A 144179-nucleotide genomic window follows, 5' to 3' on the forward strand; every position below is an offset into this window, starting at 1 on the left:
ATTCTGTCCCACAAGGTGGTGTGCGAGGGTAAAATCACTACAATCGTTGGAAAGTAATTATGACATTCTCTTGAAATTTTTGGAAGATCTGGCAGAAGAAAAAAGTGAAGTCAGTGGGAAGGCTAGTGGATATTTTTCAAACCTACATCAATTCAGATTTCTTATTTTCCTGAAAATGTTAATTTTAGTTTTCGGCAGGATTGAACAACTTCATTCTTCTTTTCAGAAGAAATCATTGTCATACCGAGAAATCAAAACTTTGGTGGAAACTTTGTCTGCAAGTTTAGCTTCACAATGGGATATATTTTTTGAGTTGTGGAATGAAACCATGAGGAAAGCGGAGGAATTGAACATTGATGAACCAGTTTTGCGTAGAAAAAGGAAGATGCCAAAACGCTATGACGAAGGTAGTGATCCTCATACGTATCAAACGCTGGAGGAAATGTACAGACAAATATTTTTTGAAATAATTGATGTGGCTGTGGATTCGCTAAATCGTAGATTTCAAACAAAGGTTTTGTAACTTATTTCACAACTTGAAGCTTTTGCCATCGGTCAAATTGGTGCTGATCGAATTCTGCAGTTCTATGGGACAGACTTTGATAAAGAAAGACAAGCTAACATTGCACAGGGACATATTTCTAGATGTGTGCAGAATGAACAAAGAAAAAGTGGCCAACTTGTCAGACATTACAAATATTTTAAGTAGAGAAAACAGTGGTCCCATGCGTGAAATGCTCACAGAATTTGTGAAGTTTGTACGGGTGATTTTAACTATACCTGTTACATCTTGTACCTCTGAGCGGTCATTTTCAGCACTTAGACGATTGAAAACTTTTTGCAGTAAACAATGACCCAAAAAAGATTGAATGATTTGGCAATTTTGCATGTTCATAAAGAAATGACGTAAGAAGGAATGTGTTTTATATTGAAAGTTGAAAGTCATGATTATTATTATTATTTGGTACATAAAGTTAGTCATTTTGTAGTTTCTGTTCACAACAAAATCCTTGCATAGTTCTTTCTGCAATACAATTAAAATTATTTGCATTTATGAAGATTTTTTCATTTTAATTTGTATGAATGTGGCATTTTCTTTTAGTAACGTGTTGATAATATCATTGCCTCTTGCAATCATTGGGCAAAGTTGTTTAAAGTATACAATACTTGATAATTACAGATCTAACCGCCATTGATATGCACCCACAGAAATTTTGGAAAGTCGGTGCCCTTGGAATGGAATACTGTTGCCATATTCAGAAACTGCATGATCTAAGCTTTACAATGATATATAACATGATAGGGTTCCGTAAACATGAAAATTCAATGCAACTGTCCCAAAACCATGGAATGATTCTGTACGGTTTCATGTCGGCTGTCTGAATTATTCCGTGCATAATACGCACCACAGTTTTTGGGAGCTAAAATTTTGGAAAAAAGTGTGCATTATACATGAGTAAATACGGTATTTTAGGAAAAAAATAAAAGCAAGTAATTTTATTTGCAAATATATGCATATGAAACAAATTACTTTCTCTTTTTTGTACAAAAGTCACACACGTCACCATGGAATTGCCCAGTTGCATATTTTGGTTTCTTCAAAATTGGGTGATGGAGATTAGATGTTCTTTTGTTGTGCCTCCTTGCATATTTGGTCATAGGGCCGATTCTAAAGTGATTTTCCAGTTTTTTCATAAGATGGCAACACTGCTTTCCTTATAAATTTTTGTAATCCCCCAAAAAGTGTCTATCTATTTCCAACATTATTAACCAGTTAGGTAAGTGAAGCAGGAGTCTACTTACAGTTATCAGAAACACACCTCCTTAAACTGATACCTCTCATTCTTAACAGTTTTATTTAGCACATGGTGCTGGAAGCTATTTATGTGAAGGCTTGTTGCTTTGTTTTGCAATCTCCCTCACACTGTATTTTTTTCATAAATATATGAAATAAAACACTAATGACTGGCTAGAAATTAAAAAAAAACTTGCATGATTTAATAGCAAAGAAGGGCATACACACAACTTCAAAAAAATTGAAAATAGTGTAAAGATTACAAACTATATACAGTGCAACACATGAAATGTTTAATACAATTTTGTACAATAAAATGAGCAACTTCTGTCCATTATGGGCATTAATAATAATAACAATCACACATATAAATTAACATTTTATTTGTCATTACATTCATAAATGTATGGAGAGAAGTTAAATCACTTTTTTGATATAATTAAATAGACTGCACTTACGAAAAGTGTAACAATGAAAATAGCACAATATGAAGGATATGGAAATTAGGTACTGAGAATCACTTAAACCTACCTCATTTATCTTATTTTTTAATAAATTTTACTTGTTTTTCACCAATTCACATTTTTAACTGCATGTTCATTCTTTTCCCAAAAAAAGGGGAATAAAATCAAACAATACACTATGATCATGAACATGAAAACACTAGTCTCTTCCCAAAAATTTGTGCACAAACAATATATTATCATCACTGCTCAACATACTGACAAGCTAATCATGTTACATTAGTGCAAGGTTTGCAATGCACTAATTATCTGTCGGCAACCTAGTGAATGGACCAACAAAATGATATTTCTGTTGCTTATCATGCTTTAGAATATTTATATCAAAATTAAACTGAAAAATCAAGTATTGTCAACTATTTTTTCTAATCAGCATGGACTTACTGAAAATATACATTCTTTATTACATCACACACAATATGTCCTGTATTATTTGGTTCAAAATACTAAATGAAGCCTATGTTCACTCATTATGCATACAAAAACTTGATTATGCTACAACTATATACATACTTTTGATCTATACTATGGCATTACTTTGGATCACACAAGTATTTACAAGGAATGGAATGGAACGAAGCAATATCTTTTATGAAAAGGTAGCCTTCCATGTCTCTGTCACTCTCTCTCTCACACACACACACACACTGTAACTGTAAATTCACTCACATAATATTCACACATGGCTTCATACCAATCTCACAATGATCGAAAGATCACTTATCACGAAAGTTACAAGAAGTTGTACGAGGTAACTAATCTCACTTGCTGCCCATCCTGAGTTGTGAACTCAATCGTCTGCCCATTTTCAACCATTTGTGGGACTCCGCCTTCTGTTACAACCACTTCTTGGGGGTCTTGATCCTCATGCTGAAATAGTGCAAATGAAGATAAATTAGAGTTGGAAGGAATTAATCAGCAATATTATCAGTATCAGTCATAAAGACATATGTATATTCATAAAGTTTGCTGATAATTTTAGCAATCATTGGAAATCATGGAAAACCTGCACAATGGTCTGAGGTCATTCTTCATCTAAAAAAAAAAAGTCAAATTGTTCGAAGTGTTAGGAAATGAACAGGTACATTATCTTCCTCTTGTCATTAGTAGCTATAATTTCTTTTAAATTTAATTTTATGTTTTGAGTCAGTTCCTTTACTCTTCCGTGAACAATAATTTGTGCAATGAAGTTGGTACTACTGTTCTGTTCGTTTCAGAGCTTTTTGTAATGATCTTCCATTTATAGTTGGGAAGAATGCATAATTGAAGTGTTCTCTTTTGAGTGCTGTGTTGTGAAACACACACATATTTTTCGTTGTGTACAGGAAGCTGTAAGTTATAGCAATAATGCGACCAAGAATTTTGAAATGAGGAATAGGGCCACTAAGAGGTGCAGTGAGGGGGGGGGGGGTGATTATTATTATTATTTGATATGCCCTTTCTTTCCTAGGAAAACTGGGTCAATATAATTGACCCCAACCCTTTTGGGAATGCTAATATACATACTGCATGTTGTATCAAAATATTGCTTGCCACTGAAGCTAGGGATGGGACAGATTAATCGGTGACCTATTGGTATTTGCCAATATGCCATATTGGTGTATCGGTTTATCAGTAAAATTACCCATAATTTTACCGATCCTATATACTTGGGTCTGTTCAAAATGTATCGGGGCTGATTGTTTCTAGCCAAGGGGAAGGGGTGAAAAGTGGTCTCCATGGGCAGGGACGTTGGTGGAGGATGTCAGATGTACAACATAGAGGACGATCAACGTGCAGGATGTCCATTAACAAAGCCGAAATGAGGAAAATGTGGCAAAAGTGACAGAACTCTGATCAACGTATTAGTGTTAGAATAATAGCAGAAACATTGAATTTTATGTGGAAGTGCTTGAGCGTTTGAGGTTAAGGGTCCGTCGTGTCCGAAGGGAGATCGCCGATTACTGGATTCTCCACCACAACCATGCACCGAGTCACACATCGCTATGCGTAAGGGAGTTTCTGATGAAGCACAATGTGGTAATGCTGCCTCAGCCTCCCCACATTCCAGACCTGGCCCCACCCAACTTCTTTCTCTTCCCTGGGCTGAAACGAACCTGAAAGGACTTCATTATGGGATGGTGGAAAGAGTGCAAGCAGCTTCAACACAGTGCTCGAAGGAGATTCTGGTTGCAGACTTCCAGTGGGCGTACCAAGCATGGCAGGAGTGCTGGTAATAATGTATTGATGCAGAAGGATCTTATTTTCAAGAATTTTAACTCATTGTACATATATTTGCAATATTTTATTTTTTCTGAATGGAGTCCCGGTTCTTTTTGGACAGACCCTGTATCTACAAATATCTTACAATTTGGTGCAATACTGGGCAATTTTGTTATAATTTTCATGGTAAAAAAAAGAAGGGTAAAGTACTCCCCTGTGCATAGCACCATGCCATGAAGTCATATAGGGGGTGAGGGGGTAATGCCCTACACTTCCTTGATCTGGTCGTGAGTGGGGGTGATGTGATCAGCATCACACCCCTGACCACATTTACCCCCCAGGGTTTCCCCCAGGTACCCATGTTATTCGACGCTGGGTGGGCGCCAGGGTCGCTTCCAACGTTAGAAAAGTTCCCGGATTTGAACCTGCCGGGGATCGAACCTGGGACCTTTAGCATGGTAGTCAGACGCGTTACCGACTGAGCCACCGTGGCCACCCATGGAAAAAAATAATCAATTTTGTGCACTTTTTAAAAAGTTAATGCCTAAATATGCAGCTTCTTTTGCATTGCAGAACCTTGGTTCATCTGGCAACATACATTTATTAAAGAGATCAATGAACCATTTGGAATTTTATCGGTAAGTATCAGTACTTTATGAGTATTGGTCAACATTTCATATTGGCGAGAAGCTGAAGATAACTGAAGCAGAAGATACGTTAAAGCAGTGTTAAATCAACATGGGAGAAATGTTTTGCTACAGTTTGCTACTTCTGACTTATCTAGCTTATTTGTGAACTCTTACTCGACAGTGTTAATGCATGACCTTATAGTCTGAACAGGTACACATGTACCAAACAAACATATACGTGTGTGCACTGTGAAATGGGAGGATATATTCCTAAGACTTTTCCAGTCATCTGTTCCTTTAGTATCAACAATTTGACAGCTTTTGTTGCTTTTCCCCATCAAAACCAAGGTGGGCATTATATAAGGTTTTTCAATAAGAACAATATGATTTTACAATGAAATGAAATAAAAATTATTTCAGATACAACCAAACTTTATATATTATTTTGAAGCATAGTTTATTACACTATGTTTTGAATAACACATCATTTAAGTGTCCACCTCGACTTCGTGCACATGAGTGAATTTGATGAACCCAATTTTCGATGACTTAATGCATCAAGGTTTCGTGGTCTGTTTGCATAGACTATAGACTTCAAATAACCCCACAAAAAGCAATCTAAAGGAGTTAACTTGGAGGCCAACTAACAGTTAAATTTCTTGAAATTATCCTCTCACCAAACTGTTCCTGCAATACGTCGATAGTGGCAGTGTGACATGTGGAACAACCCAACCACATGTCCTCCAAATCAATTTCATCTAAATTTGGCCACAAAAAATCGGTTAACATCAATCGGTACCACTCACTGTAACTGCATCTCCTACCTCGTTTTGGAAAAAGAAAAAAATGGCCTGATGATGCCACCATGCCATAAAGCACACCATACAGTGACCTTTTGCGGATGCAAAGGCTTCTCATGAATCTCTTGTGAATTGTTTTCACACCAAAAACAACAATTTTGTTTGTTAACATATCCACTTAACCAGAAATGAGCTTCATCTGAGAAGATAATTTCTTGCCCAAAATTATGATCCGTTTCAAGTTCAATAGAATGTCTATTTTCATAAAAATTTTCAATAATAACCAAATGTTCTTGAAGCGTGTAATTAACCATGATGAATTGTCACAGTATACTAAACACAAATTACAACTAGTGACAGTTATACTGTTTGAAGCATAGTTGTTGCCGGTTCATTTCAAAATCATATCATTCTTATTGGAAAACCCTTTACATGCGTAAATACGGTAATTAATATCCTGGAATCTTACTTTTCCATGAAACTATCTCTATAGGGTTCGATTAATGTTGGTGACAATGAAATCATTGAGTCAGAAGCATGTGTAATTGCTTATTCTTACTTAATAACACTAAATGTTCCCGAGTGGATAACGGCAGTGGCCATATAAAAATACTGAGACTAAATACTAGAGAGTTATGTTTTCATTACTTGTATTACTTGTGTGACATAGGATGGAACCCCAATTTTACATTTTACAATCTTAATCAGGGTGGCCATTCTAGGACCATGATAAAATTCAAGTATAATTCCCGGTTTTCAGGGTGAACTTTCCCAAAATTCAAGGATACAAGCAGATGTTTTTCTATTTCAGCGTTACGTATTACCGCCTCTCACCAGCCACACACACACATACAAATATTAACAATATGAAGGGTCTGTGTGATTCCAATGTATCCAAAAATTGCAATTCAATTAAACAATATATGTATTTAAAATATTTAATTTAAGGTGCGGAGTTTACGTTTGCCATTTCACATACTCGGACTCGAAATAAATTTAAAAACACAAATCACAAATATTACAGTATACACTAATCTAGGAGAAGTTGGTAATTGTATAAAAAATTTCAAACTCAAATTTACCTAATCAACTTCAAGATATTTTCTCTTGCAATAATCTTCCGTCTGTCAGAGAGATTGTTCTGCAAACGGCACTAACAAAGTAAACGAATTGAGAGAATTGTTTTATTTTCCATGCAGCTTCATTTTTTCTTCCTTAATAAAAATAAAGCTAAACTAAAAATTTGACACAGGCCATTTATAAAATAGTATAAATTCAATGTGATTTGGATTAATAAAAGCTGCAATTTTTCATGTCTACAGAAAAAAATTCATGCAGAATACACACAGAATTCCCAGAGCCAAAAATTCACGAATAATTCCCGGAGAGTAACCACTCTGTTAATGGTCGCAATAGAGTTGAGTTGGTTTGGTTTGAGTTGATGTTTTAAGTCCACTTTGTGCACAGTAAGGCTAATCGGGACTGGACCTACAGTTTAAAGTGGAATCCGAACCACTATGTGCCTCCACCGGGTATTGAACCCGGAACCCCTTGATTACAAGGCGACGGCGCTACCACTGTGCCATCGAGGAGTCCCTGTGGTCGCAATAGAACAAAATGTTATCAATAATGTTGGCAAAAGGTTTAAGCTATGCTTTAATCATGCATCGTTTCACAGAATGCACTTACCATTGTAACATCGTCCACTTTTAGCTGCAATTGTTCTGCTAGTTTTGTAGAAATTGCTTGTCCTTCAGGAGTTGTCAGCTGGATGGGAAGACCATCGTCTGTCATCACATGAAGAGCATGCCCCTCTGGGGAAGTCAGCTGGAATATAATTACAATATCACTGCTCTATGTGCACTCGAAAGCAACCATTGTACATGCTTAAATGGATAGCTTCAAGATCAACACCTTGGTTGCCATCAGGGATATGTAAGTAGGCAAAGCATCATTCACCTTGGCTGCCATCAGGGATATGTAAGTAGGCAAAGTATCATTCAAACAATTGAACAACAAAACAACCCAGGCTTTGTTGAATATATAATACAAATTAGTGAATGGGCAGAGAGTAATTGACACACTAAGGGCATTGCCAGATACAGTACATCAGTAAATTCATGTATTGCTAAAATTGTCAATAATTTAACCAATATGATGTTTCTAAAAATAGCCTGTAATTTAGTGCAGTTCTGCCATTTTGAAATTTTTTTATGAATATAAAGTTCACGCACGTCGTCTGATAATGTTCGTATGAGCTCGTGAACACTCATGCATATGTTTTAAATTACATACATATTAAATGCACACACACACATATACAGTGTCCCACAAAGGGGTTTACACTATTTGAATGTTAATAACAGAGAAAGTATTACAGATAACCTGATGGAACTTTTTATATCTGGATCTGTCATGATTAGTGCTTGTTGCCATCCATTTGTTTTTCTTTAATTTCAGTTCAGTTGCCAGTAGTGACAAGTAATTGACAAGATGGCGGGAAACCTTTCCGTTGAGCAACGGAAGTGGATGTTATAGTGTTTTTGGAAATGTGAGAACATGAAAGAAGTGCAGAGACGATGGTGGGCAGAATTTGATGTATGGACTTCTTGGGGGATCTTGTGAAAGTTTGTACCTCTACTTCCATCCCTCTTTCGTTCAATACTGATTTCTTCCTCCCACACCGTCCCAGATCACACACAGTTCCTTCCCTCTCAAAACATGTCGCGTAATTTCGTAATTGTAACACGTGACGATGACACTCAGTATTTTTTCGAAAAAATACTTTGATGTTCGAGTTTATACACATAATTTACTTTGACACGACTTCTTTCGCATCTGATAACATTTCTAGATAGCTGGTAACACTGACTCCCACGGTGTTCATCAGAGAGCTTTGAACACAATTGTTGTGCATATTGCATAAAACTGACAGCTAAGGGGCTGTTGGCCACTATACCCCCAAAATGTTCACTTTGCTGAGCGAACACTGATGCAAGCAGCAATACTTCTTTCATTCAGCACCAGAGTGCAGCATGTACAAGGCATGTCTAGGGGGCTCGAAAAGGTCTGTGCTATGTAGTTGCAAACTTCAGCGAGAAGTCGGAAAATGTGGTGGATTTTAAATTTCAGTGGGCGCTAAAATACACGGAATAGTGACGAGCACATTTTCTTTAGAAACTAGTCTGCAGGAGTTACATAATATCTTTCGAGGTTTATATGATTTGCGCATGTGCGTCTAAGGACCATTCAGACTGTGCAACTTTTTTAGTAATCAAAATCTTTCATGCAAAGAAAATAACTCTCACCAACTTAAATTGCAAACGAAAGTGCCGAATTCAATTACATCAATTCAACGTGCATTTTCCTAGTAACTATACTCAGAACAGTATGGGGCCCTATGGCCTAAATAGCTGTTACCTAACAAGTAACTGAGCATTGTAAGTGTTATATACACCTATATTCTGACTTGGGTGCCACAGAAAAATCATGAAACACTAAGGGCATCGTGAAGTGAAGAATTTGGGAACCCCTGCTTTAAATGGTCAAAAATCAATCATGGCAAAATGATGTTAGGAGGAAAAATATGAAACATGAGGGAAGGAAGGAATATGGGCATTGTCACATTGACTGATACTTCAATCATAAGCATTGCAACCGAGTTATTGTGGGCAGGGGGCATTCTGTAAAATACCCAAATACCTTACATACACATAATACATTTTGATGCATGTGCTTTCAATGCTGAATGAATAATGTCATTGGTTAACATATGGTGCGTGTAATAAAAAGTAGATTGCCAAATATGGTAGTTCTTGCATTGTACATACCTGAGATTGCATGTTACACTAATTAGTTTAGACTAGTCATTACTAATTATAAATAACATAATTAAAGTGGTGTTATTGTATTAAAAAAATGTATTACTTCAAATATAGCATATATACCGTGCGTTCATTTCGATCTTCGGCCGAGAGATCGGGAGAAGCGTGGCGGGCGGCGCTGACGGAGATGCCGACATTTGCGGCCTGTAATGCTCGCTTATTTTTATGGACATATGCAGACATTTATATAAATATTGCAAAACGAGCACTAACCTTTATTATAAGAGTACGGTTTTAATTTTTGTACCTTAGTGGCTGTATGTGCTGATGATTTTGACATGCCCATCTCCTGTGAAACACGGCGTAGAGGTTTGTTTGGAGAACGTTCTAACGCTGCACCAATTTCATCGAGTTTTGCTTCGGTTAGAATCCGTCGTTTTTGCTTAGGTGTTTTAAAATTTAACGATCCAGTTTATCGTAATTTAAGGACAAGATGTCTAACCGTATCTCTATGTGGAGGTGAAACGCTTGGGAATTTATGTACAAATTGCCTACACACTTCCCGACACGAGTCTGTTTTCACGTAAGTGTCATACATAAAAATTCTTTGTTCTAAAGTGAAACTTGAGCTGGCATTCCAATCGTCTCACTGACACAACACACACACACACTGCAATAACACAAGTAACGACAAGTAACCAAGAATAACACTCTTGCGCACAGTACGAAATTAACACGCTCTTGGTATACATCTGCTCGCCACTATATTCACAGCTCTGTCTTAATCTAGTCGTGAAGGAACAAAAACTCGAGCTCGGAGATTTCGGATTGCAAGGAAGCTCACGAAAACCATTGACTTTTGACGGTTTCGTCTGCAGCGTAATCTTGATACAGTGTTGCACATTCGAAACCTCCAAACGATCCCCATCGATACAAAACTTTTTCAAGGATATAAACTTAAGCAGGACGTTACTGGTCAAAACTATGATTAAAATGTTTTATTATCTGTGGCTCTTAACATCGTTTCTAAAGCGTATTTATTTGTGTGATGAATTACAGAAGAACTTTTGCGTGTTATAACACAGGTTAGTGCTCGTTTTGCAATATTTATATAAATGTCTGCATTAGTCCATAAAAATAAGCGGGCATTACAGGCCGCAAATGTCGGCATCTCCGTGAGCACCGCCCGCCATGCTTCTCCCGATCTCTCGGCTGCAGATCGAAATGAACGCACGGTATATATATATGAGGGTTGGGGAGTAAGTCATGGCAACCCAGTAATATTTTAATTATATGCAAAGGTGGACAGAAAATGGAGACTGCGGGAGGAAGCCTGACATGAGTACTTTACCCGCTGGTCAATAGATGGCTCTGTGTGTTGTACTGGATGAGCACGGGGCACTGGAAAAACAGTTGTGAGTCAGTCGTGGAGTAAGATGGAAGTGATCATATTGGAACAGCGATCGTACATCAACGTGGCCCTTCTCCAGGGGAGAAATGTGAGTGATTGTCATCAAGAATTGGTGGAAGTGTTAGGGAATAACGTTCTGCCATATCGAACTGTCGCAAGATGGGTAGCAGCGTTTCAAAGAGGGCACCAATCAACCAGTGACATGGTTCATGATTCCTACCAACAAAATATCCATAATGGATACTCTTTCAGTTGTATGCAAATTTTTAATACATCCTTCGATTGTCGAATTATTACTGTGTTGCCATGACTTACTCGTATATATTTATATATATATATGGATAAAAGCAAAGAGGGCCAAAAGGGCTAAGTAAAAATCAAAGAAGGTAAAAGGAAACACTCACCGGACAGTAGAAAAATTCAAAATTTTCGCTAACTTCGTAGCATCATCGGTGTGAGGAGAAAGAGACGGAACTTTCTCCTCACATGGATGAAGCTACGAAGTTAGCAAAAATTTTGAATTTTTCTACTGTCCAGTGAGTGTTTCCTTTTACCTTCTTTGATTTGATTTTATATATATATATATTCTGTGCCTCTACTCAAAGTGTCGTCGATCTTTTATCTACCTTCTTGAAAATGCGACTCAAATCGCGAAATATTGAATTATTTCTATTCGTGTGGTAAGTGTTTACTGTCTCCTTCATTATTTGTATTTATCCGCCCTTCTGGCACCATTTCAACCCTATTCCTGTGAGTTTTTTTTGTTTTATATATATATATATTCCTTGTTTTGGATGGCGAAGTTAAGTTTTTCTTCCACTTAACCATCTCTATTTTATATTTTATAAATTGATTATAATAGCTAACCGTTTGTGAAATATATAAAAACTAAAATTATTAAGATACCAAAAAGAAAGAAAAACACAAGAAAAATAAAAAAAAACACAGAAAAATACATACACACTGTAAGAAAAGCAAAAAAAAATACACATAAAACATCAGACACACATAACAAACATACTCAAATTACAGAAAAAGTCAGTGGGTGTTGGTCCTCCAAGTTTACATGAAGGTTTCATTTTATTTTCCTGTTTTCATTTCAGTACTGGTAAGTTGACTCCAGATTTCTTAATTTTCATTTGAATTGGCTGTGGAGAAGAGTTTCTTATGTCATTAGGGTGGTCGTTCCATGTTTTGGTAGCAGTGATCGTGAAGGAATTTCCATAAAACATTGTCTTGTGGGAGGGGATGGTCAGTAGATAGTTGTCCCGTGAACGGATGGCAAAGCGGTGTGCTGCGCTTAGGGGTTGAAATCGAGAAAGTATGTAGGAGGGATCTCATGAGTTTACTAGGTCCTTGAATGCCAGGGTAAGATGGTCAAAATATTTGATATTATAAATATAGCGCACACATGCATTTTGTATTCGCTGTAGACGACTTGCTAGTTCACCATTGAGGTCAATATACATTAAGTCATAGTAGTCTATTTTACACAGAACTAACGACTCTACGAGTGTTTTCTTTACCTCTTGTTGTAAAATGTTTTTAAGGCAGTACAGCGAGTGTAATGCTGTGTAGGATTTTTTGGATATGGCCTTCACATGGTCACATAAGTGAGATTCTCGTCCACGACGACTCCTAGGTCTTTGACCAAAAGCGACAATGAAATGGGTTTTCCGTCGACAAGAATGTCAGGAATATATATATATATATATATATATATATATATATATATATATATATAGCATATTTGGGGTAAATTGTTGAAAATAAGTTGAACTGTTATTCTCATTTTTTCAACTAAAGATGAAGTTACGAGGGAGAGGGGTAAATCTGCATCCAGTATAAAGATTTTATTGTGAACACCTGTATGTGAACCTCACGTGACGACACTGATACAGTTATACATTTTGAGGAATGAATGATTATGGTGACCAGACACATACATTCAAAAAAGAGGACACCGCAAGAAATGGCAACACATTTGCCATTACTCATAATTTTATAAATACATATAAAAAAAATCTTACCAGCACTTTACTCACAGACACTTTTCAGATGGTCTCTTTCAATAACATCCTCGTACTTTTGAGCAAAGAAAACAATCTCCTACTCTATTATTTAAGGAATGACAAAGAATATCTACAATTTGAACATTCGCTTTAAATAATTTCCAAAAACCGAGTTAACATTTTAGGTAGTTTAGATTGGGTGGAGAAATATGATTTTACTGTCACGAACATTTCTAGCTCTCTTTCAACAGCAGGAGAAAGTGACAGTCACCTTACACTATAAACCTCATATTCGTTTCTTCCATCCCTTAAGAGCTGGATATATTCTTGCAAGATAATTGTTGAATTTACAACGTTATTTCATGGAAGTAAATATTACTTAATAATCAAAATTCTCACTTCGCATTTCTGTATCGCGTATGTATAACTCAAAAATGAACTGGCCGACCTCTGTGGCGGAGTGGTTAGCACACCGCACCACAATGCCAAAGGTCCCGGATTTGATTCCCGGCCTGGCCATGGGTGTTCTTTCTGAGTGTCCCTTCATCAAAATCATCATATCATCGCTCATCTTCGCAATTAGCCAAAAGTGACAGAAAAGCGAGGTAAAATAAATAAATCAATCGAAAAGGAACTGCACAGACTACATGCATCCCAGCCTTCTCAGAGGACGAAGCAACGAGTTAGAATAATACTAATAACTAGGGTGCGGAATTTTGCTATTTTTATTCCTTTGTAGTAAAACACAGGCTTTTATGTTTAAAGTTAGTTACATGATATTTATAGTCCGAAAATGCATGTTTATAGTGCCTATAAATGCCTGTCTTGAGGATTAGTGTCTATTTTGCTTAATTGTGCCAAAAATCGCTATTCTGCAATTGTTGCATACTTCAGCTTTCTTTACGTGTCTTTGGCTTTCCCTACGTTGAAGGATGTAAGACTTTGTTGATGCTGTACTGACTGAAATCTAGTATTTGCCAGAATACTAATTGTATTGTTGGAAAATATTATTGTTTAAAATATTTTTTTTTGTTACAATGGTGCAAATTGTTTTTCATCATTTGTTCAAATTCGCGCAGTCGTTAGCACAAGCTCGTTTTGGGAGAATGACTTTACCTGACAATTCCCCGCAAATGTGATTTCGATCAAAAGGGTATTAATAGTTTCTTAATCCTTAGCGCACTTTTATGTATAAACTGAAGTGCTAATATAGTATAACCAAAGATAAGGATATCCTTATCTGTGGTATAACTCTGCATTGTAAGAAGAAAATTGAAATAAGTTCATATTAAATGCCTATTTTAATGTCCTTTTGTAAATTTTAGAGTCCCTTTTAAGTAGGGTGAATATATGTCCCGCTTTTACTGGGACAGTCCCATTTCTGAGTAGTGTCCTGTCGTCCCTTTGATATTATTTAAAAAAAACCTATTTGTCCTGTTTTATAAAAAGTCTAGGAGTTACCTTGAAAACCAAGTATAAATTTGAGACATTTCATTCTAAAAAAAATTTAATATTGTTTCGTATGTGTTCCGTTATTTGTAGAACAGTGAATAAGCATGGCCAAGAAGCATACATGCAGTTTCAATATGGACTTGCAACAAGAATGTAAAATAATGCGTCTTGAAACAAACTCCAAAGACAAATTTCGCGTTGTATCATATATGGGGGGGAGGGGTAATTTTCGGGGAGTTTTATGAACGGCTGGTGAAGTACAACGCTGTTCTCATTCACTGCTCCACAAATAATCAAATAACAATTGACATTTCTCAACTTCAACATAGCGCAAACAACAAAGGCTGTTCAGAAGGGACCAGTTATACCGAGATTATAATAATTAATATATTTTGACAACGGAAGATAATGTTTAATTTTATTGTATGTATCATGCATGAGATACTGACTCTGACTACCATGCGAGACCCAGGTTCGATCCCCAGCGGGGAATAACCAGGATTTTTTCCACCCGTTCAAGCGCCTCCGGCGTCCACCCAGCGTCGTGTAAAGTTGTTACTTGCAGGAAACTCTGGGGGAGGGGGGGGAAAAGGCGGCCAGGGGCATGGTGCTGATCACATCACCCCACCTTCGGCTGTGATCAAGAAAGTGTGGGGTCCTAACTCCACGCCCCTGTACGCATTCATGGTGTGGTGCAAAGAACAGGGGAACACTTTACTTTCTTTATCAATTATGAGATCCATACTTTAATAAATAATAATAATAAAAATACGTTAATGATAACAATAATTTTATGATTAGGCGTAACCAAACTTTTTACTTTTTACTCACCTACTTGGATGTCCTGTTTATGGGTAAAAATATTATGGTCACCCTACTTTTAAGTGCCTACTTTCGTGCCTTTTCCAAGTTAATAGTGCCTTTTTAAGTGCCTATTTTCATCAAATTTCGTGCTATCTGACTACCTATTTGAGAGGTTTTTAGTGCCTATAAATCCTAACCCTACTATTGATTCAGTCGGGATCGGGAAAGTGATCGTGTTCAGCTCGCAGATGCTAGGCGAGCATTGCTCGAATACTTAACGCACCCCAAGTGACATGTCTTAAATGATGATCTGATCGTTATATGTGAAAAACTTCTCTATGCAGCACATTTGCTATTTTCGATTCTAAACTCTTTCCAAAAAAAGGAGGACATTTACTGATTTCTAAAAAATCCACCCGGATGCTGGACAGACACCTAAAAAGGAGGACATGTCCGGATAAAAGAGGACATCTGGTCACCCTATGAATGATGCAGTTGCAAATAAATAGATTAAAAGGAAGTTCTTACTCATCTGTGAAACTGTTAATTTTTGGTATTCTATTAATTTTGGTAGCCACTGCCACATGTCTTGTGTTTGTAGCTCAACAATTTCTTAAGCGGATGGTGGCAGTGACCACTGAAACTAATGGAACACCAGAAAAACACTTTCACAGAGAAGTTACCACTTCCAGTTTATTGTATTAACAAAGTTATAATTGAAATGTATTGCATGCAAAATAATCTAACACAGTTATTTTTAGTGCCAGCAAAAGGTACTAACCAAAACTCCAGCCAGCCGAGTGTAAACAATGCAGTGATGTGATATTGCTTCTATCCAAGATTACCAACTATATTAACACGTTAACTGCCATGTGAGTTGTATTTAACTCACACGTCTCTTTACCTTGGGAGCCTCATGGTGCACAGGCAACACACACTACCATGCTACAACATACATGTTACGTGAAGATTGGCCCCATGGACAAAATTTTGAAGATTGTTCATGAAAATCTTATTTAGTGATGCTGTTATTGTTACAATTAATACAAACAATTTAAAAAAGCATGGATGAAATGAATATATGTACATTAACTTCTTTTATATTTATTTTTGCCTTTAAATTTCACTTAAATCTGACAAGTAAACAAAAAACATTTTCACTCATGAACTGTTTTCAAGTATTTCTGCTTGTACGTTTGGCCTTGAATTATTGCTTGCCAGGTCCTCGAATGATATTGATACAATTATATATGGCAGTTAAAAGACTCAATGCTTAGAAAAAAACAATAACAATGCTTGAAAAAAAAACAATAAATATGCTGTGAGCCAAATATAACTCAAGTGGTGTTCAGTGAAATAATTGATTCTAGCGCAGCGTGAGTTGCATATGGCTCGCGCACATAAATTTTTTTTAAAAAAATTCATCTAATCATCAAGAAACATATTGCTTTCAACATTTTTATTATATTCTCATAATAAAACATCATGGCCCCAGGATTTTTTTTTACTATTGTGGCAGTAAACGTATTAATGAGGGTAGTGAACCTTCAAAATTAATCAGTTGCAAGAACAACAAGAATAATGTGGAAACATGGAACTTTTTCAAGTGTGATCATTTTTACAGGACTACAAAAAGAGGTTAAAACGAGATTACTCTAGCTATGTACCTCTATTTGGTTTCCATCTCTCACAGTAAATTGAATGGGATTGCCTTGCTCATCCACAATTTGGAGTGGATGGTTCGGATGTGCTGGGACTTGGCCTTCCCTCTCCACTACCTGGCTCACGATCTCTCCTGCTGGACTCGCTTCAACAGATTCAGCTGCTGCTTGAATGGTATCATCATCAGCCTGTTAAATAACATCAAAACATTAGAATCATATTTTTTTTGTAAGTTTGGAACGCGAACATTTCAGCATAGAACAGGAAGTAGATACAACAGAACTTGCTGTACATAATAGCTTACAGCTAGCATTCATGGCAAAGTGGTTGTGTTACGACACTACAGGTCCTGGGTTCCAATCTCAGCTAGGCATGGGTGTTCCTTGTAAGTGTCCCTTCATCAATTTCATCAAATCATCCATCACTCATCCTCATCTTTGTGATTAGCCAAAAGTGGCAGAAAAGTGAAGTAAAATAAACTAAATCAAATCAATCAAAATACCTTTTTGATTGATTGTGTAAGTTGGTGTTTTAAGTCTACTTTATGCACAGTAAGGCTAATCGGGACTGGACCTACAGTTTAAAGTAGAATCTGAACCACTATGTGTCTCCACCAATCAAAATAGCTTACAGAATACATTAAAACCAGCGACATGAAGATTTCATTTTAATTTCCAATGAATTTCGATGTTATTTTTTACTGTAATTCAGTGTTATATTTCGCGGTTTAGGGCAAAATTCAGTGTTATTAATTTAAAATCGGTTTTATTTTTATAACCATTTTTACTGTTCCTTATATGCTTAAGATTTACACATTGTTTTAGTTGTGGAAAATTCAGACAAATTTTAGTTTTAATGACAAAAAAAATAAATTTAACATTTGTGAGAAATGACCAAATTTCTTCCATTTGTAAAACTATTTCATATCATCAGCCAGTAAATATAAAATGTTTATTGAATGATGTCACCCAAATCTTTAAAAATAGTCATACATTTCACTTTCCCCAATAATGCCAAGAAAATCCCCTATGACCTCAAAATATCATTTTGTGTACATACCCACACACACACACAACCTCCCCCTCCCCCTGAAATATAACAGGTGCTTCTCCCTAAAAATTTCCCTTCTGGGAAGACCCCCCCCAAGCAAATTTTATTTCAGGAAGAGGTTAAACACTGTCAATCATGTCAGCACCAAACTGCAAAAAATTAAGCGTGATAATTTCTATTGAATCGAACTTTCACCTGTTAGACTAGAAACGACAGATGAAATAGTGCTTCGGGGAGTCATTAGTTTATATTGTATATTTCGTGGCGTTTTTCACGTTAAAGTGCAAAATTCAGTGTTATTCTGAAAAATGGCATCATTCACGTTATTTCGCGATTCCTAAACACCGAAAACTTGCCTCCTTAACTTACCCAAATACATTTTAGACACTATATTGTGCTTTCCTTAACTTTTCAGTGTTATCGTTAAAATGAAAACTTCATGTCCCTAATTATAACTTACATTCCATGCCAAATTCCCTCTACCACTGAGCTACCAATCAAACACCTGGCCTCTCCACAATTTTCCCAATTTGGTCAACGTAATTCTCTGTAAAAGGAGCCAAACCACTGTACAATGCACTTTCACCAGGAAATGAACCCGGGACCCTTTCATCATATGATAGTAGATTTTTGTGAAATAGAAGTAATTCTAAGTTATTTATATTGACAATGGTTTACTGAAAAAAACATATAAGCTTCAGATTTAATAATGACAGTTGTGGTCCTCCGTTCATATTGGGGGTTCGCTGTAGAGCTAACAACTCTACACTGTAAAAAAATCATGTCAAGTTCCCACATGAACTGATCCTCGAGATCTCCCAGAGTTTTCCAGAATCTTCACATTATTTTCAGAGTGCTCAGTACCCAGTACATTACTATTTTAAATATATTGTATAGTGACCTCCCCCATATTCCCTCACAGCCCTTCTTTATTACTATTAGTGATCTGATTATATATATATGCACACAAGGTACAGTCATTAAATAAGTGCAGTAGTACATACAACATGGCTGCTCTTCTGTCCACCTGCACCAAAGAAGAGCAACAAAATGTTATTTGTTTCCTGTGGTCAGAGGGAGTGAAACCTTCTGAACTCTACATCAGAATGAAGGTTCAGTATGGAGACAAGTGTTTAAGTAAGGGGAGAGTGTACGAATGGGTGGAAAGATTCAAAAACGGAAAACAAAATGTGAGTAATGAATAGTGGAGTGGGAGAACAGTTTGCGTGGGAACTGAGACAGTGAAACAGCAGATCGACCAGCGGATCCGTGCCAACAGGCGAGTCATTGTTGATGAAATTGCCGTGGAATTCAACACAAGTCATGGATCTGCATTCAATATCATCCATTATGACCTTGGCTATAGGAAAGTGTGTAACCAATGGGTACCAAAGAATCTGTCGAGTGTTCATAAGCGTGCGGGGCAGACAATCTCTCAGGAGCATTTGGACCGTTATGCTCGTGAAGGAGATGCTTTTCTTCATCGAATTGTGACAGGAGATGAGTCCTGGGTGCACCATTATGAACCAGAGAGTAAGAGACAATCGATGGAGTGGAAGCACCCAACGTCTCCGGTCAAGAAATAATTCAAGACAGAGGCATCCGCTGGGAAAGTGCTGATAACGATCTTTTGGGATGTCAATGGCCCTATATTGGTGCACTTCCAGGAGAAGGTCAAACTGTAAATAGTGCTCGATACAGTGACATGTTAGTAAGCAAATTGAAGCCTGCCATACGAACAAAATGTCGGGGACTTCTCTCAAAAGAAGTATTGCTGCTCCACGACAATGCCCGCCCCCATACGGCTGTGCATACTATGGATACAATGCGTGATCTGAAATTTGAGGTGTTGAAACATCCATCATACAGTCCCGACTTGGCACCATCGGATTTTCACTTGTTTGGACCTTTGAAAAAACATTTGTGGGGTCAGAAGTATGCAGATGACAACGAGGTGATTGAGGCGGTGCAAAGATGGTTACACGCCATGCCAAAAAGTTTTTTTGTGGAGGGCATCTACAAGCTTGTGGACAGGTGGACCAAGTGTGTCGAAAATTAAGGCAAAAACATTTCTGCATGTATCCTTGTAAAAAAGTTATAATACAATTCCTGTTATTTAATGACTGTACCTTGTATATAAGGAGATAGGAAACACTCACCAAACACAGGAATACATTTTATTTTTTTATTTAGCCCTTGTGGCCCTCCTTCCTTTTATCTACTATATATATTGCAATATTCTGCGATTCTTGTTATTATTTCACGAAAAACAATGTGTAATACATGTCATGGTTTTGTAAAGTAAATGTCTAAATAAGCAGTTTATTTTCACAGACAAAACCCATTGTAATCACCTAGTTACTTATATTTATTAAGGAGGTGAATGAACCATTCATAAAACATTCAAATTGCAATCTTATATTGGATCAGGAGAACTTTGATTATCAGTAGGTCAATTAGTAATTTTTGTACTTCAGTAATTCAGTATCAGCCAATAACAAAACTAATTCAAAAATAAAATGATATATTTGTGCACATAATTAAGGCCTAAGGTTTTTGTGGCAGTTTTCATGGTGTATTAATTACAGTGCACAAAATGAATTCCAAACACATAATATACCCAGTAGTAATTGTAGCTTTCCGGTAAGGTGATTCAAACAAGTGTTCTCAGGTTACTGGCAAGGTTAAATTGGCATTAGCATTCAGTGTTTCAAGTGCATGCATTGCTCTCAAGGAATGATTCCGTGATGATGAGAGAAATGTATATGCTCCAAATGTTGGATGCTAATACCAACTTAACCTGGCTGGTAATCTGAGAACATTTGTTCAAATCATATGCCCAGTCTTAACATCAAAACTGTCACAACTTTGGAAGGTGGCTCCTCACCTGGTGTTAAAAGTCAACAACTTACTCTGGCAAGAATAAACACGTGAGTCATTGCTAGTTGAGTTACCAAAGTGAGAGAACATTTGTGTTTAGCTTCCATGATGGAATGGGGCTAGTATGAAAACCATGTGGCTGTTATAGCACTCCATAAGATAGAGAAGTCAGCTGGCAAAATTTTCAGGACCCTCCAGAAGCTTTGAATCTTGAAGAGGTTCATATCATACCATCCAGCATTTCATTGACACTGGAACAAGGAATGACAGGTCCAGAGAGGAACAGTGATGCATCATAAGGACTGTGCAACTAGTGAAATCAGAAGTAGCCAGTATGTGTAGAAAATGTGGACAGAATCAATCAGGAATGGTCCGTGAACAGAACATTTCCAAAATGTCATATCTCATGTACAGTGCCTTTCACAGTCGAGTCGTCCGTGGAGCGGCAGCCAGCTCGCCGGGCAAGTGGGAGCGTGTCTGCCACCATTTAGATTCACAGCTGGATGCATCAGTGCTTCAGTATCCAGATAGCTGGTGTCCAGTTTACACATGTTTGTGAAGTGTTAAGGTGTTTACAAGTGTTTTTTGATTGTTATGTTCTACTTTATGTATTAGATATTGGTGCTTTTCTGAAGTCTAATAATACCACGCTATCAGTACAATTTAAAACAATGAATATTTATGTAATTTTTAAGTCATTATGAATTTTTGTAGGGAAGGAAGTTATAAGGTGTTTCCAGATGAATTCCCAGATGTTCCTGTTCCACACAGAGACAGTGTTTGAAAACTTGTGAATAAATTTCAGAACACAGGGTTTGTTCTTGATAAGAAGCGAAGGGTGAAACGATGTGTGCTTACTGAGGAGAAACTAGACATTAGAGCATGATTGGAACATAATCCTCAAAAATCCCCCGGGCACCTTGCACAAGAAACATACATTTTTAAGTCGTCTGCGTGGCGAGCTATGAAGCTTTAAAACCTGAAGCCATACATTAGAGGAATTGAAAGAAAATATCAGGAAAGAAATTGAAGCAATTTTGGAAGAGAAACTGATACATGTTAGTGAAATTTGCTAAAAAGATACCGTAAATGTGTAGATGCAGGAGGAGAACATTTCCAACGCGTCTTGTAACAACGTACGTGTTTATTCTAATTGTAACTGTCCACGTAATTGTACAATCTTATTTCATTACATAGCTAGCAAGCGTTTCCAGTTATGTAGATGTTGCATCAACTTTGCCGGCAGAGCTCTCGCTGTCAGGTGCGCTTGCCACCGCTCTGCGGATGATTTGATCGTGAAGGGCACTGTATTATGAACTGACCTAGGGCTGAAATCTTACAAATGACATGCATGTCACATTCTCACAGCTGAGTTAAAGCATCGGGGGCAATAAAAGCAAAGTGCCTACTGGAGCATTATGCAGAAAATGAGCACAAGAATTTTGTTTGCTGCTGAAGAAATGATTACTGGCGAGGAGGCTAAAACTTGCAAAATGACAAAATCACAAAAGCTACTGCAATGGCACGAAGGTTCCAAGAGTACAGAGGTGCCACCATTCTCTTTCAATCACAGCATCATGGAGGGGGTTATGACAATATCACTGAACTCCTATTCTGCAAAAATGGGGTCAAAACATCAGCCCAAGTGTATTAGGAGTCAGTCCTGGGGCAATAATGAAGGATATCAGCAGCACTATTTTTCATGGTTAGGAGTGGAGTTTGCAGCAGGATTCTGGACAAGCACATAAGACTTGAACAACCCAGCCAGTGGTTCAGGACAAATATGCCCAATTTCATTTCCCGTTCTGATTGGCCATCTGGCAGTCCCGACTTCAACTCTCTGGACCACAAATTGTGGTTTGTGGTTCAAGACATGACTCACAAGACACCCCAGTATTGTCAGTCTGAAGCACTCTCTTGGAAAGAAAGTGGCAGATTTCCCTCTCGATACAGTGTGCAATACAATTGATGAGTAACAACAGAGACTTATATATGTGAATGCCAAAGGTGCTCATTTTGAACAATGATGGGCAGACCACATCATTTGTTCTTGATGCCTGTTCTGAGAAACAATGGGTCACAGTACACTCCTGCATTGGTGGGTCTATCCTTTTGGGAGAACTTAAGTAGCAGCAATCATGTTTATCAAAGAAAAAAGGGAGCATCCCATATATGTACTATCTCATATGATTTCATTTTCAAGGTACCTTCTTTCTTGATCACTCCTTATATACTTCTGTGTTCTGAACTTGTACATCAGAACATGGTCCTGGGTGCAGATCCTACCACAAAGCTACTTGCTGTAGTGTTTTTTTTCCTTTCTAAATCTGAAATTTTCAAACTTCCAATGCACAAAACGTTCATGGAATGTTACTTGGAAATACTTTATTATACTTTTAAGTTTCATTTTGAAAGGGGTTGCAACACTTTCAATTTCTCTTTGCATATGCATTTGTGTGGACTGATGAATCAGCACAACTAAAGCCAACCAATGTATGACAACAATGATGTTCACTGAAAGCAACAATCGTTCCCAGACTAACTGTATCCATGGATAATGACAGAAAGCTGCCTTTGAGGTTTAATTTTAAAAAGTCTGTCATTTTAGAATTCTGAGAAAGAACATTAGAGGAAATACACGCAAAGATCACAATCAACCTTCATAAAAAGAAGCAAAGATGGCAGAGAAAGGTAAGACACACCTTTTTTGTCAAAAATTGAGGCTGAAATTTGCAGCGAGATCAATATTAGCGTAAAACTGGTGGAAACTTATACAAGTGTTGGGCAGTTTTGGGAATTATTTTCAAAATATTGGGACAGGGGGTACATGATGCATTTTTCCCTGCAAATTTCAAGGGATATCATTCCATAGGACCCATGCGACAACCAATTGTCAGGAACAATGCTTTTCTCATGCCTACTATTCACTTTTTCTAATTAACAAGTAATCTTTTATTTACTCCTGCCACCTTATTATGAAAGGGTAAGAGGATAATCTTTGATGGATTGTAGGTAAATGTTCATACTATGAGAACAAACAGCATTTTTTCCTTTGTGCCTATTAAGAGTCTGCCAGGATTACAAAATTTTCCCGAAATTGTTTTTCTTTCTTAAAAAACTGGCTTCTTAAAAAACATGTTGCAAAGGGGACCACGTGTGTCTAAGGTGGGTAATTTGTGTTGATTCCCTGTATATTCCAACCAATTAGCATCAGACTGATGCAACAACTGATTTTTAGGAAGAATGTTTCTCAATTTATATTTTTTCACTGAAAAAATTATAAAACTGCCTATAAATACCAGAACCAAGTGGACTGTTTTGATATTCAAATGTATCATACCTTCATATGTACACCAATAATTAGGGACGGGACAGATTAATGAATACTCTATCGGTATTGCGGATATCGGTGATTCTAATTATTATTTACCGAAATTACTGATCCAATGTATTTATAAATATCTTATAATTTAGTGCAAAATTCTATAATTTTGTTCAAATTTTTATGTATAATCTCCATGCACTACTTTTTAGTATATATATGCAACATTTCTTGCATTGCAGTCACCTTGAAACACACATTTATTAAGGAGGTCAATGAACTGTTAAGGTTCCTCAAGGATTATTTGGAATTTTATTTTAGAAGGTTCCAGCTTCCAACTGATAGGAGCAAGAACCTAGATCTTCTTTGTCTGCAACCAAATTGTTAGACAATTCAAGTCAATTTGCAAAAGACAACTCCAACTTACATTTGGAACGTTCAAATATTAATATAAAAAAAATCATAACTGCTGTGACAGAAATGAAGAAAAAGAGTCTGTACTCCTTGGGACTTGCTGATCATTTGGAAGATTTTTCCTGGGATTTGGCCAAGTCTCCATGAGTTAAATTTTCTGAAATTTCCAGGTGTGAGAACCTTGTTTTATTTTTATTTTTTTAAGTCACACTCTTTAATTTCTTGTTTAAGTACGATAATAAAAATGCATACGAACCAGAAAATATAATGAATGTGTAAATTAGGTTTTAGATTTGGGTGAGCAATTAAAGACTATTGTGTTTTGTTACCAAACAGAGCCACTGCATCCTGAGTCTCCTCTCGACGGCCACGTATCTCCAAAGAGGAGAGCAGAGAAGAAACTTGCAGAAGTGCATCGTCGGAGAAGACAGACCTTCTCGGACATCGTACAGAGTACACATTCACAGGTTACAAAGAGGGAGAAAAAGGGTTATTCTTCGGAGCCAGTTCCAACATGCCCTGGTGTATTTCACGAGGAGAACAAGAAAAGAAGCACGATAGGGAAGATGAAACATGCACCGATAACAGTTTCATATATTTTCAAACAGGGTGATTTCACGGACAGTGACAGCTTTGTAGCCGGTAGCCCACTTGGCATAGGGAAACAGACACAATACAAAGCTGTGAGCTGTCCAGAAGAGAGCGATGCATCAAGTTCACTCCAGTCCTCTTCACGCACGGATGGAGGCGACAGCGTGGTTGCTCAGATGGAGCAGCCAGACAACACATATTCAGAAATTTCTAGTGGAACATATTCAGAAGACAACCATTCACAAATGACTCGCGAAATATATTCAAGCACTAATAATTCTACAGAAGTCCATGTTCAGAGTTCGGAAAGGATCGAAACTGCACCTGGATCAGGTTCACAGCCAGAAGCACTGAAACGGGGAAGCTCTGGAAAGACTAAGCAAATCTCGGCACAAGAATGCAATGGTCAAGTAGATGTAACTAAGGCTGACAAATACAGGAGCACATCAGAAACTTTATGCCAAATGTGCAAGGCAGAAAACCAAAGTTACTTAAGTGAACACTCAACTGGGCTATTAACTGATGTAATGTCGTGGTCTGGGACGGAAGATTCCGATGCTATGTTTGCCACTCAGCATGGCAAGTATGATGATATAAAAAGCCAAATAAATGACAGTCAAAATGGTAGTTTGGATAATGTAAAGGTTAGGACAGTTAGAACCCCAACGTCCTCCATACAACATAATAATGATGAATCAGACAGTGCATTAAGGAACGAGGATGAATGGGATGGGACAACGGACGGAGTATTCATATCAGATACTAAATTGAAGAATATGTTGGATGCATGTGGTCGGATGCCACTCGATTTTACTTCATGTATACTATATAAACTCTTCACACTTGTTGAATCATTTGGGTGTACTGTGTTGCAAAATACTGAAAGACTTCAACACTTAGAGAAACTTCTTTCCTCTCATCTGAAGCCAGGGAAAAGAACAAAGAAAAAGTCTTCAAGAGTTTCTCATTTAACGAAGGGTCATCTTTCTCGCAAGTCAGCCAAGTTCACGACGCCAGCATGGATGCTGAAGGGGGCCAGCAGACATGCAGTGGTGCCACATGAGGAAAATGAGAAAGGGAACTTTAAGGAGAAACAGCAAGAAAGTGAAAAAAGAAATGAAGATGAGCAAAGTAGATCAACAGGTCAACAGGTGTTGGAAGGCAACCATAATCACCAAAACAAAAGAAGTTTGCAAAGAAGTGATGCAAGTAAATCCACATGTACCTATCCCGAGAGATCTGATTCTCATAACACCGACCAGGATAAAGTCTCAAAAGAGACAAAAACATCAATGAAGAAAGGACACTGTACGGAAGGTGAACTGTGTAAACATCACACGTTGAACAGGAAAGACATAGACTTTGAAGAAAATCGCACACTGCATACATGCATTTCAAGTAAAACAAATTATCATGAGAATAAGTACAAGTCATCAATGCATCCAGAATCAACTCAAAGTGGATTGCAATCAGAGCTGGAAGGTGAGAGCAAAAGTGGTTACACTTTTATGGACAAAGCTGCGAATAACAAGGTGACCGTTTCAAACCAGAAATACTATAAATATCACTTAGCGCAAATGTCACAGTCAACAGAGTGTGAGCAGGTACCAACTACGATGGTGAATAATCGACGAACAGTATTGGGGGCTATCTGCTCGTTGAAACATACCGGAGATGTTAACAACATACATAGTACCGACATGTGTGCCACTACTGTGTTGCAAAATGTACAACTCAAGTCTGCTCACACAAAGCATGCAGATTCATCCACGGAAGCAGCTAAATCCCAGAAAGAAATACTTGTACAAGCATCAGGAATAGTTGGAAAACAAAAGAAACCAGAGAAAATAAATAATCCACCTCAGCATCAAGTTGAACTAGAAGAACACATTCAACTTGGACAAACTTCGATTCGTAAGTCCACTTCGGATATCGCACTCTCTTCAACTGCAAGTACACGTGCACTGGAAAGGGTATGCAGCAATACTAAGAGAACAAGCAATGATGGAATAGACGGCAGAAGAATGGCTTTGGGGGAGGCCCATTCTTTGCCACCAGTTGAAAATGCTGATAGACCATCTTATTCAGCAGATTTGGAAACAGAAAGGACTGCCCAAAGACAACATACGATGCTTAGCAAAAAGCTGAGACAACGAATCATGTCAGAAACAAGACACATAGATGAGGCGATTGATAAATCTAGTAGATTTACTTCTAGTTCTGCAACCACTGAAGCTACCATAGGTGATACAGTGCGACGTAAACCTTCAAAGTCTTATTCTTATCGAGATGCAAAGGGTAACAGCATGGATATTTCTCCAAGTTCACTGTTGACCAATCGTGATGGTCCAGTTGACAACATTCTTACTGCAACGGACGCTGACAGAAACAAACTTTCTTCCGTCACTCTGGAGAGACAGATTAAGAATGACACAGGTGCTGCACAACCAGAAAGAACAAATGCTGAAGGGTTTTATACCCAAACAATGATAGAAACATTTGATGATGACACAGTTTTTAATGTCAACCAGGACAAGATAGGCAAAGACAATGCAAGTGCCGAGAGAAAGGGAAGTACAGAAAAGAGGAGAAACTTCAAGAAACCTTTCCCTGTGGAATGTGCACTTCCAGGATTGGTTCCTCTCAATATGAGCAGTGAGAATGGACCAATTAAAAGAACAAGTTATTCTCTAACCAAACTTGAGAAAAGAAACAACTATGATGATTCCTACTCACAAAGGATTTCCTTACATCCAGTGAGAAGAGATAAGAATAGCAGACAACTTCTGTGCATAAAGACAGACCCAGTGGTGAGAAGGGACACCTTCAGAATGGAGCTGTCGATGCATCGAGTAGAAGGAGCTTGGCAAAGATATGTACGAGAAAATAAAAGTGAAGCTGGTGAAAACGATGAAAAGGACTTCAAACAAATTCCACAAAAATCACATGGTGACAACTGTTTAGCGGAAAATGTAGAGAAACCAGCAGAGCTCACAACAGAAATCCGACACACAAAGTGCAACGTCGAAAGAAAGCGGTCCACACTCAGGAGGATCCTTTGTCCCTGCTGCACTGTAGCAGTCAGTCCAGAAATGATCCGGAAAATGGATATTTGAGTTTTTGACTATTTCTACATATAAATCACATGTGTTTCCAATGTACACGTAGAAATATTTGGAGATGTTCCTCATTAGCAGGAGAAATTAGTGATGGCATTGTAAGTGTATGGACATTACACTCTTTAGAATTCACATAAATTGTGTGACAAAATTATGTAGATAATGATAATAAAGGACTAATAACAAAGCAGAGGTTTTCTCTTACCACTTGCAAGCTTAAATTGAATATCATTATCAATTTACTTTGGCAGCAGTGACTTCATTCATAGTGCAAAGTAACAATTGTGTTTATTCAATGCTGAACCACCTCAGTTTACAAGTAATCTCCACCAAGGTTTTCTTGTTCCAGTTCAGTAAGATCATGGGCATTCATCCAATCATCATAATCATTGCCATTGACCAAAAATGGCAGAAAACAAGAAAAAAATGCCAAAAATAACATGATCATTACTAGAGAGGCCATGCATGTTCCCAAAGTAAAATATTCTGGAGGTAAAATAGTCACACTTTTGGATTTCCAGGCAAGGACTACTTTGGGAGGTCCCTGGACTAAGGATAGGACGTACAGTAGGAACAATGCCTGGGGCATTTCAGTCTGCAGTTAATGAGATACTTAAGTATAAATTAGACATAGTACCTGTCCAGGAAGTTGGGTGGCCAGGAGAAGGTAATTGTAAAACTAGAAATTGTACTTTTTTCTGTGGTGGTACTGAAAAAATAATTTTAGAACAGGCTTCTTCATAAATAATAGAATTATCTTGGCTCTTAACACAGTAGAATTTATTAATGATAGGTAGGGGCATGCATATTTCGTTTTGACAAAAAAACGAAATTTGAAACAAACACATTGTAGTGTTAATTTTTTATGTGTTTGAAAGGTGTGAGATGCATTTTGTGACCATGTTTTGTCACGAAATAAGGCGAAATGAACTGCAAAAAGCAAAATTAACTCAAACATGAAATTCAGGGTATATTCACCGACGCGACACCTTCTGAGGTCTGAATTATCCTGAGAGTTATGCAATTCCCGGAATAGTTATTAATTCTGCTGTTAATATTGGAGAAGCAAAAATGGACTCCTTTACACAGAAATAAACTTAATACTCTGATAACTACATAAATGTGCTATTATAAGTGAAATGTTACTTCTGTGAAATAAGTGTAGTTTTTAAATCAAATTTAGGATTATATTCACAATTTTAAAACCAAAATGTATTTTTATATACCACTTTTCATCCAATTTTTCACCGCTATAACACCGATATTTTATTTTATTTACCGCTTTTGAACCCGAAATTGACTCAGTTTTTGTACCGAAATTTTGCTTTTTTATTTACCAAAAATATGTGCCTCTAATGATAGGATATCATATGCAGTTTTACAAGGTAGGTGGTGTAAAATTACTTTAATAAACATCCATGCACCAACGGAAGATAAAGATGATAATACTAAAGATGATTTTATGTAGAGTTAGAACAGGGCTTTGATAAATTTTCCCAGAATGATATGAAAATTCTGTTAGGTGACTGTAATGCACATATTGGTAAAGAAGAGGCATTTAAACCCACTATTGGTAAAGAAAGTCTTCATGAATTAAGTAATGATAATGGTATAAGATCAGTGGTGTGTCCTGGATTTTCATAAAGGACATGCTGTACACAATTTTTTTAAAACATATACATTATGGAATGGGGGATAGCATTATACGTATTCAGTAGTTGACGATTTGCACATTAACATTACTAAATATTGCATAATGTATAAAGTAATGAAATATGGAGAATAAAGTTCAAAACTCACCAGGTTTGATGTCTGATGTGGAAGTCTTCATAAAATTATAAAATTACTTGATATTTATAAACAGTTTATATTTACATTGGAGATTCACAATTTAGGTTTGTTTGGTTTATGCAAATAACATTATAGTAGAGGCCTAAATTATAATCAGATATTCAGGAACAAAAGACCAGACTTAATTAAAATAATTTAAATGTAAATTCTGCTCTTCTGTTCTGAGTGGTAAATTCCCTTATAACATCTTCATAAAATGAGAGCAATGCATTAATTTTCAGAAGCAGCTCATTTTCAATGGATAATATACCAAGCGTACTTAATCTTTCTTGTGATTGGGTTGCTTTAATATAATTAATTCTTCTTAATGATGAAAAAGATCGTTACACTGATGCAGTTGAAGCTGGTATTGACAAAATGAGTGTAGCCAACTTGTAAGTTTCACTCATAATGTTATGAATATTGTTCGTGTTCATATTGGTTCTAGTTCATGTACATTTTTATTTTCAAACTCTGGGGAAGAATAGAGAGCAAGCAATCAACTCATTCTTTAGCTTTACAAAGTCAATAATAATAATAATAATCCTGTATCACACCCTCTGTTTCATTTTCCGTCATTTTTTAAAAATATTTCAGGAAAATACTGCACTAAGGCATGTGGAACTTTGAAAGAGGCCCAGAAATAAAAATAAACCAAACTTTAAACTAAATGTGCATTGCACTGTACCTCCAAGAAAAAATCAATCGCTGCCACCTCTTTGTTCAACGAAACAACAAGCATACTCTTCTCCGTAGCTGTCACCTCACCGCATGCAGCCAATGCGATATTCACACATTGTGAGGGGGAAAAGCAGAGAGGGGAGGGAAGAAGCATGCGAGCAGCGCTTGTCCACATTAAAATCTTCCTTCGATGATGTGGTCCATCCGACAGCTTGCTCAGCGACATCATTAATGAGCATTTCTACATTCTAATTTCTTCATATAGGAGAAGTATTTATTTTACACGAGAGCGCTCAACTAAGCTTATGTTACATTTCTTGGATCTTAAGTGAAAGAAAGTAATAATTCTTTTCCCAAAATTGCCACATGCATCGCATGCACCCAGAATACGCCTCTGTATAAGATTAATTAATTTGCAACCTCAAAGAATTTAATTGTGAAAAGTACCACTTTTAAACATAAAGATAAATATACCTTGTCCTCTTCAGATGTCCTAATCAGATAGATCATATTCTAATTGATAAAAGAAGACATACAAGTATAATTAACGTTCGTTCACATAGAGGTGCTGACTGTGCCAGTGACCAGTATTTAGTAATTGCTAAATTAAGGGAAAGGGTCTCTGTGGTAAACCACAAGCAACAAAATCTAAAAGTTTTAAAATTTATTACAGGAAAATTTTCTGATGAAAAAAGAGCAGTGTACTCAGTAGGATCTTCAAAACTCACCTTTAGTTTTAACATCTTTGATTCTGGTCCATTGATATTTTCCACTAAATGTAAGGTTTTGGCTTCGTTAGGATCATCTGGATCTTGGTATGTAACATAAATGATTTGCTGAATATTTTCATCACCTTCTCCAGGTGCAGCCTTCACATTGCCTGCACCAAGACGGCCTGGCATTATATTCCAAACAGCCACTTCATCTCCAGCAGGTTTAGTCTCTCTATGCACCTACAAAATGTACAAATTGAACACAATCCATGAAAGCTCATAAATGAGGGTAACATGTCTTCAATTCTATTGAAAATTACATCTCAATTAAGCACTGGGTCAGAGTTAAATCAGTTGGGTTATAAATTTATGATAAATGAAGGCAGGGTAGCTACGATATTTTGATTATGAAATTCCCTGACTTTTCCAGGTTTTCCAGACCAGAAATGAAATTTTTCCAGACATATTTGTCATCATGATTTTTGCTTTTTAACCTCATGTTTTTCAATTAAATATGCAGGCACGTAAATTATTATGAATATGAATATACACAGTTACTAGCTGAAAATTTACCAAGTGATTTATATAATGCTATTCAATGAAAAAATAAATAACTATTGTACTTCCCCATTTACTAAGTCATTACAATTAAGGTGGTGTAAAAAATCAATAAAAATGCGGCATATATCAAAGCTTTACAATGTAACTTGTATACAAGCTTAATTATATCAATACAAATGAGAACCAACACAAAATTAGGTCATGTACCTTTAGAAAATATGAAATAAGTTTAATGATTATATTTTTTAATTTATTGAAAATAGTACATATTTCGGAAATTCAGCACGTGAATGGGACCGGTGACCAACCATACACCTAAAAGAAATATATATGCAGGCCATACTTTGGAATCAAATATCTCCATTATTTGAGTTTTCCACATGCTGGAACCAATTTTATATTACGGGAAAATATCGAAATCTGTCTACTAAAAGGTAACAGTTCCGAATGTTTTATGTTGGTTTTTTTGTTTCAAAGTTTCCTAGCAGGAAGACTAATTATCATAGAATTTTGGCATTCATTGTGACACGAAATTTGAACCTTCCTTAAAATAATGAGCCCTATTTGGATTCGAAAAAAGTTATTTATGTTGAAAAAAAACAACTTCAAAATGACCTTACGCAATCATACACGCTTCCCACGGAAAAGGTATTCTCCGGTTGACAAGCGACAGTAAGTATCGTAAACTAGTGGGATTGAATGTAGAAATTAATCGGAACCTTAGTACAGGGTCTTTATTTTAATTGTAAGACAACGAAACCTGACCTTCCTAAACCACTTTTCAGCAAAATTTCATTCTACACGCAAAAAATACGTAAAATTACTATCGGTACCAAACCAACATTCCTAACCTAACAACGATGTCATTTTATAGGTTTGTCGCGTGTTACTCACAAATCCAGAATATAGAAAAGGAAAGTTAAAAATTGTACTTACGTATGTGAGTATAGTGCTCTTATTGTAGAACGACGTTTCAGAGATTGACTATCTCTTTCCTCAGGTTCGTATAAAAACTAAGTACTTGGCATAGTACTGCGTCAAAAATGTAATATGAGGATTGTGGTTAAGGGTTGGTTAGGGTACATTTAAAATATTAAGTTTTTGCTATTAGAAGTACGTAAAAACCAAGTCGTTCCCTAATAAAACTTGTACAGTAGACCTATTCACAGGTAAAAAAGTTAAAAAAGTTAAAATTCTAAAAAACCTGCATAAATCACAATGCAACCTGCAGGTTTGGCCTTTCCTACCCAACTGTGCTTATCTATCCACATGAAGGTCAATTCTCAACGAATATTTCCCCTCCCCTTAATTTTCTCGTTTCCCCTTATTACGTCACAAATCCAACGTGAATTCACGTTCCTCTCTTGCAGCTTGCATAACTTCCGGAGTGACGTGGAAACCGATATTGGGTTCAATCTTCCAGGCTTTATCCCATTTTTTGAGGAAATTGATCCACCCTTCTTCCAAATTTCCTTCGTCCCTATTAAGATTACTCTTCCCCCCCCCCTACAAATACTCGCTGTCTCATACACATTTCTTCCTAATTTCCTCCCCTCTTTTATGATTACCTCTTTTTTTGCGATTCTATGCCCACTTTCCAAAATATGTTCTGAGAGACCCGTTTTGGGAACTTTTTCCCTTATGTCCTTTTCATGCTCGCTCCATCTTTTACCCATATTTCGGCCCGTCTGTCCTATGTACTCCTTCACGCATTGGCATTCTATTCGATAAACCCCCTTCTGTTTTTCCGGTATTTCCCTAGTTGTCTTTCCTTTCTTATAATCGGTGAAGTATTTTTCTACATTCTTTGGTGCTTTCATCCCGCAAACGATTCCAAACGAGAGAGATTTTGGAATCGTTTGCGGGATGAAAGCACCAAAGAATGTAGAAAAATACTTCACCGATTATAAGAAAGGAAAGACAACTAGGGAAATACCGGAAAAACAGAAGGGGGTTTATCGAATAGAATGCCAATGCGTGAAGGAGTACATAGGACAGACGGGCCGAAATATGGGTAAAAGATGGAGCGAGCATGAAAAGGACATAAGGGAAAAAGTTCCCAAAACGGGTCTCTCAGAACATATTTTGGAAAGTGGGCATAGAATCGCAAAAAAAGAGGTAATCAGAAAAGAGGGGAGGAAATTAGGAAGAAATGTGTATGAGACAGCGAGTATTTGTAGGGGGGGGGGAAGAGTAATCTTAATAGGGACGAAGGAAATTTGGAAGAAGGGTGGATCAATTTCCTCAAAAAATGGGATAAAGCCTGGAAGATTGAACCCAATATCGGTTTCCACGTCACTCCGGAAGTTATGCAAGCTGCAAGAGAGGAACGTGAATTCACGTTGGATTTGTGACGTAATAAGGGGAAACGAGAAAATTAAGGGGAGGGGAAATATTCGTTGAGAATTGACCTTCATGTGGATAGATAAGCACAGTTGGGTAGGAAAGGCCAAACCTGCAGGTTGCATTGTGATTTATGCAGGTTTTTTAGAATTTTAACTTTTTTAACTTTTTTACCTGTGAATAGGTCTACTGTACAAGTTTTATTAGGGAACGACTTGGTTTTTACGTACTTCTAATAGCAAAAACTTAATATTTTAAATGTACCCTAACCAACCCTTAACCACAATCCTCATATTACATTTTTGACGCAGTACTATGCCAAGTACTTAGTTTTTATACGAACCTGAGGAAAGAGATAGTCAATCTCTGAAACGTCGTTCTACAATAAGAGCACTATACTCACATACGTAAGTACAATTTTTAACTTTCCTTTTCTATATTAACAACGATGTGTGACCAGCGTACGTTTAATTCCTCTATTTCGCACCAGTTTTTTTAAAAATAAATTCGTTGTACATGCACAAAACACGTGCATATTCGAATAATGACGTCACTGATACTGCATAAAATCACTAATTTATCGGGTGTAACACATCTCTGCAATGTAAAAACTACGACAACGAGCAAATGAACCAGTTGATCAGGTTCCTTCTGAATGGGTCGCAAACGAAGGACTCAAATTCACAAAACGGGTTCATGGGGGGAACAAAGTACTGAGAGTCCCTTTGTTTTTACTCGGCATCCGTACCCGTCCAGTGTGGCGTCAACCACTGAACGGGTCGCAAAAGATGGACTCAAATTCACAGAACGGGTTCATGGGGGGAACGAAGTACTGAGTCCCTTTGTTTTTACTCGGCGTCCGCACCCGTCCAGTGTGATGTCAACCACAGCCAGTTACGTGAAATTCTGCTCTTCAAGCTTTATTGCAGATCCAAAACCAATGACCTGTACGAACACCAACCTGCTCCGCTTCACGTATCAAAAGAGAACGGGTTCCGAACGGGTGTGTTCTTGAAGAAAGAAAATTTCCTCACCACACATAAAGCTAAAGCAACATTTTTCCTTAAGAAATTCTGAGGATGGCTGGTGCGTAGGTTTCATCTTGAGTAGCTTGTTTTCTAAGCAAAAATCTCACGCCTCTCCAAATTCCGGTCTTGAACAGTTTCAGAAGAACGAGTCGCAAAATGAACGGATCCAAGATCCGAGAGTGAATAAATATAGAATCGAAATGCGAAGGAACCATAATTTTGTACGTAACAGACTAGAAGTTATAATGACGAGAGGAACAAGTTTCTGAAATGAATCTTTTGGGGGGGACTGGAATCACAACAACCGAATTCGGAACTGCAAATGAACCGTTCGTTCATTTTGTAACTGGTTCTCCTGCAACTCCAAAATGCTCGTAAATTCCAGAAAATATGCAAAATTCCCTGACTATTCCCTGACTTTTCCCTGACCAACCAAATTCCCTGACTTTTCCCTGTTTTCCAGGTTTTCCAGTCGCGTAGCAACCCTGGAAGGGCTTGGGTGTAAAACATGGTGACATTTTGGTAATTTTTGAGTTAGAAAGTAAAATGTACCATCCTTCAATTTTCGAGTGAAATTGCAATGTCATACAATTTGCATTGGACTCAGTTAAGCCTTGTGAAATTGCTAAACACAACAAAAATATAATTTTTGTAAAGTATAGCTTCTAATAACCTTTTTCCTTAATGAACTCAGAAATGACCAGAATGTCACTTACCATGTTTTACATCTGAGCCCTTCAAATAAATATTGACAAAACAGTTTTTAAAAATGCCAGATCAGCAGTATATAACAGTGGCGAAAAAAAATTATTATGTTTATTATTCTACATTATGAATGGTAAGAATATACAAAATAGGGATGGGACAGATTAATCGGTACTCTATTGGTACTGGCCAAAATAGGCATATCAATGTTTATCGGTAAAATCACAGATTATTTCACCAATCTGATATATCTATAAATATCTTATAATTAGGGATGTGAAGTTTTAGTTTTAACAACACAGAAAAGTTGAGGAAGGCAAAACACAGCCTTTAAAATGTATTTGGGTAGGTTAAGGAGGCAAGTTTTCGTCGTTTTGGAATGGTGAATTACACCATTTTTTTTTTCAGAATAACACTGAATTTTGCACTTTAACGCAAAAAAATCCGTGAAATATGCAATATAACTGGGCATAACACTTCCTTTGTTCAAAAACGACTACCTGAAGTGCTACAAGTTCTGCCATTTCTAGGCTAGCTAGTGAAAGTTCAATTCAAATAGATTGCCATGCTTAGTTTATTGCAGTTTGGCGCAGAAATGACTGATAGTGTTTAACTTCATCCTGAAATACAATTCGTTGCAGAGATCTCCTCAGAAGGGAAGTTTCAGAGGAAAGGAAAATTTACAGGGAGAAACACCTGTTGTGTTGGAGGGGAGGTGGATAGAGGTCTGTGGGTGTAGGTGTATGTATGTACACAAAAGGTTATTTTGAGGTGTAAGAGGGATTTTTTTTACATTGTTGGCGAAATTTCAGTCAGTCAGAATCACTGACGCTGCATGGTTTGTGCATCGTCTTGCATTTCCTTTTTCTGCCATCATGTATTTGCAGTAGCTCAAGCCAGCTATAAATTAATTAGTTTGCTTCTGAAAGACTTTATGCTTCAGATAGAACTACAATATTTTGTAACTATAGTATTTTGTAACTATAGTATTTTGTAATCATTGAACTGCAAACTAACACACAACACGGGAGCGGAAGGATTTCTTGATTAAGCGCAATGGAAGTGAGAGGTCCTTGGAGAAGACAAGTTTGTTTGTTTGAATTGTTGTTTTACATTCACTTTATGCACATAAAGGCTAATTGGGACTGGACCTACATTTTAAAGTGGGATTCGAACCATCATGGTGCCTCCACCGGATATCGAACCTGGAACCGCTTGATTTCAAGGCAGTGATGTTACCACTATGCCATCGGAGAGGCCCAAGAAGAAAACTAAATCGAGTTGAACAAACCAGCAACTTTGCATTATCGAAGGCTTCGAGAAGCCTAAAAGAAGGAAAGAAGACAATGAGTACATTGCACTTTGAACAAATTACCTTTGTTAAAGCAATCATTCATTGGAGTGAATGGAAAAAAGTGCTATCTTTCTATTTATAAGTGCGTTTTGTACAGGAAGTGTTATGAGTGAATACTGTGAACATTTACTACACACCATCTGTGCATGGAAAATCACCAATGTTATTGTAAACTGAAAAGTGAATTCAATACAATAATTTTTGAAAATGTTATTCCGTGAGAGTGAAAAGTTTGATATATGATTGTATAACCAACCAAAGGTTGGGTATACATCCCCAATACATACAGGCAGCACTCCACTCCAACCAAAGTACAAGGCCAATTCAATTCAGGTAGAATTAATAGGAATAGACATTCCCAGATATGGTAAGATTAACAGAAATTAGGCCTAATTAGTAAAAGTATGATATAACATCGAAATATTAAGTAATTAATAAGCCCCAGACCAAAATTCATTGGTTATCAAAAAAACAACCTTTTGTTGATAGGTAGAATTCAGAGAGCACATGTTACTTTTCATGCAAATTTTTTATTAATACAGATATTTTCAGGATAACATTTGTGCAAGCACAAATTAACTTGCTTTCCCTGAAAATAACTCCAAGTCACAATTATATGTGCAAACAAACCACAAAAACATCAAAAAATCGATGTTTTTGGACAAAAGACAATCGGTCTCACAGCACCAGAGCCATCTGGTGAGAGTCAGTGGAACTAGCCCTGACTAGACTGCCATCTATTGGGCTTCTCAAGGTACTTGATGAAGGCAAGTAACCCAAGGTGCTGTGAACCAATCAGATGGCCTCATGGGCGTGGCTACCAGACAATGAGTCTGAGATAGCTTTTAACATGAGAGGAAGCCATCTTGATTCCACTTTGTGTTGAGATTTAGTACAGTTCACATCGCTCCAGTTGTTGGGCCTGAGTAGGCCAGTGGAGAGAGGACAATGGAGTAGCCATTGGACTCCAACATGTGAAATATCTACTAAGTGCTTGGAAATAGTCCAGTAGTGTATAATATGAACGAATTACAGCACTTAAAGTGCCTTAAAGTGCATGGAACTAATATCCATGAAAATTCTGAAATCTTCAAAACCACATGGTGAGGACAATGAGCCTTCAGGAAACCATGATGTTTTGTATCCAAAGACATCCATGGTTATTCGACCCATCCTTTGTCTTACAGCTCCCTGGAACAGTTCATGTGCAAGCCAATACCCATATGCATTAAGATAACGCTATATTTTTAGTGCAAATTCATTGAAACCCCCCATTTATAGTTGGAGTGACAAGTGTGTGTGTGTGGCAAGGCCCAGGTGTGATGAGGTGAATGCAGAATATGTAAGTACCATGTTTTTGTTACCCATTTGTTGGTTCCATATGTAAAATCAAACCTATAAGTTTGTGCAGTGCTTGTATATAGTTAAATGTAATAATACCCCGAATATTAAATGTGTCTTTCCAACATCTTGATTTATCAATTCATATTTGGGCGGGTAAGTCCGGGAAGCGTACCTCTCGCTCCGGAATAACTAGGCTGAAAGTCCCTATGATAAACCAGCAATCATTCGGACATCCTCCATGTTAATGGTCACTGGAGGACAGCGTAGAGCTGCACGGGGATGGGTGCGTCCAGGTTGCATAGCAGGGTAGTTTCGTAGGTTCAATCAAGCCCAAAGTGGGTGAGTAGGTTAGGTTCACCTATCCTATTGCTCGGCAACGTAACCTGGAGGCACGTATCCCTGGACCAGCCGCGTAGACGAAGCCATTCAACTCCCGAATCTATCGTCTGTCTTTTGTCTCTCGCGGATCGCAAGATTATGAGACTCAATACCGGCACTCCCCAAATATGAATACCAGATCAAGGTCGCTGGAACGGCCAGCAGGTCGTGCGTTCCCACCCAACAGTAGTGCAAGTACCAGTAGTAACCCCCAACTTGACCTCATTGTGGCAATGCTCCAGGAGCAAGCGAAAGTCTCTGAAAAGGTTAGTCAGAAACTTGAGGCACAGGGTCAGAAACTTGATGCGCAGGGTCAGAAACTTGAAGCACAGGGTCAGAAAATTGATGCTCAGGGTAGGGAATTTGCCAAGGCATCGGCCGAAGTAAATAGGAAACTTGAAGCCGTAAGGACGGAATTCCAGGCCAGACTGGACTCCATCCACAATGCCACCACGAAGACCTCAGAATTGTTAACTAAGCAAGTAGCGACCAACCAATAGAATTAACCAAATAGAGATCCAATGTAATGACTTAGAGTCAAGGTTAGAAAGGGATTTTACACAAGTGTCAGGCCAGATTTCGCAACTGAGGGAACTCGTTGGCGAAGTGCAAGGCGGTGACAATCAGACCACCACAGCTCAAATTCTAGGGAGGTTAGATGCCCTAGAAAACATATGCAGAGAGCTCACTTGCAGTGACCACATGGTCACGATCGAGAACAGGGTTCTCGAGCAAGTGAGGAAGGAAATGCCGAACTGTCAGGTGGAAGGCCGCAGCTCGCATGTATGCATTTCCGAGGGCCAAGTCACTGAGCAGCGCACCTCCTCACAACAAAGGGTTGGTGAGGAGCAGCTGCCAGCAGAACAAAGGTCTGACGATGCAAGCCTGATGAGGATTCTTGCTTGCCTGGAGGGGATGGAGAGACAAATTACTCAGTCCGCCCTTCCGCTGATGTCAGCTACCAAGCCCGTCTCACCTGCATGGAATGTGTCTGTCCACCAGGCCTTGTACCAAGCCAAACGACGACCTAAGGGTTACGAAAGCTCTGACCAGAGTAGTTGCTATGTGTCTCCCCCTAACAAGTACCACCCACTTGGTAACTCCCCGGAATCCAATTCCGAAAGCTCGGACGCCGAAGTCCGCAGCCAGAGGAAGAGGAAGAACCAGAGGAGGAACAAGAGCAAACCTAGGGTTAGGTTTGCTGATCTCAAACAGCTCCCAACCTTTAACGGGCAGGGGAACAGGCTGGCCTCAGATTTTGTGCAGGAATTTGAGAGAGATCTCACTCTCCTGGAGGTAGATTTGGCGGATGCCCTCCAAATAATCTCGTTCTGTCTACGGGACGAGGCAGGGCAGTGGTACGAGAGGAACGAACGAAAGTTCAAGTCCTACTCAGATTTCAAAAGGCAGTTCCTCTCATATTTCCAAGGAGATGGGTGGAGAGCTTCTTCCCTTGCGAAGGCTCTCAATGAAAGATACAACCCATCCCAGCACAGATCAGTGCACAAGTATTTCTGGCGCCAAGTCAAAATGATTAGGCTTGCGTTGCCAGAAATCGCCGACAACCAGGTTTTCACCCACGTTGTGCAACAGCTGCCGCGCAGCTTGAAGGACCAGTTAATCCTGGCTCCCTTCGTCTCTCTTCAGGAGGTGGCCAACTCCATACTTCGGTATGAGAGTGTGCAAGTGCCATGTGCAAGTGCCACAATATCCTGAGAGGGAAGTTGCAAGGCCAGCACGACCCAATTACGGGAAAACCACGACTCGCATTAACCGGACCTATGTGAGTCGTGGTCAGGGTGAAGCGAGCGGTTCGTCCAAAAAGGAGGACGCTCACATGTACAAATCTGCGAGGGGCTCCCGGCCTAAGGAGTACCCAAACAGAACCAAGGTAGACCGGAGAAAGGGTGGAACGTTCCAGCGTAAGAGTTCCGCCAGCTCGCACGGGTCTTCCGAGCATCTCGCTGAGGTGCATCCAAATGTGCACAACCAGGGAAACTAGGTAGGCAACGTCCTGACGTGGGGAAGGGCGATGCCAAACCTAAACCTGTCCCACAATGTTCAGATTCATGCAAGCACACTCCACTGATAAATCAGTATCAGGCAGTGGGTGATTCAATGTTGTCACGTCTTGCGCAAAGAAAATTCGGGTATCCTGTCCAAAGAGACAGTGATGGTAATTACCACATCGGACTTTGCATATCTGGACAAACCTCAGCGCAGTTGCTCAGTGCTTTGAGAAGGGAAAAGTGTGTTCATAAAAATGTATTAATGGTATCCACAAATGATATGCTCCGAGGGAAGGACATCAACCAGGTGTTCCGGAACCTCCAGGATATCATTTACACCCTAAAGAGGAAAGGTGCTCAGAAGGTCATTGTTCTGACTCCTCCACCAGTTCCCAGGTTAGCCAATGAGAACCGACACAGGTTCTGGGCCATGTATGACTCACTAATTGCAAAAATATTATCCCTTGATGATAATAGCAATGTAAGGGTTCTGGATTCCTCATCGAAATTTGTGCACAAGGGCCAAGAAATGAACATGTCGCTGTTCGAAGAAACCATGGGTCACGGTCAAAACATGAGACCCGACCTGGTTCACTTCAGCCCACGAGGTATGGATACCATACTCAATGCACTCGATGAGGTAAAATGGTTCACCAAGCCAGGTCACACACCCAAGGGTAAACAAATGGGATCTCAACAGAGTGAGATGAATGCCATTCTGCCCTACTACCAACCCTCGGGAAACTAGCCAGTGCTGCTCTCGCAGGGGGTGATGGTGGCCAAGGTGTAACGAATCCTCCTAGGTTAGTAAATATAGCATTTTTAAATTTGGATGAATATGACTCAATAGAGAATGAGTTCTGTAGCTCCAGTAACAATTGTGTAGTCCCTATAAATAAGCATAACAATAGGTATGGTACGGCAATACAGGTGACTCTGGTAGATGTACCTACCAAAGCGCTCGTCGATTCTGGTGCTGAGGTATCTGTGCTGAGTTCCAAGATGTGGAAACAGATCACGCACAATGCATCCCGGCCCAGACTCATTAAGTGTGACAATATCAAGTTAGTAGATTACTCAGGTGCTAAAAAGCAAAAAATCCTAGGAACTGCTTCAGTAGGTGTCATTGTCGAAGGTACGGAGATTTGCGTAGAGTTCGTGGTCGTAAACGAACTCAGCATAGACTGTATTTTAGGTTTAGACTGGTTATATGGGATTAATGCACAAATAGATTTTTCATCCCACCAATTAATGTTCAGAAAAGGGTCACACTCCACGATCACCGAGTTCTTGCCGATAGGTCCCGATGCAAGTCAAGACGAGGAAGCACAGATCCACAAGCTGGATATATTTCCCCTGGATACCTTCCAGAAGTCTGACATGGCATCCATACCCGAGATACGAGATGTCGCAAACAATGCAACCAGTATCTCCCAAGCTCAAAAGGAACAGTTGTTTCAAACACTGTGTCAAATGAGAACTGTTTTCAGTGACCGCCCAGGCAAGTGCAACATTCACGAGCACAAAATTACCCTCCACAAGTCTGAGTATGTAGCTAGAAAAAACTATCCCATCCCTGTAAAGTACAAAGATGGTGTAGCGGAGGAAATCAAACAGCTCATTGAATGGGACATAATTGAGCCCTCAAATTCTGAATATGTATCCCCAGTTTTGCTAGTACAAAAGCCTAATGGATCTCTACGTCTCACGTTAGACCAACGAGAGATCGACAAACTTATCCTGCCTTTAAAATTGAAACCCCTCAACATGGAGGAAATTTTCACACAATTCCAAGGTAAAAAGTACTTTTCAACCTTAGATATATCTTCTGGTTTTTGGCAGATAGGCCTAGAAGAGGAGTCTAGGAGGTACACTGCTTTTACTTTCAATGGCAAGATGTACCAATTTAAGCGATTAATCTTTGGTCACATCAATAGCATGCAGGTGTTCATTGAAGTAATGAATAAACTGCTGAGTGGTACTGAGGAGTTTGCCTTAGCATATGTCGATGACATCACAATCTTCTCTGCCACCTTTGAAGAACATTTAGTCCACGTTAGTAAGGTACTTGCCATCTTTCAAAAGGCTAACATGACCCTCAAATTGTCCAAATGTTCATTTGCCAGAGAACAAATTAAGTAGTAGTAGACAATGGTCCCCAGTTTAGGGCCAAGCAATTCACTCAAACCTTTGAAAATATGGGCATTCAGGTTCTGTTTATACCATCGTATCTCCCATCCGCCAATCTAGTTGAGAGGACCCACCTCGAGATGGGAAAGCTCTTAAAGCTCATGTGCAATGAAAACCATAAGACATGGTCAGATAAATTACCAGCAGTGGTTAGCATTATCAATCACTCGATCAATGACACCACTGGGTACGCACCAGCAGAACTTAGGCTACTTGTTTCACTCAGGAACCCCGTTATGGAACACTTTCATATTCCTACAGGTAAACAAACCGAATGGGATCAGCAATTGTTCATGGCTGTATCCCGGACGGCCGAAAGGCGAAACAAAGCCAACAATAAGGTAAATGAATCACAGCAAAACAGGACTGTGATCAAAGTGTATGATTTAGTTTTTCTTAAATCCCATCTCCAAAGCAAAGCTCTAGAGGGACAGACCCACAAATTGTTCCACACCTTCTTCGGTCCATTAGTTTGTAGTGATCAGGTGACAGATAACATATTTAATCTTGTTCATTGTGTTAGCGGTAAGAGCCTACCCAACCAACATGTCAATAACATGAAGTTGTGGAGGTGTAGCTATAAGGTGTATAGTCATTACATTGAGAAGCTCAGACTACTACATCCGGTGTTAGCATCAAGAGTACCTCAAAGAAGTTAATTCAAGCCAAGGGGCCTCTGAATTCAAAGAGGACTCAACCTCAATCCCGACGGGGTGCAGCCGTTTCCCTACGACTTGCTTTGTCTGTTGGTAAGACGAGTAACTGCGCACAAATGGCTCCACCCTCGTACCCTTGTGATACTTCCCCATGTAAACTGTAGATGTCTGCTCGTCAGCTCTACGTTTCTTCCTAAACCCGATATCAGTAGGACCTAGGAGAGAAGTACGCGACGGTATGGCTCCTGCCCTATAGTATTAGTCGCATAAGAGGTATTGGTATCCCTCTAGCGCATCCAGGGTAAGACGCACGGATAGGAGTGTACAACAGGTACAAGATGAGGAGAAAAAGCTACACATTTTTCGAACACTAGTATTAATATATGTTAAAGGTCAGAGGTTTTGTGGATGAGGTTCTGTCTGGTCTGTGACATTCGCCCATTTGTACATAGGGTAGAAAAATTTATGTCAAGATCGTGTAAGGGATTATTTTATCATTGTATGCACAGGGTGGCTACAAACGAGCAGAAATAAAATTCCCTGACTTTTCCAGGTTTTCCAGGACAAAATTTACATTTTTCCCTGACAATTACAAACTAAACTAAATTGATGTTTTTGCAAATAGAAAAAATAAAGTCACACAGATCCACGTATGGTTTTGTTAAGTACCAATATTATCTTCTATGAAATTGACTTAATTTCTCTATTCTCCATGATTTGAATTCAAACTGCAAAATAGTGAATTTGAAAAAATATTACAATTCACAAGCTAGGAAAGGATTACGGAATTTTGTCATACGCAGTAAGTTTAAAATAAAATACTTGATTATTTTTAAAGTTACGACTAAATGAGATAAGAGTGAAGAGGAATGATTAAGAAATACAATTTGTAATTTATCAGTCTCCTTATACATTCTCGGTATTATATGTTCATATTTCCACTGACGTTTGGAACCCTCTGCTTGCAAGAACCATGAGTGCGGACTTAACCACTTAACTCTCGCATATAAGTGAAACAATTGAACTGTACAAAAGAAAGTGTCATATTTCCTTACATTATCAATGGGATTTCTGCTTAAGTACAGTATATTCAAGTGAAGTACTGTGAAACTGACAACATGCAGTTATACAATTATTGCTGACGAAAAGGATATGTAGGTATTAGAAATTTAACGCAAGGTATTTATAGAATTGCATTGTATAGGTACCTGATTTAGCTAACCACACATTAAAACAGGAACACTCTAATAATAAAAGTTTCTGAAAGTTCATATACGAGGGGCATCCTGAAAAAAGCTCCAATGGTGCCTATACGCAGCACTAGTGGTCGGAGAGCGACACACACACATGCAGGCAGGAAGAAGTAGCATGTAACTGTAATCTGGTACAGTTGCAATGCAGCCGTTTTAGGACAGTTCTAGGTTAAAGATTGCAGCTCTCATACAGTCTCCCACCGACTGCGATGTAGCCTACATTGCACGCTCAGAATTTGGCACAGAGCCACCAGCAATCGTGTGAGGTGTTCAGACCGGACGTCGTGAGTGATAGTATGGTCAGATGATGGTGCAGACAATTCACGGAAGGCCAATCGAATGTGCACAACCCCATACAGCTGAGTACATACGGGCCCTTTGCATCACTTCAGGTGAGAGATCTTGGACCACTCCCTGTACAGCCCTGGCCTTAAATGTACCGACTTTCATCTCTTTGTTTAACTGAAGAGGTTTCTGAAGGATTTGAAAGCTACACTGCGGTAGAGATAGTTCCAGTCTTTGCTGTCAGACACATATGCCATGGGCATACAAAATTTAGTGCCATGCTATGACAAATGCCAGAACAACGGTGGTGATTATGCCGAAAATTAGGTTAGGACTCTCTGTTACTAATGCAATAAATTACAACTGATATTCTTGTTTCATTTATGCCTAATCGGTAGGGACCTTGATATTTTGTTATTGTTTTAAATTGGTGTATTTTCTTATGTTTTACGTTTTACTATACGGTGTTATTTTCCCCAAAATTCACATTTTCATTTTAGCGCATTTTCTGGCAAATATCTGAAATTATACCTTCGTGGTGTCTTTAAACTACTGTTTCAAATTGTAAGTCGCATGGCTTACGCCTCTTCGTGAGAGTTTGATATCTTGAAAGTTATTTGGGAAAGTTATTTTCCACACCCCTTTTTTAATTTTAAGGTAAGGATTTTAGATAATGGAATTTTCCCCATATATTCTGAAGGGTGCATAATGACCATAAGTGGCGACGCACCCAAAAAATTAAAATCAATCAATCTCACGTGACAGATACCGATATATTATGGCACCAAAAATTGGCATTATCTTTTATTGACTTGTTAGTGTTACGTTTCCCAAAATTCGCGTTTTTATTTTAGAACATTAATCTGCCAAATATACCGAAACGTAATACTCCATTGTGCTTTTAAACTATTATTTTAAATTGTAGGTCACATGCTCTACGTATTTTCGTGTCAGTTTGATATGTTGGAACATATTTTTGAGGAAGTAAAAGTAAAGTGCTCCCCTGCACTTTTCCATGAAGTTGTATAATAGGGGTGTGGAGTTAGGGCCCCACACTTTCTTGATCACGGCTGAAGGTAGGGGTAATGTGATCAGCACCACGCTCCTGGCTACCTTTATCCCTCAAAGTTTCCTCAAGGTACCAGCTAATGATGCTGGGTGGGCGCCGGAGCAGTTTGAATAGGTGGATAACATCCCGGTTCTCCCCCGCAGGGGATCGACCCCGGGTCTCTCGCATAGTAGTCAGATGCCCTAACGACTGAGCTCCATTATTACCCGCTCGACAAATGCCGATAGTGCGCACTTAGCTTGGTAATTCAAAACATATCTCGTGCGACAAATTCGAAGATGTGGCTCCCGTCTGACGGTAGATACGCACTCGATCTCCTGTTAGAACCCTGCCACTTTGCTCTGTGATGCAAATGGTTTTGATAGAAGTTGAAAAAATCGTGGGAAATACTGGTACATGATTTAATGTGGCTGTCGGAATTATTCCATGTACGTATAACTCTATAGTTTACTTTTGAGTAAAATGTTGGAAAACTTGCATGTTCTATTTACATAAACATGGCCTAGAAAAGACAAGAATGTTGGATTTCATGGAATTTTTCGTTATTTTAGGACATTTCTTTTAAAAAAATCACTAAAAACGCCAACAGTTAGCATTTTATGTCAAATTCGCATTATTTCGATATTTCGAACGGTCGAAAAATGTGTCCAGACATCACTGCACATTCCTAAACATAACTTCGCAGCAATTACCATTATTCACGGTTTTGGCGTTTGCGAAAAATCAATGCCCCTACTAATTGGAAATTACTTTCTGGCCACCCCTCCTATAAATCAGTAGATGGAAAGTGAAAATTTAGCAGAGCTGGCAGAGAAAAGTATATTCTTGAAGAAAGTGATTTGCTTTTATGATTGAATGATTTGAGTAAATATTATATTAAAATATTTACGTATTTATTATTAGTATTTTATTTCATAATATTGGACATTAACCTTACTGAGTGAGAGATTAATGACCATCTCTCATGCATTTAAACAGACAGGACAGAGAGTGGCGTCAATTTTATTGCAATACTAGTGTTGCAGTAAATTTGAGGTTGCGAGCATGCACTTGCCAATTTTTATAACGTTCATCAATGCAGATTTATGTTTCACTTTTTCGTGATAGTATTTAATATATATCCCATTTTGTTGGATTCTTCTTGATATCTAAGAATAGTGCAATGTCATTGTAAACGTATGTTAACTTGTGCGAAACCAGCAATACGTCAGGATGATGAAAGAAAACCTTCGTAAGCACTGCTACATTAAATAAGGTGAAGTGAGCCAGAAGAGTAACAAAATTCGAGGAGTATATTTGCAGTCTAAAGCTCTTCTTGTTTATGCATGTGATTTTTGTTTGATGTTGCAGTCCATGCAATCTCTGTCGCATGTTGTAGTGAGGTACTTTGTCGGGTGGCTATTCGACAAAAATCGTATGTATCAATGGAACCTATTTGTTTCCATGTTCCTATAGTTTGCCCAACAAAATGCCTTACTACGACGTCCGACAACTATCGGATGGCGCCATCCGCTCTTATCCCCTCCATCATTGACAAGTCCCCTTACTACTCCCATACGGAGAAGAAAAAATGATAATCCAATGCATTTCCCACACGTAATATTTAAAGGTTAACGTAATATTTAGAGGCTTAACCTTTACTCCCCCGATGATACCATATGGTATCATCAGAGTAAGGTCGTACTGGCCCGATGATACCAAATGGTATCATGGTGCTGATTACGAAATGAATGTGCTTTTTGGACCTTAATACTCTTATGTTTGGGTGGAAACTCTGACTCAGGTCTGGAGCAAGCCTGGGAAATTCATATTGATGACCAACCTCCCCCCTCTCTCCCCTCTCCGCAACATATCCATGCCACATTTCCGAACAGAGTTTCACATTTTGGCTCATTATTCAACTTGTATGGCACCCAGGAACATGAAACATGTTTCAATCTCTTTGGAAACGTCCATTCTTTGAAGATAATACTAAGGTTTGCGCCTTCTCCCCAAAATAGCGGGAGAAGAGGGGGCAAACTCCATATTTTTGTTTTTCTTTCATTGAAATTTGGATGTCGCGCCCCCAAACCCCCCTTCCTCAGTTCGGCATTCTGATTTGTACACCTTTGCATGCTATGATGTTTTAGCTGCAAAACAAAACTTATCCGAAGTAGATTGCTCCCATATTCCCCTAGTTATAACAATTTTCCTCCAAAAATGCAAATTACCTATTTTTTGTAAAATATATATAGTATATATATATATATCTATCACATTTTGGCTTATTATTCAACTTGTATGGCACCCAAGAACATGAAACATGTTACGTTCTGTTGAGAAATGTCCATTCTTTGAAAAGAATACTAAAGTTCGCGCTTTATTTCCAAATAGCGGGAGAAGAGGGGTCAAACTCCACATTTTAATGTTTTTTTCATTGAAATCGGGGGTCGGGCCCCCCAAACCCCCCCTCCTCGGTTCGGCGTTCTGAATTGTACACGGTTGTATGCTCTGATGTTCTAGCTGCAAAACAAAACTTATCCGAAGTAGATTGCTCCCATAGTACCAGAGTTATAACAATTTTCCTCCAAAAATGCAAATGACCTATTTTTCGTAAAAAAAAAAAAAAGTCACATTTTGGATTATTATTCAACTTTTATGGAAGCCAAGAACATGAAACATGTAAAGTTCTGTTGAGAAATGTCCATTCTTTGAAAAGAATACTAAAGGTCGCGCCTTCTCCCTGAAATAGCGGGAGAAGAGGGTGCAAACTCCAGATTTTTATGTTTTTTCCATTGAAATTCGGGGGACGTGTCCCCGTAAGCCCCCTTCCTCGGTTCGGCATTCTGAATTGTACACGGTTGCATGCTCTGATGTTTTAGCTGCAAAACGAAAGTTATCCGAAGTAGATTGCTCCCATAGTGTCCGAGTTATAACAATTTTCCTCCAAAGAGTGTTCGAATTTAAAATTCCCGCCGATAAGCCAGGGCGGCGAGAGAAATTTCTCTCTCTCTCTCTCCTCCTGCCATCACTGATTTCTGGCGCCGTGGTTGTGTTGCGCATAAAAAAAGGGGCCTCTAAGTTGAGGCCGAAACTTACGAACGATATTTCCTGTTCCCGTGCAGAGTTCCATAACGATATCTTTAAATAAATAAATAAAAAATAAAAAAATTAAATGTCAATGAAGACGAGGGCCTCCCCGATGGCGCAGTGGTAGCGTCGTCGCCTTGTAATCAAGGGGTCCCGGGTTCGATACCCGGTGGAGGCACAAGTGGTTCGGATCCCACTTTAAACTGTAGGTCCAGTCCCGATTAGCCTTACTGTGCATAAAGTGGACTTAAAACAACATATCAATCAATGAAGACGAAATTCCCTGACATTTCCCTGACTTTTTTTGACACCTCAAATTCCCTGACTTTTCCCGGTTTTCCAGGTCTGTCGCCACCCTGATGCAAAAGTCAATTTCATTGTTGTATACAAAAGCCTATTTCATTGTTGTGTACAAAAGTATTATTTCATTGTTGTATACAAAAGCCTATTTCATTGTTGTATAAAAAAGTATTATTTCAGTATTATATGCCAAGGCAATTTCATTGTGGTATAAAGGGTAATTTCATTATTGTCGACCAGGGCCATTTCTTTGTTGGACACAAAAGTGAGTCCAACCATCATATAGAGATTTATTTCCCTATGAGTGCAAATCTATGCTAGATCACTCACTACCAATCAAGCAAAATATTGTTTAGCAATCATTGGGTATTTGCACTACCGATGGGTTAGGTTCGACCAAACCAGGGTTAGCAGTAATAGAAATATGTGAGCACCCCCAAACATATAGGGTTGTTTATGAGGAACAACCCAAAAACCAACAAGGGTAAGGTCAAAGCCTGCGTGTGAAGTGGGGCCAGTGAGTACATCACTCCAACTCCCCCTCAGTGTCACCACAAAACCCCGGAGCAAACACACAAAAGTGCATGGTGTCATAGGCAGCAGCAGACCCCCAAGCATATTATACCAGGAACTAGAGACAATCTTTTCAGCGTTCCAGCAATATGGGGAAGCAGGGAGTGTGTCAGGGGTTCGTAATCGAACATTGACGTCCAGAAACGAACCACCATGACAATCCTACAGACTTCACAAAATGAGTGCATTCCACAGATTGTACACAATCCCAATGGGCAGCCAGGTCGAAGCATTGCTCGGCCAATCAAGCAACAAAAACATTTGATGGCAACGCAAAGTGCACAAAGCCAGGCGACAGCGATCTCCACCTAAGGAGATATTGAAGAACAATTGTGAGGTGATCAAATGTGGACAACATACCAAGGTGTATGGTGAACATTTTTTGAAGGTACTGCACCCTCAAGTGAATGAGGGGCAGAGACATTAGATATGTACCTAAAAACTACTAAGCAGTTCAGTTCGAATACAAAAACTGTATTCAGTGCGACAAAAAGCAGACATAACATGAATAACTAAAATCATTTATTGAAAACTTTTAAGTGTGTGTTATATTATCCATGTATATACCGTCTAGGAAATCATTCGATATATCGAACAGAACAGTATCTCAAACATATATCCAAGTGACGGGCAAGAATAATTGCAAATTTATTCTCTTTCATGTATATGTTCTTTTCGGACCATAACAATTCAGTGTGTATATAAATATTTTGTGTATGTATTTGGGTATAGTGTAGTAAAGGGTAAAGAAAAATGATCCGCTTCACGTATCCTTTTTCTTTTCCCGAGGGCCTGGGATATGTATAACCAACCAAAGGTTGGGTATACATCCCCAATACATACAGGCAGCACTCCACTCCAACCAAAGTACAAGGCCAATTCAATTCAGGTAGAATTAATAGGAATAGACATTCCCAGATATGGTAAGATTAACAGAAATTAGGCCTAATTAGTAAAAGTATGATATAACATCGAAATATTAAGTAATTAATAAGCCCCAGACCAAAATTCATTGGTTATCAAAAAAACAACCTTTTGTTGATAGGTAGAATTCAGAGAGCACATGTTACTTTTCATGCAAATTTTTTATTAATACAGATATTTTCAGGATAACATTTGTGCAAGCACAAATTAACTTGCTTTCCCTGAAAATAACTCCAAGTCACAATTATATGTGCAAACAAACCACAAAAACATCAAAAAATCGATGTTTTTGGACAAAAGACAATCGGTCTCACAGCACCAGAGCCATCTGGTGAGAGTCAGTGGAACTAGCCCTGACTAGACTGCCATCTATTGGGCTTCTCAAGGTACTTGATGAAGGCAAGTAACCCAAGGTGCTGTGAACCAATCAGATGGCCTCATGGGCGTGGCTACCAGACAATGAGTCTGAGATAGCTTTTAACATGAGAGGAAGCCATCTTGATTCCACTTTGTGTTGAGATTTAGTACAGTTCACATCGCTCCAAGTTGTTGGGCCTGAGTAGGCCAGTGGAGAGAGGACAATGGAGTAGCCATTGGACTCCAACATGTGAAATATCTACTAAGTGCTTGGAAATAGTCCAGTAGTGTATAATATGAACGAATTACAGCACTTAAAGTGCCTTAAAGTGCATGGAACTAATATCCATGAAAATTCTGAAATCTTCAAAACCACATGGTGAGGACAATGAGCCTTCAGGAAACCATGATGTTTTGTATCCAAAGACATCCATGGTTATTCGACCCATCCTTTGTCTTACAGCTCCCTGGAACAGTTCATGTGCAAGCCAATACCCATATGCATTAAGATAACGCTATATTTTTAGTGCAAATTCATTGAAACCCCCCATTTATAGTTGGAGTGACAAGTGTGTGTGTGTGGCAAGGCCAAGGTGTGATGAGGTGAATGCAGAATATGTAAGTACCATGTTTTTGTTACCCATTTGTTGGTTCCATATGTAAAATCAAACCTATAAGTTTGTGCAGTGCTTGTATATAGTTAAATGTAATAATACCCCGAATATTAAATGTGTCTTTCCAACATCTTGATTTATCAATTCATATTTGGGCGGGTAAGTCCGGGAAGCGTACCTCTCGCTCCGGAATAACTAGGCTGAAAGTCCCTATGATAAACCAGCAATCATTCCTCGGAATGAATGCTGGTCTACTGGGGACATCCTCCATGTTAATGGTCACTGGAGGACAGCGTAGAGCTGCACGGGGATGGGTGCGTCCAGGTTGCATAGCAGGGTAGTTTCGTAGGTTCAATCAAGCCCAAAGTGGGTGAGTAGGTTAGGTTCACCTATCCTATTGCTCGGCAACGTAACCTGGAGGCACGTATCCCTGGACCAGCCGCGTAGACGAAGCCATTCAACTCCCGAATCTATCGTCTGTCTTTTGTCTCTCGCGGATCGCAATTGTGTTCAAAGATTTGGGTGATAGCCTTCAATAAATATTTCATATTTTGTGTCCGATATGAAATATTTTTCCAAATGCATGAAATTTGGTCATTTCTCACAAAGTTAAGCCTTAAATTTCTTTCTTTTTGTCTTTAAAACCAAAATTTGTATCTATTTTCCATAACTAAAGCAATTTGCAAATATTATGCATGGAAGAAACAGTGAAAACGCATGTAAAAATAACACCGAATTGCAGTAAAAAATAACAGCAAAATTTAGGGAAAAATAAAACTAAAACTTCACGCACCTACTTATAATTTAGTGCAAAATTCTGTCAATTTATTATAATTTTTATGAATAATCTCCATGCCCTACTTTTTGAAAAGTAATGCGTAAATATGCAACTTCAGGGTGGCTACTCTACGGCCATCATAAAATTCAAGTATAATTCAAGGCGAACTTTCCAAAAATTCAAGCAGATGTTTTCTCTATTTCAACCTTATGTATCAACATCCACACACAAATATCTTACTAATATAAAGGGTCTATGGATTCCAACATTATAAAGTTCTAATCAATTAAACGGTATACTTAATATAATAAAAATATTTTATTTAAGGTGCTGAGTTTCTATTTACATCAGAGGCACAACCACGAATTTTTGTCTGGGGGGGGGGGGGCAAGTATCAGGATAAACGTACTTATACTACTACTAATAATAATAGTGTTAATAATAATGTTATTATTATAACAGTATTATTTTTTGGAAAAGATGGGGATGAGTGATGCTATGATGAAATTGATGAATGGACACTCACAAACATCCATGCCCCAGCTGGGATTCGAACCCGGGACCAACATTATTGTTTTTTTTATTAGTAGTATAGTATCAAAGAAGTTATTGTCCTCTTAAATTATGCAAAAAGGGGGAGAAGTTGGTGCTAAAACATTTGTGTTCGAACAAACGATTTTAATTATTTTTCAACATGTTCAATTTCACATTAATAATGGAAAACAAGCACACAAACTATTTTTGAGACAAGAAATGCTTGATACATGCATTCCAAATGTAATTCTTTCTTACATTAATATGTATAACTTTCATGCACGATATATGTTTCACATATATGCAACATGGAGCAACGGGGACACTAAATTGTGTACGTATTCAGTTTCTTTAAAACATATATTATATATAACATATATTATTTAAATACATTACACAACCAATTAATCCATCTCACAATAAACCAACAGCAAAAATTACATAAATTGTCTCTCAAATGTGCACGCTTCCTTTCTTCAAAACAATTGTTCAAGCTTTTAAAACAAAATCAATTAAGACAAGTCTTATTTCTCTGTCTGGTAATTTACAATAGAGTACGTTACAGAAAACAACTATACATTGCGAGCGAAGCAAGCAAGAATATTTTTGGATCCAATTTTTCTGCAGGCTGTAATCAATATTGATTTCATAGGGTGCAAATAATTTTACGGGATGCCATTGCATTCTCTCTTTTACAACTTTTGTGCCTCCCTGATGGTGTAGTGGTAACATCTTCGCCTTGTAATCAAGGGGTCGTGGGTTCGATACCTGGTGGAGGCACATGGCACAGTGTTTTGGATCCCACTTTAAACTGTAGGTCCAGGCCCGATTAGCCTTTCTGTGCATAAAGTGGACTTAAACCCAGAAATCAATCAATCAATTTTACAACTTTTTTCATTGATCGTTCGGTGCCCAGGGCTAGCTCTCGCCGCCCCCTAGCTATGGTTATGAACTTGATAAGACTAAGAAAGCAGGAACTGTAAGCGAAGCGAGCAAGAAAATTATACGAAAGTATTTTTATTTGCATAAAATGTGAAATTGTGGGTGGTAATTGCCCCTGCAAGTCCACTTGGCTGCCAATGTTTTCCCAGCTTGCACCCCTAGAACTCATTTACGTCCAAGGTTGGAGAGGCAAAGCCCCGTGTGGTTGCGTCATTGTTTACAATTTCAAATAATCAGACTTGAAATACATCTACAAACACAAGTCACAGATGTTAGGAGATGTACTAATCTACAAAAAATTGTTTGCCAAACTCAAATTTACCTAATCAATCTCAAGATATCTTGCAATAATCTTTCATCTGTCAGATTGCTCTGGAAAGGACAGAGAATTGTTTTATTTTTCACACAGCTTTCCTTTCCTTCATAGATAAAAATGAAAGCTCAACTTTGAAAAACTTGCTTCCGGGCATTTATAAATACATGTATAATTTGAATAGGATTTGTATTAATAAAAGTTGTAATTTTTCACGTCTATGGAGAAAAATTGAATTAGAATTCACACATACTTCCCGTATTCCCATAATTCAAGGAATTCCTGGTGAGTAACCACCCTGAACTTCATTTGCACAGCAGTCACCTTGAAACACACATTTATCAAGGAGTTCAATGAAACAATCAGGTTCTTCAAGGACCATTTGGAATTTTATTTCGGATCAGTAGAATATTGGTTATCGGTATCGGTAAATTTTATATCGGTACTTTAACGGTATCGGCCAAAATTTCAAATTGGCCCATCCAAATACAAAACATCACTTCCATTATGTGGATAAATAGTTTTGATGGATTTACTTATGCAAAGAAACAAAAACAAAAAGAAAAGAATGGAATTTTACCTTACCTTTTTGTGCTTTGTTAAATTTGAACAATCAGCAAATGCTTTTCCACAAACATTGCAGGAATACGGTTTTTCACCTGAAATAAATAACTCAGTATTAGCATATCTTTTAGGAATCATATCTCTAAAAATAAAGTGTAATAGTTTCTCCGTATTTAAAAAATCAAATTAAAATCTGCCCTAAAAGAGAGGAAGAAGTACAAAAAAAAAGAGAGAGACTACAACACACAACTAGTCTTCACGTTGTGAAGTTCGACAAATAATTTCAAGGACTGAACACGCACTGATTTTGCCTCTCCTATGTGTATCAAATTATAGGGAAAGATTGAAGTCATTCATTCTGATATACTAAAAAAGCTAATGAGGATGTACCTGTATGAAGACGAAGATGCTTTTTCAAGGCCCACTGTTCTGTGAATCCTCTGGTGCAGAAGTGACACTGGAACGGCCTTTCTCCCCTGTGGCGGCGTGTGTGACATTTCCATGTGTCCTTGTGAAGGAATGTTTTCCCACAGAACTCACACTTCCATGGACGCTCACCAGTGTGTCTCTTTATGTGGAGTTTAAACTGGAAATACGGTTACTTATAAATGAGAGCATAGTAAAGAGATTAGATATTATATAGTACACACAAGTACCCAAGAAAAGAACGCAAGATACCATTTTAAGTTTTGAATTTGTAAATACACATTTTATTCTGCATTTAATATCTTAAACAGGATATTCATTCCAATTAAAAGTGGTGACTTAACACAAAACTTCTGGAAAAAAAAGATTTTTTGAGCATTAGGAACACACTATAAAAAGAAAACAAACTCAACATGTGGCTCTGCCTGACAAAGCTAAATTGATTGCCAGTTCTAGTAACAATTTAGAAAGAAATATTAGGAATTAGAATTATTTATAAATGATAATGAATTTGGAAACTTTTACATGGGTACCAACAACAGTGCTGCATGGGACCACTTTCGCTTGCTCAAACTCGTTCGACTCTCCCACGCTTTTAGTGGAATGATTGACAACGTCATAAGCAGCGCTGGCTACCTACAGAATTGTTCACGGCAGTTCGGTACATACCGGAAATAACTCATACTTCCTTCTTGGCATGAAGATGTTGCCACATTTAAAGTGTAACAAATGAAAAACAGCAAGAGTTTACGCTTTTGCTACGCACTTCGTTCTCGCGGTCGCTCCAGCAGACGCCAAGAGATTATTTTTTTTTTCTTTCTTTCTTTTCAGTGGTGAAGGAATGCGAGGTGTACACAAAATCACATGCAACACGCATTAAATGTGCTGAAATGTAGAGGTAAGAATCATTTCTTGTCAATTTAAACAAACATGAATGGACATTGGAATCAGATCCGTATCCAGCTTTGGGTTGGAAAATGACAATTGAAACAAACAAAAAAGTCGGTTACTGACAAAGCCCGCCGCATGGATTACAGCTTTACCTCTCTGGCTTCACACTCATTGTTTAGTTTCAATTCACAGTAGTATTCGAATGTTTTCTTCTGCAAATTAACAATATTTTCACTTTCTTTTGATTCCATTACATCTGTACTACTGAACAATCACGATATTTGTATGTTTAGAAAGTAATAGTAGAAAGTATTTAAAATGAAAAAAAAAAAACCATTGCTTAATGTGAGTTAACCAAAGAATCAGGGCATTTACGGATCACAGCTGATATTCGAAGAAAACTCTGTACAAAATTAAAAGAAAAAAGGTAGTTATTAACCATTTTGTCTTGTAATCGAGTAGTGTGTTTGATTCCCCGTGGAGTCATATGGACAATGGTTCGGATTACATATTATAGTCTAGTCTCAATTAGGTTATCAGAGAATAAAGGGGAAAAGTAGCAATTAAAATTTTACATATTTTAAAAATTTGTACAAGAACCTTTAAAGTTATTTTTAAAATGTAACAACATATTCTTATGTTGTTACGTTTACGCCGTAAAGTTGAGAGTGACATTTTAGGAAAATCATGTTCGTCTTTGATGGTTTTATGAAGTTTTCCCTAAGTCGGTAGCTCATTTTTCCTATGCATAACATGCACTGTCCTCTTCATAGCAGCCTGGGTAAAACTATCATATTTTCCAAGACGAATCGCCCCATATCACTCTTCTTCTTACTTGGTGCAGAAAGTTTCCCTCTTTGTTTTCATTAAAGTCTATCTTAATTTTAATAATAGTCGACCTCTGACATAGCTATCCCCGTTGCTTCAGATGTCATTCGAGTGGGAGTCTTCATTGTGTCGATACCGCCAATAATTTCTTTGCCCGGAAATAGGCATACACATTCAACACTGTTCGGGAGAAGGACAAACATTTATTTGCCTTTTTTATGCTATTTCTTGTAGCATTCTGGAGAAAAACATGCCATTGTTCTCCTTGCTCACTTCATGCACTCTAACACAATAATAATTAACGAAATAGAAACAACAATGCAACACGAATAAATCAAGAAACTAACGAAATAGAAACAACAATGCAACACGAATAAATCAAGAAACTAACGAAAACACAGAAAAACACTGCAATAGCCGGCGGAGAGAAAATCTGAGAGATCTGACATCGTTGCTCTCTGCCCCCACCTCACCTTTCTGTTGCACTATCCCCCCCCCCCACCTAGAAACTGATGTGAAACGCTTCCGGTATGTACCGATCTGGGCTGAACAGGACCTTAAAACCCATACATGGAAGGAAACCACTCCATGCAATTACAATTCTGAATCATAATTTGTATATTATTATTATGTAAGACTCTAATACAATATATAAGAAAGTATGCAATATCTACCAGGGTTGGCTGTTTTGAACCACGTTGGTTTAAACCAAGTTGTTTTTTTTTTTTTAATAAACGATCTTTGTTTTTTTTTAATGAAAGGTATTCAAAATAACAGATAGAAGTTTATTTGTTTATGTAACTGAAAATTAGCCTAATTAAATTTTCAATAGTTGTCTATTTAAATTAACGTAATGAGAAATGAACCATTTCCTGGGAAATCCCCTTCTCTAATGGGGAATTCCCATTCAAAGGGAAATTCCCCATTTCATGATAGCAAGCAGTTTGTGAAGTTTAGTGACAGAGTGTGGACCTGTTAGCTTTGGCCTTTGTGTATTCTAAGCTTAACAGTTCAAAATGACTGATAGAAAATGTGATATTGTTTGGCTTTCATTTGGTGGTTAAAAAGGATTCATGAAAGTTGTTTGAGGGCCAAATCCAAAGATGTAGTTATGAACTAGAAGGCCAAGTCATCAGAATGAAAAGTCACCTATCAAAATGTGCAATTGCACATGTTGAATTTGAAGATGATGCAGGTAAGATGTTTATTTAATTTTCAATTTAGTTCATAATACTCCCTATTAAAATCCAGTAATTTTTCTCAAATCAAATCTCAATAAATGTATTCAGATATGTAAAATAATGTAATCTCTTGTATAATTTATAAACTAGGAAATGGAATACATTAAAGATCTATATTTAAATTCACACAAATTAATGAAAATAGCTGTATCTGTCTGGTGCACCACATGTAAAAATTTATTGAAATTGATTATCTGGATTGGTAAATTTGACAGCTTAATACGAGGTGCATTCAAGTTCTAAGGTCTCCTATTTTTTTTCTTCTTCTTCATAAACCACTTACACAACAGAGATGAAACTTCATTTACTTCTCAACAAAGTCTCCCTCTAGATATACACACTTTTCGCAATGTCGATGCCATGATTTCATGGCCGCTGCGAACGCTTCTCTAGGGGTCTCCTTGGTTCACTGGAAAATTGCCGATGCAATAGCAGCATGAGAGGAAAATGTGCGGCCCTGGAGAAAGTCCTTCAGCATTGGAAAAAGCCAAAAATCAGTAGGCGCAAGGTCAGGGGAGTATGGACGGAGCATGTTATTCACTTCAAATTAGTTTTCCATGAAGAGAAGTTGAACAATGGCCACCCGAAGAGGAGGTGCGTTGTCCTGATGAAAGAACACAGCTGCAACCATTTCCGGCCATTTCTTTTGCAATGCTGGAAGCAACTCAGTTTCATAGCTTGTACCCATCATTGTTGTGCCCTTAGGATAGCAATGCCTTTGCTGTCCCAAAACATCCCTTTTCTCAGCAATGGAGTAACTGGCGGCTGGTTCGCGGGCGAGGCTCATTTGGTTTGTTTTCATACGACGTTCGACATTCCTTGAACTATGGGACACACGAATGCACATTGCTCAGGTCCGTGACACCACCACAGCATGTCTCAGTCAATTTAAGATGAATATCGATGGGTGTCACTCCACGCAGGTGAAGAAAATGGATAATAACACGCTGTTCTTTCGATGTAAAAGATGTCATTTCCAGTATCAAAAACATGTCTTGTTAGATAGCACCACTAGCTTCCTATGGGCCGTATCGTTCTGTCATCTGGCCTCACCAACCTTCTTGTCAAACAACTCTCATCTTTATAACTGCTTGTATTAATGAAGAAAAAAATAGGAGACCTTAGAACTTGAATGCACCTCATAATTACATCTGTGATTATCTTAGATGAAAGTGGGGCATTTAAATCAACAAGTGGTGTTCACTGCATAATTTTGGATTTTGTGAGGGAATACTTTTGTTTTACAAGTCTAGTGTAACTGCTACCCAAGCATTTTATCAATGAATATTTACCATTTCTTAAGGATGTGTCAAAGGGGAGGTGATCCAGTTTTGCACCCAGGAAGCATTGGGGTGGGGGTACCAAAGAAATCATGGATGAAATTTCTCATTATCTTATCTTAGAATGGCTGTTAGAAAATAAGAAATGTGTAGATTTCATGTTGAGGATTACAAGTTACAAGAAGCTAAGCTAATCTAACTTCTGAAACCGTAAATTGGTGGTGGTGGTGGGGGAGGTGCTAAGTTAGGAAATGTATCACTACATGTGGAGAATTTGAAACAATCTAAGCCAACCTAGTCTTCATGACTAAATTCAATTTGTGCCCTCTCTGTGCAAATGTTAGGTTAGTATCCCAGGGGGCTACAAAACGAATCTAGTCTTTGATGTTATGTTGGACTTGATTGCCATGTTAAAAAAAAAGGTAAAGTTCTCCCCTGTTCATTGCACCATGCCATGAAGGTATATAGGGGGTGTGAAGGTAGAGCCTCACACTTTCTTGATCACTGCCATAGTGGAGGTGATGCAATCAGCACCATGCTTCGGCCACCTTTGCCCCCCCTCCCCCAGGGTTGCTCCCAGGCATCCATTGATGAGAGGCTGGGTGAGCCCCAGAGCTGCTTATGCAGGGACATTGATCGAAAAATTCCACCTGCAAATCACCTACCCCAGGAACTGAACCCGGGTCTCCCACGTGGCAGTAAGAGGCTCTACCGACTGAGCTACCATCTTTTGTAAAGATTAAACAACAACTTGGGTAGCCGAACTAGCTTCCATTTTTTTTTTAAAAATGTGAGTGTATATTATAGGCCTATGTTAATGCAGACATCAATTTTTCTTTCAGATAGCATTTCAACCTCAAGTTCACTTGGTACTAGTACATCCACTCATGTTTCAGCCACTATTGCATCTTCTTCTAATATTGGAAATAAATCAGAATACACTGAGAGCAAGAAGAGAAAAATTGAAACATTGGGTTCATATGTATGCAATGCAGAAGAAGTCTTTGGATCAGCAAGTAGCTCATTTTATATTCACAACAAATACTACTTTTTGTAGTGTTGAACATTTTCAATTTGTGCGACTTGTGCAACAACTTTGCCCAGGTTACACCCCTACAAACAGAAAATAAATTAGTGGGTCTTTATTGGAAACTATTTTGTGAAAAAAAAAAGGAAACTTGATCCCTTATTCTGAAAAATCAAAGTGTATGCCTTGGGTTTGATGGTTGGTCAAATGTCCACAATGAACCAATAATATGCCTTACAGTTACCACCAAAGAAGGAAATGTTTATTTAGTGGACACAATTGACACATTTGTTCATGCTCACACTGCCGATTATCTAACAGAGTTGGTTTTTAACAGCATTAAAAATGTGAGGAAGACAAAGTGCAAGGTTTGTTCTGTTGTTACAGATAATGCTGCCAACGTTGCAAAAATGCATCTTTGCTTGAAAATTACGTAGATTTGGATGTCTTCACTTATGGTTGCTCAGATCATGTACTAAATCTGCTAGCAAATGACATTCAGTTTCCAAATGTGAAAGAGCATGTGCTAAATGTAATAAAGTACTTCATTTTGCTAATGCATGTTACAGAAACTCTGGTGCCCCAAAACTCCCAAGTGAAGTGCGCTGGAATACCATGGTAGATTGCTTGGAGTCATATCTTAAAGGCTGGGCAACTTTGTTAAAAATTTGTGAACAAAATTGTGAAACTATTGATAAAGCAGTGCAAACCCAAGTTTCCAATTTTGTATTAAAGCGGAATGTAGCTTAATCGCTTAAAGCCTATTGCCACTGCCCTTGATGAAGTACAGAAAAACAACTGCACCATCTCTGAGTCAGTACGTGTGTGGAAGAAACTTCAAATGAAAATTGGAGTTACAAATGAGAAACACATTAAACAAAAATTCAAAAACAGATATAAAATGGCTCTAACACCAGCCCATTTTTTAGCTTACATGCTGGATACAAAAGAAAAGAATTCATCACTTGATTTAACTGAAAGCAGCATTTGATTTTGTAAAGTTGAAGTATCCATCAAGTTCAGTTCTTCCGTTAATTGTAAAGTTTCAGTCAAGAAGCTCACCTTTTCAAGAGTTACTTTTTCAGAATGAAGTCACATTACAGGTTACAACCTACAAATGGTGGAAAAGTCAAAAGAATGACATTGATAAATTTAATGACAAAGTTTTTCCCATTATTGAACAGTTGTTTACAGCACAGGCTTCTTCAACAAGTGTTGAAAGAATCTTTCATCATTTGAACTTGTGGATTCAAAATTGCGCAATCGATTAGGCACAGAGAAAGCATCTAACCTTGTGTTTCTGTTTAAAGTATTTAATAGTGATGTGAAAATGTAAACTCTAATAGTAAGCAGACTGAAAAAACAAAAATATTTTCAAGAAGACAAATGGTGTTTATAGTTCTTTAATTTTTATGTTCAAATCAATAATGAACCTGTAGGTACAGAATGTTAGTGCATTTTGAACTCAACTTAAAGTTTTAGTTAACTAGTTTGAGTATTGTACAGTAATATATGTCACTAACTTTTTTGTTCTTTCTTGTAATATTCAAGACATTTCTATATGAAATCACTACATTGTAGTTCTCAAAATAATATATTTTGTGTATCATTTTGTCAGTAAATTAGAATTTTGAGCAAAATACATGTTCTATATTCAAGAAAAACTTCGTATTTACCTCACAACTAGTCCAAATTAACTGTAACCAAATATTTTAAATTATACAGTAAAAACTGCATATCCCGGAACCTCTATAAGAAGGAAACCTGTAAATATGGAAAAAAAAAAGTCCCCAGAACGGACCGATTTTATACCTGAAAATGACCTGCTTAAGGCGGAAACCTCTTTAACGTGGAAAAGGAACACCTAACACTGGTAGAACCAGCCTTTGCCTCTGCACTGCTGCGTGTACTACTTTGAACTCCACATGAAAACTTACCTGTGATGAAGTGGTGAACTTCCTTCCACAATAATCACAGCAGAAAGGCTTTTCTCCAGTGTGTATCCTCATATGCTCCTGCAGGTTTCCATTTTGGGAGAAGTTCTTGCCACAAACCTCACAATGGTAGGGTTTCTCACCTGCCACAAAGAATATAATTCTTGAATGAGTGCAAATTTCACAAGTGACACATTAATATACTAGGGATGTGAAATTCTTCATAATACCAAAGATAAGCTACTAACATTTTCTGATACTCGTAACCAATATTTAGGGGCATGCATATTTCGTTTTTGACGAAAAAACGAAATTTGAAAAAACACATTGTATTGTTAATTTTTTATGTTTTTGAAAGGTGTGAGATGCATTTTGTGACCATATTTTGTCACGAAATAGAAAATTGATTAATTCTGCTGTTAATATTGGAGAAGCAAAAATGGACTCCTTTACACAGAAATAAACTTAATACTCTGATAACTACATAAATGTGCTATTAGAAGTGAAATGTTAATTCTGTGGAATAAATGTAGTTTTTAAATCAAATTTAGGATTATATTCACAATTTTAAAACCAATATGTCTTTTTATATACCACTTTTCATCCATTTTTTTTCACCGCTATAACACCGATATTTTATATTATTTACTGCTTTTGAACCCGAAATTGACACAGTTTTTGTACCGAAATTTTGCTTTTTTATTTACCAAAAATATGTGCCTCTACCAATATTCTATGAATTCAGTATAAAATTGCGAATGTTCTTTGCATACAAGATATATTTTTGAGAATGAAGCTTTATCACTGAATTTATAATTAATATAAAGTAACATGTAGGTCCATTTTCAACAGGTAACTTACCTAATCTAACTAGGAAAGAATACATTTTAATCTTCTTCATCACACAACACAAGGAAACAAGAAAGAAATTGTCTAACACAGAACAAAGAAAATTTCCGGAAATGGAGGTAATCAAAAACTGAGTCACAGCATATAAGATTCACCCTGTTTTTTACACCTATTCCCAAAGGAAAAAAGTGCACCTTACACACTAGCAAATACGATAATTAACTTGTTTAATTAATGTATGTAATCAGATGGCTCCAATGGGTTTTGCTATGCAACAGAAAGTGGTTATTTAGACATGTACTTTACAAAATTAAGGCACATGGACTACATTACAGGCTTCTATGGGTATCACGCGACAACTTGAGCTCTGGGGAAAGTGGAAATCTGAGGGGGCCATATGGGTTTTGTCAAGAAAAAGCCAGGCTGGTAGAGCAAAATTCCAATGTTGCCATCTACAGATGTAAACAATTAACTGGTCACTCAGTTTAGATTTGATTTGCATAATTCAGAAAAAGGGGGTTCTGCATTGCGAAGCCAGGCAAGAAATGCGGGAGAAGTCTCGTTTCCAGAGATACTTGGCTGATATCCGTGGCGGAGTGGTTAGCACAGCGTGCTACGACGCGAGGAGCCCAGGGTTTGAATTCCAGCCTGTAGATGGTAGTGTCCCTTCATCAGTCATCCTGATTAGCCAAAAGTGGCAGGAAAGCGAAGTAAAATAAACCAAATCAATTAATCCAATTTGGATAGAGGGGTTATTAATTCATTGATTGATTTTATTTATTTTACTTCACTTTTCTGCCACTTTTGGCTAACCGCGAAGATCAGGATGACTGATGCTAAGACGAAACTGATGAAGGGACAATCACAAAGAACACCCATGCCCAGGCCGGGATTCGAACCAGGGACTTATGACGTCGAAGCACACAGTGCTAACCACTCTGCCACAAACCGTAAATAGGGGTGATTCGAAGGCTTGTAAGAGATTCTTAAGTTGTAGCAATACTGTACCCAGACCTATCAAAGAAGTTGCAAGAAAAATCACATTATGAAAATGTTTACTTGATCTTTGTTGTCCTTATTAAAGAACTGATTCCAATAGAAGGTTTTGGTGGAAAAAAACAGATATTATTGTTGTGTGTGCCAATTTGTTTTGAGATATTCATGACTGCCCAAACACTGGAAGAGCCGTGTACTATTTAGATGAAACATACATGAACGAACATCATACGGTGCCAAAACATGGCAGTGTGACAAAGACGTTGTAAGGCCTTTACCATCAAGTGGAAAAGGAAGGAGAGGCTTCTAATGGCAACCATCGATGTAGCACAGTTTCTGGTGGCCTTTCGCAAGTAAAATATTTGGGGCCCTTAGTGAAAAAATATATATACAGGAAAACCTCGTTAATACGATATTGGTTAATACGAAGTACCCTTTAATCCGAAGTTCTTCCCATTCCCCAGCCGATAAGATAGGATTTATAATGTATTTCAGTACGGATAAATTGAAATACGGATAATTTTTAATACGAAGTTGTTTACAAGACCCTTCCGCAAAACTGGTTTCGCTTAATTCGAAGTAGACACCTGCGTAAGTCGACAAGAGAAGATCGAATGTGGAGGGAGCTTGGATGTTATTTTAACTTGACCTTGACATGTTTCCTTGTCCTAAGAGCTGCTGACAACTCGAGGGAAGCAGCCCGAAATGCCCGCTGGACATTGACATTCTTTGTCAATGTGCATGGGAGGTCAAGCCCTTTCCCCGCTGAATGCGCCACCTTGGAAATATTCACCTGTGCCAGATGAGAAATGCGAGATAAGATCACACGAATGTTCCAAAATACAAGATGCGTGGCACCTGGAAGTCTCATCAATCTGTCTAGCTCTGAGCTCAAGATACAGCAATTTCCCGGGAGCAAGCAACTTTTGGCCTGGTAGCAGACAACTTCCGGTAACCACTTTCATTAAAAGCGTGTTCTTTGTGCCCTGTAGAACCTCATAAAAAAAGGGAAACTGTTACAGATAATCAAAGCCGCATAGGCCAACTAAAGATCGTCAACCCGCTTAATGCGTTGTCATCTAGGTTTCCCGCAAAAGTTGACATCGATCTTACGTATGTTGCAACTCCAGTTTCCCGCTTCATACGTTTCCCAATTGTGCCGGTCATAAAATTTGCCAAAACAATGTTTTGTTGTCTGAGTGACTTCTCCCCTTTATTTATCAGCAAACGGAAAGGGGGGGGGGGGTCCGTTGCTAATTGTTTCTGCCACGATATTCTTGCTCGTGTGCGCACACCGGCTCCTTTGGCATCTAAAAAAAAGCAAAAAGTTCTGAAAACCTTCTTTAAAACGAACAAAAAAAACGCATGATACATAAAAGAAAAGTGACCCCCTTCCTTCTCCTACAACAGCTCATTATCCGCCACTGGTGTGCATGGTAATGTGATTTTTCACACTGCTGATAAAAGTTCGGTCTTCGACAACTGCGTTATCTTTAAAATGCCGATGATTTCCCTTCTACCACCTGCTGCTCTAACTTCCCGCCGGTCTCATTGTGTTTACCCTGCAGCTGGCGCCAGTGTTTAGTCTAGCGTCTGGAAACCTCTGGCTTGCTGATAACTGCAATGACTCATCCAGTGGGAAGGAATAAGCTTCATTGCTTCATTGTTTTGAATCTCGCAAAGGCATATAATACCCGCTTTTCTTCAGAACCATTAGCGTGCTGCTGTTAAAAAAAAAAACGCAATGCTCAATGTAGGAATACGAGAGGAAAAGTTTTGGCGGAGCGAGTGTTTGACCTCCAGAATACTCCTGAAACCTACAATAAATTGTCGATTAATCTGAAAATACGCAAGTTTCGTAAAACTTGTTTTTAGTTCATTTTATACTGCTGAACTAAGCGGGACTAAATATACAGTTTAAAGTGGGATCCAAACCAGAGTGATTATCGAGTGCGGCACTGTTTAATGTGTCCTAGGATACACATTGGGTGCAAAAATTGCAAGTTGTGTGTTTACTTCTTCAGAGTTGATTACAATGCAAGTTGAGGAAGAGTTTGGACTGCTCCCTGAAAAAGGGGAGGGGGCAAAAATGAAGTTAACTGAAGCAAAGAATACGTGACTTTTTTTTACGATGTGTTTTAGACAGCCGAACCAGAATGAAATTTACAGGCCCGATTTTTTTGTTTTGTTTTGTGCCAGGGAAAGGTTGTGTTCTCTCCCAAGAGAATCTTCTCTTACCAGTTAATCCTGTAACGGACAATGTTCTAGTACATAAAATATAATATTCATTCTGTCCGATTATCTCCCGTCTCTTGCTCGCGTGTGACTACTGTCAAGATTCACTTCTTGCAATAAACGAGATTGTTTTCTTTTCCGTAGGTCTCCATGCAAACGGGTTTCTTATGAACTAAAATTGTAAGAATTTCATGGAAGAGCAACAACTTTGCACAATTAAAAGAAAATACCGTTTTTTATAAGACTTTTTGCCACAACATGCATCCCGTGCATAACCGGTTGTATAACTAGGCAGGATAAATGGTGTTAACCGACTCCTTGTAATCTTTGTGTCCGCGTTAAGCTCCGTGTTCTCATTTTGTGTAACATTTTTTTACACTTCCTTTAAAATGTACATTATTATTATATAGTACATATAAAGCTTGTTTTCTGGGCTACCACCAAGTATAAAATATCCTTTGTGGGGCTAATTTATACTCTACTTTATTTACACCTGAAAACAGGCGCCATCTTGAAAAGTTTGGATAACTCGAAGTCGTTTAATACGAAGTTGACATTTTTTGGTCCCTTGAACTTCGTATTAACGAGGTTTTCCTGTATATATCGAGAAGAGATGTATATACGCATTGATGATGTCAGAGGGATGGACAGACGTTTTAACGCAATAACTTCCATTACGAAAAGGAGAGAGGAGGAAATGGGGGGAAGAGGAGCTCGCAGCATTGCGTACAAAGCAAATATTGCCGTAATAGGTTAGATATATCTATAAATTCAATTAAAAGAACGTAGTGTATATACAGCTTTGCTAAGAAATGCTCTTGGTTATCAGGCATTCTCGTAACATATATTGAGAATAGGAAGAAATTAATGTGGTTGCAAACACTGCTTTTGAAGGGCGGAGAACTCATTATGAGGGTTGTCACTGCCTCCGCGATCAACTCGAATACTTACTCCCCAGAGCTCAAGTTGTGGCACAAAACCTATAACACACACCTACAGACATATATAGAAAGCGAGAGAAGGGGGATAGTCCATTTATAATGAAAAATAGACATATCTTGGAAAATAGACATTGCATGAAAAAAATGTTCTGTATGATAAATACAGTGCCCAGGAAAAGTTACTACCCCACTGCAATGTTGCCATTTAATTGATTGTCACATCACAATGAAGTGACTTTTCCCATATGAATGTATTCCTGCTTGATTAATTGATGCCAGAGAGAGACAAAGACTAGTTACAGCTAAGCTTGTGACATTGCTGAGTTGATGTGTGAATTAATAAATCTTAGTTTCCATGTGCATAAACATCTACACAGTACTATGAAACAAATGGAATTCTATGAAAACAGTAGATAGAATTTCTTCTTACCTGTGTGCCACCTATAGTGCAACGTAAGACTGGTTTTGTGAGCAAAATGTTGACCACACAATTCACAGAAATATTTCTTTTCTCCAGTGTGCTTTGGTTGGTGATTAAACAAATTAGCTTTTGTTTTAAAGCTTGCACCACACAATTTACATATATAAGGCCTGGAAAGAGTAAAAAACCTAAAATAACAAGTCATTTTAAACCAGAAATAACAATGCTAACAATATTACATCTAGGGCTGAGCCAATATTAATAGCAAATATTAAAAAAAATATTTCTACTATGAAAGCACAATAATGAAGTATTTTCTTTTTCTTTTTTAAATTTGGGTTAAATAAAGCCTCAGAAAAGATAGTGACATAAGGTTTTAATACTTGACTTACCAGAAATTGAAGTCCCAAGGTATGACAACTGAAAATCTCTGAAATCTAATTGCAAAAGGTTTGATTTATTAGGTACCCATGACCAGTTGGTGTTGTCAGCTCCAGTTCTCTATTCATTCTCTTTGTCAAATCAGGCAGAATTCATTGTTCTTTCACTAATTTCATAAGTAAATTATCAGAAACCTTCAGTTCATCACATACATTTCTTCTTGACCAAGTGGTAGCAATCAAACTGACCTTTTCAACATTAGTTTTCGCTAATTTACATTTTTCTTCTTATAATTTCCATTATATGATTGTACTGGCCATGCAAAGGATTTTCACACTTGCTTTCCTTTTCTTCAATTCTAATACTTTGTGAGAAGCAACTTTCCAGTTTCCTTTCCACTCCTTGTATGATGTGAATAGTTTTCGATCAAAAGCACTTTATTGTTTTTCTGCAATCAGCCTCCTCAGTTTTGAAACAGGAGATACATCAAAAACAGAGCAGACTTCATACATTTCCATTAGTTTTTCTTGGGTTGGCACAAAGACATCATTTCCATTCTGGCATTTAAGTGAGTCACTTTCTCCAGATATGAAAATTTTACTCCAACATGTCAGGCATATTGATTTGACTGGTATAAGGCTTACTTGACACTTTTTGCCTTACCATATGATGCAAATTGATTTTAAAAATTCCCTTACTTAACTTTTTCTTTAAGTGGTACTTCTGAAGATCACAACATACTTTACCATATAAAAAACTATTTTCAATGGTATATGCATACTGTCTCTAAGCCATCCACATGTAGTCTTGACCTAAGAAGTGTTTTATCATTTTCACTGAGTTCGTGCCGGACCCTGTGGTCGAGTGGTTAGCACATCGCGCTGCGACGCCAAAGGTCCTGGATTCGAATCCCGCTCGGGCTTGGTTGTTTGTGAATGTTCATTCATCAATTTCATCACTCATACCAATCTTCGCAAATTACCCAAGAGGCACAAAACATGAAGTATAATAAACTAAATCAATCAATCAATCACTGAGTTCGTTAAGATTAATTAGGTCTTTGGGAACTTTACCAAAAGTGTATTTATGACAGTCCTTATGACGAGTCATAATGCCATTGAAAAGCAACGTATTCATTTGTATTCTCGATCGGATAACTTACGCCAGTACTCACGAATTAGCTCGTCCTTTAAGTTCGAATGATTCTCGCCATGTTGTGCGTTTGCTCAGCGAGTTATTGTCCGAAAGTGAAGTTAATTCCCAAAGTAAACACGATAGGTGCTTGAGTCTGTACTGTTTTAGTGATCACAGCAAAACACGTAGTGCAAATTCAATTTACTCTTTGTACATGTAAATGTCTTTGATCAAATCTTTTGTGCTTTCAGTCTTGCTTAAAAACAATGCAAAAGTTTTATTTCCTGAACGATAAAAGTGGTTGGCTAAACAGTTGCACGCTATAGAGGACGGATTGTCTGTTGCGGAAAAAGGCAGGCTGGGACTGGAAGGAGGCACGGAGTGGGGGAAAGAAAGAAAAATGCTACGTATGGCCTAATCTGTCAAAGTTCGTGCAGAAAATGGCACTTGTGGATTGAAAACTCATTATATTTCCGTGCAATAATGGGAAAAGAGGATGTTGTGCTTTTGAAGTCTTGGAGCCAGGTCGGTGTGGTGAGTAAATAAGGAAAAAGCTTATGCACCGGTGAGTGACGTCTTCCTTGTCCAGTGTTCAAAATGGGAGGTAAGAATATCTTCAGCCTTTTATGGCGAGATTAGTTTGCCTGGATCCGTAGGCAACATATAACGAATGCAAATGCCTTCATCGGATATCATAGATATCTATCTATCAATGGTGACCTGTTCTTTCGTTCTCGAGGAGCAATCGAGAATGAACGGTGATATTGGCAGTGATTGTGCATGGCCATCTTATTATTGATTGCATGGGCACGAATGTAAAACGTGGCATATTCCTCTGAGTACTTCTTATGGTTGTACTATTGTGGATGAAAAATCACGAGTGATTTTTCCTGAACATGTGAATGTTAATATTAAACCAACAGAAAACTGGTGACGTCCATGTTTCTATATGAAGGGTGACATGTAGGTAATATTGACTTTGTCACCAGTGCCAGTATTATCTATTTTTTATTCTTGCCACAAGCCAAAAATTGTACATTCAACTCTGAAAGTACCACAAAATCGGATCGTACTATTCTCCTCGTAGCTGGATGCTTGTCTGAGGTTCAAATTATTTGTGCATTTAAAGATTTATAACTATCGCTTGTCAAGATAAAGGCATGACATTTTGTTATCAAGATTTGGGTTAGAACTAAATGTAGCTGATCCATATGTACATTTAAAATACTGTTCAGGTACATCCGAGTATACACAAGTATAAAACTATTAATTGATAAAGTGCAAGAAAAGTCAGATATTAAGAAATATATTGTTTATTTAATAATTCCAGTTTATGGGAAGCATATATATGTTAATACAATTGTGATGCATTTAAGTAAGGTTCAGCATAAGCATATGCAAGGTATGTCCAAACCAGATACTGAGCACGTTTTGTACAGTTTGCACTTATCCTAAACTCTGTGTATGGTTTGAATAATCAGCCTGTTTGTAGATGTCTTACATATGTGATATATTTGCCCAAGTACATATAAGTACAAATGACTCAGCAGAAGTTTAACTCATAGAAGTTTGTGGCTTATACAAGTCGTACAATTCAGATTCTCTCAGCCATATCTGTGTACATCTGTCATTTTTTTAATTTTATTTTCTTATAATGGCTTAATAAACACTTGTTAGGTGTTTTCTGGAGTTACATTTATACATCCTGTGACATGTGTGAATTTGGTTGTGTACGTTTAACATCTATGCGTTAATAACACATTTTTTTTAACACATTTTTCGCAGAAGGCAGATTTTCATGTGCAAACAGAGTCAATGCTTAAACATACTTCTCTTCTTATTGCATAATCATCCAGGGGTAACATCAACTTCATATTTTCTTGTACAATTGAACGGGTTAAAGTTACAGTGGTGTAAGTCACTTTGTAAAAAAAGACAGACACAGAAATCAGATCGAGATAAGTCAATCTGTTAACAGAAAACGTGGAGTACATCAGAGATTCAGTCAACTAGCAACAGATGACAGTTGAAGTTCTAGTGATAAAGGAAACAGCTGTTCTGTTGATCAGCAAAGTGCTGTGAGTCAGACTCTCTGTTTTTTTAAAAAAGTGACTTACACCACTGTAACTTTAACCCGTCCAATTATCCGGTTATTTGTGTTTATCCATACAGATGGATGTGGAGGGGTAATGTAATAAATCTGTTTAATCATCCACAAAGCTCAGTCAGGAATTTCAGGAACGTTTGGTGCTTCTGGTAGATTTATGCATATTCTATTTAAGTAGTTTGATCATTTAACTGAAGAAGAATTTTTCTTATTTCTAATTATTTTTTGGGGCTTGAGATTTTTTTTTTGTAGCTTTTATTTTTCTGATTTTCTGCTTTACCGTAACCCTCCAGTCTGTGCTACCAGCGCTGCCGAGCGTGACGCTAGGTAGACCCATGGAAGGCAAAATATTGAAGGTGGTTAACTTGGAGTAGTTTGATTTTTGGGATTGGGGTTTCTCATGATGCGTAGCATCTCATAGGAAATTAAGACACATCTTATCCTCTCCAGTTAAAAATTCTACAGAATACTCCATTTCCAGTCACAGATAACAAACATTCACAAGTCAGTACTCTCGGCACATTAGGCAAAGGAAGAATGACAGAAGAGATTGTCCATGCACAGATCAATTCTAGGCTTGCTTTACATCCTATCAAAACATCGTCTCTGAATCTTCTACTGTGCATGACTCACATCTACTTCAACGAATGTCTTTTCTCGAGAGAGAAAAAAAAATACTTCAACCAACTTTGACCCTCCAAAATAAATAGCCTACTTTCAGTGGAGTGTCCAAGGAGGGTTTGGTAGGGGTTATAACCAAATACCTTTGGCCTAGTAATCCATAAACAATTACGTCAAAGGAAGAATAATGTGGGAAAAACAGGGCTGTATACTAAAAAAGTATATGTAACCCCCTACCCCCCTTTCAAAATTCATGGGCATGCCACTGCCTATCTTAAGTTGCATGTATTGCCACATTTAAAAAATATGGGGGAAGCTTAGTTTTGGAGCTGACAACACTAACTAGTCATGGGTACCTAATCAAATCTTTTGTAATGAGATTTCGCAGATTTTCAATTGTCATACCTTGTAATTTCAATTTCTGGTAAGTCAAGTATTAAAACCTTATGTTACTATATTTTCTGAGGCTTTATTTAACCCCAAATATTTTTTTTTAAAAAAACAGACTTCATTATTCTAAGTATGGGATGTAGTTTAATCTTACTTTGCAATGTCAGAAATTAGGTGACATATGTTACCTCATATTGACCAAGTTGAGATTTTTACGTGTTAGGTTCATGCAGGGCTTCCTTTGTGCCAAATTTTAGAATGAGATATTTAACCCTGAAAACCCTCAAAATTCAATGAACGACCATGTTTGAGCCCATGCTGTAAAAAAGGATTGTATTTCTAAGCACTGATATTTTATTTACCGACACCCTGCAGGCAGGCCTACACATGAAAAAAATCAAGCCTTAGGCTAAACCCCTACATTGAAAAAATCAGCCTTAAAAATCCAATTTTTTAACTATTGTTACCCCAATTTCCACCATAATTTTCGTACTTATGATGCAATTTTAAGCAAAACATACTTGAATAGCATAGAAAGTATACTTCATTAGCTACAAAATGAATTTTGTTTCAGGTCTCTAGCTCTAATGGTTTTTGAGTTATAAGGTTTCTGAAAAGTGCAACATGAGCAAAAAAAGCCATGCGCCATGTTGGAAAAATTGATGCCCAGGAGAACTAACGACAATATTTTTTTTTGAATATTGGTTTTGATATCTAGAAACATGTACAAACATATGTACTAAGAATATTTTTTTCTAAAATGGTCATACAACCACCATTGGATCGTTTGGCATGGAATGACCCTAAAACAACTTGAAGAGGAAGCAAGAAGAGCTGGATTACACTTCAATGTAAATAAAACAAAGGAGATGAGGGTAAATAACAACAATAAAGAAGGGCTAAAACTCTACAACATTGAGATAGAACAGGTGGACTCATTTGTATACCTGGGAAGTGTAGTCACAAAAAAATGGTGGAGCAGATACTGGAGTCTGTTTGAAGCAAAGGACTGCGGTGAAACTTGGTGTAGAGACTATTCAGACCATGGGGAAATGAATGAGAAAAATAGTTCAAATTTTCATCACCAGGTGAAATTTGGCACTGAAATAACAATCATCAGAAGTCGGACATGAAAATCTTGATTTAAAGTTTCTCAGTGCAGCAGTGCTCAATATGTTCATTATCAACATGAATCACATTTTGGAAGCATAAGAGCACGATTAATGGTTGCACAGAACATTTCCAGGGAAGTTGTTCGCTGTGAACCAGATTACAGCATCACATTTCGACCTGGTGGTGAAAATTTGAACTAGGCTTTACTATGGTCAGCATTTTGTTCCCCATGGTTTCCATAGCCTCTATACCAAGTTTCACTGCAATCTGTTGCTTCCAATGGGCTCCATATGGCCCATTGCTGATTACACCCCTTGTGCAGAAAAGCACATTTTCAACAGGAACAAAATGCAAAACAGCACTAAAATGAAATGCTGCAAGAAACTATCCTAGGATAAAAAGGAAGGCTAAACGATGAAAATTACAATCTGAAAAGTAGACAGTTGCTGGTTACTCAGAAAAATTGCCCATATTGTCGTGACACCATGTATATTCTCTGCTCAGTTCAATTAATAACATTATTTATGGAAGCAAAACCATCTCATAGCATTAAAGAAAAAACATTACCTACCTTTCATCTGAGTGAACAAGCTGATGCCTCTGAAGCAACTGCTTATGCTTAAATCCCTTGCCACACTTATTGCAAACAAACCGACGGCCATTGTTATGTTCAGCTTCTTTGTGGTACACAACAGAACTCGGATGGTTCAACAGCTTTCCACAAATATCACATGGGTAACCTTTATCGGACTTTTGGACCTGAAATTATTAACAAAAATTAATAAGCAGGCACAAAGAAAAGTCAACTACAAAGCAATCCATTGAAGTGTACACTGTCATGTCGGTGTTAACAGTATTGGCAAGCTAGGCACTCGTGGCCATTTGGCGGCATTGTAGTGTGTCGATGAAGCAGTTTCTGCAATTATTTTAAAAAGTGATTTACTTACCAGATTTATAAAAGGAGGTGTTCAAACTAGTCACCTTTCATGCACACACATTTTTGATACATCTTTATTAAGACACCCAGTAATGTAGGATGGTGAGGAGGTAGAAACCAGTCCTGAAAGTAGACACGAGACTGTGAAGTGATAAGGTCCTTGTTTTGCATTGTGTGACCTTTTTATTAGTCTGAGGACTGTGAAGTGATAGTGTGTTTGTTATGTATTGTGTTCTTCTAGTGTATTCAACTGCAAAAATTGTTAGCAAATGTTTTCTTGTTTTCTACTGCACATCATGTATTTCTTTATGATCCGTATGTGTTAACTCAGTCCGCACGTGAAGTTCAAAGGCGATTTCAAACAAGATTCCGGGATGTAAAGTCACATGTGATTTTTTATCTCTGGGGTAGATTTATACAAGTCAAATCCACACACCCTGGAAGATCTGCAATGTAACATCTACAAAGAAATGACCAACATTAAGCAATAGGATCTGTAGCGAGTTATGGAAAACTTCATCAAGAGGTGTCAAAAATGTGTGTATCAACAAAGGTGGCCAGTTTCAGCACCTTCTTTCATGAATTTGTAAGTAAACAATTCACTCTTCAAACTAGTTACGGAAACTTGTGCACTTAATTCACAGACAATCTACAGTGCTGACATACGGCCGTGAGTGCCTCACTTGCTGGTTGTGCAAACACTAACGTGGTGGTCTACACTTCAATGGATCGCTCTGTACATGCATCGCTCTGTACATGCTGGTGCTCACTTCAAGGCAAGAAGTTTTACAGTATGATTCAAAGAAAAACTTTCCAGTGTACAACTAAACTGAATAATATGCAATGAAGATTGCAAGCTTACTATGAACATGTATTCATGCACGCAATACTAAAAATATATAAAAGTTATTTATTAATACAATACACACACAAACTCATCACATGAATAAAGAAAGGAAATGAGCCAGAAGGATGGATAAATAAAAATGGAAGGAAACAGAAAACATTTATCATGCAAAATGAAAAATCCTATCTCTCTCATTAAGTGTGAGGTGTTAAAACTTTATTTTCGTAAGTGTGAGTTGTTAAAACTTTATTTTCAAAATTATAAATGTTAGTAATAAAACTTACTTCATGCGAAAGCATATGTCCTTTTAAACTATTTAAATATGCAAATTTCTTTCCACAAATTTCACAAGAGAATGGTTTTTGGCCTTCATGAATCGCCTTTAAATGCACCTTAAACAGAAAGAGAATACAAAAGTTAAAGTACAATTCAGCACATACATATTCAATAAATACAACTATCAGCCTAATTTATTCACTGATACCATCCAATACTTTTTAGCAGTTTTGGTATTTTGTAGGCCAGCAAAAATCTTCATATATTTATATTATTACAACAAATATAAAAATGATGAAACAAGGAGTCAGCTATGTTATTATTAAACAATTACTTCTTTCGAGCTCATTTATCACATTCCAAATGAATATGGCAATCCACCCAAAACACTGAAGTTCTTGTTTGTTTGTTTGAATTGTTGTTTTAAATCCACTTTATGCACAGATTGGCTAATCAAGATTGGACCTACAGTTGAAAGTGGGACGCAAACCTCTGCAAAATGTGCCTCCACTGGGAATCTAACCTGTGATCCCTTGATTGCACGGTGACAACATTACCACTACACCATCGAGGAGACCGACTGAAGTGTTCATGTGCAACTAGAAATGACAAATTTCAATATAGCCTGGATGTTCTAAATTTAGCATGCAAAGCCAAGCTTCCTTTACTTAGGAGGTAATATCACTAATATTAATCTTATCATCCAGAGTAGAGACATAGTTGGAAACAGTGTTGCCAAATTTAGCTCTTCCCGATGTTATAAAGTTTCATGAGTCAATTTAAGTGTAAAATAACTCTTGAAAATGTTACTTATATTGCAAAAAGTATTTCTGTTACAGTTATAACTCCTGAAAAAAGTAACTATTACTAGTAACTTCCACACACTCTAATTGAGGTTTCACTGATGTGCCATAAATACCAACAAATCATATAAACTGTTACGATTACAGCTGAGTCGATATTGATGCTGATGTATCAGCAACGGCATTGAAAAATAGCTGATAGAATTTATTCATTGATACTGGCAGATATTTCTCTGGACTTTGGTATTTCATATGTTGTAAAAATGCCACGTAACACTTTCATGGAGCATAATTTTCCTGGAATTTTATGCAAAATTTGAAAATTTCACACATTTTGCACAAGAATTAGTTCGAAGTGGGATTCTTTCCACTCTATTTATGGTATCCTATTTAAAATAATTCAGAAAAGCATTACTTACACACAAATACAAAAAATGCCAGAAGGGCTTATCAACACGATCACGAAGTCATAAAATATTTGAATTTCTTATTGTTTGGTATTTTCTATTTCTGTCAAGCAGCTCACCTCGTAACTTTGTTTGGTTTGAAATGATTTATCACACTGATCACAAGGAAACTTATTTTCTGTAACTACTTCTTCTGGATCTTTTCCATCTTCCAAACCTTCTATGATTCCTGCAAAAAAATGAAAATATTTTCAAATAAATGCTGGTAAACAGTAACAGCACATTCTACACATGTCAAACAGTTACTTAATTGAACTAAAAAACATATGTGATTTGTTAGATTAGAACTGTCATTGTGAACATTCAAGCAGTTTATGCTGCTCCTACTTTTTAAACGCTCGGTTATGAAATTAGGCAGGTGGCAGAAGTTCACACTGTTGCCACGTCGGAGCACAATCCCGTGTGTTCGGAGGTTTAAGAAAATGAAAGATCTTGCTGTAGAGTTGGTCATTTTAATCCATATGATACAAACTGACAGTATTTGCTCGAGAGGTCAGGGATGACACAAAAGTGGCCCAGAGAGAGGTTGGTCTGATGCTCAACATTGACACACAGTGCACGGGAACCAACAACCTTGGTCCCTCTCTCGCTTTGCTTTCCCATATGTGGAACCAGTGCAATTCTGCCCAGCCACCTATTTTCATGGCCGTGCACTTAGTGCAGTGTTTAGTTCTAAGGAACTCTTAATGCAATGTGAAATGATAATAATAAGAATGAGGCTGAGTTGCAATTGAAAAATGATTTTTACAAGTTGCACAAGAAGTCAGGACTGAATATGAGTGTAGAAGGAAGCCTCATTACAATAACTAATTGCTTACTTTTAAAATCAGCTTTGTGAGATTTTATATTATGAAAAGCAGGTTATACAAGTAAGCACCCACCACATGAAAATACTAAACTTCACAAAATGTGTAAACAGTACAGAGCGACTACAAAAGAACCTTTGGGCAGAAGCCATTGCGCATCTTCCCCTCTATCTTGCTGACATCAAAAAACTGCACCCTTTTGTGTCTTGACAAATGTGACAATGGCAAATGAGTAAGGGGCAAAGAGAGGAGTGGGGAGATGGTTTACTTTGAGGCTCCCATTTTTGTGTCCCACAGAATTGTGACTGGAAATGCAGCACAACGTCAAGTGTGATAGTCTTGTACACCATTCCTACAGTTTGAACCTTTCACCTCGATTTTCACATTCAAGGTTCCTACTCATTTTGCACAATCGCCGGACCCCGTGGCCGAATGGTTAGCACATCGCGCTGCGATGCCAAGGGCCCTGTGTTTGAATCCCGCTCGGGCTTGGTTGTTTGTGAATGTCCATTCATCAATTTCATCATTTCATCACTCATCCCCATCTTCGCAAATTAGCCAAGATGCACAACAAGCGAAGTAAAATAAACTAAATCAAATCAATCAAATGAAATCATTTTGCACAATCAAATTCTGTGAGTTTTCCAGGTACTTTGATAAAAAGTAAAAGAACATTGTAATTATGGCTGAGCCAATGTTTCAGTATCAGCCAATATCAGTGGTATCGGTATAAGTATCAGTTGGAATTTATTTACCGATACCGATACTTCTCTGGCATTTTGGTCTTTCATGGGTTTCAAAAACTATGCTTTAGTGGAGTCTAATTGTCGTGAAAATTATGCAAAATTCTAGCTTTCTTTATATTTTTTTTTTGCACCAATTTTGTGTGAAGAATGGATTTTGTGATTACATAAAATGTATTTTAGTATTCTGATGTTATTCTTGAATATTTTAAATCAAAATTCTTGGTAAATTGATGAATACAATATTACACACTAATATTGATCAATATCTTGAGCAACTTTGAATAATTACAATTTTCAGGTATTGGTATCAGTGGGAATCGGTAAGAGTATCAGCCTCGGGAAATGTCCAATTGTAATATAATTAAGCCTTCTTTCCATATTAAAAAACAGTAAGTTGATGACCAAGGCAGTTTATTAAGATGTAAAAATCACTTACCAAGTAATGTTTCAACCCTGTATCAGGGTCTTCCTCAGATGAAGAACTAAACTAAAATGATGAAATATACTACACACAGAAAGATTACATACATAGCAGGGTCACAAGCCACACAAAAACAAATAGAGTTGACAGTCCTTATCTTGGAAGATTTCTCCAAAGGAATTAAACATATCACCTCTTGACAGTTGACTAAGGGGTCTACCACACTGATAGGTATTTGACAGGTCAAGATTAGCAAGAGTCTGGAACCACCTGTTTACCATTCCCCCATGTCTCCTGCCTCTTTGGATATGGATGAATACCTCCTCCTCTGGTCGTCTTCTTTTCTCTTCTCTTTCTTCTTTGTTCATTCCTTTTCTTCATCCTTTCAACTTTCTCTAACACACTCTTCCATTCCTTGTTTATCTTGAGTCCTCCATTCCAATTCATGATGTCTTCTTCTTTCTTTCTTATTTCTTTGGCCTCCTTCCATTTTCTCACCAGTTCTCTCTTCTCTTTTCCTACTCGCCTAGCCGAATCCCATTCTACTTCATGTCCCGTTTCTCTAGTGTGTTTGAATATGGCATTCCTGTGTCTCTTCAATCTCACATCATCCATGTGTTGCTTTAACCTGTCTTTCAGTCTCTTCTTCCTTTCCCCTATATTTACCTGTCAAATACCTGTCAGTGTGGTAGACCCATTAGTCAACTGTCAAGAGGTGATATGTTTAATTCCTTTGGAGAAATCTTCCAAGATAAGGACTGTCAACTTCATTTGTTTTTGTGTGGCTAGTGACCCTGCTATGTGTATGTAATCTTTCTGTGTGTAGTATATTTCATCATTTTAGTTTAGTTCTTCGTCTGAGGAAGACCCTGATACAGGGTTGAAACGTTCCTTGTTAAGTGTTTCTACATCTTAATAAACTGCCTTGGTCAGCAACTTAGTGTTTTTTAAGAGTATCAGCATCGGTATCAGTATGGGTTCAAAGCGGTATCGACTCAGCCTTAATTGTAATTCAAAATATTCCACCCATAAAGAAATAAGAGATATAATGTGAAATATGCATTCACTTTCCAATCCAGCCAAGCAACAATAAAAAAAAAACGACTTTGACAGGTTTTTGAATCTGTATATATAAAAACGTACTTATGTATGTGTGTTTCTTTAGCAATAACTCTCGAACGAATGGAGCGATTTCAACCAAACTTGGTACACGTATCACTTTCAATCTGGAAAGAAATATAGTGGGGGTAAGACAGCCCCAGCACCACTAGGAGTGGGGGTGGGAAGGGGACATAAAATAGCAATCTGTTGGGTGGCATTTTCGTGTCATATCCTGCAAGTTATGCTTCCTGCAACACAGTGCGGTGAAGTTGGTTGCCTACACAGAAGGTGTGATATTGCTATCCTTGAGCAATTTCAACATATATCACTTACAATCTGAAAAGAAATACTGTGGGGGTAAGACACCCCTGGCACCCTTAGGGGTGGGGGTGGGAAGAGGGGTGACATGTAAAAATAATAGAAAACAACTGATATTAGTGTGGAACCCATAGTTTTTGGGGTCACTAAGATGAATAGTGACACTCCCAATGACGTTCAACTCCAAGTTAATTTTACACTATAGTTACAATTCATTATTTTCCTGTCTAATAGAAGATTGGGATAAATAAATACTCGGGCAACGCCGGGCAATAAGCTAGTAATATATAAAAATGGATGTATATGCGTTATGTGTGTGTGTTCCAGCATAACTCTCGAACACCTGGAGCAATTTCAACCAAACTTGGTAAACATATGACTTACAATCTGGAAAGAAATGCTGTGGGGGTAAGACATTCCTGGCCCCCCTAGGGCTGGGGGTGGGGGTGGGAAGGGGATGACATGTAAAAATAATCGAAAACGACCGATATTAGTGTGGAATCCATGGTTTCCGGGGTCACTAAGATGAATAGTGACACTCCCAATGCCGTTGAACTCCAAGTTCATTTTACACTATAGTTAGAATTCATTATTTTCATGTCTAATAGAAGTTTGGGATAAATAAATACTTGGGCAACACCGGGCAATCAACTAGCAATTTTATAAAACTTCCCATCTTTTCCATAACCTCATTGAATTTTCTAGGTTTCCAAGATTTCTAGATAGTGGGTAAAAAAAAAAGGTAAAGTGCTCCCCTGTGCATAGCACCATGCCATGAAGGTGTATAGTGGGAACCCTGACAATATTTGGTTCGTATTGGGCAGTGGCATGCAGGAAACCACACAAATTCTGAATCAGCAACTGAAAAGAGTAGAATCCCCAGGCTAGTTACTGGGACAAATGCCCAGTAAATATATAAATACATAAAGTGCAATTCTCTACATAGTGTGTTTGAAAGTAGCCTACCTTCACCCGTATGCTCAGATGTCCTCTGATGAAGATTCAAGTTCTCCTTGTTCGTGAAGCGTTTGTTGCATGTGCTACACTCGAACTTGACACCTTTGTGGTAACCCCTGCTGAGAAACATTAAGATACAAGCATAAATTTGGATACATATCAACAGAAGATGTAGAGATAATTTCCTACCTACAAATGAAGATATTAGCAATTTGTACTATAGACCAAATGATGCTCTTAGGGTGCTAACTAATCTGACAAATCTTTGTAGTAATTTATTCATTATTTCATATTATAAACAGCACTCTCTTTGTTATTACAAGTAAAATTTCACAAACTTTTCGTTTGCATCCTCAGATCCAATGGAGATGAAAGAAGAAATCTGTATTTTGGATTACTTGGCTTGTTGGATCAGTTACAAGGTGGTTATTGTTGGTAGTTGACAAAATACATTGTTTTCTGTTCTTACGTATATTATATTTGTTACTAGATGCTGATGCCTTCATCGTATATTTCCTTGACTTTTGGCACCCATGAGAAATAATGGTTTCCAAATTCATACAACACAACTTTATACTAATATGTAACCGACATTACAATGCAAATGATGAGCAGACTTTTAATTTAATATAAAATTTAAACTTCAAGTCCTTAGCACTGAATTGGGTTTTTATATACAAGTTCCACAGCAACTATGAAAATGCAATTTACATTTAAACTACGGCTCAGCCAATTCCAATTTAAACCAATGCCACATATCTTACAGATTTCCACTGTTACTGATACTGATGCTTAAAAATTGCTAATATTGATTATTATGTAAGTATTCCATGGCAATTATATGCATCAATTTACCAGTTTCTTCTTAAAAATATTAAATTGAAATATTAAAATAGCTGTCATCTAATCACAAAATCCATTTTTCACACAACACTGGTGCAAAATAAATGAAAATTTTCGATTTTGCATAAATAGAGACAAAGTATTGCATGTCATTTGTGTAGATCCTGCAAAATACTCAGTTTCCAGAAAAGAATCTGCCAGTTTCCGATAGCAATACATCGGATTTGGCTTGGCCCTAATTCAAATGCCACACATTTGTTATCTGTATATAGAGCCATGGTGGTCTAGTCGGTAGGGTGTCTGACTACCATGCAGGAGACCCGGGTTTGGGTGATCTAAGATTGGAATTTTTCCAGCCTTGTCCCTGGATAGAGAGGCTCTGGGGCTCACCCAGCCTCAAATCAATGGGTACCTGGGGGCAACCCTGGGGGGTAAAGGTGGCCAGAGCATGGTGCTGATCACATCACCTCCAAAAGGAATGGGATCGATAATATGTGGGGTCCTAACCTCTACATCCCCTAAATGTGCCTTTATGGCACGGTGCTATATGCATAGGGAACTTTAGCTTTATGCATTTGTTATTGTTAAATTATTTTTTAAGCTCCAAAAAGAATGAATAGAAATCAACAACTTTAAAATTATTCAAATTTGTACAATGTTCTTGGACAGCTTTTGTTAATTTTTCTGAATGATGAATTAAACATGTGTACAATGGAAGAGAAATATTTCACAATTGAATGGAAAATAGACACAATTATTTCTTATTTTGAACATTTATTTTGGGGTGTAAGAGGTGACCCTTTCTACGGACACCCAAATGTCAACCTCCCTTTCATGCAGTACACACTTGACTGAATTTTGCAGACTAGCAAGGCTCTGGTGTCTAGGCTCACAGCCAATGTAATCCTCGGTCCGACTTGTGCGGTGTGCTGTCCTTGTATGCTTGCGATTGTTATATCAGCCATACCATTTTATCATTGTTCATCCTCATCTTTGTGATGAGGCAAAAGTGGCAGAAAGCAAATTAAAATAAAACAAAACAATCAATCGATTTAAAATTTCTTTTCAAATTTACTATTAGCAACTGCAATCAATTACACTTTGTCAAGTGAAGAAGCATGGAGGGAGTGTGGTTCAAATATCCTACATGAATAACCAATACACATGTAGATAGATATCTTTGTACACAAATCACACATTTTCTAGTATCTTGCAATAACAAGAATCAATGAAATATTTAAAAAATACACCGAGAGAAATAATTCATTACCTGTGGATTAGGTATCGCCCTCTGTGCTGGAAACCTTTTCCGCATATTTCACACTGAAATCTGATCTTCCTCCGCCTTCCTCGAGGCCTGCCCCTTCCCTTCCCTTTGCTCACGATCACCAACTCCCCAAGATCTTGCCCCTCCTGAGTCTCCAGGTGGCCAATTATCTCACCTTCTGGAAGACATTTAAATAGACAAAAAGTGTAACAATTAAAAGTTGTTTAGAATATATATCAATATAATGGAATGTCAATATTTACGTTTTATGTACTTTTAGGACCATGAAAATTGAATGTAGAATGTAACAAACTAGGAACTTAAAATTGTATTAAAATTGAAGTATTGCATTGTAATTATCACACCATACTATCTTAAAGTACACCGTGTTTAAAAAAGAATGACCCGATTGTAAAATGTTATAATTATGGAACGATGGACATTCCGTGAATGAAAGTTGTGTCAAATGGGTGTGAAATACAATTTTAGGGAATCGCCGCTAGATACCACTCTGCACGTTGAACCTGTCCATAACCTCAATCTATTGCAAGATAGCGACAACTCAACAAAAGGCTTTTTGCGTCCTGCAGTTTAGCAAGACTGAGTCAGTGATTACAGTCCAGCGAGTTTCTCATCAGCATTTTGGGATTGATCTGCCTTTGCCGAAGTACATTCATCGTTGGTATCGCCAGTTTGAGGAAACAGGATGTTTGTGCACGGGTAAGAGTCCAGGTCTACCTCGCACTTGTGATGACAGTGTGCAAAGAATTCAGCAAGCGTTTGAGCAAAGTCCAAAAAAGTCTACTCATCGCGCCAACAGAGAACTTGAAATTCCTCATACGACTGTCTGGCATGTGTTAAGGCAACTTTTGATCTATAAACCATACCGATTACAACTAGTGCAAGCTGTTCGTGTTGGTGATAAAAGGACATGGAAGAAGACAGATTTTTACCGTGGCTGATTTTTAGTGATGAAGCTACATTTCATGTAAGCGGTAAAGTTAACAGTCATAACGTGCAGATATGGGGGCTCCCGAATCCTCACGCAATCATAGAGCATGAGCTAGATTCACCAAAAGTAAACGTTTTTTGTGCAATTTCTCACACCATGATTTATGGCCCATTCTTTTTTGAGCAAAACACAGTGACGGGAGTGAGCTATCTTGAAATGCTGCAGACCTGGCTTTTTCCACAACTTCAGGACTCTGATGATTTCATATTTCAACAAGACTGAGTCCCACAACACTGGCACAACAACAATGTACGATAATTCCTCAATGACACACTGCCTCAACGCTGGATAGAGTGCACGGGATCCCGAGACAATGCCCTGCACTCTTGGGCTCCAAGATATCCAGACATGACCCCATGCGACTTCTTCTTGTTTGGATACGTGGAGGAACGTGTTTTTGTTCCACCATTAGCTCGTGACCTAGACAAACTCAAACACAGGATATCAGCCACAGTGACTACAGTAGTAGTAGTTACCTTGCAAAAAGTGTGGGATGAATTTAGCTATCGACTTGATGATGTCCGTGCGGCTCATGGAGGACACATAGAACACTTGTAATAACATTGCTAAAACTTTATCATTTTGTGAGTATTTTGAACTTTGTTCCATTTTTGTAAAATTTGTTTTTATCACTAAATATAACATTTTAAAATTGGGTCATTCTTTTTGAAACACCCTGTATATGAAGAATTACACAGACACAATTGAAACATTAAAATAGCTATGATTTAACCCTTAAATGCATGATGTGACAAATGTCACATGGAGCATTTTCAACTTTTGCAACGTACTGTGACTCAAGTAATGTTCAGAGATAAAAGTTTTGATTCATTACTTAATTGTCGGACCTCATACGCTCAGCTTTTACATTAGAAAGCAAATGTGTAATTCTTGCCATGAGAATGGAACACATAACAAGCAATATGGAGGTATCATTTTGATACCGATACATCAGCATCTACATTGGCTCAGTGCTAGTAAAAATAAAATGCATACCTTCCTGGCTGTCCTGTTCTGCAGTAACTCCTTTCTCTTCTGTCTCAGTTTCTTCATCATCAATGACACCTTCCTCCTTAAAAATGCGTTCCAGTTCCTTTCCCTGCACTGCCTCCTTGTACCTAAAATAAAATGAACGCATTACAATAAGATATCAGATGGAGCATAGTTAAGAAGTTGAAAATTGTACATGTTCGTATGATAAGTAAATAATAATAAAAAAAACAATAGATTAGACTTCTTGGATATGATACAATATAACAAAAAAACGTTATTCATCACACTGACTTCATCCTCAACTTTACTGGATCTATTTTAAAGTCTATGTACATTTTGTTCTAACTGCATAGTACAGCAATTATTCATATTCAGGTACAATTCCTGGTGCAATTCTCCCACAATTTTCAGAATTGAAGGAATTCCCAGTCAGGAGATGACTTAAAATCACTCATTGAAGTGAGTGACAAACTTTCTTCTGAAAAGAAATTTTTCTGGGGATAAAAATTTTAAAAAGTACAAAAACATAGGCAATAACCCCAAAACAGCAGGTTTTTAGTGTGCTATTATTTTTAATCATGTAAAGTTCAATTGCAGGTAAAAGCATGCTCTATTCAGCACACGGCGTAAGAAAATATTTAGGTGAATTTATATGTTCATGAAGACAAAACAAAATCATAGTGAAACGTTTTACTTCTGGAGGAAAGGGACAAATTTATTAATTGGTAACCTACTGGTAGCAGCCAATATAATGGTAAAATTGTTGAAAATTTTATTGATCCAATATATCTAAAATTGTTTATAACTTAGTGCAAGATTCTGGCATTTTAACTTATTTTTATGAATATGAACTCAGGGTTTCGTCAAGTGAATTTCTTAATATGCCATTATAGTCATATATATTAATTAAGCAGGTGATTTAACTACCCATTACATTCATGAAACATTCATAAATAACGAGACTGATACATGAACGAAACAAGTATATGGAAATAACTAAGAAAAAAAAGTAACATCCTTTGATATTGATGGAAATACATTGGAGAGGGTGCACCAGTTTAACTATCTTGGGACATATATCACAGGGGTGGAAACTAGTCAAAAGGGTTAAATTTGCCAACGCAACTGATGAAAAAGAACTTCTTTAAAAAATAACAAAAACTGACAAAATATTATTACAGATTAGTAGACACATGCATATTTCATTTTTGACGAAAACACGAAATGTGAAATAACACATTGTAATATTAATTTTTCATGGTTCTGAAAGGTGTGAGGTGCATTTTCCTACCCTGTTTTGTCACGAAATAATGCGAAATGAACTGCTAAATGCGAAATAGACAAACACGAAATTTAGTTTATTTACCAACGCGACACTTTCTGAAGTCAGAATTATCCTGACAGTTATGCAATTCACAGAAAATTCATTAATTCTGCTGTAAATATTTGAGAAGCAAAACTGAACCCCTTTATACAGGAATAGATTTAATATTCTGGTAAGGACATTAATGTGCTATTACAGTTTGGTCCAAAAAAATATCCCCACTTGCAATATTTGTTTATTTCTTCATATATTTCAACTTAAATCTGTTTCAATGTCATAGGAACGGCAATATTATTTATTTTAGAAATAAGTATCAATTAACTGGTGACTGTAAATAAGAATGCCTATTATTGACATCCTTTCACACAGATAATTGAAGTGAATTACATCATACAAGAATTGAATTGTATTTTATTACGTATATGTTTGATAGCAATGTTGTAGAAGGTTGTGCTTCTTTTTATTTCTGCTAAACAATTTTATTTCAACACCCCAGAGTAATTTTCTTCATGTGTACATGCATCTGGAGAAGTACTGACTCTACCAATTAACGCATGAGAGTGGAAGCGAGGGCATGGAGGGTAAAATGCGGCTGCAGCTACCATCCGTTTGCATCAGCGTGCACTGGTTTGCTCTGCCCACTCACTTTCTCCCCTTCACTACCACACGGTCTTGCTCTACGGATTCCCAAGACAAAGTATAGGTAGATCTCTATTAGTAAACTTCAAAATTATTTGTTAAATCAGGTTAGTTTTCATTCTCATGTGCTTTCAATAAAACCTTTGGGTGGGGATATTCTTTTGGACCTAACTGTAGAAGGAATATGTTTATTATGTGTAGTAAGTGCAGTTTCTAAATCAAATTTTGGATTATATTCACATTTTTAAAACTAAAATGTCATTTTATATACTGCTTTTTCACCGCTATAAGAGCAAAATTTTATTTTATTTACCACTTTTGAACCTGAAATCGACTCTGTTTTTGCACCGAAATTTTGCTTTTTTATTTACCAAAAATATGTGCCTCTACAGATTAGGGATAAAAATAATTAGCATTTTAAAGGAAAATTGGAACTTCATAAACAAATGTTTATATTCAGATTAAAATATGTTTCCATTGCTGTATTATGATAACACTGTTCCCTTTTAAAATAATAATTATGAGAACAAAATATAATTACTATAAGATGTTTACATTTATGTTAAAAAAAGACGTTATCATTACATTCATACATTTCTCCACAGCTTTCTGCAGTGTGTGAATCATTCTTATTCTCTTCTTCCACTGCTTTCTCCACTCCTTTGCTGTGCCATGTTGTCTTGCATACTGTTATATACCATCTGCAATAACAGACAGTAACTCCAGGAAAGAGTTGAAACCTTGGTACCAATTGTAGTACTTTCTTTATTGTACTTTTTTTTGTGTATAATTTTTGAACAAAATAATATTATTTCAGTGTTCGGAAAGTTACAAAGTGCTCTCCTGTGCTCTGTGCCGTGAAATGAAGGCATATGGGTGTGTGGAGTTAGGGCCCAACCCTTTCTTGATCATGGCCTACGGTGGGGGTGATGGTAATTCTGCGACAAGATATGCCCCTGGCCACCTTTGCCCCCCAGAGATTCCTCCAGGTACTTTATATGACGCTGGGTGAGCACCGGAGCCACTTCAACTGGTGGACAAAATCCCAGATACCCCTATCGAGGATCGAACCCAGGTCTCTCGCATGGTAGTCAGGAACCCTAATGACTTTTTTTTTAAGGAATACCCCTATGCGGTAGTATCCACCGTTTTTAACATTTTCTCAATTTTCACGTATGTCAATTTTCTCTGTTTTCTGTATTCTCATGGGGACAAACACAAACTTCCATGTCCAAACCGAACTACGTAGAATTTGTCACTTCTGTGTTGTACTAACCACACTGCTACGGAGGTCGACTGAGCTACTGCGACTCAAACATTTATATTTACATTAAATTTATATTTATTATCCTTTTTCGTAAGGAATATCCATTGGAGGGGGTTTCTAGAAACTGTATAACTTTATAGAAAGAGAGAGAGATCACGCACATAGAATATTTCTAACAAGGGAGGTCTGTTGCGCATAAAGGGCATGTCAGAGAGAAATACATTTGTTGTACAATTTCAAGTGTTTATGAACCAGAAAATGATAAAAATTATAATGTAGTAGCCTATAATCAATGAAGTGAGAATGGCATTTTAAACTTACCCCTTCAGTTCTATCTGAGACGATTACATAAACAAGCGAGAATGATGGCTAGGGTCTTCCTGATTCGTTCGTTTGTCACTTGAGTGTTGTAATTCACTGTTGTATCAATAACAATGGCGAGAGATCTGTTACATTTGTCATTTCAATAAAATAAGTTCTCACACACCTTAAATCAATAGCACTTATCAAAATATATTACTTTTTTTCAAAATTTCCAGAAATGCTGAATAATCGTAAGTAAGCAAATTCTAACCGGAAATATTTTTACTTCCATTTTTAAATTATCAGGAACTGAGATAAATGAAATCATATGGTAACAAATATATTGTTTTCCATTCATATGCGCACTTGCTAGCTCTCGTCTTCTTCAGTTTTGTTCATAGTACCAGTACCATACAATTCTTTCGTAATAACACTGAAATATTGCAGTACGTCCCTTTTCAGTTTAATTCGATATTATAGCAAAGAAAAAAAAAACTATTGGATGCTGCTTACAGAAGGGGGAAGTTATAAGGGCACAGAGGAACACCGCAGAGGAACAAACTACAGAAACAAGAGACAGTTCACAGCACAAAACTGACAATGGCAAACTGTCAGCAGTAGGAAGGAATTCTCCTCCTAGAAGCTTATCTTCCCGCTTCTGGGAAATCCACCTCCCTTCCGAGGTGTGCATATCGCTTTAGAATTCAGGTCTACAAAATGAAAGATGAAACATAGGATAAACCTTGAAATTCCTGGCACCTGGCTGGAGACTACCAACTGCACATCGACAAGAACAACTTTCCCTTTTTCTCTTCATCTATTGTTTGCAAGAATTAATGTATCAAAGGATGAGTTTTTATATCGCAGTAGAAACTGAATTAGGGCTCAATTTAAGTCCTAAATCGCCAACAATTTACGGCACTTACACAGCAATTTAAGTGTCGCAAAGTAACTGTAAAGTTACTGTTAAAATGTTACTTCTATCATAGAAAAGTAACTCAGTTACAGTTACTCACTTTTAAAAGTAACTAGTTACAGTTACATTTTCTCAAAAAAAGCAACTGTTACTTGTAAGCAGTTACTTCCAAAGACATATTATTTTTCTTCAGCAGTTTTTGTTATGTGCAGTAACATAAAAGAAAAAGAAAAACAAACCAGTCCTGAACTCAAAAAAGTACTGATACAGACTTTACTGACCAATATTTAAAGAACTGACAAATTATAGACAAAGATGAAAAAAACGAATTTTACTGACAATTTTCCACCACTATAATACCAGCTATTTTGGCCTTAGAAAACAGCTAAAATCTCAATACTTAAGTGAAAAGATCAAAGTTAAACTCTCCAAGACCAAAACAGGAGTATGGCTCAGACTGCTGACTGATTAGGATCTTCGAAAGGAAACATCTTAGAATAACACATGGCGTGCTATGCAAGAACAGCAACTGGAGACCAAAGTATAACCATGAACTGTACAAAATCTACAGACACAGAAGTAGTGACAGATAAAACACCAACGAGACAGACAGTCTCTGTTGAGGTAGAATTAAACATATGTCCACAGTGGACTGTAAGCAACACTAAAGAGGAGAAGAATATGACATTAAATCCTTAAAATATTAGTAAGTTTTGTAGTGGTACTTAATTAGTAATAGCAAAAATTACATATCGATCCATCTTTAATTTTTTGCTACCTATGACACACATTCCTTGTTTGAGTTTTAAGTTCACTATATATACACAGATATGTTAATTTGGACTAGATCTCACTATTACCACTGTGCCATCAGCGAAGCTACACGTAGGCATTTCTGATAAAACAGTGCCTAATGTTGTTGCATTTTTTTGCACTTAGTACAGTGATTCAGATTCCTCTTTAAACTTGAGATCTGGTACAAGCAACAGCAAATACGAGGGCAATTCGGAAAAAAAACTGCCACTTGGTTATCAATGACAGACACTCGTAGATACAGAACTTTTATTATACACACTAGAAAAGTACAATATTAAATTACTTTTCGACATAACCACCATTCAAATTGAGGCACTTGTCATAACGTTTTACAAGGTTTGAAATTCCTTCTGTAAAAAAAAATCCCGCCTGGGAACGAAGCCACCCTCTAACAGCATTGTGAAGCGCATTGTCATTGTCGAAGCAGTGCGATGTAAGCTAGTTTCATGTGCCTGACTAGGTGGTAGTCACTTGGTGCCAAATCTAGGCTATAGGGTGGATGATCAAAAACATCCCAACAGAACTGCTCCAAAAGTTCTTGAGTGCATCCAGCGGTGGTCTCATCGTCGGTCACAATTCTGTTAAGGAATTGTTCTCCTTCCTCGGCATAACGTGAGAGAAAGTCCACAGCAGAACCAATTAGGTGCTTTTTGTGCTCCTCAGAAAGCAGTTTTGGAAATCAACGAGCACAGAACTTGTGGTACCCCAACTTTTCTGTCACCACCTCATACAAAACAGTCAGAGTAATTTGAGGAAAGCGAACAGAAAGTTCAGATATTATGAACCGACGGACTTCACGGACTGTTTTGTCAATTTCCTGCACGAGTTCATTGCTGATTACAGATGGGCACCCACTTCTTGCCGCATCGTGCATGTCAGTTCGTCCATCTTTAAACATGCGACACCATTCACATACGACACCTTCCCTCATCACGTTTGGTCCGTAAACATTACACAGTTCGCGATGAATTGCAGCTGCCGAAAGTTTTTTTACACAGAGAAATCGTATTACTGCACGTACTTCATATTTGGCGGGATTTTCTATTGGAGCGTACATTTTAGTGGACGAATCAACTACAACACAACCTTCTCCTTCCACTGCTCACTGCCTACTGCGCACAGCGCCACAGGACTGACGTCGCTAACCCCGCCTATTTCTCGCTCATGAGCAAACTGAGGTTTTTTCCCGAATTGCCCTCGTATATCAGTAGGAACGACAACATATCTGCAGTGAAGGTTAGAAACCCTGCATGCTATAGGGCAGCTTTGATAAGGCATCTGAATTGCCTCGAGTTGAATCAGGAAATTGGCGATCTTTAGTACCCAAGGGTATTCTGAAAAACGAATGTCAGAAGAGATTTGTGCTGTGAATTTGTCTAGTACGAAATTGCTAGCTTTGATTATGATGCTTTTTATTTAGCATAGCTTTTCTGCCACGTTTGGTTAATCGTGAAGATGAGGATAAGTGATGGCAGGATGAAATTAATGAAAGGACACTCCCAGCTTATGTCCATGCTGGGATTCAAACCCAGGACACAAATTTCATCACCCATATATTACAGATTAAAAAATGTGTGTCCAGTATAGATTAGTCATTGTGAATTCATGTAAATCAGCAAACATTTTGCATTGTTTCTAGATTATTCATTAGGATAAAATTTGGACATAACGAATCTGGGTACTAGATATGCAATTTGCAGATCACAATTGCCAAACCCAACTGATCTCCACATGTAAGAGAGAGAAAGAAGAAAATTGGATAATGAAGGTGGGGCTAAGAAATGGTTATAAAGTAGAGGAAATGAGGAGAATAAAGTGGGTGGCACTTAAAGTTTTGAATAAAGAAGGTGGAAAGAATGAGGTAAGTATAATAAAGGAGATGGGGAAGTAGAATACAAATACGTCGGCATCCCATATGTAAAAGGGGTGTCCGAAAAATTTGATAAAATTCTAAAAGACTTCAGGTTAAAAGGGGAAATGAGAGCTCCCCGAAATATAGAGGAGTATTTCACAGAATACAAAAAGGATGGAAAGGGGCAAAAAGAGGCCAGAGATGAGAAGGGCGTGTATAGGATAACTTGGTCTTGTAGTAAAGCATATATTGGAGAAACCAGAAGAAGCATGGGAACTCGCTGGGACGAGCATGACAAGGATATAAAGGAACAATCACCGAAGACCGGGCTTTGCGAGCATGTTCAAGAATTGAAACATAAGGTTAGAAAAAGGGAAGTGGTAAACAGAGTTCATAAACAACCCGATAGGAACTTTCACGAGGCAGCAAATATTTGTGTTGATAGGGGGGAAAAGACTAAATAGGGATGACGGCAACTTGGATCAAAATGTTTAAACGATGGGGAAAAAACAGTGAAGAGTCTGTTAAATTCCTTGTCACACCGGAAGTGACTCGCGCTGCTTCGGAATCTGTGGAGTTCACATTGGAAGAGATGTAGCACTCGTAAGCTACAGTAGTCATTCATTCTGTATGGTAGTATGGGTACACCGTTCTTTTAGAATTATCTCTTAGCCTACATGGCACTTTTAACGTAGTAATTTTAAATTCTATATCCCAATAACCTTTTTTATGTAATCCTGGATTTATTTTTACTTATATGATGAAGTATTTTATTTACTGAAAAGAAATACCTGAAGAAGCAACGCGTAGCTTCACGAAACGTCGTCTGCAAGGAGTTTTATGACTATTATACTCACTCATGTAAGTTGTTTATACTTTTTACACTGTGAATGAGTGTAATTATAAAAGTGGCATAAAAACAAAGTAAAATAATAATAATAATTGCAAGATTACTACAATGTCGAAATTACATTTGAAGAAAATGTGAGAAACACAGAATGCTCCCGAAAGTTGCCAATTGACTTGTAGCATGACTTTTGGTACTGGAGTTGTGAGTCTCAGGAATGCTTCGGTGTTGACAGCAATGCCAACCCTTTTTCCGTTGGGCAAAACTTTCTCCTACTGTTTTATCTACGGCTGGGTGTACCAATTAGTAGGGCCTGCCCTACATGGGTGCAGAGCAAGGCCTATAACCAATATTTTTTCAGAGGTCTGAAAATATCAGAGATTTTTGTTCCTTAATCTGAAATACAGGTGTCCTAAATAATCAAAATAAAAACATTATTACAAATAGTTTATATATTTTGTAGTATTACATGTTGAAGGTTCAAACCAAGAGTTATAAGTTTCTATATTGGTGTTTCTTTTCATTCTTGACGCGCCACTAGTGTGACATTCATTATGTTCACATATTTTGGAAAATGAGATATGCAGTAGTAAATAATTACAAGAGAACCTTTGTACTCACGTTTTCCATGAAGCTGTTATTAGTTTGTTCTATTAAGTCTATTTCGGTACGAGGCTTTGCAGAAAACATGAGCATTAGGTTTCTCTTGTAATCATTATGTTTAATTACAAAACCCTGTGCGTTCGTTATCAAACTTTTATTACCAGTATACCTACGAAAGTGGCAATTTTTAATCATATCCAATAACATTATCTATCAATCTCTTATGTTTACTTTTCATTGAATGTTGATGTTGTAGTGAATTTACACTGTTTGATGTACAATAATATCACTTCATGACATATGATTTATTTATTATTAAAATATTTAACTATGATTATTATGTAGTATCTTATTCAGAATATGATTTCAATAATTGTGGGTGTTTTTTTAAGCTTGTCAAAACAATCCATGAAGTTGGTAACAATCAGATTGGTTGCTTAATTGGAAGCACCAGCATCTTATAAACTTGCAATAAACCGGGCACAAACAATTATTTTTATCTGTCTTGTATTTATTTATCTTAAGCAAAGGGCTTTGGGCATGTGCCCAAGTTGTCTCTGCCTAGTGCCAGCTCTGCCAATTGGCATAATGGGCTCTCGGTCTATGGGAGACTGATGTATTCATGTGCTTGTGTCAAGTACAAGCAAACTGTCCGCTGAAGAAGCACCAGAAGAATGTAATTAATTCCTGAATAGATGGTATTTGAAATAATAAGGCACAAGTAAGATCACTTTGAAAAGAACTGCATTATTACCGCTGAGGAATTTTTCTTCTCCTCCTGCGTGTCCTGCCATCGACATCATCTTCAATTTCTTCTGCTATTTCTTGGGTTGTTTCTGGAGATTCCGGTGGTTTCTCAGGCTCCTTTTCTTCACTTGGATCAACCGGCTTCTTAGGAGGACGACCACGTTTCCTGCGAGGCTTTTCGAGTCCCTCCATTCTCAAAGCAGTTTCGTGAACAGGAGAAAATAAGGCTCCTTCTGGAGTAACTAGGTAAAGATATGAATGGAATACATTCAGTATACATACAGCTTTATCTATATATATATAACACCAAACCTTGTTCTACACACACACACACACACACACACATTGTTGAGGACACCTAATTGCCCTATCCAGCGATGTATCAATTTTACATTTTTTCGAGAACCAAGTTGAAATAACCTAAAATGTGGGAAAAGTTTATAGCATTTCTCTCGATTGCGACCATGAACATTGAATGTATAACGTGGGAAAATGTAAAGCCAGGGAACGTAAAATCAGGGTTCCACTGTGCTCATTTCTTAATTACAGAAATCACTTTGTTACCACAACATGGCATGCAAGTATGGACAGAAATGAAAGAGACCCACTCAATCATTTTAATTTCAAATTCCTCCTATTCATGTCCTTCAATCATCATCTCTGTACACAAAACCTTCCCCATCGACTACACCTTCCTTCCAAGCAATGTCTCATAATTTTATGACAAATCAAGACACTAACCAATTGAAAGCCCTACAAGCATTCCCATTCTTTTCAAGATCTCATTCTCTGTCCACAATATATATGTAAAAGTATTAAAACAGTATTAATTTGCATCAGTGGCCAAATGCAGTGACTGGACGATTCACAATGACAACACAAAGTTTTGGGTGTGTAAGTCCTGGTACATCTTATAGTTATAAATTCATTTGATCATCATTCATCCTCCATGTTGAAATTAGCCTAAAGATACAGAAAAGCTACATATACTAATATACTGCTAATGTGAATTACTGTTCTATCACAATTCAAAATTTAGTACCACCTTAAGAAGGTATTAACCATGTTGAAGAATTAGATCAGTATTTCTCAACCACTGGGCTGCAGCCTGGTATGAGGCCCTGTCGTCACATACACTGTACCGTGAGAGGTTCTCCAGAAATTTGTTATTTTAGTTTTGAGCAGAAATTTTAATTAACAGAAACAAAAATACATACTTTGCAAGAAAAATATTTGATGTGTGAATGTGACAAGTATTTGGTTGATAAGTTGACGCACTTCAGCCACTTCACCTATTCAACTAACACAATCAGTGGAGTTCAATGCATAAATATCTTCTCAATACCACTATCATTAATTGCATGCTCCTACAGACAAACTGTGAAACCAGCTGTGTGATTCGAATAAAAACCTGTGCACATGTAATGACGATATGTTACATAAGTTCCCAATAATAAAATCATGAAACCAGGGAGTTCTTTTTGAATAACCCTGTATACCAGGTGAGCACTCTCTCTCTCTCTAGCCTTCTTAAACCCGAAGGTTCATGGCTGCAGTAACACAGGCCTTCCATCTGTCCGTATCTTGAGCAAGATCTACACATATACTCTTTTCCATCCCTACTGACTTCCTTTAGGTCATCTCAACCTTGTCCCTTCATCTTCGTCTTGGCCTTCCTACAAGTCTCTTACCATCAGGTTTCCCAACAAGAATCCTGTAAACTCCTTTCATCTTCCATTCGTGCCACATGGCCTGCCCTCCTAAGTATACCAACCAGGTGAGTCACCTAAAATTACCACCGGAAATATTTCGTGAACAACAATAAATATTGAAAAACTGCTTTCGCAGATATATAGGTATGAGAGGGGCTCATGAAATTAGTGGACACAATACGTTCAACTACAAACTTAGTTTTTTTAAATGGAAACTCCATTTCATTTTCAGCTCATTTGAAAGTACAAAAAAAAAAAATTATTAAGAATGGTGTTTGTTACATTGTAATAGTTTTAAAGTAATTGTAACATGAAGTCGAGTTGAAGGCGCATCCTCCACTGTGACTGTCGGCAGACCAGAGCCGAAATGCTGTAGCGCATACAGCCTGAACGCTTGGGCTGCATTTTTCCTACACTCGCCATAGATAAGTTTCATCCCTGCCTTTTCAGAGTTTGAAAATACTATTTTCTCCACAACAGTCCTGTCGTACGTACAGTATCACAAACGTCTTGTTAATAAGTGTACTTTGTTACGCCCTTGCTTTATTTGATAAAGTTGATAAATCAATTTGAAAAAGAAAAAATGTATCAGGCACAAAGTTTAAAACTTGAAAACTTAAAGTTTTGTCATGACCAAACGAGAGGAGTTGATTGTTCTGATGTACTAAAAATTATGACGTAAATGAATGAACGCCAATTAAAAATTAGAAAGATGTTAATGTACTAACATTTATGTATGTAATTGATGGCAGAATGTTTAAAATTTATACTTTTTAATTAACAAATATTAGTTAACTCAGAAAGATGTATCAGAACATTTTAGATAATTTGTCAAAGCTTACTTATGTACGAACTACAAATTTTATTGTAACCCGCAGTTGTTTGAAAGTAACAATTTTCCTAAGCACAACACATAGTATGCAGAAGAGTACCCATGTTTGTTACAATACACAAATATTGTCAAAAGGGGGATATGTATGTTACAACACACGAATCAACTTGTGAGAATGTTTGTTTCAAGCGTCAACTTCACGTTACAATTACTTGAGAACTATTTGATGTATTACAATGTAACAAACACAATTCTTAATGAATTTTTCCATACTTTCAAATGAGCTAAAAATAAAATGGAGTTTCATTAAAAAAACAAAACTAAGTTTGTGTTGAAAATCATATTTCCTTACGTAGTTGAACGTATTGTGTCCACTAATTTCATGAGCCCCTCTCATACCTATATATCATTTTAGGTGACATCCTGAATAAATGTGTTTTACATAAAAATATTTTTTTTCTGCGGCAATTTATACTGGATTGGTAAAATATACACTTAGTACCAGCCGAAGTTTCAATTTCGTCCAAAGTGTTTACAGGAACCTCAAACCTCATGAAATATACAATTTCAAAAAGGTTAGCGGCATGGAATCATTAAGACTAGGGCTGGAATCTAACCACCAATACTTTTCCAGAATCCAAGTGCCCTGGGAATTCCACAAGAATGCCACTAAACACTGTTGTGGATTGTAAATATTGCGAAAATCATGCAATCTACAATTTTTTTTCTTATTTTTCTAACAGCATTGTGGGGGAAGGGGTGGATTTTCTGATTTATAACTCTCATGGGAAATTATGAATATTTTAAAGCAAAATTGACAGATTTATGGTATATAGTTTCGATCGAAACCTAAAATATTAAAATTTACAATATTGGGATCGGTGGGAATTAGTAAGGGTTTGGCAGTGGTATTGACTCAGCCCTAAATAAAACACTAACTGAAAGTCGTATTACAGTGGAATCTTGATTTTAAGTTCCCAAAATTTACATTTTCCTGCATGATACACCTTTCCTTTCTGGTCTCAATGCAGTTAAATATCATAAATTTTTCCCACATTATAATTTCTACAACACCAGTCCCCTGAAAAACATATAACTCCACTGCATTCACATCCATTACTAAAACATAGATTTGTAAAATTGTAGGCAACCTGTCTTGGCTATTATAATTGCCATATTATGTGATTTTAGGAACAGTGGCATGCCCAAGAGGTTGGAGTTAGAGAGGAGGGGACTGTCTTGCTCCATGCATGTATTAAGGAGGCTAATGAAACATTCATGGGTTATGGTGACCCTCCATACCCCCTCGAGAAACTTCATATGAATGTTTCTTGTTGTTTTTAGCGCACTAAGCAAGTAATTGGTGATTTTATGAGGTATGATTTATGACGTCATGCACATGAGGAATGCCTAGATTGTTAGGTTAGGCCTGTTAGGTTTGGTTCTCTTATGATGTCACACTGTTCTACGATATTTCAAATTTACGATGTCTTCAATAGAGAACCTGCGTGTACATTTGCGAGTTGCCAAGAACAAGAAATGTGTGAAGTGTAGCAGATGCTATTTTTAACACTTTCTTTTCATGGTGATGGTAATTACGCATTGCCCTTCGATATCCGCAGTTGATTTCTTGCGTGTATGATGAAAATTTCTTCAAATAAGTGGCGAAAGTGGTCCGGGATGTGAATAATTGGATGTTACGTGGTCATATTTCGAGGATAAATATCTTTGTTATTTGTGGTTTCTGCATGTGAAAATCACTTTCAGGCACCTTAAAACATCAAAATGTGCAGATTGGAAAAAAAAAGTTGAAATTTTTGTTCTTTAAGAAACATTCACAATTTTAAAATTGGATTGGTCAAATAATGATTACAACATCAGCAAAAATTCCATATCTGTCTATCCCTACCTAGACCTGATTATATTGCCAGTTTAATGAGTATTATGAACCTGTGAATACTTACTCTGAATAAAGATCGTGTTTGTCCCATCTGTCGTCTGGATGAACTGTTCACCTGATGCTAGAATCTGATCTGTAGCATTCTCCTGGCCTTCTTTCATCAATCTCTGCTTTGCTTCTTTCCTCTCTCTTTCCAACTTCAAAGTAAAAGAATAATTTATTTTCAATTTTCAATTGCAGATCGTGATTAACATACATGTGTATAGTGCATCAAAACATTGAGAAAATATATATATACAAAACTAGAAATACCATATTCCTATTACTTTAACCATTAACACTGCAACAACAGCTACAAAGACTACATATATATCTTAAAACTGGACAACATCTATTAGACCCAGTATGGAATACTCAATATTGTTTTCTGAAGATTTGTATTGGAATTTGACACACTTGTTAGAAATGTTTTTGTTAACTTATTATCAATTTTTAATTTTTGGTATTCCATGTTGCTTTTCTGCCACTTTTGGCTAATTGATGATAAGTGATGATTAGATTAAAGTCCCATTCTCAGGTCAAGAGGAACCTGGAAACTTCGGAGGTGAGATCAAAAGTTGACAACGTGACATTCTCTGCCACCAAGCCAGCAAATTTTAACCAAATATATGATATTATTATTTTAAGATATTTTACAAAGAACTCAAAATTTAAAACATTTCAGTGGAAAGCACATGAGTTTGATTAGTGACAACATGCTTTGCATGATTTTCTGATGAAACGAAACCAACCAAATAGTGGTTACGACACATGGTCGATCATCACAGAATCACAGATCATTTATTTGTAGTTGTAAAAAAATCTAAACCCACGTCTAAAACACCCATCCATCTGTCATTACAAGGATACTAAATCACAAGTTGCACCCAGAAACTCTGGTCAATGTGAGTATGCAAATGTGATGTTTGCGATAATATTGTAGGTGATGGTGACCCTCCATAACCCCCCGAAAAATGTGAAAATGTTTAGTGGGTTAGGAAGATTATAATTCATATGAACGTTTGTTGTTGTTTTTAGCTCGTGGAGATGAGTTAGAAGTGAATAATTAGCGATTTTATGTGTGTGATTTATGATGTCACGCACAGTGTGACCGACATCAGAAACCGGGTCTTACTAATCGTACGAGAGGCAGACACCTCCGTGTTCCGACGGGGTTCTCTCTTATCGCACAACACTACAGCAACATCTCGTTCAGACGCCAGACGAGGATTGCCTATGTTGTTAGGTTTAATTCCATTAGCATAAATACACTGAAAATTTGTTTTTCAAACTTGTGTTCTGACATCAGACGAGGAATGCCTACGAGGTTAGGTTAGATTTCATTAGCATAAATACAATGAAAAATTATTATTTAGGCTCAGCAAGCTTAACCTAACAACATAGGCATTTAGCGTAAAATTAAAAAGCATTAGTGAGATAAGTGAGACTCGTTATCTACAGGACATGCGCTCATGGTGAGTAGACTGTGATTCGTCTGCCCCTTGACACATTTTGCCCCTGCAACAACGAATTGGAACTGTATGCTTTCAAGATACGTATATCATTTACCTTGAAGAATTATGTCATGATAATAGCAATTATGCATTATCATTGTACATGTTTCAATGATTTCTTGCTTGTATGATGAAAATTTCTTCAAATAAGTTGCGAAAGTGGTGCGAGTGTAGAGAATTTTGATGTGCTGTTGTCACATTTCGAGGGTATATATATCGCGCTTATTTGTGGTTTCCGCCTGTTAAAATTACTTTCAGATACCTTAAAACATCGACAGACATCTGCACGTTGAAAAAAAGAAAGTTGTAATTTTCGAGGGGGTACGGTCGGTCATCAGTCCCATATTGTACTCTGCAGCACAAGTCATAAGACGGCATCATGTTGTACTTCTTATTAATTGTACACATTTCCTTTTGCCATCATGCATGGCAGAGTGATCAGCATAACATGCTAGGAACCCAGGTTCGAATCTTGGTTAAAGCATGGATGTCTCACTGAATTTGTCCTATCATCTATTAAATACAATTTTCATTCCATCCTCATGGTTGGGATTATCCCAAGGTAGAAAAGCAGGATAAAAATCCTGTACATGCACATGTTAAAAAGGCATGGCTCAACTTCTGATTGCTTAATGCCAATGTTATCTTATCCATGCATCTATTTAAAACAAACTCAAAATAATGCATAAGTAGTTCATAATGAAAAATTTATTTCAAATGTATTCTTACTTCTAATACAGGTAACAGAAAATGACTTTTGTGGTACCCTTGACCCTCTGAATCCCATCAAGAAATGTAATATTTTGCATGGTTCATGATGATTATGAACATTTTCTGTTGTTTGTAGCTTGTGGAGATGTGTTATTGTGAAATAAAACATGCACATTACCTTATTGTGAAGCAGAACAGCCTGAAGGCTTCGTGGTGCAAGTGAATATAACACCTAACATGACATTCCACAACAGCAGCTATAACTTTACCTCATTAGATTAGAAGTGTTAGGTTTGAAGCTGATAGCCATTTCTGACGTGTTCTTTGCCATTTTAGTGTGCATACAAGGTCTTTACTAATAAAAAACTGCGAAAGTACTCCAAGATGGCAGGTTTTTACTTAAGTGGGCCATACTTTGGGATCAAATACCTCCATTATTTGTGTTTTCTGCATGCTGGAATCAACTTTATATTACGTAAAACATCGAGATCTGTCTATTGAAAAAAATCAGCATAATTCTCGAGGAGATACAAATGGGTTAAAGGCACCGATTTTTTATTCCTACACTGCAATCCACTAGTGCATTTTTCCTTGCACTATCAATTGAGAAATTCTGCTTCCTCTCCCAATTTATTTTCAGAATGCAATTGAATGCTACCTGTTTTGCTTGTTTTTGAATTCATATATTTGTTCTTTTTCTTTCTGTTGTATTGAATACCAAGCATCAGCTCGACATACTGAAAAAAAGTATGTTATTCTTCAAACTTGTAAACATTGAAACACCCATTTTCATAAATTCTTGAATTTTATGAAATGAAATATTACCTGCACTTTCCACAATTCCCGTATCTTCTTCTGTCCTTCAATAAGCAGTTCAAAAAACTGAACTGTGGCCTGCAGCTGAATGTTGCAACCAGGACATATGGTTCTTGGTAGTTTGCCATCATCTTGAATCTGGAATGTAAGAGTATAGAGTTAATTTGATAAAATTTCGATAGCTTCCCAACACCTCTCACTCATTTATTTTGTCATTTTTAACATTTGTACTTACCTATTCTGCATTGTGAAAGATTTTTCAAGGTGCTATTTTGCTTTTTTCACAAAAAAAGAGTAATTATTAAACCACTGACATTAGCTCCACAAACCATTGATGTTAGCCCCACGAACCATCACGGGGACGAGCTATGCCTACGAAGTTAGGTTCCATTAGCACTCCTTTCGGTAACAGTTCGTTATATCGGAGACACTTTTCTTCAAATGAACAGGAGAAATTACTTACGGAAATCAGTTTCCATAGCATAGTCGAAGTTCTTCGAGGTATTTTCTTTCATCTTTCAATCTATTTCAGCTGGAAATCAATTCCCATTGCTTCAATTTAAACGAAAACATAAACCACGCCATTTTTTAACTATGTTTGCCTAACCTAACCTTCTGTGAATGGTCCATGGGGCTATCCAGGAATGGTGTTTGGGGCTATTCGTGGATGGTTATACTATCCCAAATGGTTTTTGGGGCTATGCATGAATGGTTTGTGGGGCTCGCACACTGACGTGCGTTCCGGTAACAGTTCCGATTGTTTTATGATTTCTCCTAGCACAAAGACTAATTATCGTAGAATTTTAGAAATCATTGTCACACGAAATTTGAACCTTCCGTAAAGTAATTAGCACTGTTTGGACTCGAAAAAAGTTATTTATTTAAAAAAAAAAACAACTTGATAATTATTTTACGCACTTCTCATGGACAAGATATTCTCAGTCGACAAGCGACAGTAAATATCGTAGAAGAGCGTGGGAATGAATATAGAAGTAAATCGGAACCTTAGTAGAATGCATTTAGGGACTTTAGTTTAATGCTAAGGGAACCAAACCTAACCTCAAAAGCATATATTGAACAAAACCTTAAGTAATCGCTGAAACTCCGCAGTATGTGTTAAAAAATTGCATTCCTAGCATGATGAAATCGCAATAAAACAAAAGGAACTTGGGCCGAAGATTCTTAGTCTTTTTACCAAAATCGGAAAAAAATGCTGAAATATAAAAATTATATAATACTTCTATTTTGAAGGGGAAAAGGGATTCTTCAAGTGTGTAATATAAATTACAGAAGACAGGTGGTTTTATATGAAAGGTGAGCGCGTATATACGTAAATTCTGTACACTATTGAAATACACACCGGTAGTAAATAATTTGTACAATAAATCGATGGTTTACATTACACACAAAACTTTGCCTGGGTAAATGCCAAAACTACAAATACTGAATAAATGTATTTTTTGCAAACAAACTATGTAAAACATGCAAAAAGCATATCATACCAAAGACACATGTGTTTATGTTTACAACTTCAAGGTTCGTGCACTAACAGTTAGTTCACTCTGGTACTTGTGGACAAAACCTGTTCAAAGTCTAATAAGCAATTAGTTTGTTTGACACCCTTGATTGCTACAACTAATTTTATGTATTACTTCTATTTATATTATATCAATATAGAAGCAAATGAAGGAAATTTATGAATAGCTTTATTTATATCAAGCATATCAGAGTAAGTTACACCACTGATTAATGTAGTATAGTATCAGACGAAATTTGTGCAACCAAGATCAGTACACCCTCTACATTGATATAACAAAGGAAGTCAAGTTGTTATCTCATTTCACAAGTATTACAAGCAACCGTACCTTTATGGGAAGATAACGATTCACCAGAGAGCTCAAATTCGGCTCAATTTCTTCTGCTGTGTATAAATATACGCCTCTAGAGTTTTCTTCGGCACATAATCTGCAATAAGTTGAATCATATAGTGAAGTTCCCATAATGGCGACACAGACATGTTCATCGATTCTAAGAACCAGCCAATAAGGATACGGTTTAGGTCTGAATCTGCAATTTTATGAAAGGTCAGATCTTATTGGCTATCGAAATCAAACTATGAGAAGGATCCCAAAAGTGAATAAATTTGTATGCTACGCATTAATTAAGGTTGAAAACTTTCATCGCGAAATACGTAATAAAGGATTTATTATTAATAATAATAATGATGATGAAAATAAATCTGACTTTGGCTTCAAGGTATATAATTCCCAGACAATGGTGGACGGATTAATAGTGAATTTCTTTGAGAGTTTGCTTGCCTTCCCCCCTTTTTAGTTCTACTCCTTCTTTGATATATTAATTGAAAATAAAATTTGATTTTCATGTATAGCCGTAGATTGGTGGGATTGCCATCCCAATTTCACATGCTTTCGGTTGTCAGTAGTGTGCCAACCAAGCGGTATGAGGAGAGGGAGGAACAAGCCTGTAGACAGAATTTTATTTCGGTGGGGGTCTTATCCCTAATCATATGAGAGTAGTAGCCCTGAAGATGAATTTCTCAGTATATCACAACTTATTATTGCAATATGTTTAATTCTGCTTATGAAGTAAAATTAATGGCCACTATACAATATTCAAATTAGATATTTGAAGAATTTCGGGAGGGGGCTTCAGCCCCCGAGCGCTCCCCCTGGCTTCGTGCCTGGGAGGGGTGTAAAACCCTTCGCGACAAGATACAGAACTGACCACTAACATGGACGTCCGCAGGATTTTTTCCAGGGAGGGGCAAGGAAGATATTTTTTTCCAGGGGGGGCCAACATGGCATATTGTCCCCAATAATAGTGTTCATCCCTCAAAAAACATTGCTTAAATTTGAATTTATCATGTTTGTGTAATAATTAATACACATTATTGTGGCTGAAATTAAATTATATGTGTGAAATATGTAATTTTTGGTTGACTTTCGTTTTCCAGGGGGGGCCACGGCCTCCCTTGCCCCCTCTTCCGGACGCCCATGACCACTAAAATGAAGACAAGACGTAATACCTTTACGGTCAGATGCAAAATGATTGTGCAAAATATGCGCAAGGCATTTATTGTTATTTTGCTCGAAACAATTTCAAACGAATTTAAAACATTAAAATCTATAGGGCAAATAGGCAAAAATCCGCACTCTAATAATAACAATCAGCGGTGATTCCCTCATGTAGGATCAGTGGCGCAGGAACGTTTTTCATTTGGGGGGTACAAAATTCAGCCTCCCATATTATATATATATATATATATATATATATATATATATATATATATATATATATATATATACATAATATTGTTTTCTCCTTCCCTTATTTTATTATTTTAGTACCGGAATCTAATTATAGGGTGAAGAAAAGGGGCTAGCGAGAGGTTGTGTAACAAGGCTCAGACCTTTATAAGTTCGGAGTGACGCCTCCGTCCTCCAGGTACATACCTGCGCTCTGTCTTCCTCGATGTTGACTCACTCAAACCAAATCCAAAACTGATCCCGAAATTTCTTTCCGATCTTCTCAGATCGGTTCGGTTGCTTCGCTATCCAATTCCAATACCTGTCGCTTCAGATCCGTCTGTCAGGCTGGTACCTTTCCACGGACGAGGCAAGTAATGGAATTTGTAAGGTCTGCATTCCAAACTGACGAGAACATCCTGTCTCGGTAATGTTTCGTTTCAAGTACACCTTCTAATTTTTACCTACAAGTCAACAATATACGTGTGTATAGTATATATATATATATATATATATATTACTTCACAGGTACCTTTTCCTAGGTCCATTTTAGAATAGCACACACGAATTTCTTCTTATTTAATGCAAAATTTGCACAAATAATTTTTATTTCTTTGCTTTTATTTATATTTATGATTATCTTAAAAACAGATTTTAAGACCAGATAATAATTCCGAAACATATAAAGCTCTGAACCTTGTTCTGACCTCATTTTGAATTTAATGGAACGGAAAATCAGGAGTTCGAAATGTGAAAATTGCGAACAAAGATACATCTATTCATTTTAATGCAGGTTGCGATTTAAAGGGTGTGAGAAGGATTTCCATCCCCTCTATCTTGAGCCATCCCAACCAGGAATAATCATCTCCCACCTACTGGATATAGAAACCATGTTATTGAATATATTATACTTATAGAGTTGCACTTCATTTTAGTTCATTTTAATTTTAAAGTCCCATGCCTACATATAAAACAATATCTTTAAAAATTCATGGCAAAGCATTTATTTGTAATATAATTAATTATCTGTACCTAATGACGCTCTTCAAGCACCAAAACCGAAATCCTTCATCTCAGAGCAAGCAAGGAAAACCATACGCTCAAAAGTTTCTATCTTTTCAATCTTTGGTGGACAGTATGAAGAGCCAGCCAAGGTTTCTTTTCGTATGCAGTGGCATTAAATATAGATACATGCGTGTGTTTTAGGGTGACAAGTGAATTGCTTGTCCTCCGTGGCGGAGTGGTTAGCAAAGCGTGCTACGATGACAGAGTTCCCGGGTTTGAATCCCGGCCTGGGCATGGGTGTTATTTGTGAGTGTCCTTTCATCAGTTTCGTCATGTCATCACTCATCCTCATCTTCGCGATTAGCCAAAAGTGGCAGAAATGCGAAGTAAAATAAGACAAATCAATCAAACAAACATTCACTTCTCACTCAAAGACCTTGTGAATCCAATCCAAAATCAACTGAATGTGAAAGCGGGTTCAATGCAATAGTTTTAAACCTACTTTTCCTTTCAATAAATAGACCCCCAGCGCATTGTTTTCATGCAGAAAAATTTGCAAGAAGTTGGATCAAGTCTAAGCATCACAGTGCCCTTGACAAGCAAACTGGCAAACCATAAACCTGCAGTGATTCTCATTTCTCTCGTACATTCATCTGATTTTCTTACAGTTTGACGACTTTAGGGTTTAACTTAAAATGGCGTTGTGTTTTTGTTTCATTCGATATCAAATTAGATTTTAAGCAATTAGTGTCTTAATTCTAAGTATACCTAATTCATAGGTAAAAATAAGTTCTCCTCCCTCTGATACAGTTTAAAGTGGAATCCAAAGCACTGTGCATGTGGGACCACTCAATTACAAGGCGATATATCTCGTCCTGATTGTTTGATTGATTTGCTTTATTTTACTTCGATTTTTGTGCCACTTTTGGCTAATTTTGTAAAGATTGGGATGAGTGATGATATGATGAAATTGATAAATGGACACTCACAAACATCCATGCCCAGGCCGGGATTCGAACCCGGGAACATGGTGTCGTAGCGAGCTGTGCTAACCACTCCGCCACGGGGGCGGCATATCTCGTCCTGACCCACGAAATGTTTAGTAGGCAACATGTACATTATGTCACCACTCTCACAACGTACAATATGTAATTAAAGTAAAAACTTTTCTTAATAACGTTTGTCTGCTTTACATCTTGTTTCGACACTGCGAACCGTCAAAATACGGAATTTATCCTGAATAGATAAAATCGGGCAGCACAGGCTCTACTGGATTTACAAAACAGAAATATGCGGCTAATTTGAAAAATCAATGAGATATACACTTGATATGTATGAATAAGACAGTATTTTACATCTATTTTAAGCAATTTCTTCAAATGTGATAACCAAAGTTTCCAACGAGATCGTCTCGGACATCAAGTATTGTCTCGCTTTTATTTGCACAGATTTATTTCATTCTCGTCTTGAAATTTGAGAGGAGAGACTTTTCTTGTCTTAGAAACTTCTATATTTTCAACAAATCTCTTAATAGCTATATAGGTTTTAGTATAGTTTTCTGAGGTGTACATTATTGTTGTTGTTGTTGAGTTAGTGTTTATGCACATTCAGGCTAATCGGGACTCGGCCTACAGTTTAAAGTGGGATCCGAGCAACTTGTGCCTCCACCGGCTATCGAACCCGGGACCCCTTGATTACAAGGCGACGACGCAAAAACTGCGCCAGGGGGAGGCACTAAGAGGTTGTACCCACCCAAGTTGGTCTGTCGTATCTAGTCTTGTTTGTGTTAGTATTTCGTTTCGGAAAATTCAATTTCAAAAATTGAAAAGAAATGGTCAGTCATATACTCTTCTGATGAAGATTTGTATCTTATCTTCGAATCGACGCGACCGTTTCTTAAGAAATGTGTACCCCCCATACGCAAAAGAGTGGTTTGCCTGGCCTGGAGAGTGATTTTCTGAGAGTAGACTAATCTTTACCTGATTTCACTGTTCCACACACATTTTGAACAGTTTTCATCTCCTTAAAGAAGTTTCCAAGAACACAGGTCAATGAACTAAATCGTAGTAAGCGCAATACAATGGTTTGAATTGCTGAGGTAAGGAAGAAAATGCTTATAAGTTACAAACCATTTAAACTTTTTTATTGAGCGAATTGAAAATAGGTTATTTTTACAGTAGCATCTTGCGTCTGTCAAATTATCTAAGGGGGTATAGGGGGTACAATTACATTTACGAATTTTGGGGGTACAGTACCCCCTTCAAAAATTTAGGGGGGTACAATGTAGCCCTGTACCCCCTGTTCCTGCGCCACTGTGTAGGATTACAGTGGCGAAGCGTGGTGTCGCTGGACGGGTAGGCTCATGCGTGGGAGTTCACGTTAATATGGGTGCGACTTTTTTAAAATATGAAAACATAGTCTTTGAAGTTATTTTTTGAAAATGTAACAACATATTCTTGCATCTATCAACGTAGTAGAATAGTAACTCTTGATGTGGGCTAACTCGTAAATCGTTTTTCTTGATTTTATTGCAAATTTAGATGTCATTCGAGTGACAGTCCTCAATGTTCCGATGCCCCTTCTTTCTTCCTATACCCGGTAATAGGCTTTTATGCTTGTTTTTGCAGCATTCCAGAGTAATACAAGTCATTACTCCCCATGCTCACTTCACGCTTACAACAATGAAACCCAACCCCGTGGCGGAGTGGTTAGATCGCGCTACGACGCCAGGTGTCCTGGGTTCGGATCTCGGCCTGGGCATGGATATTTCTGAGTGTCCATTCGTCAATTTCATCATATCAGCACTCTTCCTCATCTTCGCAAATTAACCAAAAGAGGCACAAAAAGCGTAGTAAAATAAAGGAAATCAATCAAATAACAATAAAAAATAAATGAACGAAAAGAAAAAAACAAGATAAAATATAACAATAAAACAACAACGCAACAGGAGTAAATCGAGAAACTAACGAAAACGCAGAACACTGTGATAGAAAGATTTTTCGCCCTCGGAACAAGTTGTCACGACAACGCAATGGCAGTGCCAATTGCCAAGGCGACGTGACTTACTCACTTCGTCAGTTTGTATACACAAATATACTACGGGCTATCTATCACGTTACCAACGTGTAGACAATGAGGCACAGGCGAAGAAAAATGCACAACCGCTGATCGGTCGCACGGCAGCTGCTTAACTGGACGCGACGAACATCTCGACACTACTGTCAACTCAACCTTTTTCACAGCGAACGCGGCTCTGCTCGTCTTACCTACCTGTGAGACTTACTATGGCCGTTACGCGCGCTTATTCACGCATGAGGGTTGACCTTAGCTTTATGTAAGACGCAATTCATCTGCGTATACCGCGTGAGGCACCTAAAAGTACCACCTGAAATAGCGAAGAAACCAGAAACAGTAGCGATGTGAGGTTTGCGGGAAACAATAATATCAAATGGGGCTCGTAAATCGGAGGTATGGGGTGGGTCGAAAAATATCGACAAATGGGGCATCTAGAGCAAAGTCATATTTTTTTTTTAATGGAACGATATACAATAACATGCATAATATAAAAGAGCACACGCAGAGAAACACAACGCCGTTGGTCTCATACATCTACTGCACATAGGAACGAAGATATGGCCATGTGAAAATATGTAAACAAACTAACAAGTGGCCCACTTGACCGTCAGTACCACGGCATGTAAGACTTCTCAGGTGCCTGACAGAACTGCCTTTACGCAGAGCAAGTTTTGATAGCAGGTCCACGAGATCGTGTTAGTTCATAGCAAGCAGTTGTAGTGGTAAGAGCGAAGATTATGGTGTTCACAAACATAGAAAAAGCGGACATGATCCTGATTTATGGGGGATGCCGAAAGAATGCCTCAGAAGCCTACCGTGTGTACGCAGAGAGATATCCGGACAGATGACAGCCATCTCGACGTCTGTTTGGTAAGTTATTTATTAAATTAAGAGACACCGGAAGTGTAACACCACGAGCACGTGTGCGGAACAAGCCAACTACAGGTGAGGCAGGTGCAACAAATGTTCTCGCCGCTGTTGCTGTGAATCCGCGCGTTAGCTCCCGTGAAATTGCCAGGGATGCTGGGATGAGTCAGCGAAGTGTATTGCGCATTCTGCACGCACACAAATTTCACCCATATCATATCTCCCTCCATCAGGAACTTCACGGGAATGATTTTGTGGACCGTGTTCGGTTTTGCACATGGATGTTACGACACGACACACCCGATTTGTCACGTATCCTCTTCACTGACGAGGCAACTTTTACCAATCATGGAAATGTCAACCTAAGGAACATGCACTATTGGTCGGTGACGAATCCACATTGGCTTCGCCAAGTGGAACGCCAGCGCCCATGGAGTGTGAACGTGTGGTGTGGTATAGTTGGTGAACATCTCATTGGCCCTTTTTTTATACAAGGGACACTGAATGCTGACCGATACATACAGTTTTTACAACATGAACTGCCTGTACTATTGGAGGACATACCACTTCAGACAAGGAGGGAAATGTGGTACCAACATGACGGGTGCCCAGCTCACAGTGCAAGACGCGCTACAGCATGTGTGGAAAATACATTTCCAAATCGTTGGATTGGACGTGGAGGGCCTGTCAAATGGCCGGCTCGTTCCCCAGATTTGTCACCGTTAGACTTTTTCCTGTGGGGGAAGCTGAAGGACATAGTCTACCGGGATGTGCCAACAACTCCAGACGATGTGCAACACCGCATTACTGCGGCCTGTAGGGACATTCCCTAACGAGATGCTACATTCTGTGCAACGATCTTTGCGTGGGCGCCTCGTTGCCTGTATCGCAGCTGACGGCCACCACTTCGAACACACACTTTGACAGGTTTTCGCTTCTTTCGCAGCGGTTCTTCGACATACTGTCATGGTCATTTTCATTATGCTGTAACACTGTCAAATACATGGTCCTGACGATGTCTACTGTAATTTTTCTTCCTTTAACGCGTTCTGTCTTCATCTTGTCCAATGGCTTCCGACATCTCATACTTGTACATGCCGTGGTACTGACGGTCAAGTGGGCCACTTGTTAGTTTGTTTACATATTTTCACATGGCCATATCTTCGTTCCTATGTGCAGTAGATGCATGAGACCAACGGCGTTGTGTTTCTCTGCGTGTGCTCTTTTATATTATGCATGTTATTGTATATCGTTCCATTTAAAAAAATATGACTTTGCTCCAGATGCCCCATTTGTCGATATTTTTCGACCCACCCCATACCTCCGATTTACGAGCCTCATTTGATATTATTGTTTCCCGCAAACCTCACATCCTACTGTTTCTGGTTTCTTCGCTATTTCAGGTGGTACTTTTAGGTGCCTCACGCGGTATATAAACTGCTCGCCATTAAAAATGCAACACCCAGAAGGATTAATCGGAATCGGACGAAATGGGCACAGTGTGTAGAGGAGAGGTGCAGAAGGAAATGATTAGGTGTTCAAGGCCGTCATGCGTCATGTGCGCCTGCCATGCCATCTGGTAAGTGGTACCTGTAGCAGGTCAGATAGGTGCAGAAGAGCAGTGAAAGTGCATGGTCGTGAGTGTAGTGTGTTAAAATCGGTCAGCAATGTCACGTCGTCGAATACGGCAGCGATTCCAGCAGGTTTCCCAGTTCGATCGCGGCCGAATTGTTGCATACCGTGAATGCGGATTATCCTACAGTGAGATCGGTGCCCGTGTAGGACGGAATGCATCCACAGTGATCCGTGTATGGAACCAGTGGGTCCAGGAAGGCACTGTAGAGCGACGTAGAGGTTCACAACGTCCGCGTCGGACGACGGAACGAGAGGACAGACGTCTGATACGCATGGCCCTTACAGACAGAACGGCCACGTCAACGAGGATTGCGCATAAAGTACGGGATGTTTTACAACGTCCAGTGTCCCACGAACCGTGCTTCGTCGTTTGGCGAACCGGGGAATTTTTTCCCGGCGCCCACTGTTGCGGATTCCTCTGACGCTAGAGCATAGGCGTTTGCGTCTGAGATGGTGCCAAGACTGTCGTGCATGGATGGCGGAGTGGAATGCTGTAGTGTTCTCTGATGAATCCCACTTCTGTATACAACATCATGATGGACGTACACACGTGTGGCGGCACCGTGGCACTAGGCTTCATGACGCCTGCATCATGCATCATCACACAGGGCCTTCATTGGGTATCATGGTATGGGGTGCCATCGCCATAGGTGTTCGTTCGCGTCTCGTACGCATTCAAGGGACATTGAACAGCCAACGGTACATCACACAGGTTCTCATCCCTGTTGCTGTCCCATTAATCCATGCACTGCATAATGCCACTTTTCAACAGGATAACACGCGCCCCTATGTTGCAAGGAATGTCCTCGCATTTATGGAAGCTAACCACGTGCCCCTGCTTCCTTGGCCAGCACGTTCGCTGGATATGTCGCCAATTGAACATGTCTGGTCCATGGTGGGTCGCCGGCTGGCCGAACTCAGGTTTCCGGCACGTAATGTTGAAGACCTCTGGCACCGTGTGGAAGCCGCTTGGGACGCCATACCGCAAGCAGACAACGATAGACTCATTCTGTCCATGCCTCGCCGTGTTGCAGCAGTTATTGCTGCCCGTGGAGGCTGTACACGCTACTAGCTCCTTGGGGTTATGCAACCATGTTCTACGTGTCACATGTCACACCACCGAGCTCTAACTGTAATCATTTTCTTATCTTATTATGAACTACATATTTGCCAAGTTTCGTGTTTCTATCTCATTTCCTTCTGGGTGTTGCAATTTTAATGGCGAGCAGTGTATATATGTTCATATAAATAGAACTGTGTATTATTTCACTCTCCACTATAGCCTTTCAGTAACACACACACACTGAGAGCTGCAAATTATGGTAATCCTAGCCTGCCTCTGTCTTCCAATACCTTATGTTCTAATTTCACCTCGGCTAAAACTCAGACGGCTAAATGGGATACTCTGACCCCTCTCAGGTACGGGCTTGGTGAATAAAGCATTGAGAACTTAAGGGAGGTGTTGGTGAATCATGAAATAAATGAACGACTTCTCTCAAATTTTAAGATTGGCAACTGCATCTTCTGGGAGGTTACTTTTACCTTTCTTTTCATTCATTTTTATCCAGGAGTTGGTTTATTTGCAATACATACGAAAGCTTACATTACACTCAGTTACAATTTACAATACATGAATATCCTTATTTTTTTAAAAAAAAAATACAAAAAATCGTTAATATTCGATTCGATGAATTCAGAATTCTAATTTGCTGCATGTCTCCATGGGAAAATCCAAATATGTATATGTGCAGGGAATAGTTACATGTGTATGTGTGTCGCTAGGAGGAAGCCGTACCAGGGAAGAGAACCCTGTCATTTTTGCAACCGTAGACGAAGCTTACGGCCTACCATTCAGTAGCAGACAAAAACTTTCGTACGTGCCCCTTCCTATAGTATTGCGACCAAAATGTGTCATGAGTATCGATGTCAATACGGGCAGGATTTAAGCAGAATAGAGTCTGCGGTCTCCACTGAGTACTTGGGATCGACAAACGTTAGTAGGCATAGCTTGCATCAAGATACACGCCAATGATGACATTTTCCATTGAAAAACGAGAGACATTGCATTACATGTCTAGTCTTGCTTCCTTGCCCAAATAAGTCGGCGTTGAATAAATTTTGAAGAAGGCCAAAATAAAATTCGAAGATCTGAAATTCTATCATTTATCCGTAAGAATAAAAACATATGGGTCAACAGTGACGAATACATGTCCAATAGGCAGGCGATATTAACTTCAAAGAATTTCGGCCGATCCTAACCTGTCGTCCCATAACATTATAAATTTCGAAGTATAAACGCGCTTGGCGAAATACAGGTATATTTATTCCCAAGTGTCATTAGATGTTTATATCGTAGAGCCGACGCTGATGGAATGCGTGCAAATTGCGGTGCGGTGCGGTGCGGTAATATGTCATAATCGATATGGAGTGTCATACTTATATTTGACTCTAATCGGTTAATTCTGTAGACAACATCTTTAACAATTAACTTCATATACATAATAACAAGAACAAGCTTCGGCAACTGTCGCTCGAAGTTTAAAATATTGTGTTCCCAAAGTGAACAAAACAATTACAATCACCACATACGTAACACAAAATTAAAAAATTACTTCAATCTCGGGAGTTTAATGCGGAAATGACGAGGCCCCTCCGACCCCAGCTTGCTAATTAATGGATTTGTGTGTCCTCTTATTTTATTCCAAAAGGATAGTTTGGCTTGTCGTAGTGCTACATCAAGAAGCTCTAAATTCAGATCTTCATGTATCTGGATTATGCGAGTAAGAGGAGGATGCCTTCCAATTGCTCTGGCAGCTCGATTTTAGACTCTTTGCAGTTTAATTAAATGAGACTTCGCTGCATGCTGCCAGGCGGGACTGGCGTATAGTAATATCGGCCGCACCATCATTTTATATAAATGCAGGCGTGTCTCGAGTGTGAGTGCCATGGACCGGAACATTGGGTATATATATCCTATCCTTTGTTTGGCCTTCTTAGTCTGGGCATTGATGTGTGGTCCGAAGGTAAGGCGTTTATCAATCAACACCCCCAAGTATCTAACTTGTTCAGCGCTGGGTACATCTCGCTGAAATAGTTGCAAGCTGGCCCCTTCTTTGGCATTGGATAGACTAAAAACGACTGAAGTACTCTTTTCTGGATTTATCTTGATTTTCCACCGTTGAGCCCAACGTTCAAAGATCGGCAGGAAAGTTTGCATCTGTTTCTGACACTGAAGCACACGTTTGCCGGTAGTGAATAGTGCAGTGTCGTCTGCGTATGTGGCAATTATCCCTTTGTCTGGGGTGGGTACATCTGCAGTATACAAAGAGTAAAGTATCGGAGAAATCACCGATCCTTGAGGTACCCCAGCACGTACCAGCCTTGGCGTCGATTTCTGCCCATTTATGGACGTAATGAAACTTCGGTTAGACAGAAAGCTGGCTATGACCTTTCTATAGCTGAGTAGAAACCTCATTCGTCGCAGTTTATACAGGAGTCCAGCATGCCAAACTCGATCGAACGCCTTTTGTACATCGAGAAATAATCCTAATGCTCGGCGCTTCCAATCAAGACGAATCGCTACATAGTCAACGACGCGAACAAGTTGTTCGTTCGTCCTATTGGAAAGGCGAAAACCAAATTGGTGATCTGGGAGCAGATGATTAGTTTCTATGATCTCATGAAGTCGTCGTTATATAACTCGTTCAAAAAGCTTGCTAATATGAGAAAGCAAACTGATGGGACGGTAATTGTTGGCATTGTGTGGATCCTTGCCAGGTTTAGGTAGTACGATGAGTTTCGCCAATTTCTACTGAAGTGGAAAGTAACCAAGCTTCGGGATGTTTGTAAATAACTTCGCCAAAAAGATGTAGCCCTTACGGGACAGATGCGTCAGTGCAGCTGGCGGTATCCCGTCTAAGCCGGCAGCAGAGTTGTTTTTCAATTTCCGTGTTGCATTTGCCACCTCGCGAGGTGAGACAGGTGGAATATCCAACGACGGAGACTGGCGTTGAAGACGTTGGAAAGCAGCATCGACGATCTGTTCTGTAACAGCGTCATGGAGATCATTGTTTGGTTGAAACTGATCATAAAAATGATCGACTAGAAGCTCAGCTTGCCTCTGGGGATCCATAATTGGGCCTGCAGGGCTATTTATGGCCGTCATAGTAGGCTGTTGACGTTGATTTAAGTTACGAGCAATCTTCCAAAATGTAGGATCAAGCTCTGTCAGTTGGCCAAGTTTGCGATCCCATTGGTGGATTCGTTCATGGTGTAAGTATTGATGAAGATGATGCTGAAGGAGCATCCAGTCTCCCCGGTGGATGGGCGATCTGGAGTGATGCCATCGTCCAACGCAAAAGTCGTGTTAATATAAACAAAACTGGAGTAGCCTGAGTAGAGAGTGGATTTCTTGTGAATGTCGTGGATTGGCGCCAGGAATCTGCGATGACGTTGGTGAAAATAGTAACACCCCTGTCGATGTCTGCAGATGATGACAACGGAGTAGTTAGGTCAACGGAATTGTGGACAAGAGCGGTAAAGGGAGTCCAATCAGTAATAGCTTCTCGTAAGGTGCGGAACTGATGTTGATATAAACCGTATCCGATGGAAGCAGCGACAGGGAGATGATCGGAATCGAGGTCCCAAGTTACAAATGGCATAGTGCTGAGGCCGACATCTTTGGTCAGGATGACATCTAGCACATCGGGGCTATTTCCATTGCGTGGATAATGCGTCGGTTCGTGAGGAGCAGAGATGGAAAAAGCCAGCTGATCCATTATACCAGCCAAAGCGTTTCCGGCTGTGTTGGAGGTGATAGAATGCCAGTCACCGTGTTTGGCGTTCAAATCGCCCCCCAGTACAATTCTATCGCCAAGTGTTTCTAGTACAAGGAAATCGTTGGTGGCCAGAACTTCTTGTGGAGGCTTATATGCTGAAATGACAACTAGGTCTTCATTTGGTGCATGGAGCTACACTGCGAACGCTTCCAACGAAGCTAAAGGTGGAACTGGTATCTTGATAGCAGTGAGGCCACGTTTAACAAGTATTAACAGACCTCCCTTACGACGACCAATTCGATCTTCTCGGAATGTTTTGTAATTGGGAACTGTCCATGTGATATGAGGTTTAAGATGAGACTAATTGGTAAGAGCGACATCTATATTCCGTGAGTATAAATAATGTTGAAGCAATAAGGTCTGTTTTTCGATGCCATTTGCATTAAAGACAAGCAGATTTATCTGACGTAGAAGTCCGTTGCGATTAAAAGCACCCATCACTTTGCATTTCAATGAGTGTTCGCAGAACAATCGTGACATAGTTCATGATGGTTGTAGCGCGTGACATTCGCTGGAGTCCTCTATTAATGTGCTTCAATATATTTTCGAAGTGCATTTTATCAACCATATCCAGTAGAGATTTCAGTATGGAACCCACATCTTCTTCGTTTTCTTCATTAGCCTTAGGACGTTGTCGTCGTCTGTTGTCTGCCCCACTTCTCACGATATTTGCAAAGCTGGTGCATCCTGAGAGGAGGTTACGGCTGAAGTGGTCAAGGACTCTGTGTTCGCATTCGATGCGCGTTTTGACTGTGTCGGTTGTACTGTTTGCCGTTTCGCCATGGCGGTGAAGTTTCGGCAACCACGGTAATTAGCCGGGTGATTTTCCTTACAATTACAGCAGACTGCGGGTATTTCTCTGTCCTTCTTTGGACAATCTGCGGTAAGGTGGTCACTTCCACATTTCACACAACGTGGTCGAGCTGCACAGGTACTTTGAGTGTGGCCCAGACGCTGACATCGGTGGCATTATAGGATGCTGGGTGGTCGATATGCCAGAATCTTGATCCGATAATAGGAAAGGTACTCTTCTGTATAGATGTCAGCAGACTTTTTCGTTCCTGCGAAGTGTGACCAGATACAGAGGTAATTGCTTCCGGACGTGAGTTTTTCGGTCCCTCTGCGTCATGCGTTTTACATTTTGCACATCGTAAGTTTTCTTTGCCAACTCCGCAAACAAAGTATCATAGGGCACATCGATAGGTAATTGCCTGATTACGACCTTCAGAGGACGATCTTGTCGAACCGGTGCACTTGCAAATTCAATCTTCTTGGTGGTGAGTTTGCGTTCGAGAGATTCGAAGTCAGCAATTGAATTGTCTGACAGTGAACTCGGATACTGCTAGCTGTATATCGAATTCGCGGTTCGGATTTCAGAATATTGTGCAGCGTAGCCACAAATGTGTGCGGGGACGATATATTGTAAATAAATATCGGAGGTATCTTGCGATTGGACGAAGTTGTTTCACCCGCGAATTCAATTCCATCTTGATGTCCGTTGGTGGCAAATGTTCCTGAGAATCAGAGTCCTTGGTATAAGTCTGAAGAAGCTGATATGCATTAGACACTGGCACTGAGGCAGCAAGTGGCACAGATTGACTAGGCTTCGCAGCTTTCCTTGGATTCACTAACTGAAAACCATCTGAGTTGGTATCTTGGTCTGCACTGGAAATCGATTGTTGACGTTCTCTCTTGCTAGATTCTTCAAAATCTAGCCTACTCACCGGTCTGGAGTTCAGGGCACCACGAAAACCACCTCTTGGGTAGGGATGATGCCGAGGGATGGAGCCGATATTTCTGGATTTCAGATCTTGGAAATGTGCAGTCATCTGGGCTGCTGGCGTGCCATCCTGGTTGGCAGTCTCTGTTGATAGGTTCTCTTCCATCTCGACCTCGTCTGACTAGTCGCGTCCTCCTTCGGTACCCATGGCTGAAGAGATGAACAACACACCGGAAGGAATGCGGTCGTTTAACGAAATCTTCTGCTTGTCCGACATATAGGCACAGGTTCCACAACTAGGCGACGTCTTCCGTAACCCCCTGGCGTGGCTTGGTATCCACCACACCAAAGACTCCACTCCCTTTTTTCGCGTGCAAACTAAGCTCCGCATCTACTTATATACCTCTCCAATCGATGCTCACTTGTTAAGCATTACGTAATTTGCACAGCGCGACTCGCGACATTTCCAAAAAACTAAATACTCATCAATGTCTATATTCACAATCTCAATAACAAAGTTTAACTAATTTCCACGTTGCAGCAAAAACAAATAAAATTGTATAAGGGGAACAATTCATCTCTGTTAATAAAGACTAAACTCGAATCATTGCCCGTTGCAACTTGAACCTTATTGAATACATTAAACTTAAAAGAACAGATTCGATCTTCCCATTGTTGCTAAACGAAATCTATGTCAATCTAAATCATAAACATTTTTCTGCCGTGAAAGAACACAGATTTACATATCCAATATTAAAGATTCGGTCAGAAAATTAACATATGGTTTATTACATTAGGTCGCGTTTACACTTATTGTTACAATAAAGGAAATATTAGTGGATTATAAGCCTAGTAATAATCTTTCTATTTATCAAAAATTTAGAAATATATAAGATTACAAATACGAAATATTAATAATCAAATAATAAGAACCAACTAATGTAAAATAATCCAGAATAATTAACGGCACATGGATATGAGCCGTGAGGTTCATATCAAAGTTGTCTTTACCTTTCTACCCCCACTTTCCCTTTCCCCTCGTTGGACACCCCGCGCTGGACAGTGAAGCCCAATTTGTACCGTGTGTCAAGCGTTGCCAACTTCCCAAAAAGGAAAAGTGTGTTGATTAAACTCTTAAATTTTGCTAAATGCAACTAAATTGTGCTCGGATAACTTAGTCTTAAGTTCATATTATGCATCTACTTTGGGGGGAGTTGTGATGTGAACATGCGTTGTTGTTTAGTTAAACAATATTGGTAATTTCCCCCATTAAATTAATTACAATGGTTTAACCAATATAATTGGTTCAATATAACGCTTGAAAAAGTTTGAGAAAATTCGACGACTACGAATGGCGGCGCTTGATTTATCTGTGACCCCAACTTTCTTCCAATTTCCTTCAATAAAATGTTCCTCGCGAACTAAGTAAGTAAAGATAAAGAAAAGATGAACAGAAGACGGTGGACCAGATGTGGCTGGGTCGGCATGCTATCTCTTGTTTGAAACAAATAAGATCTGCGATTTTTCAACTTTTTTTTCCAAAATATATTCCTCTGAATTCAATTTATCTGTCTCCCAGGAACGCATGTTTGTAGATGATGCTATATTTTTGATTATGCCAAACTCAGGGTGCTAGGTACAAACAAAGTTCAAATTGTACTACGTTTAGCACAATTACGCTTGGGTTGGCATCACTGCGTGAGGCCGGACTCACTGTGTCCATTTCGGCCGAACGCGCCCCTAAAATTATGCTTTCCCGCATGAATCACATAGAATGTTATGGGACCAGCCGAGGCCCTCGGAGAAGTGACTCGACATGCGACGATAGAGCCCCTGGCAGGGATGGTAATTTGTGGAAATTATCGTAAGACCTAGAATTTCAGTTTTCTTGTATTAAGGCGTCGTTTAATGAAATTATAAGTAATAAAATAATCCGTAATACCCAAATATATTAGGGTAGGCCCGGTCTCTGGGCTTCTTACGAGGCTTCGCCACTGTAGGAAGTGTGTTACGTATCCACATGCCCGAAATCAGTTGTATATAGTTCAAGAAGTGGACGATAGATGGTAGTCCGCGGAAAGAGCAGGAGTACATTAATTAGAGGAATAATGTGAGAGGAAATCAAACCAAAACAAATGTATATACTACAAAATTATTATTGACGTTCGATTAGTAATAATATATCAACAATGAACTGTGTAAAGGCGTTATAATATAATTGGTACTACTTTACTATACCGGAGACACCTATCAATGATTTATTTCGCAATTTTTACATTGCTAACGTACTATTCTGCATTGCGGAACATTTCTTTAGGTGAAATAATGGATTTCTATCGAAAATAATGTCTATTTCTTACATACGATAGCCCCACGAACTATCACGGGGACGAGGTATGCCTATTAGGTTAGGTTAGGCCTGTTAGGTTAGGTTCCATTAGCACTCCTTTCGTTCAATTTAGCATATACGGACAACATCGGAATTACAAATTCCATGGCATCTTCCACAACCGGCAACAACTTCACGACGCATCCTCGACACGTCATCTTGTAGCAGCAGCAATAGCGCGTATTGTGCTCTCGTGCAGAAAGCAAATGGCCGCAACAGCAATAGCGCGTCGGAAACAGATTTTCGTAGAAAACCACATGCATTCACATTAAAATGGATCAAAACTACATTCCCGAACATCAACAACGCTACAGAAAATGATTTGCGTAAGTACTTTCTCCTGTAAATTTGAAGAAATCCGTCTCCGCTATAGTAAAGTGTTACCATATAATCACTGAGGAACAATGAAATTTGCCGTGACCGGAAAACAACCTATTTCTATGTTTTTTGACTTGCCGAACACGAAAATGATGTTCTTTTTTTCTCCACCACGTCTAGTTTTTGAAATAACAAGAAATTAAAATAAATGTAACAAAGCTTTTTTTCGCCATATGATATACAAAGATTCTTCAAGAGAACATATGTGGCTGTTTTTCCTGCATAATATGAAGAAAGATTGTAACAATAACAAAAAGGGCAAACATTGTTGTTTACTTTGTTATCCGATAAGATAAGAGTAGAGAAAAGTCTTTGTTAAAGAGGCAAGGTGATGCATTGTACTGTGTCTTTATCAGTTGCGTTCTGTTCGCTGGAAGTGTATGTTGTGTGCTTCATCGCGATTGTTTTGTGTGGTATTTGAAAATAGTGCAGTGATGCCTCGTAACTGTGCAAATTCACCCAATCTGTTTTGCTATGTGTGTAGTGAGTTCACGACAAAATCCCAACGAAACTCAATTACAGCAATAGTGAAGAAAGCTTACGAGCTATATTTCGGATGCAAAATCGGAGAACAAGATAAAGGGTGGGCTCCTCATGTCTGTTGCAGTAGATGCTCGCGATATTTACGAGAGTGGTTACATGGTACCCATCTATCCACGCCCTTTGCTGTTCCTATGGTATGGCGCGAACCTCGAGATCACATTACTGATTGTTACTTTTGTTTAACTAGTGTAACGGGATTCTCAAGAAAGTCCAAATATATCCTACAGTATCCAAATTTACCTTCTGCGATAAGACCAGTGCAACATGATGAGACATTACTTGTTCCAAAGCCACCATTGGAATGGTCTTTGGAAGAGGAAACGGATACTTCCTCAGATGAACCGATATCTTCTCTCGGACATGATCCTGGCTTTCAAGAGTCACGGAAGATGCGGTATCTTATCACCCAGCCAGAATTAAATGATTTAGTATGTGATTTGAACCTTACAAAGAAAGAAACGGAATTGCTGGGTTCAAGACTACAAGGGTGGAACCTGCTGGAACCAGGGACAATTATTACATTCAGAAAATGTCAACTAAAATGTTCTTCTTTTCTTCTATGAATGGGTCCCTGGTATCCTTCAACAATGTCACTGGATTAATGCAGGAGTTGGGAGAAAACTATAAATCAGATGAATGAAGGTTGTTCATCGATGCGTCAAAAACTAGCTTCAAGGCGGTCCTCCTGCATAATGGAAATGAGAAACCTTCAGTACCAGTTGCTCATGCGAGTGAAATGAAGGACACATACGAAATCATTGCTTTGATTCTTACAAGTGTTAGCTACGACAAACACCAGTGAAAATCTGTGCTGATCTGAAGGGGATGCAATCAGGTTTCACGAAATTCTGTTGTTTCCTCTGTGCATGGGACAGTTTCCCATTACAAAACTAAACACTGGCCTCCCAGAGAATGTTACACACATGAGAAAGAAGTGTCTCTCACAAACCTCTTCTCGACGCCAACAATGTGTTACTCCCCCCCACTGCACATCAAGTTGGGGTTAATGAAGAACTTTGTGAAGGCCATGAACGAAGAAGGAAAGGGTTTGAGTACTTACGAAGCAAATTTCCTGGTGTAAGTGATGCTAAAATAAAAGAAAGGATTTTTGTTGGCCCTCAAATCTGGGAGGTAATGAACGATCCCAATTTTGAAGAACTGTTACGTGAATGTGAAAAAGCAGCATGGGGTGAGTTAAAGGGTGTGTGTCGCAATTTCCTTGGCAACCATAGGGTTCACAATTATTCTGAACTTGTAGAGCGTATGCTGGCAACATACAAAGAAATGAAGTGCAATATGTCTCTCAAGTTACACTTTGTGTTTCAATTAAGACTTTTTCCCCTCTAATCTGGGGGAAATGGAAAAACGTTATAAAGGCATATGGTCTCCCAGTTTACTAGCTGATTACTGCTGGAACACAGTCTCAAATGTTCAACACGCCTGCTGTAAGCGGGAATCATACAGAAATACGTTTTGAAGGTGCATTACTTTTACTTTTTACTTTATTGTTTATTATTTTACTGCAACTGCAAATTTTAGTGCATGTCATAACTACATCATTTACAATCATATTTGGTTTTCTATGAACCCAATGTATTACTAAAATTCACACTATCACATTAAGGTTTGGAGCAAAATGCTATATTTTACCCTTCTTTTAATGTGCGGTGAAAATTTTTCAAAATGTTTTCCGCCAGAAATGGTACGTGATACAGCATTTTTGTTATGATTTTTGAAATCAGCGCACCCAATTTATTAAAGATCACCTATTTTTATCCAGCGGCAATACAAAAAGTATTAATTTGTTCCTCAGTGCGTCATAGCTATCACATACAAACAAGAGGAAAGTAAGGAAGTCAAAGAACGATGTGTAGCTTTTTCCTCTTTCACTTAACCCTATGTATTTGTCCTTTCTTATTCCTTTACACATCCAATGTTTCATTTCTTTGCACGAGCTACATAAGATGATTTCTTCCTTATTTCCTGCTTCTCCACAACAGTTAAATATTTCCTTTATTTCTTATGATTCCTTCATTATAGCTTCTGTGTTCTCATCCTCAATTTTATTTTCATCTTCCATTTTAACTTTCTCTCGCTTCGCTGTATGATTCGCAATTCTCCTAGCCGCAACGTTGGTCGCCACTTAATGGACATTTCCACTCAATTTTTTTTACAACAATTTTGAAAACTACACCCTGGAAAAATTACCCCTGCAAGTTCTCGCGTTTCTCTGCGTCCAGTTTAAGGCAGAAACGAGACTTCCAAAGTTGCGAGGCTAGCGTTGTGCTGAAAACACGCCGCCGCCATGTTACTACGTCACTCCTTAGGGAGGGCTGGTTTGTCGTCTGCTTCGAGGGTCCAGTTTCGGATGGGTAGCTCACGGTGAGCGAACACGTGCAGCAGTTTTACAAATCTGTACCGATTTAAATAATGGAAGAAGGGGCGATAGGAGAAAGGAAAGCTATGCTTTGTAATGATCATTCTTCTAAGAAATATCCCTGCTGCTCACGTGCAAGATAAATGAAAGGCTTCAGCTGCGTGTGTGTTCTCAGGCCATGCGAAAAATATTGTTTATAAAATTGTTTGCTGACCAGACACTCAAAAATATTTTTTAAAACTTATATTTATCGTTATTTACCGTAACCTATGTAGTGCAAAATATGAATTTTCACATTCTTCACTTTATTTATAAAGCCTATTTAACTTTCTTTTCCATAAAGGAATTTCAGTTTGTGTTCCATTACTGTTGCGCAAATTATGATCAAATATTTTTGTGCAGATTACATTAGTTGCACAGTGCATATCTATACTTAGTTTATGTATAATTATTACAAGTAAATAATGTGTATAACCATGGGCGTATTTAAGGGGGATTCAACGGGTCCGACCCCCCCTTTTTTGGTTCACTAAAATTACCAGTTTCCTTGTTCTATCCGCTTGTTTTACCAGTTTCCTTGTTCTATCCGCTTGTTCATAAAAAAATCCTTAAGACTTATTTCATTCTCTTAAGTTAGAGACGTATAGGACGGGATACGGATGGGAAGGAAATTTCGTAATTCCACACACCAGATGGGACTGCAGACCAATATCTGCAATTTCTTGATAGTTTCGGAATTTCTGCGATAAGAAACTACATTGAGACTGTCAAATCAGTTATTTTTTCCCCCTCGAATCATATTAAAGAAATTTGGTTCTTAAAAACGTAGGGACACAAGATGAACAGAAAAGTATCAATACTAATAAGTAGTGTGACTACATACACACAACTTTGTCGGGTCCAGCACCCCTCCCCCCCCTGCTCCCCAACAAGCTTCCGGCCAGCAGCGTCCTGGATTTTCACTTACGAAATAAAGCAACCCTAATCATACCAAAAGTTGATCCATCCCTCCCCCCCGTGAACTATATATACGCCCATGTGTACAACAATATCCCATACTGAAATGGTACGATATAATTATTTTGAATTTTCTAATGCGAAAAAAGCCGCCTCATCTCGTTACCCCGAACGCATTAATTGGTTGGTTCACAACTTCACCACCAAGGATCCTATCGAGACGAGACATGGCAGCCTTGGTCTCGTTCTCGTTGAGAGTTGTAAATGTCTGTCTCGTGTTTATTTGTAAATGTCTCATTGACAGTCTCGTCTCAATTTATAAACATCCGTCTCGGTTTGGGAGGGCAATTCTCGTTCTCGTCTCAAGTCTAGAAAAATATAGAATTAACAACGTATGCAAAGGCTTATCATTATAAATACAAAAAAACTTTTTTAATATATATATATATTTTGAGACTCCTCGTTTCGAAAACTAAATATTATCCTGCTTATATATGCAAACTAAACAGCAGATTCAGAATTACCAGGAATGAACTGGCGTTGTAATTATTATACACAAAATTCATGATTTATCTGAGGAAGTCGCATGTTCCAGGTTTGACTCGACCTGGGCATGACTGTTTCCTTGTGAGTGACATTTCATTGAACTGGATTTTGTTACATGGGAGGATGTTTGCTCGAGACTTTGGGGACAGCTAGGGGGATGCTTCTATTGTTAATGTTAGTGTTGTTACAGAGTTAGAACAGGTCTTTGATAAATTTTCTCAGTATGATATGAAAATTCTGTTAGGTGACTGTAATGCACAGATTGGCAAAGAAGAGACATTTAAACCCACTATTGGTAAAGAAAGTCTTCATGAATTAAGTAATGATAATGGTATAAGATTGATTACTTTTGCAACCTCAAAGAATTTAATTGTGAAAAGTACCACTTTTAAACATAAAGATATCCATAAATATACCTGGTGTTCTCCAGATGGTAAAACTCATAATCAGATAGATCATATTCTCATTGATAAGAGAAGGCATACTAGTATAATTGACGTTCGTACACATAGAGGTGCTGACTGTGCCAGTGACCATTATTTAGTAATTGCTAAATTAAGAGAGAGACTCTCAGTGATAAATCATAAGCAACAAAATCTAAAAGTTCTAAAATTTGATACAGGAAAGTTTACTGATGAAATAATTAAGAAAGATTACCAAATTAAACTGTCAAATAGATTTGATGTTTTGCAGGATTTAAATGATGATGAAAATATAAATGAAACAGACGTAAATAAGAATTGGGAGCACATACGTAATGCAATAGAATCAGCAGCTAAAGAAAGTATAGGATACCATAAACCGAGAAAAAGTAAGCCATGGTTTGATAATGAATGTCATAATCTAATAGAAATAAGAAATCAGGCTAGACTTAGGTGGTTAAATAACTCAGATGATATAAATCTAAACAATTATAATAGAATAAAGCGAGAAGTTAACAGCACGTTTAGAAGTAAAAAAAGAGATTACTTGAAAAGCAAAATTAACGAAATTGAAACAAACAGCAAAAATAAAAATATCAGAGATTTATATAAAGGTGTAAATGAGTTTAGAAAGGGGTGGCAACCTAAAGTAAACTTGATAAAAGATAAAGACGGTGAATTTCTAGCTGACCCAAGCGATATTCTAAATAGATGGAAGAACTACTTTAATGACCTTTTAAATGTCCATGTAAAAGATAAATCAGAAGTGAATGAAGTACACACAGCAGAACCTTTAGTTCCAGAACCCAACTTGACTGAAGTTAAAGATGCTATTAAAAGGCTAAAGAATAACAAAGCACCTGGCATTGATTTAATACCAGCTGAGTTAATTAAATATGGTGGAAATTCATTAATATGTCAAATTCATAAATTAATTTGTTTAATATGGAATAAAGAAGAAATCCCTCAACAGTGGAAAGAATCCATAATTGTTCCTGTGTTTAAAAAAGGTGATAAAATGAACTGCAATAATTACCGTGGAATTTCTCTACTCTCAACAACATATAAAATATTATCTAACATTCTTTTAACAAGACTAACCCCATATGCTAATGAAATTATAGGTGATTATCAATGTGGATTTAAACGTAACAGATCAACTACAGATCAAATTTTTCACATCAGACAGACACTTGAAAAAAAATGGGAATATAATCAAAATGTCCATCAGCTATTCATTGATTTCAAAAACGCATATGATTCGGTCAAAAGAGATAAATTATATAATATATTAGTAGAGTTTGGAATACCTAAGAAGCTTGTTAGTATGATAAAAATATGCACCAGTGAAACAGAAAGTAAAATTCGTGTGGGTAGTAATATGTCTGACAAATTTACAATTCATGATGGGTTAAAACAAGGAGATGCATTATCTCCATTGCTCTTTAATTTTGCCTTAGAATATGCTGTTAGGAAGGTAAAAGAAACTAAAGAAGGACTAAAATTAAATGGTTTGACCCAGTTGTTAGCATATGCAGATGATGTAGACTTACTGGGGGATGATATGAATACAATTAAAAATAATGCTAAAATATTTTTCAAAACTGCTAAAGAGATAGGTTTGGAAGTTAACAAAGAGAAAACTAAATATATGCTTACAGGCCGAAACCAAGTGTTAGGTAATAATCAAAATCTAATTATTGATAACAACTCGTTTGAACCAGTTTCCAAATTCAAATACTTAGGAGTAATATTAACAAATGAAAATTCTATTAAAGAGGAAATAAAAAGTAGACTTCATTCAGGAAATGCATGTTACTTCTCTCTTCATAAACTTTTGTCTTCTCGTTTAATATCTAAGAAACTAAAAGTTAAAATATACAAAACAGTAATTTTGCCTTTAGTATTATATGGATGTGAAACTTGGTCCCTTACATTGAAAGAGGAACATAAATTGAGAGTATTTGAAAATAAGATCCTTCGGAAAATATTTGGACCTAAAAGGGATGAGGAGACAGGTGAGTGGAGAAGGTTACATAATTTAGAACTACATAATTTGTATTCATGTCCAGATATTATTAGAATAATTAAATCAAGAAGACTTAGGTGGGCAGGCCATGTGGCACGAATGGGAGAGGAAAGAGGAGTTTACAGGATTCTTGTTGGGAAACCTGATGGTAAGAGACCTGTAGGAAGGCCAAGACGAAGATGGAGGGACAACGTTGAGATGGACCTAAGGGAAATCGGTAGAGATGGAAAAGAGTATATAGAACTTGCTCAAGATAGGGAAAGATGGAAGGCCTGTGTTGCTGCAGCCATGAACCTTCGGGTTTAAGAAGGCTAGAGAGTTAGTTAGTTAGTTAGTGTTGTTCACGAGACGAGGCATGTTCCGTCTCGTCTCATAAAAGGAGATGGGACAAGTGAATGATTTCGAAATGAGATGGGACAGAAGAAAAAGTTCGTCTCTTATCGTGGCAGGTTGGGAATTACTTAGATTGTGCAGTTGGTGGTAGTGTGTGTGTGTGTGTGGGGGGGGTGTACTCCTGCACCCCGACTTCGAATACTGCTTGTAGTCATTCATCTTCATTGTAGCGATTAGCCAAAAGTGGGAAAAAATGTGATGTTAGAGATGATACATGATAAATTAACCATGCGTTCTCATCGTTGCGGTTAAACAAAGTGAACGGAAAAGCGACGTAAAAGTAGGCTAAATACAAAAATTTGCAATATATATTAACTGAAGAAAACTGTCATTTACTGCAGGAAATTTAAAAACTCACCGTACCTTTTTATACCGTATCACCTCTTATATTGCAGAAATTGGCGTCTAAAAGTATTATCTTAAAATTTGTGTAGAAAATATTATGACGAAAATAATTGTAATTCCAGAAAAGGCATTCCTATAACATTAAGTTCTTGCCAGTCAGAACTAACCTATGTATTCGCAATGAACAAGGCTGTTCACGTGTTCAGCCATTGACTATTACAAGTTTTGCTTTGTCACCCTAACGGAAAAACCCCCTACCGAGTGGCTGAATTATAGTAAATACTACTATACTGCTAGGGCATAATTCATCTCCAAGAAATGGAGCACAGATTTTTGCACTGAAAGTTGTAAGATACTTGTTTTACACAGTAACAAGTGAATTTTCTGTCGCTTCCGCGGCTCATGCTAAGTTGACGGGACGAGCAGAAGCCCCGCCTGCATGCATTTCTAAGTGATGACGTCAGAGGACCTCCTGTCTGTGGAGAGGACGTTTTCAAATGCGTGACGTAGTAGGTGAATTTCAGCGGTGTTTGAAGGCGTGTTTCTCGAGAACCGAAACAAATATCGCCGAGGTATTTTGCACATCTCATGTTTGTGTCATTATCTGTAAAATGAATGGATTTAAAACGTTTTTCATGTCAAAGTGGAAATGCTACCTCTCTTTGTATACGTCACACTTTAGGAGCACAACTTCGGTATACCACGGCTAATCTCTAGGGTTATGGGTTCTTTTCTTTGGAATGCGAATCAAACAGCAGCGATATATGACAATGGATATAAATAAAGGAAATATATATTCTGAAACTTCTGCGATACAGCGATTAAATACATTAAAATTTTATACAGAAATTGTCTTCTTTCTTCCTTGGAAAGGTTATCTTCTTCTTCTATGGAAAGGTTAATTTCTTCTTCCTTCTTCTATGGAAAGGTTAACTTCCTCTTCTTTCTTCTACAGAAAGGTAACTTCTTTTTCTAGAGAAAGATTAACTTCTTCTTCTTTCTTCTAGGAAAGAAGACCCATGAAGCCCTTTCAGAAAGAAGACGACGAGACGGTCGGGAGATTATCCAGCCGCCGGTCTTGGTCCGACCACCAATTTGGTCTTCTACATGATCAAAGCAGGATAACAAATTTAAGCCTAAACGGCTAGATTCTTTGGATATACCCAAGGATGTATATATGGATATCCGCGGGAGCATTCCTGAAGGCCCGCGATGTGGAGGCCAGAAACATGGAGGAGAGAAAATATGTTATCAGCGGATGTGATGACTAAATAGATGTATATATCCTCTTCACATAGAAGAAGTCTATCTATGTGCACATATTAATATAAGAAGATGTTCAATTATAGAAGAAGAAGCCTATACAAGAAGTGTTGAATTATTTATTAAAGAATTAACGAAAATTCCAAAAAGTAGAACAAAAATGGTTACAAAGAAAGCTATACATGCATGAAGAACGAATTGGCAGTACTTTTCCCCGACATATACATCTGTATGTATGTCACAGAATCTTGCAGTATTTGCAGTAGAAAAAACAGACTACTGACTGGCCATAGTTGCCAGCTCCTTATCACCACACTGCACAGAAAGCCAATATGCTGAACAACAGATGTATTTCACAAAAGGAAATAAAAACAAAACATAGTACACGGATACTATAGTTTTACGAGTATCAACAGCCAGCCCACTTCGAAACACGGATTGCACACAAACATCGTGGACCGCTCACAGTCTGTACAGCAAGTGTCTGACGCGAATCACTCGACCCCACCGGTCAGCTGTTGCCACTTGGCAGTGCTGCCCTCACACAATGGCGGAATTTACATGTACTACACACTTTATGGTCATATCTCTCCTTCCCTGGAGGGAATAATTTTTGACATAGGAAAAAAATATTTACAACACACGAAATATACAAAAAATATAACAAGTTTACTCCAAAGTTCAAAATAAATATTTGAATAAACAAAAATCAACTTAAATTTTTATCCGGTTCTACACTTCAGGATATTTGTTCATAAATTCATCCAATTAAAATGTTGTTGTTTCTACACTACAATTCCATTTTTCAAGTTTTCTACATGATGGTTTTCTGTTACTTTTCCTTTACTTAATTCAATTAAACTAAATACACCTTTTCTGAGTTCCTTAAAAACATAATAGGGATCTTCATATACATTACAATATTTTCTAATTCTCTTGTCAACAAGACTACTGAGATAATGTGTTTTGAGAAATACCAAATCATGAATTTTGATCTCATCTTTTTTCTGTTGTATTAAATTCTGTCTCAAGTTTCTCATTTTTCTCTTATTTATATCCTGCATAGTGGCTGAAAAAAGTTTATCATCCCAATTCTTTTCTTCTGTCTGGGGAATATTAAAATAATTTACTACACTGGCATCTAACTTACGATTGAACATTAATTTCACTGGTGCATATCCTAAACTGGAATGGATACTATGGTTTATTAAATGAACTATAACATCTATATATTTTGGCCAGTCTTCTTGACTTTCTGAACTACACATACGCATCATTCTATTCAATTCTGCATGTACTCTTTACTAAATTAGAACTTGCATGATAATTTGGAGTATACATTACTTTAACACCTAGATAACTTAATGTATCCACATATTTATTTGAATGGAATGTTGTAGCATTATCAGAAACAATACCATCTGGAATACCCATATGTCTGATGTATCCTTCTTTCAAACAACTTAAAATACTATCTGTATTACAATTACGAATAGGATAAACAAAAAGATATCTTGTTTTTAAATCTTGAATTATCAACAAATATTTATTGCCACACTTGCTTCTGACAAGTGGCTCTTGCAGATCAAAAAATAAAATAACACCATTAGAACAAGAATCATGAAATGAAAATACATTTTTAGATGGATGTCTATCAGCTTTGGTTCGTTGACATATCTCACAATTTTTAACATATTTCTGCACATTTTCTCTCATTGCAGACCAATAAATTATTTTATTCACTCTTCTGAGCATTTTGTCTGCTCCAAAATGACCCATGTTGTCATTATATGAGCTTAAAAGTATTGGAACTAAAGATATAGGTATACACAACTTATAATTATTAATGAAATGAAAATAACGATACAACAAAATTCCATGTTATAACTTAAAATACTTTTTCCAGTTTCTTCATCTAGGCTCTAAAGTACCTATAGTTATCTTTCCAGGCAAATAATCAATGAGTGGTTTAAAAATCAAATCTTTCTTTTGTTCATCTATAACAACTTATTTTGGTATATTTTATTCCTTAATAAATCTACTACATTTACATGCAAATATTGAGTACTTTGATCTGGAAAATTTCTAGAAAGAAAATCCGCTAATATGACAATATAAATAATACATTGTCATAACAACATTTCAAAAAGGTTAGGCTAAGTTCAAAGTTCCACATTTGTGCAATATTTATAATAAGTTGGTCATAACAGTTATTTTTGACTGGCAATATGAAAAACAAATATCTTCAATCATATGTGTTCTTTCAGACAAGAAAGATATGATACATTCAAATTTATAATTAAATTTATTGAAATTGTGTACATTTGCATTGGCATCAAGGTTTATATACAAAGGTCAACTCTTTAAAATTGTTCAATGTATAATATGATGTCATACTTGGTATTTTGTATCAACATTCAAAAAATGGTAATTGTAATCATTAGATAAGTATATTGTAATATACATAGTAAAATAGCTGTAACAGAGCAAATATGTACATTTACAACACAAACATTCAAGCTGTTAAGCACTTATGGACAAAACTATAAAACAAAAACAATTGAAGATTGCACATACTAAAAGATTTGGCTTGAACTAGTTGCTCTGATACTAGTTGTCTGTGACTTGGAAAAGGAGATCAAGATGGAACAAAGATAAGTACAAATTTAGCATTATGGAATGGGGATATATTTGTACAATAATTGTTGCTTTTAAAGCATTAAACTTGGCAATGTGATAATAACTTGGATGCTTAAGTTATATAGAAGCCTTTTATGACTTGAATGAACTTTGATCATAATATAATCTGATAAAGATTCGAAAGTTGTGGAATGACACTGATATGTATAATAGATGCCATGTTGAATTGGAAGCAGTGAATAAGTATCTGTTTTCATCTTCCTTAAGGGGCTGGCTTGTGAATGTTACAGTTCCTTAAATGAGTGCTTGGAGGAAGGTCGCATAGAGTGACACTTATATGTTCTACGTTTGGAGGTGATTTGAGAAGATGATGAATTTCGAAAACTGAAGCTCAGAATTGTAGATACAAAGACTTGCTTTATCCTGGAAGGAGATAACAAAGATATATATATATATATATTTTCTTATGTATAGCATTGATATCTTATAAATATTCTTGTAAACAAAGGCATAATTTGATGCTATTGTAATTTTGGTTGGTTCTAGTTTTTTCTTTCATTTTTATCAATATAATAATTATAAAGTTTTCAGTATATGTAAATTTAAATTTCCTTTCCAATATAGCACCATAGCTACTACCTATTGTGCTGATACTGAGTTTGAATTAAACTGACTAAAATGGTTAAACTTAGATTATGAGGACTCAAATGGTACAATTATTGGATAGGAAAGAATAAGTTATCGAGTTGTGAATATTCTTCTTTCTGATATTAGTTTCAATACCTAACATTATGGAGAAGGAGATCACATTGGCTGACATTGTGATGATGCTCAAATCGCAGCAGGCAGAAATGAAAGAAGGTATCTCTGCAGTGCAAGGTAAAATGAAAGAAGGTATCTCTGCAGTGCAAGGTGAAATGAAAGAAAGTATCTCTGCAGTGCAAAGTGAAATGAAAGAAGGTATCTGTGCTGTGCAGAGTCAGATGAAAGAAAGCATTGAAGCCAGTAAAGCTCAAAGTAAGGAACTTAGAGAAATTAAGGTAGATATTTCACAGTTCCGTAAGGAGTGCTTAGATAGAACAGAAAAGTTAGAAAAGAAAGTTCAATTACTGGATCAAAGGATGAATGATGAGCTAGTTTATCTTGCTGCGGATATGGATAAAAAATTAGACTATACAGTTAGTAATTTATCCAAACAGTTTACTTCTCAACTGGACCAATGTCTTGAGGTTTGTGCTCAGTGTAGTGTATCACTTGGTACATTAAGTAATGATCTAATTAAGTTACGAAGTGAAACCAAGTATGCTAATTCAACTGAACCACAGGTTGATGTCAAATCTATTGGCATACAACATGATGAGGTTGATAAAGAAGTTATGTCTAGCAGTGCAAGGCATATTATTATCACTCGCGTTCCAGAGAATGATGCAATTAGGAGTGATGTTGATAGTGATAAGTCGGTGGATATTAGTACAAGGCACAAGTATTATAGAGATGATGAATTGCATAAGTTGCATGATGTAAATAATAAAGGCAATATCAACTCTTCTTTGGAATTAGGTGTTAAGAATGCACTTCTACAAATAGAAACCAATATCATGAGTGTAGTTAATAATGCATTAACACCATTATCAACTCATGATATAATAGCAGTTAAAAATACAGCTAAAGCACAGAGTGACTTTACACCTCGAATGAGTTCTCACACTGTAAATCAGAGACAACATACAGTTGGGAATAAAGATGAAGTTTGTCTTGGTTCACCTAAAAGTAGTCTTGTTAGACATAATATAGGAGTGAATACTGAATCTGAGATGTATAATAGTACAGATTCAGATCATGATAGAGTAAGTATGCTTAGTGGTCCATACCGAAATACAAGTTTAGCATCTAAGCGTCGAAAATTGAGGAAGAACAAATCAGTTGCTAATAATAATGTTGATGACAAAATTTCATATGCACAACATGATGCTGGTCATATGAATAATGTTAGTCATTCAGTAGATGTTCCATTGACTAATTGTAATAAGAGTCAAATTAAAGTTCTCATTAAACCACAGGACTTGAGGCATTTCCCTCATTTTGATGGGATATCTTTAGAGTTTGCACCATCGGAATTCTTAGAAAAAGTAGAGGAAAACCTAGATATTTATGACATCAAAGAAAGTCAATTCTTGAAGTACATACCAAAACTTCTAACTGATTGTGCTAGAACTTGGTACTTAGAAGTAAAGAATCAGTTTACCACTTATTCTGAATTTAAAGAGGCTTTTTTGGCACATTATCAGAATGACCGCTGGAAATCAGTAAAGTTGACTCAAACTTTGAATTCTCCTTTTACAAAAGAGAGTAATGTAAGCCTGTTACAATATGCGAATAAGAACTACAAAATTTTGAAGTCTACTCAGCCTCATGCTGAAGAACCTCATTTGATAGCACAATTAGCCTCATTATTACCGCACAGGATTAGTGAACACATGGTGATTAATAACGTACGTACATTGCACCAAACGTTGCAAGTAATTGAAAATTTTCAATCTTTAAGAAATAATCCTGCACGATTCAATGACATGAACAGAAATAATTATAATCCAAAGAATAAGGCTAGAGTAGCAAATGTTTCATGTGCTAATGATCAAAATAGAAATAAGGATAGGTATTCTAATAAATTCTATAGAAATTCTAGGACTTTTTCTAATAATAACGAACAAACATCTTCTGATGTTAGTAATCAAATTCAACAGCAGCATGATAAACAATCATGTGATACAAGGGTGCAAAACACAGTATGCAGAGAGAGCAATAACAATGGTCCTGGTTATGATAAAATAGAATATTACCGATCAGATAGTGACGGTGGCCGTAGCAAAACTAGTGACGGTGGCCGTAGTAAAACTTATAGAAACTCTGCTTATACTCGGAGTTCAGCTTCTAATTGGAGACTCCAAAGCCAATAACAAAATTAAATTTAGGAATCAAATTAAATATTTAAGTAGGCATATACATGATATTTATTTATTTATTTTGTAATGTAAAATTAGTGATCTTGTGCAGAAGTTTCTTGCCCAAGTTAGACAAATGCAAGTTGAAGTTTCTTTAGCTTCTATATCTTACATAGATGTAGTAACTGCTTAACACATCAACTTAGAAGGGTGGTTGGTTGGGAGTATCTTCTAGACTGTTGGTCTAGGGAGGTATATTTGGCCACAGTACTATTGTTCATTTTGATGGACAAAAATACAATATAATATTTTGAAGTACAAGTTTGTGATTTATTTTATGCACAATTTAGTTGCATGATCACTATATTTAAGTTTATTAGACTTAAATATAACTCCGCACGTTTGTGGGAAACTTGGCATTATTATGCACAACAAAAGCAAATTTTAAAACACTTTAATAGTTCATCTATATAACAAACTTGAATAGCTGGTGAAAGATGTTACCCAAGATGTTAGTTAAGCATTGGTAGTGTACCAAGAATGTAAGTGCATTTAAAATGCTTATATACGAGAATTATTTTATTTGCTATTAGGGAATTAAGTCAATAATTCCTGAAGATGAATTGTTTCCTCGTATATTTTATGAAGTTGACATGTAGCAGAGACATCCACTAGATGATCCAAGCTCGTCACTCATAATTCCATGCCACAGTTGCATGAAAGCATTGTGAAGTGTTCACGTAAAGGCAATAGTGAGTCCTATTGTGACACTAAATGTAGAAATATTTATTATATGAATATATATATTTATTTTTATGATGCACATGTATCTTTGGTGCTTTATCAAGTTTGGATTCTTCCAATAGTAATCAGGTAGTGCTGATAGGTTAGGTATTTATGATTTTAAATACACTTATCAAGCTAAGCCACACGATGATGCTGCTATATATGATGATTGAAGGTTGACTATTTCCACATCTTAGGGGTATAAATTTATGAAGGAAAAATACATATTAAGACCAGTTACACTAGTTTTTTCAGGGAATGTAATGTTCCATTTATGTTATAATATAAATGTACTTAATTAAATAAGTGATTACTCTGAGCCACGTGTCTTATATTTATAATGATCGTAAGTATCAAGTATCTTTTGAGATAACCATTCTTACCATGTTTTGGATTAAAGATTTGTTAGATGTATTTTTGATGACTTCTGAAATCACACATGACTACGTTACAAAGATTTTAGTCAATTAAGCCTCAGAGATATGTTATTTTATCAATGCACTTGCTAGGATTGATAAAATATTTATACAGACTAGGATGAAAATTTGTTGGTATGAGGTATATTTTAGTTGTTTTATTCTAAATGAATAACAACGTTAATTTGTGATTTATTTTGACAGCATATTAAAGGACTTTGACATGATCATATAATATCTTTGCACTTGAAGATATTATAATAATGAGCTTTCACAAGGTAGTGTCAGTGTGATGTCATTCTCTATAAGTGTGATCTATATTAAGAGTAGACACAGATTGATTAATTATTTGACAATTTCAGATAGTAGCCTATTTTCTCAATTGCAAATTCAAAGCAATTCTGATAATCGAAAATTGATTCATGGTTGTAAATTCTTTTTAATACGCACATGTAGATGTTTGACAGTGTTATACATCTGAGATTATATATCCAATATTTATGTTCATACTTCATAAATGTATAATGCAATATTTTCAAACATATTACAAAACATGATAATGATATCTTAACTGATAACATATTGTTTATTTTGTTGGTTTGAAGGACAAAAGATACTGCTTTGTTTCACAAACATACCCATGTGGGTTGGTTGGTTGAGTTCTTCTCTTAGACTGTTGCTTAAGGGTGGTACAGTGAGTCACAGTACTTTATGCACAATTTTTCTTTAGTCAGACGTCAATGTAAAAATTTTCTCATTTTTCGTGCTTCTTTCCTTGAGTCTGAAACTTTAGTTCAGGTATGAAGTATTCATGTGTAGAGTTTGCCTTAAGTTGATCTTCGTAATCTGACATTGGTCCTCATTCGTATATCTTGATCCTTAGTTGTGATTAGCGGTGGAAAAATTCAATATAACAAATATTCTTTGTTATGTGTATTTTGGGTGCAAAAAATGTATAATATAATGTGATAGCATGTGCATAATAGATTTTAATATTAAGATTTAGCTGTGGCTTAAAAACATTTTCTAGAGCTCTAAGATTCCAAGAGTTGAATTGTAGGCTCAAATAGAAATAAACTTGACAAGAAGCAAAGACGTGTTGATCCAAGCTTAAGTCAAGTAGTAGGTTCCTTTAAAATGCTAGAATGCATTATGGCTCCAAAATGTGTTCACAAAGGGCAGAATAGGAAATTCGTGCCGTGACGCTGTGAGTTCAGGAACAACAGTTATTTGAGATTTATAATTTTTGTGCGCACATCATAATTTATACATTTCTTGCATGAATTGATTTGTGATGTAAGAAATCTTAGTTTCGACACTCTGTAAATCTGAGGATGTTTGCTTTTGATGCAGGGACTTAGATTCTTGTCTTGTTAGCTGATGTTACTAGACAAATGGATGAATACACAATGGGAAACTTAGTTGGATCATAGGTAACTTACTCTACATATAGAAAATTATAATTAATATATTTTTGGCTAAATAAAGATTAATATAGAAATAATGCTCTCAGATTAAGAATGAAGTTCTTAATGGTGCTTTATTGGTTCATAATAAATAAAAATGTTATGTAGCCACATTGTTTTATGTAAAAATGGTTCATATGGAACTTCATTAGATAATTGTTGGTATGTAGAACTTGATTTTTTTTTTTTTTGTTTGTTTTTCAACATTATTATGTACTAAAAACTCACTATGTGTAGTTGCACTGTATTGATTCATGATGAACATGTTCTTGTTGTATTGTTGGAAAACAAATATTCAGTTATACTCAGATGAATATAATGCTAAACATGAAAACAGTTTGTAAATATAGAGGAATTATATTAATTATTATATGTTAAAAATCTCAGTACTGCTCAGATATGTTGTTGTGGGTTCGTCCCTTGTTGAGCGCCAGTATGACAATATAAATAATACATTGTCATAACAACATTTCAAAAAGGTTAGGCTAAGTTCAAAGTTCCACATTTGTGCAATATTTATAATAAGTTGGTCATAACAGTTATTTTTGACTGGCAATATGAAAAACAAATATCTTCAATCATATGTGTTCTTTCAGACAAGAAAGATATGATACATTCAAATTTATAATTAAATTTATTGAAATTGTGTACATTTGCATTGGCATCAAGGTTTATATACAAAGGTCAACTCTTTAAAATTGTTCAATGTATAATATGATGTCATACTTGGTATTTTGTATCAACATTCAAAAAATGGTAATTGTAATCATTAGATAAGTATATTGTAATATACATAGTAAAATAGCTGTAACAGAGCAAATATGTACATTTACAACACAAACATTCAAGCTGTTAAGCACTTATGGACAAAACTATAAAACAAAAACAATTGAAGATTGCACATACTAAAAGATTTGGCTTGAACTAGTTGCTCTGATACTAGTTGTCTGTGACTTGGAAAAGGAGATCAAGATGGAACAAAGATAAGTACAAATTTAGCATTATGGAATGGGGATATATTTGTACAATAATTGTTGCTTTTAAAGCATTAAACTTGGCAATGTGATAATAACTTGGATGCTTAAGTTATATAGAAGCCTTTTATGACTTGAATGAACTTTGATCATAATATAATCTGATAAAGATTCGAAAGTTGTGGAATGACACTGATATGTATAATAGATGCCATGTTGAATTGGAAGCAGTGAATAAGTATCTGTTTTCATCTTCCTTAAGGGGCTGGCTTGTGAATGTTACAGTTCCTTAAATGAGTGCTTGGAGGAAGGTCGCATAGAGTGACACTTATATGTTCTACGTTTGGAGGTGATTTGAGAAGATGATGAATTTCGAAAACTGAAGCTCAGAATTGTAGATACAAAGACTTGCTTTATCCTGGAAGGAGATAACAAAGATATATATATATATATATTTTCTTATGTATAGCATTGATATCTTATAAATATTCTTGTAAACAAAGGCATAATTTGATGCTATTGTAATTTTGGTTGTTTCTAGTTTTTTCTTTCATTTTTATCAATATAATAATTATAAAGTTTTCAGTATATGTAAATTTAAATTTCCTTTCCAATATAGCACCATAGCTACTACCTATTGTGCTGATACTGAGTTTGAATTAAACTGACTAAAATGGTTATCTTTTCCTCTGTACTCCACTTGAAAGTCATAATTTTGGAGTTGTAAAGACCATCGCAAAAGACGTGAATTCCAATTTTTTGCATGTCGAAGCCAGATTAGGCAACGATGATCACATACAATAGTAAATCTGTTACCTAGGAGATATTCCTTGCATTTATCAATACAAAAAAGAATACTAAGGCATTCCAATTCACTAATTGTATAGCGTGACTCATAATCCTTAAGAGTTCTACTCATGTATGATATTACATGTTTTCACCATTAATAATTTGGTATAAGTAACCACCAAGACCAACAGAAGATGAATCAGTTTGAATGTAAAACCTGTTTTCAAAGTCTGGATGATAGAGGTTGACATCCTGTACAATTGCTTCTTTTAACAAATCGAAACTAGATTGTTCTTTGTCTCCTCAGTGCCATTTTTTTCCTTTTTTCAGCCACTCATACAAGGGTGAACATAAATTTGGAATAAACTTCCTTAATCAAGTAAAACATCCAATGATTTTTTGAAGACTTTTAACATCTTTAGGGGTTGTAATTCAGCTATTGCCTTAACTCTCTCAGGGTTCATACTGATACCATCTCTATCTATGATATGTCCTAAATACAATAGTTTTTCTTTGCAGAAAAATGTATTTTTCAACTTTATGGTCATTCCAGCCTGCCTAAGATTTTCAAATACTTCTCTCAGATCTTGCAAATGTTTTTCAAAACTTTCACTACATATACACAAATCATCTACATATATGATAACAGAGTCACTTAAAGTGTTACCTAGAACTTTAGACATAGCCATTGTAAAAGCTTGGACACCGTTACATGTACCAAAAAACAATCTCTTGAATTGAAATTGTTTTCCTTCAAAAGCAAACGCCGTGTAAGGCCTAGACTTTCTGTAAGAAGTATCTGATGAAATCCAGTGGACATGTCTATGACTGAAACATAAGATTTATTTTTAAATCCTCTTAAAGCAAGTTCAATATTTATTGGACGCAATTGGCTGGTTTTTTTATGTAAGTTTATAAGCCTAAAGTCTGTACACACTCTTATACCTACAGAAGAATTAGGTACTACAACTAATTGATTTAAATACGGAGATTCACAAATTTCAATTACATGGCATTCTAACAATATTCCAATATAATTTCTCACATCCTTTCTATATTGGTAAGTAATAGGGTAAGGCTTACTTACTAATGGTTCTAGTTCAATGTTATGTTCATATACCTTACACAGGCCTGGTTTTTCATCAAATAAATGTTGAAACTCCACAACCAAATTAAACAATTGCTCTTTTTCTTCTATTGACAAGATTTCTGTCTGATCTACCTTGTTTCTCAAATCTGTAGTATTGGCAACCATTTCTGATACATTTTTATTTAATTCAACATTCAAACATTCTTGAAATATACCATCTACTTTTTCAGATACACATGGTAAAAGCTTACTCAACTTATTACCTTGAGCCGTCTTCAGTAAAAATTCATTACATGAAAAATCAATATGGGCTCCTATATTGTATAAGAAGTCTAAACCTAATAAAATTCCAACATTTAGGTTCTTTACCACTACAAATTCTATTAAAATATCTTCTCCATCAAAACTTAGATTGACAATGATCTTGGCTAATACCTTGTGTTGTTTCTTGCCAGAATAATCTACAAGTACTATGTCTGTTACTGGTTGTAAAATTGGTCGTGTAACTTCTTGAGTAATCTCTTTCCATTTATATTCAGAGAGAAACGAGAGTTCACTACCCGAGCCTACGAGGCATTTATAATCTAAACCATTAATTTCACAATTAAGAAAGCATATACCTTTTATTTTTTTCACTAACATTAATAGGTAAATTCATGTTTTTTGTACTGAATTTCTCTTCTTCTATCATCAAGTCATTATAAAAGTCAACATCTACTTGGCAAATATGTACATAAGTGTTAAGCTTAGGTCTATACTCTGAATTTATGTTAGTGGCTTTCAATAAAGTTTCAACACTACTGTCAAAATCTTGTATCTTATGACACAACAGCATTATCTTCGCCTATTGTACCCTGTGTTGCCATACTAATAGGCTCACAATTCAGTTTAAGCTTTCATGAGGCACAAATGTAGAGGCTTTAGCTCTCAAAGAAGAATTTTCTCTTACAGCACTACTATTATTCCTATTTGGAATTGGAAACTTTACTGCATGTACTACACCAGTATTTTCTTCAAATTCAGTATTAGTACTACTTGTTCGCATCAGAGGCTTCCTCTGATCAAACCTGTTATATGGATTATATTTATTTCTATCATTAAATCTACTGTAATTTTCATTTCTGTGACCTCCTTGGTAATCATTGAAATTATTCAGAGATCTATTGCTTACAGTATTATTTCCAGATTGATAATCTGTATTGTTGTTATACCTTCTATAGGAATTAAATCTATCACGATTGTTGTTACCAACATTTCACGACCGGATCAAGCAAGTGTGTGGCGTTACCCCCACACCCCCTATACGTCTTCATGGCGTGGTGGTATGCACAGGGGAGCACTTTACTTTTTCTTTTTTAACATTTCTTGCACTATTATTTACATTTCTGGACGTATTTGGTTCAACATTACCATCAAACTTTCTTACATTTACTTGCCTAACAAACCTATTGGATGGCTTTGAATCTACATCATAGGAATTATAAAGAGCTTCATGTCTTGAAACCAATTCAGCTGCAATTCCCAATGAGATATTGGGCTGATTAAGTATAGCCTCTTTCACTTTCATTGGCATTTCATGAGCAATGAGAATAAGTTTTTGTTGATCACTCATTTCAGGTTGAACTACATTTAACACATTTACCTGTGACCAGAAATAACCTAACAAACTTTGTTTACTCTCTTTGGAAAATTTCTTACATAGTACATGTTAAACAAGTACTCTTCC

At 37.4% G+C, this 144179-nt stretch overlaps 1 protein-coding gene across 3 annotated transcripts; it reads right to left on the reverse strand.

Moving 5' to 3' along the window:
• Positions 1-2083: 2083 nt before the first annotated feature.
• Positions 2084-105314, reverse strand: LOC145987900 (uncharacterized). 3 transcript variants are annotated; one of them, XM_083122694.1, is made up of 18 exons: positions 105168-105314; positions 103312-103440; positions 100287-100419; positions 95786-96020; positions 86468-86589; positions 84463-84637; positions 82359-82465; positions 78060-78169; positions 76739-76846; positions 75242-75429; positions 68934-69094; positions 63486-63625; positions 56246-56441; positions 55877-55950; positions 31728-31952; positions 17118-17300; positions 7637-7774; positions 2084-3186 (listed from the first exon to the last, which is right to left on the reverse strand). In XM_083122694.1, the coding sequence occupies exons 1-18, from the start codon at positions 105300-105302 to the stop codon at positions 3049-3051; spliced, it is 2697 nt and encodes an 898-aa protein (XP_082978820.1). In that variant the 5' UTR covers positions 105303-105314; the 3' UTR covers positions 2084-3048. The 3 variants fall into 3 exon arrangements, with proteins under 3 accessions (XP_082978820.1, XP_082978819.1, XP_082978821.1); XM_083122693.1 differs by having other exon boundaries at positions 82359-82468; XM_083122695.1 differs by lacking the exon at positions 105168-105314 and adding an exon at positions 104805-104877 and having other exon boundaries at positions 82359-82468.
• Positions 105315-144179: the final 38865 nt, after the last annotated feature.

The sequence above is a fragment of the Lepisma saccharinum genome, chromosome 5 (assembly GCF_977018435.1).
Source record: "Lepisma saccharinum chromosome 5, izLepSacc3.1, whole genome shotgun sequence".
NCBI lineage: Eukaryota > Metazoa > Arthropoda > Insecta > Zygentoma > Lepismatidae > Lepisma > Lepisma saccharinum.

Bases quoted from the DNA above. Each gene is read 5' to 3' on its own strand.
- LOC145987900 (XM_083122693.1), bottom strand. From the start codon at position 105,302: ATGGGAACTTCACTATATGATTCAACTTATTGCAGATTATGTGCCGAA. The intron at 78,170-82,358 runs GTAGGCTACTTT...ATTTTTTTGCAG, and splicing joins ATCTGAGCATACGGGTGAAG to GAATCATAGAAGGTTTGGAA. The intron at 7,775-17,117 runs GTACATAGCTAG...ATTATATTCCAG, and splicing joins GAGATGGAAACCAAATAGAG to CTGACTTCCCCAGAGGGGCA.